General features: G+C 46.9%; 4 protein-coding genes across 4 annotated transcripts in view; 3 read left to right on the top strand and 1 right to left on the bottom strand.

Annotated features, from left to right (window-relative positions):
- The first annotated feature begins 2,436 nt into the window (after positions 1 to 2,436).
- Positions 2,437 to 13,892, top strand: LOC123768405 (uncharacterized). Its single transcript, XM_045758898.2, has 10 exons — positions 2,437 to 2,766; positions 3,835 to 3,958; positions 4,092 to 4,323; positions 4,719 to 4,918; positions 7,129 to 7,273; positions 8,152 to 8,306; positions 10,017 to 10,191; positions 10,308 to 10,477; positions 11,682 to 11,837; positions 12,591 to 13,892. The coding sequence occupies exons 1-10, from the start codon at positions 2,603 to 2,605 to the stop codon at positions 12,867 to 12,869; spliced, it is 1,800 nt and encodes a 599-aa protein (XP_045614854.1). The 5' UTR covers positions 2,437 to 2,602; the 3' UTR covers positions 12,870 to 13,892.
- Positions 13,893 to 18,974: 5,082 nt separating this feature from the next.
- On the bottom strand, positions 18,975 to 51,909 carry LOC123768404 (uncharacterized). The gene is given in 12 exon segments (XM_045758896.2): positions 18,975 to 20,225; positions 21,137 to 21,400; positions 23,830 to 23,968; positions 24,276 to 24,374; positions 32,441 to 32,502; positions 33,714 to 33,876; positions 42,530 to 42,682; positions 43,141 to 43,314; positions 45,790 to 46,138; positions 46,140 to 46,330; positions 48,863 to 49,064; positions 51,620 to 51,909. Coding segments are annotated over 12 exon segments (2,232 nt in total). The 5' UTR covers positions 51,775 to 51,909; the 3' UTR covers positions 18,975 to 19,944.
- A 4,946-nt stretch (positions 51,910 to 56,855) lies between these two features.
- LOC123768534 (uncharacterized) lies at positions 56,856 to 57,557 on the top strand. Its single transcript, XM_045759182.2, has one exon. It carries the CDS (start codon positions 56,856 to 56,858, stop codon positions 57,555 to 57,557), a length of 702 nt encoding a protein of 233 aa, XP_045615138.2.
- A 67,778-nt stretch (positions 57,558 to 125,335) lies between these two features.
- Positions 125,336 to 144,179, top strand: part of LOC123768402 (uncharacterized) — a 107,391-nt gene continuing 88,547 nt past the window's right edge. The window contains 1 exon segment of the mRNA XM_069336366.1: positions 125,336 to 125,394. Coding sequence (XP_069192467.1) covers positions 125,351 to 125,394 — 44 coding nt within the window. The 5' untranslated portion in view covers positions 125,336 to 125,350.

Raw genomic sequence — 144,179 nt, forward strand, 5'->3', positions numbered from 1 at the left:
AAAAAAATCCTGTCAATGGAAGGGCTGGTGCAGCATACACGGTAATTGCTTTCCAACGCAGAAATGAAGAAAAAGCACGTATTGAGAACTATGCTTCTTCAACACAAGCAGAGCTAACTGCCATTGTTATGGCGTTAAGGTTTCTTGAACGGAACACTAATGGTGCAGTGATCTGCACTGATTCAAAAGCAGCACTGCAAAGCCTAAGTAAAAATCGGGCAGAAAATCTTGCAATAGTCGCTGAAATTAAGAGAGCTATGAGAGTACTTACCAATCAGGGAAGAGTCGTCAAGTTTCTGTGGATCCCCTCCCATGTTGGAATATGTGGGAATGAACGAGCAGATGTGCTGGCTGCTGAAGGCGCTGAAGGAGACCATACTGAATGCTTCATACCCAAAAGTCTACTACAAATTAAAGGTATTGTCAGGCAACATCACCGTGACAAGGTAACTGAGGAAAGGAGGATAGAAGCACAAACCAGTGAATCTGTACGATGGTACAACATGGTTGCAGCTGGCAATCCCAATCATTATGGCCGAAGAGGAGGAGGACGCGGGAGAGAATCAGTAATAGCGAAAATCCGTCTTGGATACAAATATCCATGGAGATATGGAATGGAAACAACAGTTGATCAGCGAAGTTGTAGAATCTGTGGTGAGAGTGATGGACACTGCCTTGACCACTATCTACGTGAATGTGAACACCTGAGAGAAATCAGAAGTATGTGTAGAATAATAAACCCCACATTGTCTGAGTTAGGAAAAAACTATTTGTCAAATAGTGATACTGTTCTTAAAAGATTCCCCCATTTTTCACCCGCAAGATAACGTAAGATTTAAAGGGTTGGCAAATGTTAATCTTCTTGTTTGAGGAACTGTTCACTTGAGACAGTTAAGCAAGTCCCAGCTGTGTCTGGGTACAAGTGACAGGATGAACAACCCAGCGGGTTTTCTTCCTATTGGGGAGTGTTGTACATGCTGCTATGGCGGTGTGTCCACTCACAGGATGAGTGACGCTGCCCAATAAACACGATAGGATGGGTTTACCAGCAGGTAGCAACAATAGGATGGGTTTACCCTGCTACTTATAAGATAGACTTGGGTGGTAAAGGTATAGAGTTCTGTGCTCTTGGTGATGTACGGCTGATAATGTTTTTTTTTTTACTTAAGATCAAAATATCACTCAGATTAAAGTCTGTACTTCGGCCACAGGTTCTTGTTTCTTAAAGTTCATAGCATGATTAAGTGTTGTAAAGTTGTTTATAAGTTAGCAGTTAAAGCTGGGTTGTTAGACTACAAGATGACTTAGGCACGCTGCAGCGTTGATCCGAGAAATGGCTACTAGAATTCAGCATCAGCAAATGTCAGGCGATGAAAATGGGAACATGTGTAAGGAGATCAAAAGGGCGGTAGTCTGTGAAGGAAAATTACCTCCCTGTCACGTCTCGAGAAAATTATCTTGAATCAGCCACGTACATGAGGCAGGCACGCACATGAGGCAGGCACGTACATGAGGCAGGCACGTACATGAGGCAGGCACGTACATGAGGCAGGCACGCACATAAACCAGGCACGCACATAAACCAGGCACGCACATGAGGCAGACACGCACATATGCCAGTCACGCACATGAGGCAGACACGCATAAACCAGGCACGCACATGAGGCAGACACGCACATAAGGCAGTCACGCACATGAGGCAGACACGCACATATGCCAGTCACGCACATGAGGCAGACACGCATAAACCAGGCACGCACATGAGGCAGGCACGTACATGAGGCAGGCACGCACATAAACCAGGCACGCACATGAGGCAGACACGCACATAAGCCAGTCACGCACATGAGGCAGACAAGCACATATGTAAGTCACGCACATGAGGCAGACAAGCACATAAGCCAGGCACGCACATGAGGCAGACGTAAACTGAGCCAGACACGTACATGAGCCAAGCACACAATGAGTCAGCACGGGCATGAGCCAAAGGGATGGTAAGATGTTTAGCGCAAGGGGCAGTGAGTGTAATTATATGGTAGAAATGGTGTGGCATTGGTCGATCGAAAGATAGAGAGTCGGAGAACAGGAGCTGAAGATCTGTTACATCCCCTCTTGTGTAAGAACTGGTGGTCGGGTTTAATTAGATTTGATAAAACCCTTACAGGTGAAACGTAACCAGTAAAGTCTACTCTCAACTTGATGTTGACTAAGAACACCTGCAAGACCTGTAAGACAGGTGTTGAGAACAGCGTCCACTTGACAACCAGATTACTTATAACTCGCCACACCTTCGTTCGCCTTGTCACCTTATCTGCTGGGGGGCAAGGTGGGATGGTCAGAGGGTCATGCTGTGATAAGGCAGAGGAGAGGGGGCAAGAGGACGTGGTGTGGGTGTGACAAGGGGGGAGGGAGGGCTCTTCGCGGGTACTAAAGGGGCTCGCCTCATAGTAAGGGCGCTGTCTTGGTCGAGACACTCCTAAAGCAGGTTTAGCCTTCCACGAGACGGAAGAGCAGCTCTGTTATAAACGCCCTCAAGACAGACGCCCTAGACTTAGAAAACAATTATATATAAGTCACTATATACACAACTAAATACGAAAAAATGAAATCTTTGACATATGCTCTCCTTTCTGGCGCTCATTCCCAAACAATGAGCGCCAGCTCCTATGGAGCGCGGGCCCGCATCACCCGCCGCGCCCTCTCCAACGCCCGCGCCATCACCACAGTATCGAAGTCAAGAAGTCAAGCTTCTGCCTTGCCCGCCAGGTTAGTCAGTATATTTGTTTTGTTGAAGCGGAAGGTTGTCAGAGCCTTCACGCGGCCAGAGTCACGTGATGGCCCGTTGAATGGATAGTGAGAGGATTTGGAAGGTCACAGAGCAAGACACAGACGATTCTGTATCTTGTACATACTATTCTTTATGTTTAGATAAAATAATTTGATCTTTCACGTAAGCACTTAACATCTAGAATGCTGATGAAATCTAATCTCAATAGACCTAATCACATTTTGCTTAGCGAAAATCTAACTTCCCGACGGTAATTCAGCCTTACCTTAACTAATGCAGCTTTCCTCTGACAAGCGTACTAGTATCATACACTAGGACTCCAACACACGGCAGGAAATCAATCCTTTCGTCAGTTTGAAGTCTTACTCACGTTCACTGTGAGATTGGGAGTATATATTTGGGTGAACAGTTGTAGACCCGATCAACCAATCTAATGGCCTGTTTTATATCCGATCCTTAATCGCGAAAACTCAAATTTCTGTATAGCCATCAAATTGCTGAAGTCTTCGATATACTTTGAATTGGAAATCATTATTTGATCTAGTAATATTTTTATTTGAAAAAACTCGGATCTATTATATTTTCATTCTATCTGAAATTTTAAGGAAGAAACTAACCTCTTAAGATAATTTACTAATGTTTGATGGATCAACGTGTTCAGGCCGACATACAGGAATGCTCTACGTACCTATATCATTTCAGCTTAATATTACAAACTTGATATTTTCCAAACCTCTCTGTAAAATTTACCATTTAACCAAAACGTATTGTTTAAAATATATAATTCATTAAGGTTATTTAATGGAAGTACCTTGATAAACATGAATATTTACATTTGTACTTTATCTTAAAAGAAAATTCAACACAATTCACACATCTGCTGGCGAACAGCAGATACACATCAAAGCAAATTAAGTCCTCGTGACTGTTTTAATTAACACATTTAGACGGTGACTGGACGAACTTCACCAAACGTCTCTACCGTTGTAGAGTCCTGACACATAATCTTCAGCAACCTCGACAATTGTTTTATCTCCCTTGCATAGTGTGGAGGCGGAGAGCTCCAAGAACATAGTGGAGTCGAAGTTTCCAAAGATGGCCATGCCCTACGCCCCATTCGCCCAGAAAGTTTTCACAGAGGTGTCTACGTGGTCACACAAAATTGCGATCGTAAGTCTTGTTTTTTTTCTCTGAATTTAGAGTGTGATAATTTTCCCATGATATATAACTGGCTCTTGATGAGAAACTTGGGGTTCACTAGCCTGCAGGAGCCGACAGTAACGCAGTTCTCTTCCTTCTTCAGGAGTGTGGGATAACAGGTAGATGCTACACCTACAGCCAGTTGCTGGATGGAGCCATGAAGTTTGGTGGAATGCTGCAGCAGTTGGCTGGTAAGGGCAAGCTCACAGCCCCAGATAACGGCAACCCGATGGTAGCCATATTGTCTCCCAACTCTCCGGAACATCCCATCGTGTTATTCGGAACGACAGCCGTTGGCGCCATCCTCACCCCCATCAACCCCACCTACACTCCTGGTGAGCTACATCAAAACTACAACTACTCTATATTTTCCGGCTTCTTTGGTCACATTCCCTGTACTTGTTCTGTTTTCATACATTTATCAAATACATTTATCTTCTTGTCTTTGCAGAATAAGTTGTGGAATTATTTATTTAATACCACAAGTATCATTAGTATATGTTGACCAGACCACACACTAGAAGTTGAAGGGACGACGACGTTTCGGTCCGTCCTGGACCATTCTCAAGTCGATTGTGAATCAATTGACTTGAGAATGGTCCAGGACGGACCGAAACGTCGTCGTCCTTTCAACTTCTAGTGTGTGGTCTGGTCAACATACTTCAGCCACGTTATTGTGACTCATCGCCTGCATATCATTAGTTTAGAACGAGACTTATCCCTGATACAGAGGAAGTGGCCGGACATCTTCGGGACAGTGGGACGGAAATATTGGTGGTGGACAGCCTGATGGAGCCCCTGGCTGACGCTGCGCTTGCTCTCCTACAATGGGACATCCCCGTCATCGTCAACGGAGCCTCTAAGAGCGGGAGACCCAACCTAAGAGAGATTATCACCGACACCAGTATACCTTATGCTCACCAAGTTGACGTGAGTGGCTTTTGTAGATAACATTTACTACCTAGGCTAGTGCATGTGGTATAAACGTCACACATAGTAGAATACTCTCCTACCTTGAGGTTACCTTGAGGTGCTTCCGGGGCTTAGCGTCCCCGCGGCCCGGTCGTCGACCAGGCCTCCTGGTTGCTGGACTGATCAACCAGGCTGTTGGACGCGGCTGCTCGCAGCCTGACGTACGAGTCACAGCCTGGTTGATCAGGTATCCTTTGGAGGTGCTTATCCAGTTCTCTCTTGAACACTGTGAGGGGTCGGCCAGTTATGTCCCTTATGTGTAGTGGAAGCGTGTTGAACAGTCTCGGGCCTCTGATGTTGGTAGTTCTCTCTTGAACACTGTGAGGGGTCGGCCAGTTATGTCCCTTATGTGTAGTGGAAGCGTGTTGAACAGTCTCGGGCCTCTGATGTTGATAGTTCTCTCTTGAACACTGTGAGGGGTCGGCCAGTTATACCCCTTATGTGTAGTGGAAGCGTGTTGAACAGTCTCGGGCCTCTGATGTTGATAGTTCTCTCTTGAACACTGTGAGGGGTCGGCCAGTTATGCCCCTTATGTGTAGTGGAAGCGTGTTGAACAGTCTCGGGCCTCTGATGTTGATAGTTCTCTCTGAGTACCTGTTGCACCTCTTACTCATCATTTAATTTTTTAGATACTTAAAATTTATGTAAAATAACGAAAATTAGATGTAAGAGATTTTCACACTTGAAACATGGGTCTTTGACGTCAGTACGCTTCAAGAGATAGGTAAATGTACTGTAAATGTCAATTCACTGATGAAATATTAACTGTGAACTTCACATGTGAGGTTTTCAACTTGTCCTCCTAACAGAACGTCGCATTTTGATGTATACTCTACCTTCAATTTCAATTTCTTTCTTTATTATGCACCCCATACCCATCCCATGGGCGGTGGTGTAAAGGATTACAGAGGCACATAATCGGTTCAGGAACTGAACCCTCTAGTTCGTTTAACTAAGCAAATAAAATTTTTTACCGCTAGATACACAATTATTAATGTTATATATACATGTACACATACTCATACATACATAGACCGAAGAGCCGGTCGGCCGAGCGGACAGCACACTGGACTTGTGATCCTGTGGTCCCGGGTTCGATCCCGGGCGCCGGCGAGAAACAATGGGCAGAGTTTCTTTCACCCTATGCCCCTGTTACCTAGCAGTAAAATAGGTACCTGGGTGTTAGTCAGCTGTCACGGGCTGCTTCCTGGGGGTGGAGGCCTGGTCGAGGACCGGGCCGCGGGGACACTAAAAGCCCCGAAATCATCTCAAGATAACCTAACCTCAAGATAACCTAACCTCAAGATAACCTAACCCCAAGATAACCTACATGCACATATATATACATATATACATATTTAATCACCTCTACCTAAGGTCACAAATTGTCGTACTAGAAAGTGGCAGCGGCTCGCGAAATTGGCATAATGTCCTGTTTTCTGTTGTGGATCCTCTGGTTGGTTAGGACAATGGCACTTTAGTACGACAGTTTCTTGGCGTTGGGAAACCTTAGGACGGGTTTTAGTATAATCTGAAAGATCTGGGACTAAAAACAACTACTGTAATAGGATGGCTAAGGATGGATTAAATTGAAGGTTGAGTATGGCAGAAGCCTAACTTTTTTTTTTTTTTGAGATATATACAAGAGTTGTTACATTCTTGTAGCAGCCACTAGTACGCGTAGCGTTTCGGGCAAGTCCTTAATCCTATGGTCCCTGGAATACGATCCCCTGCCGCGAAGAATCGTTGTTACAACCAAGTACACATTTTACTGTTGCGTTAAACAGAGGCTACAGTTAAGGAATTGCGCCCAGTCAATCCTCCCCGGCCAGGATACGAACCCATGACATAGCGCTCGCGGAACGCCAGGCGAGTGTCTTACCACTACACCACGGAGACTGTAAACTATGATTCTTAGCTTAAAAGTATTTTGATTTAAAGTTAACGATGCTACGGACATTAAGGAGAGGACAAATTGTAAGAAACATTACAGGAAAAACTAGTGTAACGTGAAAAAAGGTTTCTGTTTTTAGAAACAGAAAAACCTTTTATTTGAAGGTCGCTTTTATTTGTTTTGGTCCGAATTGAGTAAGTTGGTAGGTAACTTAGGCTTCTGATAAACATGAGTGCACACCTTTTATTATTACACAAGACGTTTCCCCGGCCAGATCTGCGAGGAGACGACCGCTGTCCTTGCCTACTCCAGCGGCACCACTGGTAAACCCAAAGGCGTGTGTATGCCTCACTCCCTCTTCTCCAGTGGGTCCACCATATACCAAAACCCCTACACAAACCCCTACGACAAGGCAGAAGGTAACGTTTTATTATAATTCTGTTTTAATTATAATTAATTTATTATATTATTATAATTTTATTATAATAATAACTATTTTATTATAATAGGTGAAGGTGGGGTCCCTCGATTGTTTCAAGCGTGGGTTGGACAAGTATATGAGTGGGATTGGGTGGTTATATATAGGAGCTGCCTCGTATGGGCCAATAGGCCTTCTGCAGTTACCTTTGTTCTTATGCTCTTAATTCATTTGAAGGTTTGTACGCCCTTTTGAGAATATACTTTTGCGACAGAAGTTCATATTTTAAACATTTATACGTGGAATTATGTTTAGATTAGTTGGTATATACGCGTCAAGGAAACATTCCTACGATGTTAACATCTTTAATTGATCTCCAAGCTTTCTAGAATCGTCTATGAATATATTTCTTTAACTTTTTTCTTCGAAAATTAAGTAATTTGAGTGATTTTTTTTTTCAATATACTATTTAAAAATAGCAGGATTGATATTATTGTTGAATGTGCCACTATAAAGACTTATTTGCATTCAAATGACATTATTTCCCAATTTGAGTTCTGGTCTTTCGGCATTTTGCTTCACGTATATATAACCAAGCTTATTGCATAGCATTATTGGGTAAATACTGGTTCGGTAACAGGGTTGTTGATTTGTGGAACCAATTACCGCGTAACGTGGTGGAGGTGGGGTCCCTCGATTGTTTCAAGCGCGGGTTGGACATGTATATGAGTGAGATTGGGTGGTTATAGATAAGAGCTGCCTCGTATGGGCCAATAGACCTTCTGCAGTTACCTTTGTTCTTATGTTCTTATGTTTATACTTATAATACAGTATTTGTAAACATTTATTTGTAGTTAATTATCCTCTCTTTCCCCGCAGGAGAGCATCAGGAGGTGATTATGGGTCTCCTCCCATTCTTCCACATCTATGGCATGATGGGGGTCATGGTCTGTGGCATGTTAAATGGGGCCAAGATCGTCACCCTCCCCAAATTTGACCCTGTGACCTACATGACTGTTCTCAAGAAGCACCAGGTAGGAGATACCTGTCATATTATGGTGTCATCTAAGACGCCAGCACAAATGACTGTCGTTTATTTTCAGTTGTTAAAACGTAGAATTCTTGTAAAAACGAAATTACTTATTTGTCAGTGTAAAATGTTTCTTGGGGTAAGAGAGATACAATCGTACGATATTCACGAGGATAGTTGATCATTGATTATTGTTCTTTTTTTATATGTATATATACAAGAGTTCTTACATTCTTGTACAACCATTAGCACGCATAGTGTTTCGGGCAAGTCCTTAATCTAATTTTCACACACACACATCCCAGGAAGCAGCCCGTAGCAGCTGTCTAACTCCTAGATACCTATTTACTGCTCGGTGAACAGGGAAGGAAGGTAGGATACCGCACACTATCGTAACATCACTCAGCCTTAATTCTTTGTCATACTCACCCACAACCAGTACGAAGGATTGCCAGGGAATATTACATATATGTTAGGATGTATTAATAAGTGTAATGATGTTAATATCAGGTTGTATCTCTATTTGTATGTATTGTTTTGGACAAGCTAGATGACACCTGATAGAGCTCTTATGCCATATTCAGAGCATATGGAAGTGTAGCAAATGGAACAAGACTTATCACGCCATGCACCGGCGTCATGGCGTGATAGGTGCACGCTCTCCTCCTTTCAACTCCTCATCTTTCCTCCTTCCCCCCAACCTTTCCAAGTCTTTTCGACATTGGATCGGGTTCTATTAAGAGGGGGTAAGACAAAACAGTGACCCCCCCCCCCTTTTCCCCCAGGCACACACATTCTATGAAAGATGGACACACAATCGATGAAAGATGGCTGACTGAAGCCCTAGATTTGTTGACATAATATTTAGGAAGGATAATACGTAATGGCCCTGTATGACTAACCATCCTGTGAGATAGGGACTTTTAGTATCACTGCTACCTTATTCACTCTTGTGTTTATGATATCCTCATAACGAACCCAGAGTCTGTCAGTGCAGACTACTTATCATATACTTCTGTATGACTAACCATCTTGTGTGTTGGGGATTTTTTAGCATCACGTAGGAGCTCAATCGCCACGCTAGTGTCACCTCTTTGACACTGTACTCCCCTTCATATAGTCTAGGGTAGCTGCACAAATGCAAATGTACCTAATGTATTAATAATTAAAAAAAATAATAATTCTAAATGGAAATTTTTATATATGAAATGGGGAGTTGAGAAAGAAGAAAAAGAATAGGGAAATAGACGAATAGAGAAAGACAGGGTATCCCAGACACCCCCAGTACCCCTTCTAGAAGCTTCATAAGAACATTCTTTGTTTAAATGTTTTTAAATTCGACATAGCACTGTGGTTTGTCCAAATTAAATCAGTAGCCTAATAATAATAATAATAATGTACAGCAGTTCCTACCCATTTTGAGACCAAAAATATTAGCATGGGAAATATTATATCGATGTATGATTCTTGTACTATATTATAATTATTATTAATAAATATGATAAATTATTAATTATCAGGAAAAAAACACTATAAGCCCGTAGATGCTGTATGGTCACACTGGCTTAGCGCTCTCCTCAGAATTACGTCACGTTACCTTGCTGCTTATTTTTTATATGTACAAGAACAAATGTCTTCGTATAGCATTTGGTTCAAACTATATAATTTATAAATGGTCTTACTGAAAGTGCCTTGGTGTGCCTGCTTGCCACAGGTGACCTGCCTGCATATTGTCCCGCCTCTGCTGAAGTTCATAGCGATGTCTCCGGCGGTGTCACCAGCTGATCTGGCCAGCACTCACACCGTCATATGTGGAGCAGCCCCGGTCCTCCCAGCAGCCGCCATCAAGCTCAAGGAAAAGTTGCAGCGGCCAATATTCTTCCAGGAAGGTAATTGACTCAAATCTAGTGTGTGTAGTCTCTACATGATAAAACGTTTGAGAAATTTATGTCACTTACTGACTTTGGCTGATGGGATCTCTCCTTTTCCCTGTCTCGTCCTATAGGTTACGGCATGACGGAGATTCTCTGCGCCCACTTGACCGCTAAGGGCGAGGAGAAGTTGGGTTACTGTGGTAAGCTGATGCCCAACGTGCGAGCCAAGGTACTCGACCTGGCTACTGATGTTGCTCTCCCACCTGGCGCTAAGGGCGAACTCTGCATCCACACCCCTTCTGTAAGTCTCATGTGCATCCACACCCCTTCTGTAAGTCTCATGTGCATCCACATCCCTTCTGTAAGTCTCATGTGCATCCACACCCCTTCTGTAAGTCTCATGTGCATCCACACCCCTTCTGTAAGTTTCATGTGCATCCACACCCCTTCTGTAAGTCTCATGTGCATCCACTACCCCTTCTGTAAGTCTCATGTCCACACAATAGTGCACACTTGAACCAACACACACACACACTCATGCTGCATGTTCACAATTATTATTAATGATATATCAAACTTTTTTTGTCTAGGGAGAAACAACCGAGAATTAAGACCGTGTAGGTCTTCAGACCAAATCAAAATGTTATTAGAAATCTTATAAAGCTGTAGGTAAATAGTTATCTGAACAGGTGTTCCATCACTTATAATGTAAGAGGGTGTTCCCATTACTCTAGTGTGAGGTGGTGTTCCCATTACTCTAGTGTGAGGTGGTGTTCCCATTACTCTAGTGTGAGTTGGTGCACTTGGCCATGGGTGAAAATTTGATCATTAAATTAGTTATCTAGTTAGATTTAGTTAACATACGTCAACCCCGTCCTCAGTGCAAATCGATTACAATGAGAAACCAGTTATCTAGATATTCGTGATAGTCTGAAAGCATAGTATGGTTCCAGTAATAGTCTACATGTAAACTAGCAAGTGAACCTTTGTTCTAAACAGAGATTATTCTCTAGTTATAGTTTTATTGTATAATAAATAGTTGGTTTAAACTATAAAAAGTACAGTATATACTGAAAACGTTATTTTTAAAATTTGGTTTTCTATAAACTGAATTCTTAGATGCACTGAAATAGTTTTCGAATTTCATATTTTACATTATTGCCAATAATACACCATATTAACGTACCCAAACCTAATGAAACCAAAACTATTGAAACCAAACCTAACCTAACTAAACCTTAACCTAAAGTAACCCTAGCCTAACTTAACCATGATAGAGTAGATAATAGCACTAATTATGTAGTCGTTCTCAATCTATTCCAGTGAGCAGATTTCCTCCCTGAGTACAGGTTGTTCAGTCAATGCATATGTAATACTTATTCAAAGTTTTCCAATCGATATTAAATTATTTGTAAAGTATTTTTAGTCTTTAAGAATAAGTTTTGTCTTGGGTTATTTACAAAAGGCTCAACGTAATAGTTGTGTTATATTCTTTCTGGTCACAGGTGATGTCTCGCTACCACAACAACCCGGAGGCCACACGGGAGGTCATGGATGAGGAGGGCTGGGTAAGGACTGGCGACGTGGCCATCTATGACGAGGAGGGCAACTTCGCCATCATTGACCGTATCAAGGAACTCATCAAGGTCAAGGGCATGCAGGTACGACTTTACACAGATGATATAGATAATGGACAGAAGAATAATGTGTGTAATAGACCAGTAACTATCAGGGGACAATTTAGTACAAATTAAAAATTCATACCTAATCCAAGCTTTGGCCTCCCCTTCTCCACAAAAGCCTTTACATCCCTACCAAACTTAAGCCAAGGCTCCCTACCTCACCAAAGCCCACCCCGAACCCATAACTTACCCTACTCAACCCAATACTGGGGCCCCATACCCCATACTGTTCAGCGCCCCGCCAACCAACCCACAGCCATACTCTGTCTCTGATACTAAAATGCACCAATTTATAAGATTTTTAGGCTTTACATATACAGTACTGTATAGGCGCTCTAATACTAATAACTTCCCCACCAGATGAGAATTAATGAGAGAATCTTTAAAAATAACTCCGGAAATAGAATTCAGTACAGTATTGCATATTACTGTTGCAGTTGACGCAAAACTTCTAATAATTTACCTTTTTACAAAAGTTTAAGTTTCCAGTGGCTTAATAAATTTAATAACTACTAAAACTGAATTCACATTGTTAAATCAAGTTTGTGTGAGGAGCCAATATGGACATGGGCTATACTTTCAGTTTACGCCTACAACAAACATTAAGAAAATATGTAAACAAATGAAAGATTAGGCCTATTGTATTATAATAAAGTTTTCTCCTTTGAAAGCTACCTGTAATGTAGGCGAGGCACAACATGAAAGATAATAGCCATGTTTCTCCTGTTGCAGGTGTCGCCATCAGAGTTAGAGGACATCCTTCTGCGTCACCCTCAAGTGGCAGACGTAGGCATCATCGGCGTAGAGGACGAGCATGCCGGGGAAGTGCCTCGGGCCTATGTCGTCCGCCAAGGAAATGTCACCGAAAAAGAGTTGCAGGAGTTCATGCAGAGCCGCGTTGCCCCTTTCAAGCAGCTGACTGGAGGCATCAAATTCATTGACGAGTTGCCCAAGAATCCCGCCGGTAAACTCCTCAAGAAGGAGCTGAAAAAGATTGCGCAGCAGGAGTAACTGGTACTAACTCTGTATAGAATGTCTGACATGAATTTTATTGTTATTTGATTCCTACTTAATTGACAATTAATTGTCTTATAAAAACTATAAGAAATGTTTCGACGAATCAGCCAGTAATATTGACGAATTAACTACATTTATTTAAACACTTTTAAGAATCATTTTAACAAAGTAAGTCCTAAAATATAATGAATGACAGTTCATCTTAAAGATTTAAGTTTGTTCCTAATAAATATCATGGCATTCTTTTCAAATCATATCTCGTCTTTGGTACAATATGATTATGATCATTTTTACATTCATCATAATAATAACTTTTAATATTTCCTTCATAATAGATCACATTCAATATAACGCCTTTAATCTGCAAGCTGAGAGCACTCAGTTTATCCCTGTTCATTGTGCTGCCTTCATGACCTGGGAACATTCATTTTAACACAGTGTTCTCAGGTTACTGCAACACGTGTGACTGATGCTATGACTTACTATTATATATCATTTTGTAAAATATGTGAAATACATGATGAGATAAACCATTATAACAAATTAAGATGTAGGTATAATTTTTATATATCTCAATCTCACTCTTGAAAGGGTAAGCAAAGTTGTAGTCACATTTGATGAATAACCTAATAATGAAAAATATTTCATAATTAATGGCCATGGCTCTGTATTTAATGAATTGAGTGCCATCATAAGTTGCGCTGACATGTACGTTGTAACTTTCTAATAATGTTGGCAAATATTTCACATATACCTTGGTATCTTTGTGTCAACAATGTGTATGCTAGTGTATTTACATGAGATAGTATTCTTCTGTATACCCATTGTGCATTACGGTTACGGTGTGTATGATGTATGACTTGTTCGTCTTTCCACATGTCCGTGGAAATCACTGATCACTACTCTGACGTAGTCTACGTTTAGACTGAAAAATTATTGACAATTATAAAACATTATTTTTATATATATGTACATGTAAGAATATTTTATAATAAAACATTTTTAATGTAATAAAAAGAGTCATAATTTACATTATTATGTACTTAATCTAATATACGTGTGATGTATGCACTTAAATCTATGTCCATTTTGATATTATTCAAGAAGGTACTGTGGTGCAATTTCCTTTCAAAATGCTAGGCAATATTTCCCCAGGAAGTATGTCATATACCGCGACGCATGAACGTTTAATTAGATACAGGAACTAATACCAATTATAATATGTACAAGAGAGAGAGAGAATGACGTCATTGTGAGAGGCCACAGGTGATTGGTTGTCGCTCAGTTAAGCAACCTGGGGCCAGATTCACGAAGGTACTTACGAATGTTTTTCTTAGAGCCTTCTTAGCGGCTACGTCGGTATTCTGTGTCGGAAAGGTGACCATTTGAGCTCTGACACTGTAAGGAGGAGTCTGTATGGTCTTAATCCAGTATTTCTTGATGTTAGGGCTGGACTGGAGGATTAGTGAATCATCTGGGACAACATTACCTGGCAGCAAATTGATGAAGAAAGGGACCTTGAGGTTAGAATACACCAATCGCTGAAAGATGCACAAGTGGGAGCTGTAATAAAAAAAACGAACGCTAGGGATACTCAAACAAATCTTTAACTTTAAGTAAAAGAAGGTAGAAATTCTACTGTATAAATGTCTGGTGCGCCTCTATTTAGACTATTGTATCCAAGCATGGAGACCTCATCTCCAAAAGGACAAATCTGCTTTAGAGAAAGCTCAACACCGAGCGACAAAAATCTTCCCAGAACTAAGGCAACTCTCATATACCAGGAACGGTTTAGGTCCACAGGGCTAAGAACACTGCAAACTAGACATGACAGGGCGGGGTCTCATCCAAACTTCTAAAATACAAAAACAAAATTGGAGGATATTAATCCAGACCACTTTAAAAACCAGCTAATGAAAATAGAACACTGCTTGGAAAACCTCCCAAATCCAGCCCCGAACATCATTCTGCTTGGGGACTTCAACCTACGGCACCTGAAATGGAAGAACCTAGCTAATACAGTTATATCAGAAAGAATATCAGGGAGTAGCCTAAATGAACAGACACATGCAAATGACCTGCTACGGATGTGCGACAGGTTTGCCTTAAACCAGCAAATAGTAGAACCAACTAGGAAGAACACGCTGGACCTCATTTTCACCAATAATGATGAATTGATTTGGAACATAATGATTACAAATACCTGTTACTCAGATCACAACTTAATTGAAGTTCTGACAAGCATCACCACTGCTTTTCCTTATTCTCATATTAGATATAGACAAAAATACAAGTCACAGCTTCGTATCATCCTTTGCAGATGACACAAAAATTAGTATGAAAATTACCTCGGCTGAAGACATTGAAAAACTTCAAGCAGACATTAATAAAGTTTTCGACTGGGCAAAAGAAAATAACATGATGTTTAACAGTGATAAATTCCAGGTACTGTATTCAGGTACGGTAAAAACAAGGACCTTTAACATAATACAGGGTACAAAATACAATCAGATTGGCTCGTAGTAGGAAACAGCATGTAAAGGATTTGGGAATAATGATGTCTGACGACCTAACGTTTAGGGAGCATAACCAAGCAAATATTGCGTCAGCCAGAAAAATGATTGGATGGATTACGAGAACTTTCAAATCCAGGGATCCCATCACAATGGTTGAATCAAGTGACTCTTGAAGTCACTTGTATTGTCCTGTCTTGAGTACTGCTCAGTACTCACTTTCCCCTTCAGAGCAGGAGAGATTGCTGAAATAGAAGGAATACAGAGAATATATATGGCACGTATAGACGCGATAAAGCACCTAAATTATTGGGATCGTCTCAAATCCCTCCAAATGTACTCCTAGGAAGAAGACGAGAGATATATCAAATAATATACACGTGGAAGATACTGGAGGGCCAAGTACCAAATCTACACAGTAAAATAACAACGTACTGGAGTGAACGATATGGAAGAAAATGAAGAATAGAACCAGTGAAGAGCAGGGATGCCATATGCACAATCAGAGAACACTGTATAAACATCAGAGGTTCACGGTTGTTTAACATCCCTCCCAGCGAGCATAAGAAATATTGCCAGAACAACCGTGGACATCTTCAAGAGGAAATTAGATTGTTTCCTCCAAGGAGTGCCAGATCAACTGGGCTGTGGTGGATATGTGGGCCTGCGAGCTGCTCCAAGCAACAGCCTGGTGGACCAAACTCTCACACATCAAGCCTGGCCTCGGGCCAGGCTTGGGAAGTAGAACAACTCCCAGAACCCCATCAACCAGGTATCAACCAGGTAAGAATAACCACCACTTCATACACGGTAAAGACCCAACAAAGGACCAGAAATTAATGTAAAGTACACAAGCAACTTTAAACTTTTGTTTCAAAGACTGATTCAAATGTAAATCCAGGATATCTGCTAATTTTCTTCAATGGAAACTGCTAAAGTTGAGGTGCTGCAGCAAGAGAGATAAAAGGATTTCTTCAGGTTGCATCCTCTCTAGGTTCTCAAAAGTACTACAACTAAATGAAGCTTTTCTTATTACAATGATACAAGAGTGTCTTTCCCTACAATTGTAATTCCCCACAAACTATACAGTAATACTGTAGTGTGTGCCCTGCTTTAATAGATAATTACCGTGGACTTGGGTGTTACATAAGTTTTATTGACTCCATTGTTTGCACTTATTTGCCATTTTATAAAAAAAAATTTATTAGTGCAAATAATAGAACATGCTTTTCTGCAGTTTAAAAAAATCTACAAAAATTCCAGCCCAGCAAATACACTGGCTTTTTCTATTAGAAGTCTACTAATATAATCGATCACAATGATCTTGCTACTTAACAGATTCTGCTAATGCATCCAGCTTTTCAGTAAAGTGAGTTCAGTTCAAGCAGGAGTCCATAACTGTACAAGATTTCCTGATAAGAGTATCATACAATTCCACCTGAAGAAGTGGTTATTTTATAACTAGGAAATCCTTGCATTTTGAGAAATGTGGATAAATCTCGAGATAAATATACCACATGCACTGTGTTCTATGAACCAGAAATTAGTATCCTAATAGTGCAATCATCTTGAATGTTACATGAACTAGACAGATCAGAAAAATGTTTTGTATGGGTTCCCTATACACAAACCACCACTACCTGAAACTCCACAATCTCAAATACTCTAATAGGTTATTTTGATAATTATTTCACCTTATTAGTCTTGTGTTTGTTGCCATGGACAGAAAACAAAACATGAAGTGAAAACATATATTTGGATTATCCATAAACTAATATATATTATCGTGGGTACTGTACATATTTTGACGGCATCAAACTAAAAATTAGCAAGTTTCAAAATGTTTCTATCCTAATAAACCGTCTGTCTGTATTTTCTATTGACAAGATAAAAATGTTTTGAAAAGCAAAAAGATCCGAGAGGTTCAATAAACTACAAAATTATAGAGGGGCCATATATCAAACTAGGTAAAATGTGTTAAATTGAGAACAGTGCTCATTACAGGCTCTCTCTCACCCTCACTCAAGTCCCAACTAAATTATATTAATATTTTTCTCAATTTATATTGTTTACAGGAACTTGCTATGAAGGCAACCTTAATCTTTCAGCGTGTATTACTCATAACTTTCATGCAAGCAACTGCTTCAATTTCCTATAAATAACCCAGCTTGGAGCCTTCTTTAGATAATTACTTCATATACTGTACATGAGAAGAAAAAATAAAGTTCTTTGGCAAATTATTCTAGCATGACTTGTAGGCATTCTGCAAACTTTGCATTATGTTGTGTGTGACTTGTTTAATGTTTGAGCATGGTGCACATCCTACGTGCAAAATGTTATCAATGTCCTAGATTTTCTCTTATGAAAAAACCAGCATTGAATGTAATGAAACGCCATTTTCTGGGTGAGTCCCGGAGGCTCCCTGGAGCTTACTAGGCTGATATACAGACTTTGGCATCAGTCATGTGCATGGAGTTCTTATGGGCCTACCGGGAACCACGAGCCAGAACATGGCCCCCTCTAGAGAGGCAAGGGGAGCAATGGCCTATAGAAACCCCCATGTCTGAAGGGGGCTGCCCCTTCCCCCTCCCAGGGAGGGAGGGGCTGTGCAGACAGCAGCGCGACAACGGATGACGTCATACTACTTTGCTCATTTTTGTTTGGGGAGTTCTATCCACTCGTTCGGCTTTTGGTTGCAATTTTCACCAGAATAGGGGTTTGTTTTGGGATGCCTACCTTTCTGGGTGCCTAACCCGTCGATGGCAGACATAGAATGCTTCGAATTACACGGGGGTTTCTATAGGCCATTGCTCCCCTTGCCTCTCTAAGGGGGCCAGGTTCTGGCTCGTGGCCCCTGGTAGGCCCATAAGAACTCCATACACATGACTGATGCCAAAGTCTGACATTAGCATATCAGCCTAGTAAGCTCCGGGGAGCCGTAGGAGCTCCCCCCAGAAAAGCAGATTAAAAAACTGACCAAGAACAATCTTTTTCTTGCCTTTAAATTTATGGAAATCATAAATTATATATACTGTACACAGTAAGGCATAGCCCCAAATATCTTTGCATATTTGATTATAAATAGTAAATCTCCAAAGCATATCAGCTTTATTATACAAAGCTCTTCATGGATAGAATCAGAGTCCAAGGCCACGCACTAGGGCCAAGAGCCATCCAGCACAGTAAAAGCAAGCATTTTTTAGAAGATTAATATATTTCAGGAACTACCATATTCTTTGGAACTGTACATAATTTCTGAAAAGATCATTTAGGATATTGTTCTCTCCTTCTACATTATGCCTGGCAATTTAACTGCACGTTGCACTGGGATCCCTTTTGGTAAGGTATTTCTGAATACATTTTGTGCTGTATTCACAGCCAAGGTCTCTAATTTTAATGGAGTTAAGAAAACAAATCATTAGTGAACCTGCGAAGTCACATAAATAAGATCTCATGATATCCTAAAACTTTTTTTTTATAGATAGACTAGCAGAATAGATTGCCTTGATCTCATACAGAAAAATACAAGCAAACTGTTGGAAGTTATTACAGGCTCAAGTGGCAACAGGTTTTTGCTTTGATAACATTCTCATAGCATGAATTTATTTTTTATACCAACTTGTACATAGATTATATATTTACAAATGTAAGTTTTGCCATTTATCACTTGTGTACACATTATTTGGACTAACAATATATTCAGTGAACCATAAAACTGAAAGAAGCTGTGTGTTTGGGAGAGTAAACATACAACTAAGCTACATCAAAAGGTGTAATGTCACTTGTCCACCACATTTGGCACAGCCATCCTCAATGTTCTGTATCTCATGTTTATGTCACTAATCACACTTGGTGCATGTCTGTAGAATGATTTTACAAAATGTGTTAATAACCTGCCACGAAACACACGCGCACAAAAGCACCAGTAATGTTACTGAATCAAACTATCTCGCCCATCCTCCTAAAGGGTAATAACTGAATACTGTATGGCAGTTTCCAGTGATTAAAGAGGTGCAACATTCTGTACTCTATATGCATGATTGCCTAACTGACCAGCTAGAGGGACAAAATTATGTATATGGTTTATGCAAATTGAGGGATAAAACCACACGTGAAATAAATATGCCATACTTTGCGAGTTACACTACTGTGTACTATGCAAAAACAAGAAAATGCCTTAGAGTTCTTATATCTTATTTTTGTCTATGTCTACAACCATCATTTAAAATTTTACCTAACTATGAAGTAATATGCAGTCATTATCACAATCATTATTAAACAGTTTTAATATATAAACATATGCTACTGCTAACTTGATAATACCACATACTAGTAGGTATGTCAAAATATCTAACACTCAAGCATTAAAATCTTCCTTTTCTTCATGAGCTTTAAGTCAAATAATGTAGAGCAGCACATGAAAAATTACCGTCACGTCTAGTCTAAGGTGCCACAGAGGCTGTTCACCAACATTTAATTAAAACACAAGTCATTAAAATGATGAAAAATAATAAAGCACTACATGAAATACCACACATTTAACAGTAGGAACTTCTTTACGTAATGTCAAGCAGTGCCCCTGTGGCATCTACCTGCTGGTCCTGCCGAAGGGTGATATTGACCATCTCCAGAGGAGTGACTCCAAACAAAGCAGGCAACATCCACAGTGCATCTGCTTCTGTCTTTAATTGATCATTTTCTTTCTGAAGCACCTCTTGATCCCTGTCTAGCTGCTGTTCTTGTTCACGTAGCTGTAAGAGTGATGTAGCAAGCTGCAAGTTGTGAGAACGAGAATCTTCACTACTCTGCTTGAGGGCTTTGATTTCTTGCTCTCGTTCTGCCATGAAAATAAAATTCAAATGAGACAAAAAGCAATGTAAACTGAAACAGTATAGTATTATTGACAGCTTTCTGTTTATATGACTGAATTCATGTAAACTGAAAGCTTTACTGTACCAAGATAATGTTAATGCCAATGATAGTGTAACAAAAGTATTGTATGCTCTAGACTTCCTATCTTCAACAGCTCATAAAGGCAAGGAGAAAGAAAGCATGATGTGGAACTCAAATGAGTGTCCAAGATGCCTGGGAACCCAACCTGTCCTAACAGAAAATTACATTTTGAAGTAGACTTTACCCAAGGCCAAAAATTATCATACTAGAAAATTGAAGCGGCTTGCGAAACAGACATACCGTCCCGTTTTCGGTTTTAGGTCCTCTGCCAGGTTAGGAGAGGGGACTTAGGTATGACAGCTTCTTGACATTGGGAAACCTTAGGAGAACAGGGTGGGGAACAGGGTGGGGAACAGGGTGGAGAACAGGGTGGGGAACAGGGTGGGGAACAGGGTGGGGAACAGGGTGGAGAACAGGGTGGAGAACAGGGTGGAGAACAGGGTGGGGAACAGGGTGGGGAACAGGATGGGGAACCCCCCCCCCCCACCCACATTGGCTACTACAAAATAGCAAGTAGTATAAATGCTAGATACCTAATAGCCCCTACTCATCCACATATTTTTAAATTCGTATAGGGAAATATTTGTGGTGTATATCTGATCCAACCCATTGTACAAAGTAAATTTAACCCCGTAAAGTGTGGTTATTGTTCTACTTGAAACACATTATCTATACAGAAAATGGAGACAGAAAAAATTTGCATTTTCATAGTGTTTATAGTTGCTTATATTAGCAGAACTAAGACCGAAACAGTAACTATTCTCTCGTAAGTTTACAAAGTGATAATATCCTCACCTAACATTTTGAGCATTACACCTTCAAGAGCATCTGCCATACTACTCATGCCACTAGCTGCTCCCTCCTCCTCTGTCACTTCTCCTTCCTCATCAGCATCCAATTCTTCATCTACTTCCCCTTCCTCCTCCTCCTCTTCATCTTCTTCATCTCCATCATGATCGTCATCATCTTCACGTGGTCTTGGAGACTGTTCACAATGAGCCAACTCTGGCACACCTGAGCAGCAAGTTGGACACACTCCTGGTGGCAGGAGATTCGGTCCTACAATACAAAGTTGCATTTAATACATGATACAACTGCTGCATGTGTGTACACACAAGACAAGTGAATATTAATAGAAATACTTACTGTAGTATTATCCTTCTAATGTAGTGTCATGGCAGGTTGTTCTTAAAACAATGTAGAGTAAAGGAGCTTCAAGTGGAGAAGACGAGATTGGGGGAAGGAGGTTGGGGTGGGAGACAAGGTTCGGGTGGGGGTATGAGGTTTAGGCCAGGGGAGAGGAGGCGGGGGGAGGGGCAGATGGATTGGGAGGAGGGAAAGGTGTCTTCGGAGGAGAGGAAAGTGGTTTAGGGGTGGGGGATAAGATAGTTGAGGTGAAGGAGGAGCAGGTTGGTGAGATGATTATGGGCAAAAAAAGTTGGTGAGGGATGAGGAGGTTGAAAGGGAAATCGTTATTAAAGATCTTTACCTGCTTGATGGGGTTCTGGGAGTTGTTCTACTGCCCAAGCCCGGTCTCTTAGACCTACTACCGTTATTTATGCTAGTTCGCACTTCAATGAGCCTATGGTCTGAGTATGTAGAATCTGAGATTGTAATGTCTCCTGATTAGTTCATCATTGTTTGTGAATAATAAGTCTAGTGTGTTTTCGTTCCTAGTTGGTTCTGTAATCTGTTGACTGAGCGAGAATTTGTCACAGAATCTCAAAAGTTCTCTGACCTGTGGTTGGTTATTTCCCGGGTCATTCCCTGCTATGATATTTGTGCTTGCCATTTTCCATCTTAGACTCAGTAAATTGAAATCTCCAAGGAAGATAATATCTGGAGCTGGGTTACCTTGAGGTGCTTCCGGGGCTTAGCGTCCCCACGGCCCGGTCGTCGACCAGGCCTCCTGGTCTAGGGGTTTGCTAGGTTATCAAGTATATTCTCTATTTTGTGCATCTGCTCTGTGAATTCCTCAACCGTTGTATCTGGTGGTTTATATACAGTATTAGAATAATAATTAGGTTTAGTTTCTCTGCCTTAATTACAAGTACCTCTACCACCTCATTAGTTGAGTTTAGTAGTTCTGTGCATACCAGGTCCTCTTAAATATACAGACCTACTCCTCCATTTGACCTAGTTTTTCTATCACATCTATATAAATTATAATTTGGAATCCAGATTTCACCATCCATGTAATCTTTTGAATGAGTTTCCGTGAATGCTCCAAATATTGAGTTTGACTCTTAATAGGAGACCATTTATGAACTTTACTTTATTTCTTGACTTTGGCTTTAAACCTTGAATGTTTGCAAATATGAATGATTGTCCATATTGTGTGTCACTTCTGGAAGGTTTTGGTAGTTCTCCCTCCTACAGGGTGTATTGTGGCAATGTTGTGACCCAGGGTGTGTTGTGGCAATGGTTTGTCCAGTTTTGGAAGGGATACTGGGGAGTGTGGTAGTCTCTGTGTAGTTGGGGGGGTGTAGTATGTGTGGGCTTGATGACAAACCGTAGTCCAGTCTTGGGCATTTCCCCCTCTCCATCCGTACTCCTGCCACGTTTCTGCCTGTCTGTTTCTCCCTCTGTTTCTGCCTGCCTCTAAAAAAATTTCAGGGCTATTATATTGGACTTCCTCTCTTATGTCACTGTGTACCTCTGACATGAAAATCAGGGCAATGAAGATCACAGCATTTCCTCTCATTAACTGAGAGTTTGCATAGCTTAGGGTGAAAATATCTACACTATATCAAAACGATATCTGCCTTTCCCTAACCAGTTTCAGCATTTCCATGGGTGCAAGAATGTGCATTTTGTGCCTCTGGGCCCATATCTGCACTGTCCTTTTGCATAATACCTGCAAATATTTTCATCTGCGATAGTATTTTTCTTGTTTGTACCCGTGCACGACTTGGCTACCTCTGTGTTTTTTGTTCCAACTTTCTCATTTCTGCATTTATTCTCGGTATTGCCCTTATCTTTCTCCTTGTTGCTTTCGTCTTTTTCATTGTGTTCTCATTCGTCTCATTTTTTCTCTCATTATTATTATTATTATTATTATTATTATTATTATTATTATTATTATTATTATTATTATTATTATTCTCTCCTCCTTTATTTAAATCTAAATCTTTATTTTAGTTTAGGCTATGTGCAAAATGCAGGTAAATGTTTCCACAAGCAATACAGGGGCCACAGATATTTTTAAGTCTGGATTCACTACCACAGAGAAAGACAAAGTTATATCTCCATTATTTAACTGAATATTCGTGAATCAGTTGGATCATTATAAGGTGGTGATGACCTTTGTTACACTCTGGACAATAGGTAAGGTTCAATAGTTACCAGGAGGAATTGCCTTAAATAGGATGTGAAACACTGACTCCTCTGTGACTCCATTAACAATATCAGAGCCATGGGACTGAGAGACCCGAATAACAAACTGCCAATCTGCCAACTGTACTCAATAACAGCTGCCAAAATCTTACCAGCTCGAGAACACTGCATCTGGGAACTAACAAAAGAACCACAGTTGAGACAGTCTCCACTTCTGCCCGATACTGTAGCTGCTGCCATCTGCCTCTCCTCTTCAGCCAGTCTCTCACGCTGATATTCTCCTGTTATAGCCTGTAATTAAAAAAAAAAAAAAAAGCAAAAACAAAATTAAAATTACTAATGAAATTCTTAAATCGTTGAAATATTGTAGCATGAAGATTACATGCGAAACATTTCTATTCTTAAATCGTTGAAATAGTGTAGCATGAAGATTACATGTGAAACATTTCTACCTACTTCTAAATACAGTATATATCTCTCGATAACATACTCCTTTATAAATGCTCTAGAAATGATCATGTTATAGCCACACAATTTCTACACTGAAGCCTCTATGCAAACTCATCCATTTGTAAATGTAATAATTCAACAATATCACCTGAAGATGCTGTTTGCCATACAGATGTTCTCTCTTATTGTGAAGTGATGTGAACAGCTGGTCACAGATGCGGCAATACAACTCCTCACTGTCATCATCCTGAAGTATAGAGCTCTTAATAAATTCTTTGATTATATCTAATTTATAATGTAAGTAAGTAAGTAATTATCAAAAGAAGGCACCAAACCGGGAAGGCTATGTAGCACCATCAAATACGCAAAATAATCAGAGGGCGCTAAATATCACCAAGGATGCCAATACGAGAACAAAAACGCATAAGGCGAACGATATCAAAAGTATCCGAGTCACCAAGAATTCTATCGAGGGACAGGTGACCGCAAGGGGCGGTCGGAAAGCAAGACATACGCTCGTCCTGGAAGTCAGGACATTCAAGAAGGACATGCACGACCGTAAGAGGGACAATGCAACTAGGACAATAAGGAGCAGGGCGGCGCTCCATCAAGTGACCATGGGTTAAGCGAGTATGGCCAATACGCAACCTCGCCAGAGCTGTTTCCCACCGCCGGTTACGGTGGAAGGAGGACTGCCACGAGGAAACACAACATTTAAGAGTACGTAGCTTGCTACCAGTAACAGACAACCAAGAAGCCTGCCAACGGGTAAGGACTGAGGAATGGATAACCGGGTAAAAGTCGGAATATGGAATGCCCTTACGAGAGATGGGACAAGAGCGGACAGCTTCCTTGGCGGCAGCATCCGCACGCTCATTTAAAGACACACCAATATGGCTGGGAACCCAACAAAACTCAACCGACTTAAATTTACTATGAACGAGAAACAGCCAATGCTGGATCTCGACAACCACTGGATGAACTGGATTAAAGGACCCGAGAGCCATGAGGGCACTACGAGAGTCAACAACAACTACAAAGGAAGACTGACAACGAGAAAGTAGGAGACGAAGAGCATAGAGAATAGCATAAAGTTCCGCTGTAAAGATGCTAGTCTCCGGAGGCAAGCGACACATATAAGTGCGATCAGGAAAAACAACAGAGTAGCCAACACCGTCCGCTGACTTAGACCCATCGGTGAAGACAGAAACGGAGCGGGAGTGAGAAGAAAAGTGCTCGAGGAAAAGGCGTTTTAGAACCGTAGGAGGGGTAAAAGCTTTAGTGATACGGGTCAAGGAAGTACAAAACCGCGGAAGAGGGACCCTCCACGGGGGCAAAGAAGGAACAACACGAGGAGAAACATCAGAAATACGAACGGAAAGAGAATCCTGCAGGCGAGATAACCGGACAGAAAGAGGGAGGTGGTGAAGAGGAACAGGAACCGCAGGAGGGGTAAAAGTTAAAGCACGACAGAGGCGAGAGGAAGGATGTTGCAAGGACCGCGCAAGATAGCGAAGACAGTAGCGATCACGGCGGTCCTGGAGAGACAGGAAGCCAGTGTCAACATACAAGCTAAGGACGGGAGTCGAACGAAAGGCACCAGAACTGAGGCGCAACCCAGTATGGTGCAAAGCATCAAGACGGCGAAGAGTAGAAGGAGAAGCAGACGAGTAAGCAGGGCAACCATAATCGAGCTTAGACAGGACGAGAGAAGAATGTAAAGCAAGGAGAGTGCGCCTATCTGCCCCCCAAGAAGTATGGGACAAGACCCGAAGGAGGGTAAGGGCCTTAGAGCACTCAACACGGAGGTAAGAGATATGGGGAGACCAAGACAAACGAGTGTCAAGGAATAACCCCAAAAGCTTCGCGGAATCTTTGTATTCAAGGGGATGACCATAAAGTGACAAAGAGGGACGAAGAACAACCCGTTTCCGCGTAAATGTCATGGCACAAGTCTTAGAAGTAGAGAACTTGAAGCCATGATCAGTGGCCCAAGACGACACGGCATCAATTGCAAGTTGAAGCCGGCGTTGAAGGAAAGGCGAATCATCACCCTGACAACAAAGGGTAAGATCATCGACATAGAGAGCGGAGAAGACACCAGAAGGAAGAGAGGAAAGAAGACCATTGAGGGCAACCAGAAAAAGAGTAGTGCTCAGAACACTACCCTGGGGCACACCTTCGTATTGCTGAAAAGAGGGAGAGAGAGCGGTACCAAGGCGCACCCGAAAGGAACGACGAGAGAGGAAGCTGCGGAGAAAGAGAGGGAGATGACCACGAAGGCCAAAAGAATGAAGTTGAGATAGGATATGATAACGCCAAGTGGTGTCGTAAGCCTTTTCCAGGTCAAAAAGGACGGCAACAACGGAGGTCTTCGCAGCAAAAGCAGTACGAATATAGACCTCCAAGTTCACCAGGACATCTGTCGTGCTGCGGCACTTGCGGAAACCAAATTGAGAAGGGGAGAGGAGGTGATGGTGTTCCAGGAACCACATCAGACGAACGTTAACCATACGTTCAAAAAGTTTGCAGACACAACTTGTGAGAGCAATAGGGCGAAAGTCCTTAGGGGAAGTACCCAGAGACCCCAGTTTGCGAACAGGGAGGACAACGGCATCGAGCCAGTCCTCAGGGACTGACGACGACTCCCAGATCCGATTATACAGACTCAGTAAATACTGAGACGTGCTCGGAGGGAGATGGCGAAGCATCTCATAATGAATACCATCGGAGCCTGCCGCCGTAGAACCGCAGAGGGCCAGAGCAGAACGAAGTTCAGAGAGAGAGAAGGGATCATTATAGGGAAGCTGAAGATGAGTGCAGAAATCGAAAGGACGAGACTCAAGGACAGGTTTACGAAGAAGGAAAGATTGGGGAAGATGAAGACCAGAGCTAACAGAAGAAAAGTGGGAACCCAGTTCGGAAGCGACCTGCAACGGGTCCGCCACAAGATTATCATGGAGGTGAAGGACCGGTGAAACATCGGGAGCGAACTTACCCGCTATCTTGCGGATACGCTTCCAGATCTGGGCCAGAGGGGTTTCGGACGTAATTGTTGAGACATAAGATGCCCAACATTCACGTTTAGCCGTACGGATGGCCCTACGGGCCACCGCACTCGCTTTCCGAAAGAAAAGAAAAGAATCGGTCGTCTGCCTACGGCGGTGCCTCTTCCAGGCTGCACGCTTACAGCGGACAGCCCGAGCACAGTCCGCATTCCACCAGGGAACGCACTTCCGTGGACCCCGAGAGGAAGAGCGAGGAATAGAGCGGAGGGCAGCGTTGAAGACAGTGTCATGAAAAAGGAGGAGAGCGCGAGAGAGAGGCAGAAGGGAGAGGTCAGAGAGAGCAGCACTGAGGGTAAATAGGGTCCAGTCTGCCTTAGCAAACTGCCACCTAGGGAAAGAGACGGAAGGGCGAAAAGAGAAAAAGGAAACAAGGATAGGGAAATGATCACTTCCATGGAGGTCATCAAGAACCTGCCACGTGAAATCTAAGTAAAGAGAAGAAGAGCAGAGAGAAAGATCAAGACAAGAAAGGGTGCAAGACCGAGAGTCCAAATGAGTGGGCTCACCAGAATTCAGAAGAGACAGGGAAGAAGATAGGAGAAACGGCTCAAGGAGGCGACCCCGGGTATTCGTCAGAACGTCACCCCAAAGAGAATGACGACAATTGAAGTCACCCAGCAGGAGCACAGGCTCCGGCAAGGAGTCTAGGAGGTGTTTCAAATCAGGAAGAGAGAGCGGGACACTCGGGGGGAGATAAATGGAACAAACTGTGTACCATTTCCCCACAAAGATACGAGCAGCAGAACAATGGAGAGGCGAAGGAAAAAGTAAAGGAACAAAGGGAACATCTGCACGAATCAAGAGAGCAGAAGAATTAGAAGCCCCAGCAATGGCTGGGGGGGGGGGAGAGAAAGGAATAGCCACGAAAACGACCAGGACGAGCACCAAGCATTGGCTCCTGGAGACAGACACAAAGGGGCGAAAACCGCGAAATCAGAAGTTGGAGTTCGAGGAAATTGGCGTAATAACCTCGAACGTTCCATTGAAGAATGGACAACGACGGGAAGAGAAAGGACAAAAACAGAGAACAAGGAAGAAACAAAGGCGAAAGAGCAACAGAGCACGTTAAAGAATATCAGGGTCGGGATCAGGGTCAGCAAAGTCAGGGTTAGGGGGCATGGGTAAACTGAGCAAAGACGGAGGGAAGGAAACGGGAGAACAGATCAGAGGCGGGCGGGCGGGGTCCGGAGGAGGAGGAGGAAGAGGAGGAGACAACGGAGAGGAGCAGTCAAGGACAGCAGTAGGAAGAGGGGGAGTAGAAAGAGGGGAGCGCACCCCAGCAAGAGCAGCAACCGAAAGGGAAGCAGGGGCCAAAGAAACCTCCATAGCAGGAACAGGGGGCGCAACCACTGAAACGGGAGGGGAAGGAGCAACAGAGCCCGAAGTAGGAGCTAAGGAAGAAAGCGAAGCCTTCTTACCCGCCGGGGAAGAGGAAGGAGAGGAGCCAGGCTTACGCTTCTGACTTAAAGAGACAGGTGTCCCAGCAACTACGTACCGGGCAACGGATTCCAGTGTCTCAACAGGAGAAGCCGAACGAGAGCACACACGACGGCCGTTAGGAGAGCGATGGACATCCGCCTGCACCGACAGGCGGCGGGGAGAGCCGATAGATGGAGGAAGAGGATGGGAAGGAGGATCGGAGGGGGACGAGGAAGAAGACACAGGAGACATGACAGACCGGGTTGAAAGAAGGGGAACCCCAGACAGAGGACCAGGAGGGGGACCCCTCGGGAAAGAACTCAAAGGAACAGAGGAGGGGGCAGTGGGCGTATCAGGGTCCAAGGCCCGGAAACGGTTGAGAGTCTGAGGAAGGGGGGAAGGACGAGGAGAGGAAGAGCGCAACACGCGAGCATAAGAGATGTTAGTATAAGGCGGGAGCCGGCGAACCTGGCGCCTCGCCTCAGGAAAAGACAAACGCTCCCGGTGCTTCAGGTTAAGGACGGCCGCCTCAAGCTTGTAATGGACACAGGCACGGGAGAACGTAGGATGGGCCTCACCGCAGTTGAGGCAGCGAGCTTGGGGAGAAGTGCACTCCGACTTAGAGTGACCCTTCACTCCCACACAAGGGACAGAGAGAGACAGTCCCAGAGCAGCGGAGGGCACCATGCCCAAACCTCCAGCACTTATTACAAAGTCGAGGAGAAGGAATATACTCCTGGACAGAGCACCTAGCACCAGCAAGAATGACAGAGGATGGAAGGGTCCTACCATCAAAGGTGATCTTCACAACGCGAAGGGGTTGACGGCGACGACCACGAGGGGGACGAGTAAACGAGGCAACCTGGAGGACAGAATGGCCTTGGGCATCAAGGATATGCCGAATATCATCGTGGCAATCCTGCAGATTCCGAACACCGGTTGCAACATGGGGTGGGAGGAGAATAGTGCCAACACTGGAATTCATCTGAACGTTCTTGGAGACCCGAACAGGGATCTCGCCAAGGCAAGATAAGGCAGCCAAGCGGGAAGCCGCATCCTGAGAAGGAGCAGCAACGACACGTGTACCGAGACGAGTGGGGTTGAAAGTAACACACGCATCCACGGAATCTACAAGATGCCGATGGAGGGAGAAATCGTCAGGAGGCGCAGAATCAAGAGGGAGGAGATCAAAGTATTTGGCCCATGAAGCAGGACCAAACAAGGCCTGATACGCATCAGCACGGGAAGGAATCGAGCGAGTGCGGTTGGGGCGCGAACGGCGGTGAGAACCCCTAGAGAGAGAGGGGTCAAAAGGCGCAGTAGTCACAACGAAAGACTTAGCCACACCAGGGGACGAAGTGGTCACCACCGGGGGCTGGAGGCTCGACCCAACCTCAGAGGAGGGAGGGGAGCTGGGGGAAGAAGTCAGGACGGTCAAAGGAGGAGCAAGGTCGGGGCCCAACGCAGCGGGAGCTACAGAGCCTGGTCTTCCAATACAGGCCGACTCGGGGGCTTGGTCGCCCACCCCACGAGCCTGAGAGGGTACAACGGAAACATTCAACGACATAGAGACGAAAAGTGACAAATTCATCCACGAATGTGCCCCCATACCCACCATGGAGCCACAATTAGAGGCAGGACACCCAACAGGAAGCTATCGCTGATCATGCCGGGGCCCCCTAGGGGTGCGTCGTGAGTATACGCCCCACAAACGCCACCTTAAGAACCGTCAGTCCGTCGAGATCGGGTTCAGCGACGAAAGGGGGATTGACAATAAAAGGTTCCCCTCGCTCGAGACGTCGGGTACTACAGTTCTACGGGTGCAAGAGTATGCCTCCTCAAGCACCCGGGCGTCAAAATAGTAGAAGTCCAAAGAAAGAATCCAAAACAAGCAAAAGGTCGGCAGGAAACGACAAGCAGATAGGAGAAGAGGGGGGAGAAAAACGAAACATAAGGAAAAGGAAAAGCGATCCGGCACAATTGGAGAAGACAGCAGCAGGAATGCAAGGCCAGAAAAGGACAGAGGACTGCCCAACGGAGCATCACACTCCGGCAGCCGTCCACCAAGCCCCCTCACGACGCCAACGGGCCGGAAGGGGAGGGGGAATTTATAATGTAAGATATAAGCCTCAAAGAGAATTACATATGTAAACAACACATATTTATGTCCAAAAAATGTTCTAACCTTGAAGTAAAGAGTTACATATATATCTATCCTGTTTTTGGTATCTCTTTCTCTTTAAAACCAGCCACTTGCTGAAGCTTATGAATTGTACATTTCTTATACAGTATATGTACTCTTAATCATTTAATGATCTGAAAAAATACCTGGAGCCCTTGTCAAAGCATTCTACAAACTGATTTGCTTGTCGTAACAATGAAGCAAATGTCACTCTTAAACCCTGAAGCATTACTGTACTATTACAGTACTGGACTAGTATGGTACTACTGTATCTCTATGTCAGAGAATGTCTGTCTGCCTGTTTTTTCAGGTAGTTTTCATACTAATCTACAAGGAATCCTACTTCTATTATGTTATGCAGCAATTGGTTCCACAAATCAACAACTCCTGTTACTGAACCAGTATTTACCCTGGTCTTTCCTAAAACTAAACTTATCCAATTTATATCCATTGTTTCATGTTCTGTCTTGTGTTGATACTTTTAATACCCCTAGTAATATCCCCTTTGTTATGCCAATTCATCCACTTTTATACCTCTATCGTGTCAGCCCTACTTCTTCGCCTTTCTAAAGAATGTCAATTAAGCTTTGTCAATCTCTCTTCATATGAAGGGTTTCTAATTTATGGGATTAACTCTGTCATTCTTCACTGGACAAGTTCTAGTGAATTTATATCCATTCTATAGTATGGCAACCAAAACTGAACTGCATAATCTTAATAAGTAAAGAGGCTAGCACTTGGACCAAAGGAAAAACCAACCTGAGTAAGGAGGGTATCCCATTACATCTCGCCCATTGCTAGGTGTCCTTGTGCAACAAAGACACTCCACTATATAAAGCAACTCAACAGCCTCAGTACATTCCTAGTTTCATGATGAATACCCCAGGTTACAATTCTTTTACCATGTCATGGCATAGTCGTTTAGAGCGGGCATCTGGGAATACCCAGTGATTAGGTTTGAATCCTCATCACAGTTCCTGTGGATTTCCTCATTTATAAATCATGATAATGTGATTTCTCTGTGTATTGAAAGAGGGGCGTCAGAGGTAGACTGGAGGTATTACTGGACGACAGAGCCAGAGTGCAAGGGGTAATTATGTGAAACTCTGATCTGACTTCAGTGAAAGCCTCGGGAATCCTCAAGGGCACAGTAGTACCCCAGGTTGCAATTCTTTTACCATGTCGTGGCAAAGTCGTTTAGAGTGTGCATGTGGCAATACCCAGCGCATAGGTTCAAATCCTCATCACGGCCCCTGTGGATTTTTGCATTGATATATCACGATAATGTTATTTCTGTGTGTGTGCTAACTGCACTGGTATGATTTGGATTAGCAGAAAGATACAAGAACAGCAATGGTAATGTCAAAATTCCTTGGACAAACTTGGTTCAGGAGTTCCCTTAGAAATTAATAATTATTAATAGTTAATAATTAAAGGTTAATGATACAGAAAACTTGTTTCTGTACTTGTATCTTTTATCAAGTTTTTTGCAAATCTGAACACTGTACTATAGTCTCATTTCTGCCCAACACTATAAACTATTTCTGTATTCTGATGCTGGTTCCAACACTAACTTATCAATCTAAATGTTCGCTACTACAGGTGCTAGATTAAGTTAATTAGATGATAGGGTATGTCACTAACATCAATTTCATCTGTGAAGTCAGACGATTCTTCAGTTGTTGTGCCACCTCTTCTGATGACATCTGAAAATGTAGTTTGAAATTAGTACATATTTATATACATAATCATTATCCAATTTCCCACAAAAGGTGAGTAATATAGTAAAAGAGCAGCTGGTGAGTCACAATAATGTGGCTGAAGAATTTGTACCCCCCCCCCACCCCCCCCCTCACACATCTGATAATGAAGGAATGATGACATTTCGGTCCATCCTGGACCATCATCAAGTCATGTAACAGTAACAGATTATATTAAATAATAAAACACTACAAATGTTACTTGACCATTCCATGTATCATTCACAACACAATAACTGTATATAGCATTATGGATAAGCACTCTAGCAGTCATCCACAGCAGCAACCCACTCCTTCATAAGACCAGGTGCACAATGCTCTTCATGAATTGCCATGTAGACTATTGTACATGCAAATACATTTACTATATATCTTTTTTACAAACTGCTTCAACTTAGCCTTATCCCTTACCATGTCCTGTATGATGTGTAAACTCACCACATCCACCCACCTCCTTCCCATCCTCCTCTTTCTATTTTAAAACTTGAATACTCTTTTTAGCACTCGTACATCCCTGGTATTTAAACTGATCGACCACTTACAGCTCTTCACTATGCACAATGGTTTCACACACAGAATTTGCCCTTCTTTCCATCACCATACCATTACTTTTATCTACATTCGTATTTAACAATCTTCTCTCTCACACCTTAATGCAATTTTCAACTACAATAGTTTACATAACCCTTTCTCACTCTGCTAAAAGAACCCAAGAACCAGTATGCAGTCAATAAAATCAAGTAGTATCGTCAAACCAAATGAAAACACCACCAAAGCATACAGACACCATGGTACCTTGCACATGATCTCATCACACGGGTACCTCATCTCATCTCATCACACAGTGCTTCCCAAGGAACAAGCCATTGAGCATGGAGCAGGGGGTCAGCCACAGCTGAGGTTATGTGATGAGATGTAATTTTTTTAACAACAAATTACAATTTTTATTATGCAACTGTTAATTATTGTGTGATTTGCACAGATAAAATGAAGTGTCAGGTTTCTATGTGGTTATGGGAATTCATAGGTTTTTAATTGTGTTTAAATTATAAAATTTGTGCTTTGGTTCTTTTTAGTTGAGCCTGTATAATAAAAAACTCAAGTGGGAAAGAAATACACACAATATGTAGCAATAGTAAATACTAAAATAAGCTTACTCTTAATTCTCTTCTTCCTCAAAAGCAGTTGATAGTCATGTGATTGGCGGTATGCTTGTAATTCATTTCTGTAGCGCCTCTTATCCTGCTCCGAGCGTGTGACAAATGCTGCCTTCTGTTCACCAGTCATGGCTGACCACTCTGCCCCTAGTAACTTTGTCACCTGTATCAATATATTATATTGTAAAGCAATACAAAAATTAATGGCTGTTGAAATAAATGGTATACAGTAATTGTTTTGAAACTATGCATGTTCTGTTCCTACTTAATAACTCAAATACCTCATTAGGCATACTTTACTGAGTCAAGATAAATCCATACATCATGCTTCAGTCAAATTTAGTTAAGTACTTAAAATTTACCTGTATCAGTAATTATGGTTGTCAATTTTCAGAGCAAAAATTTGTTTAGCCATTTTTCCATTACACCCTATATCCAGACACACACACAAACCTTAGCTTCTTTTGAACTCTTAATTAACAAAAAATTTCTTATGAAATAACTAGTGGTGAATGTAATGATATGCCATTTTCTGGGTGAGCCCCGGAGGCTTCCTGCAGCTATCGGGCTAATGTGTGATATATTAGACGGGCATTTGTGAATAGAGTTCAGCCTACCGGGGACCACGAGCCAGAACCTGCCTCACTCCCTCAAAGGCAAAGGGAGCAATGGCCCCTGGACACCCCCCATCCCCTTCCGTAGTTGCAGGTTTTCCTAATCTGCCATCGACTGGGGTTCGGGACCCAGAAAGGTAGGTATAAAAAAAATCCCATGGTAATAAAATTGCAACCAAAAACCAAACAGAGAGGCAGAACAACTCCAAATCTCAAGGAAACAAGCAAATGTCACACCTCTCCGCCATGCTGCTTGTCCACGCAGCCCCCCCCCCCCCCAGGAGGGGAAAACCCCAGACCCTACGCTCTGGCTACTCAGCAACTCCAGTTCAGAGACTAAGCATCAAAACAACGTAAAAACCACCGACCGGAGGGAGGGAGGGAGGGTGCCAAGGGAGCCTCTGGGGCTCACCCAGAAAATGGCGTTTTATTACATTCAACACCGGTTTTCTTTGGGTCCCTGGAGATACATAACAAAAGATAAGGAAAAGGGGGACTTGCCCGGGAGGCGGCTGCCACACGCTCCTCAACTCGAGAGAAGACAACTGGCTGCAACCTGCGACCCAAAGCCACACACGAATGCGCAGGACCAGGAATGTTGACTAAATAACGAGCAGCTAGGACCCTGTTTGACCTCCAAAATCCCCGCACCCAAATGTCAGTCCAAGACATGTTGTCGAAAATAGGTCCTTATAACCAAAATGAGGCAGCCTTGGGGCATCCGAGTGGACAAACAACCCAGTGCATTGCAGCAACCTAAACCTAGTATGCAATGCAGATGCCGCCTGTACCCATATATCAATGTTATCAGAATGGGTAAATTGGAGAACAAGCAGAGAACACGACTCTCTGGGTCAAAGGTGTCGTGGCACACAGCAACCTTCAAACTCGCACGAGGTGAGCTGGAACTCTGAAGATGCATCCATAGGTCCACCGAGCCCTGACAGTTTTCCAGGGCCCGTAGACTGACTGCTACGGGAAGCCCATGTAAGGTGCTGTTAACCAGTTAGACCCAAAAGCTAACAAGGGGATGATCAAAACACTCAAACCCCGAGACGTGTACTATTACGGGGACCTAGCAGAGGGCCATCAAAACATACAAGTGGTCCTATAGCCAAACAAGGCAGACCCACACCAGGCAAAGAACAAAAATAAAGAAAAAACACCGCAAAAGTACAGCATTACCAGAGGAAACAGGAACTGGCTGCTGCATAGGTAAGCTGGCTGCGAAACACCTTCACGCCCCAACCAGCAACAATACCATTCTCTACCCAAGGCTAAACAAGGGCCACAAAATCCCAGCTGGCCCCAAAGGCGGGGTAAATGCTGAGCAGCAAAAACCCCTACGGAAATGGTGTCCCAAAGGTGCAAGAGAAGAGAACCCTAGCACCCAGGGGTAGTACTCAAAGAGTGCTTAAGTAAGTAAGTAATTATCAAAAGAAGGCACCAAACCGGGAAGGCTATGTAGCACCATCAAAGACGCAAAATAATCAGAGGGCGCTAAATATCACCAAGGATGCCAATACGAGAACAAAAACGCATAAGGCGAACGATATCAAAAGTATCCGAGTCACCAAGAATTCTATCGAGGGACAGGTGACCGCGAGGGGCGGTCGGAAAGCAAGACACACGCTCGTCCTGGAAGTCAGGACATTCAAGAAGGACATGCACGACCGTAAGAGGGACAATGCAACTAGGACAATAAGGAGCAGGGCGGCGCTCCATCAAGTGACCATGGGTTAAGCGAGTATGGCCAATACACAACCTCGCCAGAGCTGTTTCCCACCGCCGGTTACGGTGGAAGGAGGACGGCCACGAGGAAACACAACATTTAAGAGTACGTAGCTTGTTACCAATAACAGACAACCAAGAAGCCTGCCAACGGGTAAGAACTGAGGAATGGATAACTGGGTAAAAGTCGGAATACGGAATGCCTTTACGAGAGATGGGACAAGAGCGGACAGCTTCCTTAGCGGCAGCATCCGCACGCTCATTTAAAGACACACCAATATGGCTGGGAACCCAACAAAACTCAACCGACTTAAATTTACTGTGAACGAGAAACAGCCAATGCTGGATCTCGACAACTACCGGATGAACCGGATTAAAGGACCCGAGAGCCATGAGGGCACTACGAGAGTCAACAACAACCACAAAGGAAGACTGACAACGAGAAAGCAGGAGACGAAGAGCATAGAGAATAGCATAAAGTTCTGCTGTAAAGATGCTAGTCTCCGGAGGCAAGTGACACATATAAGTGCGATCAGGAAAAACAACAGAGTAGCCAACACCGTCCGCTGACTTAGACCCATCGGTGAAGACAGAAACGGAGCGGGAGTGAGAAGAAAAGTGCTCGAGGAAAAGGCGTTTTAGAACCGTAGGAGGGGTAAAAGCTTTAGTGATACGGGTCAAGGAAGTACAAAACCGCGGAAGAGGGACCCTCCACGGGGGCAAAGAAGGAACAACACGAGGAGAAACATCAGAAATACGAACGGAGAGAGAATCCTGTAGGCGAGATAACCGGACAGAAAGAGGGAGGTGGTGAAGAGGAACAGGAACCGCAGGAGGGGTAAAAGTTAAAGCACGACAGAGGCGAGAGGAAGGATGTTGCAAGGACCGCGCAAGATAGCGAAGACAGTAGCGATCACGGCGGTCCTGGAGAGACAGGAAGCCAGTGTCAACATACAAGCTAAGGATGGGAGTCGAACGAAAGGCACCAGAACTGAGGCGCAACCCAGTATGGTGCAAAGCATCAAGACGGCGAAGAGTAGAAGGAGAAGCAGACGAGTAAGCAGGGCAACCATAATCGAGCTTAGACAGGACGAGAGAGGAATGTAAAGCAAGGAGTGCGCGCCTATCTGCCCCCCAAGAAGTATGGGACAAGACCCGAAGGAGGGTAAGGGCCTTAGAGCACTCAACACGGAGGTAAGAGATATGGGGAGACCAAGACAAACGAGTGTCAAGGAATAACCCCAAAAGCTTCGCGGAATCTTTGTATTCAAGGGGATGAACATAAAGCGACAAAGAGGGACGAAGAACAACCCGTTTCCGCGTAAAAGTCATGGCACAAGTCTTAGAAGTAGAGAACTTGAAGCCATGACCTGTGGCCCAAGACGACACGGCATCAATTGCAAGTTGAAGCCGGCGTTGAAGGAGAGGCGAATCATCACCCTGACAACAAAGGGTAAGATCATCGACATAGAGAGCGGAGAAGACACCAGAAGGAAGAGAGGAAAGAAGACCATTGAGGGCAACAAGAAAAAGAGTAGTGCTCAGAACACTACCCTGGGGCACACCTTCGTATTGCTGAAAAGAGGGAGAGAGAGCGGTACCAAGGCGCACCCGAAAGGAACGACGAGAGAGGAAGCTGCGGAGAAAGAGAGGGAGATGACCACGAAGGCCAAAAGAATGAAGTTGAGATAGGATATGATAACGCCAAGTGGTGTCGTAAGCCTTTTCTAGGTCAAAAAGGACGGCAACAACGGAGGTCTTCGCAGCAAAAGCAGTACGAATATAGACCTCCAAGTTCACCAGGACATCTGTCGTGCTGCGGCACTTGCGGAAACCAAATTGAGAAGGGGAGAGGAGGTGATGGTGTTCCAGGAACCACATCAGACGAACGTTAACCATACGTTCAAAGAGTTTGCAGACACAACTTGTGAGAGCAATAGGGCGAAAGTCCTTAGGGGAAGTACCCAGAGACCCCGGTTTGCGAACAGGGAGGACAACGGCATCGAGCCAGTCCGCAGGGACTGACGACGACTCCCAGATCCGATTATACAGACTCAGTAAATACTGAGACGTGCTCGGAGGGAGATGGCGAAGCATCTCATAATGAATACCATCGGAGCCCGCCGCCGTAGAACCGCAGAGGGCCAGGGCAGAACGAAGTTCAGAGAGAGAGAAGGGATCATTATAGGGAAGCTGAAGATGAGTGCAGAAATCTAAAGGACGAGACTCAAGGACAGGTTTACGAAGAAGGAAAGATTGGGGAAGATGAAGACCAGAGCTAACAGAAGAAAAATGGGAACCCAGTTCGGAAGCGACCTGCAACAGGTCCGCCACAAGAGTATCATGGAGGTGAAGGACCGGTGAAACATCGGGAACGAACTTACCCGCTATCTTGCGGATACGCTTCCAGATCTGGGCCAGAGGGGTCTCGGACGTAATTGTCGAGACATAAGATGCCCAACATTCACGTTTAGCCGTACGGATGGCCCTACGGGCCACCGCACTCGCTTTCCGAAAGAAAAGAAAAGAATCGGACGTCTGCCTACGGCGGTGCCTCTTCCAGGCTGCACGCTTACAGCGGACAGCCCGAGCACAGTCCGCATTCCACCAGGGAACGCACTTCCGTGGACCCCGAGAGGAAGAGCGAGGAATAGAGCGGAGGGCAGCGTTGAAGACAGTGTCATGAAAAAGGAGGAGAGCGCGAGAGAGAGGCAGAAGGGAGAGGTCAGGGAGAGCAGCACTGAGGGTAAATAGGGTCCAGTCTGCCTTAGCAAACTGCCACCTAGGGAAAGAGAGGGAAGGGCGAAAAGAGAAAAAGGAAACAAGGATGGGGAAATGATCACTTCCATGGAGGTCATCAAGAACCTGCCACGTGAAATCTAAGTAAAGAGAAGAAGAGCAGAGAGAAAGATCAAGACAAGAAAGGGTGCGAGTCCGAGAGTCCAAATGAGTGGGCTCACCAGAATTCAGAAGAGACAGGGAAGAAGAGAGGAGAAACGGCTCAAGGAGGCGACCCCGGGTATTCGTCAGAACGTCACCCCAAAGAGAATGACGACAATTGAAGTCACCCAGCAGGAGCACAGGCTCCGGCAAGGAGTCCAGGAGGTGTTTCAAATCAGGAAGAGAGAGCGGGACACTCGGGGGGAGATAAATGGAACAAACTGTGTACCATTTCCCCACAAAGATACGAGCAGCAGAACAATGGAGAGGCGAAGGAAAAAGTAAAGGAACAAAGGGAACATCAGCCCGAATCAAAAGAGCAGAAGAATTAGAAGCCCCAGCAATGGCTGGGGGAGGGGAGAGAAAGGAATAGCCACGAAAACGACCAGGACGAGCACCAAGCATTGGCTCCTGGAGACAGACACAAAGGGGCGAAAACCGCGAAATCAGAAGTTGGAGTTCGAGGAAATTGGCGTAATAACCTCGAACGTTCCATTGAAGAATGGACAACGACGAGAAGAGAAAGGACAAAAACAGAGAACAAGGAAGAAACAAAGGCGAAAGAGCAACAGAGCACGTTAAAGAATATCAGGGCCGGGATCAGGGTCAGCAAAGTCAGGGTTAGGGGGCATGGGTAAACTGAGCAAAGACGGAGGGAAGGAAACGGGAGAACAGAGCAGAGGTGGGCGGGCAGGGTCTGGAGGAGGAGGAGGAAGAGGAGGAGACAACGGAGAGGAGCCGTCAAGGACAGCAGCAGGAGGAGGGGGAGTAGAAAGAGGGGAGCGCACCCCAGCAAGAGCAGCAACCGAAAGGGAAGCAGGGGCCAAAGAAACCTCCATAGCAGGAACAGGGGGCGCAAGCACTGAAACGGGAGGGGAAGGAGCAACAGAGCCAGAAGGAGGAGCTGAGGAAGAAAGCGAAGCCTTCTTACCCGCCGGGGAAGAGGAAGGAGAGGAGCCAGGCTTACGCTTCTGACTTAAAGAGACCGGTGTCCCAGCAACTACGTACCGGGCAACGGATTCCAGTGTCTCAACAGGAGAAGCCGAACGAGAGCACACACGACGACCGTTAGGAGAGCGATGGACATCCGCCCGCACCGACAGGCGGTGGGGAGAGCCAATAGATGGAGGAAGAGGATGGGAAGGAGGATCGGAGGGGGACGAGGAAGAAGACACAGAAGACACGACAGACCGGGTAGAAGGAAGGGGAACCCCAGACAGAGGACCAGGAGGAGGATCCTTCGGGAGAGAACCCAAAGGAACGGAGGAGGGGGCAGTGGGCGCATCAGGGTCCAAGGCCCGGAAACGGTTGTGAGTCTGAGGAAGGCGGGAAGGACGTGGAGAGGAAGAGCGCAACACGTGAGCATAAGAGATATTAGCATAAGGCGGGAGCCGGCGAACCTGGCGCCTCGCCTCAGGAAAAGATAAACGCTCCCGGTGCTTCAGGTTGAGGACGGCTGCCTCAAGCTTGTAATGGACACACGCACGGGAGAAGGTAGGATGGGCCTCACCGCAGTTGAGGCAACGAGCCTGGGGAGAAGTGCACTCCGACTTAGAGTGACCTTCGCCACCACACAAAGGACAGAGAGATACAGTCCCGGAGCAGCGGAGGGCACCATGCCCAAACCTCCAGCACTTGTTGCAGAGCCGAGGAGAAGGAATGTACTCCTGGACAGAGCACCTGGCACCAGCAAGAATGACAGAGGGTGGAAGGGTCCTACCATCAAAGGTAATCTTCACAACCCGGAGGGGTTGACGGCGACTACCACGAGGGGGACGAGTAAACGTGTCCACCTGGAGAATAGAATGGCCCTGGGCAGCGAGGATATGGCGAATATCGTCGTGGCAGTCGCGCAGGTCCCGAACACCGGTTGCAACATGGGGCGGGAGCAAAATAGTGCCAACACTGGCATTCAATTGAGCGTTCTTCGAGACCCGAACGGGGGTCTCGCCAAGGCAGGAGAAGGCAGCCAAGCGGGAAGCAGCATCCTGAGAAGGAGCAGCAACGACACGCGTACCGAGACGAGTGGGGTTAAAAGTAATGGAGGCATCCACGGAATCAATGAGATGTCGATGAAGGGAGAAATCGTCAGGAGGCGCAGAATCAAGAGGGAGGAGATCAAAATATTTGGCCCACGAAGCGGGACCAAACAAGGCTTGATAGGTAGCAGAACTGGAAGGAATCGAGCGAGGGCGGCCGTGACGAGAACGGCGGTGAGAACCCCCAGAGAGAGAGGGGTTAAAAGGCGCAGTAGTTACAACTAGAGAAGGAGCCGCGCCAGGGGACGAGGTAGTCACCACTGGGGGCTTGGGGCTCGACCCAACCACAGAGGAGGGAGGGGAGCCAGGGGAAGGAGTCAGAGAGGCCAAAGGAGGAGCAAGGTCGGGGCCCAATGCAGCGGAGGCTACAGAGCCCGGTCTTCCAATACGGACCGACTCGGGGGCTTGGTCGCCCACCCCACGAGCCTGAAAAGGTAAGCCAGAAGCAGCCGAAACAGGGGTTATCATCTTGACGAAATTACGAATTCACTCACGAATGTGCCCCCACACCCACCATGGAGCCACAATTAGAGGCAGGACACCCAACAAGAAGCTATCGCCGATCTTGTCGGGGCCTCCTAGGGGTGCGTCGTGAGTATACGCCCCACAAACGCCACCTTAAGAAACCGACAGTCCGTCGAGATCGGGTTCAGTGACGAAGTGGGGATTGACAATAAAAGGTTCCCCTCGCTCTCGACGTCGGGTACTGCAGTTCTACGGGTGCATGAGTATGCCTCCTCAAGCACCCGGGCGTCAAAATAGAAGAAGTCCATGGAAGAACCAGAACGAGCAAAAGGTCGGCAGGAAACGGCCAGCAGATAGGAGAAGAGGGGGGAGAAAAACGAAACAGAAGGAAAAGGAAAAGGTGCCCAGCAGAATTGGAGAGGACGGCAGCAGGAGCACAAGGCTAGAAAAGGACAGAGGACTGTCCGAAGGAGCATCACACTCCAGCAGCCGCCCACGAAGCCCCCACACGGCGACAACGAGCTGAGCGGGGAGGGGGAAAGAGTGCTTAAGGAAGGCCTTAAGGGGGAGGGGAGGGCTACGCAGACAAGCAGAGCGGCAACAAGGTGTGACATTTGCTTGTTTACTTGTTTCCTTGGAATTTGGGGAAGTTCTCTCTGTTCGGTTTTCATTTGCAATTTTCTTACCATGCGGGGTCTGTTTTGTCATGCCTACCTTTCTGGGTGCCTAACACCAGTCGATGGCAGATTAGGAAAACTACCAACCACAGGGAGGGTTTTCAGGGGCCATTGCTCCCTGTGCTTCTCTAAGGGGGCTAGGTTCTCGCTCGTGGTCCCCAGTAGGCTGAACTCCATTGACTAATGCCCTTGTCTAATATAAGCCATATTAGCCCAATAGCCTCAGGGAGCCAAAGGGGCTCCCCATAGAAATATAATTACAGTATTTAATTTTGTAAATTGTACAATGAGACTGCTATCCAAGAATACTTAACCAATGTTCTGATGTCTAATTAACATTAGCTACTCACAGACCCAAAGCTCAGTTCTGGGTGTGCCTCTTTGTAGTATTTTCGCCTCTCATTCAGGAAAAGCACATATGCTGTCAAAGGTGCTTTTGGCGGCTTGGCTCCTGGAAGTTCAGGTTTCCTCTTCCGCCCCTTTGGCCAACCTCCTCTCCGTTTCTGTAAAATGGCAAATTGCTACATTTATAGGGACTTAAATGGTGGTACAGTAACAAGGTATTTCCAGTCTCCAAAAGCAGTGAGAAATGCATTCTAGTACTAGTTAACAATTCCAATCAAACTTCTTTTTATTTTAAAATAAAATCTTTTGGACAAGTAAACAAAAATGACTAAGAAACTATATTTAATATAAAAGGCAATATAAACCTGAAGACAAATATACAGCCTGCAACAATGGATCAATCTATAAGTAGGGTACCTGATAAGTAGGTACCTGATAAGTGATAAGTGGGATACCTGATCAACCAGGCTGTGACTCATGCGTCAGGCTGCGAGCAGCCGCGTCTAACAGCCTGGTTGATCAGTCCAGCAACCAGGAGGCCTGGTCGATGACCGGGCCGCGGGGACGCTAAGCCCCGGAAGCACCTCAAGGTAACCTCAAGGGTAAAGGCAATAACCTTGACAGCAGTTGGAGATGTAGAGGGTCCCCTGGAGGCCGATGGTCGAGGCTGGATGAAAGATGGGATTAAAGCGGGAGCTTCAGAAGCCGACTCTGTAGACGACTCAATTGGCTCATCCACAGATGATCCCATACCACTTGTCTCACCGTCAGTGTCTACTCTCTGTGTTACCTGACAGAAATAAATAAAATTTATCTCCAAATACATTCGATATATTCTAATAACATTTTATTCTTTATTCCAAGCCAATCCCTCAGTGACAGCTGACATTAATAAAGAAACAACATGCCAATCAAGACAAAATTTATCATCTTATATTTTCTATGTACAGTTCATATTTCCATATACAGTACATATAAATTTCTCACAATTTGCAATATATTAAATTATCCAGATTGAGTTATATTATTAAGCAATTTCATACAAATTATCAAAGTTGTCAGTGAATTTCTGAATTACATGGGTAGAAAATGGATTAAGTTACTTTCACCCTGATGCCCCTGTTACCTAGCAGTAAATATGTACCTGGAAGTTATCAGCTGCTACGGGCTGCCTCCTGGGGGTGTGTACCAAAAACAAGGCCTGGTCGAGGACCGGGCCGCCGGGACGTTAAACCCCGAAATCATCTCATGATAACCTGATAAGAAAAAACAAGAGGGACTTACCCCGGAAGGCGGTTGGCCCTCGCTACTTTACTTGCTCCGCAACGTGATGTCGAGACAACTAGCTGCAACCACCGGCGCAACACGACACAGGCTCGATTAGGCCCAGGAACATTGACAAGGTAGTGAGCGGCAAGGACCCTGCCAGACCTCCAAGAACCCGTGCCCGAATGTCAGCCCAAGACATGTTATTGAAGGCAGCGGCCAGCGCAGTAAACTTATGAACCTCATGGGTATGAGGATAGACTGCAGGCTGGCTGGACCAAGTAACCCTGTGGACGACCTGGAAGACCTGAACCCTGGAACAGGGAAGAAGGGGAAACTGTGTCAACCCAAATCATGTCCCTGGCCACCGAGGCCATGGCACGCAGATAACAGCAGAGCTGCAACCGGACACAACACATGATGCACCCCCGGCTGAACCAACCAAGCATTCACAACCCAAAGACCCCTCCGGAAAGCAGCAGTCTCATTCATCACCAAAAAACCAGCGTTGAATGTAATGAAACACCATTTTCTGGGCGAGTCCTGGAGGCTCCCCGGAGCTTATTAGGCTCAAAAAGGAACAAGACTTGCAGGACTCCGAGTTGAAGGTGTCACCGACTCAACAGGCAGCATGACTTACAACTGGGGAGTGTTACCCTGAGACAAGGGAAGAGAGAGAGCAACCTTCAAACTCATACGAAGAGAGAGGGAACCCAGGGGAAACCCCGGCAGGGCTCTTTGATCCGATGGATGTGACCCAGGGGGTAGCATTCATCGGACCAAAGAGCCCCAGCAGGGTTTCCCCAGGGCCCTTAGTCACAATCTCGCAAAGGGAAGCCCAGGCAGGGTACTGCTAACCGGTGCCCAAAGTTACCAATTAAACTGCAAAAGCTGAACCCCCAGGATGTATTCACTCACTGGGGCCTAGTGGAGGACCACCAAGATAAAAATGGGTGCTGACCAAAACCAAGGGGGCAGACCTCCCACCAAGTAGGAAATCAAAAACAAAAGAAAAACCCCGCAAGAGGACAAAGTGCCCAGGCGGAAAAGAGTCGGCCGCTATGAGAGGTGAAAACTAGCTGCACAGTACCCTGCATCCCAACCAGTGACGAAACGACCCCCTACTTAGAGGCAAACAGTGGTGCATGAAACACCCCAGCTGACTCCAAGAGCGGTCAATCACTAAGCAGCAAAAGACTTTGCAGAGGTAGACCCCAAGGTGACTTGTGGAAGCAGCCCCAAGCCCTAAGGACATGTATTTACAGGGCATGCAGCCCGAAGTACTTGTGAATTAACTCCTGGCACACACACCACCACTTTAACAGTACCACACCACAAGGCACAGAACTGGAAACACAGGAGCCAGAGGCGCACAACCTTGCCAGTTCACAACAGCTACAGAACTGCAGGGTGGATAGCCGGCATGGGGGGTCAACCCTTCCCCTTCCTCCTCTCGGGAAGGGGGGAGGTGTTGCGGAGACAGCGGTGCGGTGTCATGGTGATAATTTGCTCATTTGTTCATTTTCATTTGGTTAGCTCTAGTCCACTGGTTCAGCTTTCAATAGCAATATTTTAACCAGAAAAGGGGTTTGTTTTGGTGCACTTACCTTTCTGGGTGCCTGACTCGGTCGATGGCAGACATAGAATGCTTCCAACCACACGGGGGGGGGGTTCTATAGACCAAAGCTCCTCGTGCCTCTCTGAGGGGTGCCAGGTTCTGGCTCATGGTCCCCGGTAGGCCTAGAACTCCATGTGCATTGACTGATGCCAGGGTCTAATATATCTGTATTCATATCAGCCTGGTTAGCTCCGGGAAGCCGAAGGAGCTTTCCTCAGAAAATGGGGATTTCTGGAGACAGTTTTAGAAGAAACATACTGTAGTTCCCATGCAAATCAATGCACACTTATCTTGTAGCTTTCCTTGACATTAGGTAGTCTTAAATAGAACTACTGCTCAGGATGCTAATCAACAATATTAAACTAATAATACTTTTCTCACCTTTCTCACATTTTTCCTGAGTATTACTCCATCTCTTGGTTTTGCTCCTCGGTAACTCTTAGGCTGAGTTGGCCATCGCATTGAAGGACCTAAAAAAGGTTCTTCACTAAGCTCATCTTCATCAAGTGAAGATTTTGAACTTGTGGCTAGCTTAAATTTTACTCCCGATGGCCGTGACACTTTTTCCTGGTGCTCTGGCAGTGAAGAAACCTTCTGAAATTTTTCTGTCTCTTTTATCTTAATAGGCAAATGTAAATTGCTCAAACATTTAGAAGTATTCTTTAAAACAGTGTCAGATTCAGTTACTGATAACAAAGGTCTCGATTCTAATGTTAAAGGTAAGGAAGATGCTAGTCGATGGAGACCTTGACGAGGTCCTAAAATTGACACAAGAATAGGTCTTTGGTGTTGTCTGTATTGGCATGTTAAGCTTGCTCCCATTTTGCATCTCTTCACTGTAATGGCTTGATCTATTTGGTACTTTAGACTGGTAGTTTTTGGGCCAGGCTGTTCTTGCTTCTTTGCTTTCACCAACTTTTACCTGAAACATAATTGACATCAATACATTTAAAATTCAGTAAGCATTAGAATAATAAAATACGTGTGTGTGTACTTTACAGACAAAATACAGTGCATGTAGATAGTCTATTATCACAATATTGTATCTATATATTAGTGTCTTGCTTCACCTTAGTGCTCCCCTGCATGGGACAGTGGCCTTTTAAAGAGCATCAATAGATATTTCAAATGTTTTAAAAAGTCTTAAAATAACATTTCAAGACCCAGTTCAAACAGATGTTAACATTAGCTGAATTAGACATCCATAAGCAGCAGTTGTCACTAACACATTGAAAAACAAAAAAGAATGTCAAGTATAACAAGACTTAATAAGTATATATAGGTTGGAAAATACTAAAAACAAAAGTTTTGGAAAATGTAGTACAAAGGGAGCCGGTCGGCCGAGCGGACAGCACGCTGGTCTTGTGATCCTGTGGTCCCGTGTTCGATCCCGGGCGCCGGCGAGAAACAATGGGCAGAGTTTCTTTCACCCTATGCCCCTGTTACCTAGCAGTAAAATAGGTACCTGGGTGTTAGTCAGCTGTCACGCTGCTTCCTGGGGGTGGAGGCCTGGTCGAGGACCGGGCAGCAGGGATACTATAGCCCCGAAATCATCTCAAGATAACGAATATGGATACATTGTAGTATTTTCTCATTGTAGAATGTCGAGCACAAAACAAAAAGCACGAGTATAAAAAATGCACCTTTCTGGGTGGCACCCAAGCAGCTCCCGAGCTCGCTAGTGACGTGCTGGGCACTCCAGGTTCCCAAGGCTTCTCTTCCTCAAGGGAAGGGAAGCATGTGGAGTTCAAAGATTCACTTATTATTGAGGTGAGCCACCTACTAAAAAAACATGAAGGTAAATCTCAAAATACTCAACCTCCTACCAAGGTCTTTCATTTGGTCACAGAAAACAACATGATGTTTAATGACGATGAGGTCTAGCACCTACACTATGATAAAAATAAAGAAATATAAACTGGAGTCACATAAAATGCAGTCAAAACATCCTAAAAAGGATGTTCAAACAAACATATTTTTATGTTTTGACATAAAAAGAAAAAGTTTTGTAAAAGACCGGGAGTAATCAATAATTTGTGATGGAAGACCTTAATTTGTAAATAATATATAAAAGTAGTTGTTACTACTGCAAGGTAAATAAATGATGGGCTGGATAACTAGAACTTTTTATAAAAAGAGATGCCAAACCAATGATGGGACTGTACTTTTTAAGACACTAGTGCTCTCTAGGATAGAATATAGCTACACACTAATAGCCCTGTTTAAAGCTGGAGAAGTTACTGGTTTGGAGAATGTGCAGATAACTTTTACTGCCTAAATCCTTTCAATGAAACATCTCAGTTATTGAGAACTGGAAATTTCTCATATCGTAATCCCTAGAGTGTAGATGAGAAAGAAAGAACCATAATTTACACACACAAAATATTAAAAGAACTGGTTCCAAATCTACACAGAAATAATTACCTACTAGACAAGCAAACATAGCTGAATGTGTGACATTAGCCCCCCTTTTTGAATAGGTACTCTATGAGATAATTCTATCAACATTATGGATACAAACCTATGCAATACCCTTCCTCTAAATAAAAGGAGGGCAACTAGCCGACCTCTATTAGCCTTCAAGAGAGAACTTGATAAACACCACCAAAGGGTACTTGAACAACTGGGTAGTGATTCCTACATCAGAATGTGCAGCAATATCAAACGGCCTATTGATTAGATCATCAACCAGGAGCCCTTGTCAGACTGGGCCTTGGATCTTTGGACCCAACTCAAGGTAACCTCTATGTACACATATCAGTTGAAATTCTTTAAACAGGATACTTTACCATTTCCTACCAGTTAGGCAAACACCTTACTTTCAAGCCCAAACACAGCTACTGACATTAGATGGTAATGTCAGTAGATGGTAATGTCTATTAGATAGAAGATGGTAAGCACAAAGTAAAAACAGGAAGCTACTAAGGTTGCCACCCAGAAGGAGCATTTTATTACTCTCTAAACTTTATTTTTAGGTTAATATTTAGTAAACTGCCACTTCTCTTGTTTCCATATTTTCTCTCATTCATCAAGATGAATATTTTGTTTTGCTTCACCTGTATATTCTGGTTAATTTTACTCAGTTTTGGGTTGATCTCAGATCCCCGTGCTTCCCCTCACCTCTACAAGCACACCAGATTCTCCTCCTGGTGTACAGTAAGCCTGCACAAGTCCAGAGGCATTTTAGTTGTGTGGATGTCTCTATGGTACAGCAACTAATGCACTAGGAAGCTAGTGCATTAGCTTCCTATACCATACACCAGCCCAGCCAGAAGGACCATAAAATTGTTCTCAATTATAACATGATTCTTTGCTCTGCAGGCAGTGTAAATTTATCCTTACTTTATCCTTTATTCCTAAAATTTATCTTTAAATTTTAATCATATTCTAAATGGTTTGATAACTGAAAATAAATAAATAAATAAATACAACAAAGCACATTTGTTCTACGAACCAGAACATCCTCTGATGTAGCAGTATCCCGAGAGATGGGAAGCAAATGAATATCATCGTTCAGGAGCAACAGCGTCTCCCCTCCTGTCAAGGCACCATCTCCCACCACCTCTGACCCTTCCAGCAAAACAGCCTCTTCAACACTGTTACCATCTTGAAGTTCTAGCTGTATGGTGTTACCCACAAGCCACACTGCTTCTTCTCTAGACGAGACAAATTAATTTTATTACAAATACTGTACATGCCAAAGAGGAATAAGAATGGAAACACTGAACTGACTACATATCTGCAGGGACAGCTGCAAATTATTAGTATAAAACATGCTCAAGTCTACTGGAATTTTTTTTTGCATAGTGTGTACTGAAGAGTATAGCTCTACTATGAAGTTTAACTGTAGTAAAAGTTCTGATTAAGTCAGAATTTTATAATTAGAACATTAATTAAAAAATGAGGAGTGCACCTCAATTACCTAGTATAGAAAACTATCTTATTTCTAATAAAAAAAGGATTCTGTGAATGAATATAATGGAAGAACATAGGTTTTATCAGTTATAAAATTTCCATAAAATTCAATAGTATAGATTTGTAAAATACAACACCAAAACATTTTTAATATCGATACATAAATGATATTTGTGCCACTACCTGACATTAAGAGCAAGAAACTGCATCATAACAAACAATTTAAACAAATTTGAGGATGTTAATCCAGACAATTTCTTCAAAAGGTCAGATGTAACGAACATAAGCAACGGTTTCAAGCTCGACAAGCCACAATGTAGGACTGAGAACAGGAGATGCTTTTTCACCCACAGGGTTATAAACCCATGGAATTGCCTATCCGCTGAAGCCGAAATGCCAAAATTTTTAAATTTTAAAATCCAACTGGAAAAGATCATCAGGGCAAATGGGGAGACTTGACATGCCGTCATCTTCCTGTCGTCGTCGAGGCCACTAGTGTTAGTGGTCCTCGGGTAAATTCAGGTAATTTAAAACATCTTTGTATTCATTTTCACAAATGTTAATATTTTTATACAAATTCTAATTTATAATTTATGAAGAGTGCATACTGGATGTAACATGATTCCTGTTTCCATCATGCTAACATTTAAATTTAAGAGTCCCTTGTAATAAAAAATTATGAAGACAATAGCTATCGTATATAAAATAAAAATTTGATACTGAACCAATGAATGTGAAATAAATATGCCCGACAATTTCTGTTCCCCGAGGATGCAACTGCGAGTTGAAAACATAGACCACTGTAATATTGTATATATTTCTCCCAAAGACACGATTGTCATTTTCATGTGACAGGATAATTCACAGTCAGACAGGATGACATACAGTATTGGCTTTAAGCACAAGTCTTCAGGAGAGAGAAAGAGAGAGAGAAAAAAATGTTTTCTACAAGAAAAGCCAGATTTACCGGGCTGTAGTGGATATGTGGGCCTGCAGGCCATTCCAAGCAACATCCTGTTGGGCCAAATTTTCAGAAGTCATGCCAGGCCCTGGAATATATGGCCACTATAGGAACGCTTCTCTAACCATGAAGCCACCTAGGCTGACACAAAGAATATTCTGCAGAAATTGGAAGAAAATTTATGTAAGGTCACAATGGATGGAATTAAGAGCAGTCAAATGATGTGTTAAGAAAGGAACATTTCATATTAACTAAAAGTCAAATTTCTGAGCTATCCCATTCAGCTGATCCCTAAAGAAAGAATTGAAAATGGAAGTACAAATACAGAAAGATATTGGGAGTCGCCTCTAACGCAAAGCAGTGGCCAACTGATGCTGAAAGATGAAGTGCATGCAACTCGGAACACAAACTGGGAGGCAGTTGCCATGAGATATCTTGCCCAAAGCAACACACTGACAGCTTAGGCAAGGAATCTTGGAAAGATAGCATTCGGCAAATGGAGAGGTTGGTTTTCCTAAAACCTTAAGCTCAAATCTTCAAGCAAGTCACGGCCAAACTGAAGGCTTTAAAAGTGGCAAATATCCATAAATAATGAGTCTAATCATATACCCGAGTCTGACTCATTTTGACCAATCTACAAGTAAGCTGGAAAATGCTTGCCTTGGAACAAGGAAGTATGGGACCTATAATATAGGAACAACCTATCTCCAACTTGTTAAATAATTCTGTAAAGGGGCAACTGGATAGAGAAAGAAGTATGCCACAACACAATCGACAAACCTTAATGATGACAAGCATCCTGATTGAAGAGGGCACCCAAAAAGCAATAACACATATTATCCTGTAATATCAAATATCATAAATTATGTTACCTTTGACCAAAATGACTTACATCCAAAGTACAATGTCATACACAGCAATTGCAGTGCAAATAGTGTCACAACTAGCCATCATTATAATTAAATATAAGGTGGGCAGGTAATTTGTAAAAGTTAACACTCAACACCCACCGAGGTCTGATTATGACCTTTTGTGTTCTCCATAAGCCTTTTGAGGTACAGTACCACTCAGAAGCCGTGAGGTCAGCCCTGACCCTGGACCTGGCTTGGCTCTGAGCTCAGCCCTGACCCTGACTTGGCTGCGAGCTCAGCCCTGACCCTGGACCAGGCTTGACCAAGAGGTCAGCCCAGACCCTGGACCAGGCTAAACCAAGAGGTCAGCCCTGACCCTGGACCAGGCTTGGATGTGAGGTTAGCCCTGACCTCTGGCTTGGCTGTGAGGTCAGCCCTGACCCCTGGCTTGACCGAGGGGGTCAGACGAACAAGTGCTACTTACTGGTCGACCCTGGTGACAGGAGGCTGGAGGTCCAGGGCGGCCGAGAGCTGCTGGAGCTGGTCGCTGGAGGGCTGGTCTCCCTCGCAGTACACCAGCAGGGTTTTGGCGTCCTCCAGCTGCTCCAGTATAATTGGAGTGCCCTGGACACCCTCCATGCTAGCTGGGGAGCACCTGGGGCTCCAGCAGCAGCGACCTCCGTGGTGTTACTCGCACATCGGCGGCCCTCCCTTCCTGGTCCAGGAGGGCGGACGAGGCAGGGAGGGAGGGAGGCGCTGGTCACTGAGGCTGGTGTTGGTGGTGTGGGCGGTCGAGGGCTGGTGTGGGCGGGGGAGAGGGCTGGTGAGGGCTGGCGTGGGCCTTAAAGGGCTGGTGTGCACGTGTGTGGTGAAGGGCGGGGAAGAGAGCCGCAGGCCGCGGCTCACTCGTCTGTGTTCACCAAAACAAAAACAATCTCTCGTACTACTACTATCGCTTGAGGGATTCTTCTCTTACTACTGCTTGAGGAATCAATAAGAAAGAAACTATGAGAAACTATATGTTTAACACATCTCTAACCCTGTCCATGGAGGACAGAAGAAAATGTATGTATGCTGGTTAGCATTGTAAATGTGTGGCCACGTCTGTGGTAGAAAATAATAATAAAAAAAATAAAAAAAACTGCTTGAGGGTTTCTTCCTAACTCCTGTTTAAGGTAGCTGAGGGGGTATCCTCTCCACGAGTCGTCATCTCCTGTAATTGAATTAACTAATCATTTGACTCATTTTCAGATTTCTCTTTAACTACTTTTGATCTCACACAAGTAGGGGGGGGGGTGCATTCATTATGCACCCCATACCCATCCTGTGGGCGGTAGTGGAAAGAGTTACAGAGGCACTTTATTTTGATTTGATTTGATTTATATATACAAGAGTTTTTGTATTTTTGTAATAATGGGCTCAGGGACTGAACTCCAAAAATCATTTGTGAACAACATCAACCTAGCAGTGCAAACATTTCTTCAGAAAACTCTGAACCTTTATAACTCCCACTGTCAAATGCTAACGAAGCAAGTTACAAATAAAAGGTTAAAAACTCCATGGCTTACAAAGGGTATACTTAAATCTATTAATAAAAAACATGACCTTGAGAAGAAGTATAGCTTAGGAGTCATCTCCAAAGTATTTTCAAAGATTTACTCATCAATGCTGTCTAAAATAATTAGAAGAGCCAAACTAAAATTCTACGAAAATAAATTCACCCAAATTAAGGGCAACATTAAGAAAACATGGAGCACTATCTTCCAAATTTTAGGATCAAAAAAGATTTTGAATAAAAAAACAATTCTCCTATCCAATGGCGATGGTGTGCTTTCGGCCTCAAACCCTGCTATTGAATTCAATAGGTTCTTTTCATCCATTGGGACATCCCTTGCTCATGATATTCCATCTTCACTCACTAATATTAAAGACTACCTTACAGGTAACAATCCAGAGTCTCTGTACCTAGCTCCCGCTAATTCCTCTGATGTTAATGATGTAATCCTTTCCCTTAACACTAAGTCAAACGCCCTTGATGAGATACCATCTTTAATTTACAAAAAATCCTCCAGATTTCTAGCTCCTGCCATTGCATTGCTCTTCAACAAATCACTTGAACTCTAAACCTTTCCGGATATTCAAAAAAAAAAAACGAGAGTAACCCCAGTCCACAAATGTGGTGATCTCACTAATGTCAACAATTACAGACCTATATCAATTCTGCTAACCTCGTCAAAAATATTTGAAAAGCTAATCTACAAGCAGCTTTACTCATATCTAGCCAAACACAATATACTTAGCTCTTGCCAATATGGTTTCAGACCCAATAAATGCACTAACGATGCACTTCTTAGTATGATTAACTTGATACATACAGCTCTTGATAAAAATGAGTTCCCTGTTGGGTTATTTGGGTTGGGTTACAGTCTCCGTGGTGTAGTGGTAAGACACTCGCCTGGCGTTCCGCGAGCGCTATGTCATGGGTTCGTATCCTGGCCGGGGAGGATTTACTGGGCGCAATTCCTTAACTGTAGCCTCTGTTTAACGCAACAGTAAAATGTGTACTTGGATGAAAAAACGATTCTTCGCGGCAGGGGATCGTATTCCAGGGACCATAGGATTAAGGACTTGCCCGAAACGCTACGTGTACTAGTGGCTGTACAAGAATGTAACAACTCTTGTATATATCTTAAAAAAAAAAAAAAAAAAATTGTGGACCTGCGCAAGGCTTTTGACACTGTCAACCACCAAAACCTTCTTCTTAAATTACATCATTATGGAGTCAGAGGTCACTCCCTACAATACCTTCAGTCTTACCTTACTGACAGGCTCCAGTAGGTTTCTGTGAATAATTCCCTTTCTCCTACTCTACCCATAAACATTGGTGTTCCACAGGGCAGCATACTTGGCCCTCTCCTCTTTCTCATCTACATTAATGCCCTTCCAAATGCCTCTCAACACCTCAAACCAATCTTATTTGCTAATGACACAACTTTCATTCTCTCCAGTCCTGACCCGCTTGCTCTAAATGTCACTGTGAATACAGAACTAAATAAAGTCCATCTTTGGCTAACTGCTAACAAACTCACCTTTAACATTGACAAAACTTTCTATTTTTTGTTTGGTAATAAGTCCTCAAATGAAATTAATCTAAGAATAAACACTATACAAATCAGTAGTAAAGTTGATGGTAAATTCCTTGGTGTCCTCATCGATAACAAGCTGAATTTCCAGGGACACATTCTAAATATAGCAAAAAAAGTTTCTAAAACTGTTGGCATTCTTTCTAAGTTCAGATATTGTGTACCTCGCCCTGCCCTGGTGACGCTCTATTACTCTCTCATCTATCCTTATCTCAACTATGGTATTTGTGCATAGGGTTCTATTACCCAAAATCATTTACGTCCTCTAATTACCCAACACAAAGCTGCTATTAGAACAATATCTAACTCTGGACCCAGACAGCACTCGGTACACTTACTCAAATCTCTGAATATGTTAGATATTAAGTCACTGCATATCCTCTCATGTATACTCTATGGTATTTGTATGGTACATTAATGGTACATTAACCAGGCACTACATATATGATGTATATAAGAAATAGGAGAGGTCCCAAAGTGCTGCCCTGTGGCACTCCAACGGTTATTGGTAGAGTGGGAGAGGTTATATCATTCATGGCTACACATTGGAGTCTATCACTAAGATAGGATTGGATACAGTCCAGGGCATGGCCTCGGATTCCATAATGATGGAGTTTACGTAAGAGGTAGTTGTGATTAACAGTATCAAAGGCCTTTCTCAGGTCTATGAAGAGTCCAATCGGAAACTCATTTTTGTCATTTTTTTTCAAATATTTTTGATAGTATGGGTAGGTTTGATATTGGTCTATAATTGTTTATGTCTGCCGGATTGCCTCCTTTATGAACTGGCATTACTCTTGCTTTTTTAATGATATCAGGGAAGGTATGACACTAGGGATTTGTTGAACAACAGAGTTATGGGTGGCTCAAGGGTATGGGAGGCCCTCTTGTAGACAATGGATGGGATTTCACCGATGTTCCCAGCTTTGGTTTTTATTGAGTGTATGATGGACACAACATCTGTCGGGCTGACTGGTGAAAGGAGAAGAGAGTTTGGATAGCTGCCTGAGAGATATGTGTTGATATGTGTCTGAGTCTGTGGGATTTTACTGGCATGGTTAGCACCAACCGATGAAAAGAAGCTATTAAATGCATTTGCCATTTCTAAATCAGGTGACGGTGTATAGCCATCCTTAGAGAGTGTTATCTGGTTGTGGGATTGTTGTTTAGTTCCTAGGATATTAGAGATGGCTTTCCATGTGCTTTTCATGTTGTCTTTTCCTTCTTTGAATCTAGTCTCATAATATGAAAGTTTAGCTTTTCTTATGATACTGGTAAGCACTGATGAGTACCTTTTAACTACTTCCTTTGTAACTAGGCCAATCCTTAATTTCTTTTCATATTCATGTTTTTTGTTGATTGATTTGAATGCCACTTGTGAGCCACGGATTGTTTATTCTTTTGTCAGTTACTTGTTTGGCAAGGAGGGGGACGTCAATGAGTGTTGTAGAGGCTTAGAGTTTTGGAGAGAAAGAGGTTAGTTAATGAGTTAATATCCTGTGTATTATTGAATTCAGATTCCCAGTTAATATTGTGAAGTGCATTTGAGAGATTCCCTAAAGCTGATTCACTGCGTAGCCTGAATGAGAGTTTCTTGCTTTCTGGTGGTGTTATGTCCATGTTTGCTATGAGGAAGGTAGGATAGTGGTCAGTTGTTCTGTCATAGATTATACCAGATGTAAGGAGAGCTGTTATATTAGTCCATAAGTGATCCAAGGTAGAGGCAGATTGTACCCGGATGAATGCTCGCTTGACTGTTTCGTTTGGATGCTCGCTTGACTGTTTTGTTGTCAGATCAGCCGTGTCGTGCCTGTGTACAGGTTAGTTTATGTTAACTCCTAGTTTAATTTCTATTTGTTCTAGCGTTAGTCATATGCAGTTTGCTTATTATTATATATATCTTAAGCACTGTTGAAATTAACTGTCAAATTGGTATAAAAATGCTTAGGCTAACTCTTCCTAACCCTTGCACAGGAGCCCTCCAGAATTTCTTTATTGAAGATCAGCATTGTTCCAAATGGATAACAAAAACTGGACCTCAACTCAGAATGCATCAGTTTCATGATTTGTACCAAGAGAAACAACAACGGCACTTTCCTGCTCCGTGGGAGGTTACACCCTTTCCAGTTTTAATCCCTCCCTTTCCACCCAAGAAGCAAATTAGAGATCAGCCCAAGTTTCGTCTTGAGAAAAAGCTCAACGCCTTAAGTGACTGTAACTTATCCACCGCTGCCCACTGGTTGGTGGGCGGTGTGCAGGACAAACATATAAATTGTGACACTAGCTCTCCACATATGTCAGTTGCTTAATTTAGAAACTGTACTTGTGGTCAATCTCGAACCCATTGTTGATGTGATGACTTATATTGAATTTTGTAACTAGCTCATCAAGATTGTAACTTGCCCATTATGTGCTTCTGTTACCCTTTCCACTACCGCCCACAAGATGGGTATGGGGTGCATAATAAATGAACTAAACTAAAACTAAAACTGTTAGTCTTTATAAGTATTGTATATTATATGGCTTGTGTTATTGCAGGATGTAACTGTACTGTAATTATTTGTTCAATAAAGCCACATGTCTGGCAATACTTCTCCTTTACCTCAATTTATTGAACAAATAATTCAGCCAGTGAACATGGAGCGGTTACTACGGCCCGAGCGGTCTGCTACTGACCCAAACGCCACCACCGCCGCTCAGGAATGGCGTCATTGGCTCAAGACGTTCCAAAACTTCATTCTAGCAGTAGAAGAAAATACCCCCACCGTGAACAAGCTGCGTCTCTTAATAAACTACGTTGCTCCACGTGTGTTCAACTACGTAGCTGACTGCACTACGTATGATGCTGCTGAAACATCCCTAACAGAACTGTTTGTAAAGCCCAAGAAGGAAGTATTTGCAAGGCATGTGCTTGCAACACGACGCCAAGAACCCGGTGAGTCGCTTGGTCAGTTTCTTCAGGCTTTAAAGTTATTAGCTAAAGATTGCCAGTTCAAAGCAGTGACTGCTGTAGAAGCTTGTGATAACTATGTGAGAGATGCTTTCATTAATGGGCTAGGTTCTGCCACAATAAGGCAGCGCTTACTTGAAAATAAAACTTTAGACTTACAGTCAGCCTTTGACCAGGCTCACACTCTAGAAACGGCACAGAAACTTTCTGCCTCTTATGCTCAGCCAAGGGCCACAAACGCTGCCATGGCACTCTCATTAGACCTGGAGGACTCAGGAGGACAAGAAAGTGTAGAAGAAAAAGTTGACAGTTTCTGCAGCTACAACTAGTGGTTTGAAGTGCTTCTTTTGTGGTCACTCTCGACAACCTCACAGTCGATGTCCAGCTAGAGAAGCTCTGTGTATGTATTGCATGTATGTATGGGTTCGAGTCACTTCTGGGGTGTGAGTTTTCAGTCGCATATAGTCCTGGGGACCATTCAGGCTTGTTTGTATATATATATATATATATATATATATATATATATATATATATATATATATATATATATATATATATATATATATATATATTATATATATATATATATATTATATATATATATATATATATATATATATATATATATATATATATATATATATATATATATATATATATATATATATATATATATACCAGGTAGGGGGCACCCTGGTGGTGATGGCAGGTCAGCACTAACACCCTGGTGGTGATGGCAGGTCAGCAGCACCTGGTGGTGATGGCAGGTCAGCAGCAGCACCCTGGTGGTGATGGCAGGTCAGCAGCACCTGGTGGTGATGGCAGGTCAGCAGCAGCACCCTGGTGGTGATGGCAGGTCAGCACTAACACCCTGGTGGTGATGGCAGGTCAGCACTAACACCCTGGTGGTGATGGCAGGTCAGCAGCAGCGCCCTGGTGGTGATGGCAGGTCAGCACTAGCACCCTGGTGGTGATGGCAGGTCAGCAGCAGCGCCCTGGTGGTGATGGCAGGTCAGCACTAACACCCTGGTGGTGATGGCAGGTCAGCAGCAGCGCCCTGGTGGTGATGGCAGGTCAGCAGCAGCACCCTGGTGGTGATGGAAGGTCAGCACTAACACCCTGGTGGTGATGGCAGGTCAGCACTAACACCCTGGTGGTGATGGCAGGTCAGCACTAACACCCTGGTGGTGATGGCAGGTCAGCAGCAGCACCCTGGTGGTGATGGCAGGTCAGCACTAGCACCCTGGTGGTGATGGCAGGTCAGCACTAACACCCTGGTGGTGATGGCAGGTCAGCAGCAACACCCTGGTGGTGATGGCAGGTCAGCACTAGCACCCTGGTGGTGATGGCAGGTCAGCACTAACACCCTGGTGGTGATGGCAGGTCAGCAGCAGCGCCCTGGTGGTGATGGCAGGTCAGCAGCAGCACCCTGGTGGTGATGGCAGGTCAGCACTAACACCCTGGTGGTGATGGCAGGTCAGCACTAACACCCTGGTGGTGATGGCAGGTCAGCAGCAACACCCTGGTGGTGATGGCAGGTCAGCACTAGCACCCTGGTGGTGATGGCAGGTCAGCACTAACACCCTGGTGGTGATGGCAGGTCAGCAGCAGCGCCCTGGTGGTGATGGCAGGTCAGCAGCAGCACCCTGGTGGTGATGGCAGGTCAGCACTAACACCCTGGTGGTGATGGCAGGTCAGCACTAACACCCTGGTGGTGATGGCAGGTCAGCAGCAACACCCTGGTGGTGATGGCAGGTCAGCACTAACACCCTGGTGGTGATGGCAGGTCAGCAGCAACACCCTGGTGGTGATGGCAGGTCAGCACTAACACCCTGGTGGTGATGGCAGGTCAGCACTAACACCCTGGTGGTGATGGCAGGTCAGCAGCAACACCCTGGTGGTGATGGCAGGTCAGCACTAACACCCTGGTGGTGATGGCAGGTCAGCAGCAACACCCTGGTGGTGATGGCAGGTCAGCACTAGCACCCTGGTGGTGTTGGCAGGTCAGCAGCGCGCGCACCTTACTCTAGGCAGCATTGTGATAGTTGCCGTATACTGCTTAATTTTCCATGACATTTTCCTGGAAGTTTCTTGTATTGCCAGTTAGATGGTTTACATTTACCAGATGAACGTTCTGTAAACAATGTCAGAATTTTGTGATGTAGACAAACTGAATACATTTCAGCATTTATTATGGACTTGTGTCTTATGGTACTCATGCAAGTGAATGTGTCTTAATATTTGTCATTTAACATCGAGTACATTATTTACGTGTTGTAAAAACAGCTGTGATACGTAAATGTATATGAAGTGATGCATTCATCAGAATAATGAGGTGAATGAGAATAATTATATTAGAAAATAGCCAGTTGGCCTCTCTGGTCAGCTGGGCGGCGCCTGGCAAGGAGACTAGCAAACTTGTCAGTGTTGAGATGGTGCTGTGAGGGGGAGGGTGTGCTATGGCGCTCTCGTGTGTTCTCATAATTCATAATAAAATCATCGATTTGGAGGCTTGACAGTCGGTGTGGTATATTCCTCCGGTCACAGGAAGTGCAATTCCCAAATAGAAAATTCTTCTTGTTTCACCGCTGTGCATTTGAAATAACGAAAAATTTAAATTTCTCTGGAGTACCTTGAGGACCGGTCTGGAGCGGAGGAGTGACTGGTGCCCCGGTACGACAAAGACCAGGTGAGTGTCCACCCACCTGCTCCGGTACCCATACTCACTCACTCATATCACTCACCATACAGTGAGCAGTAAGACCAGTGACCAGAGGCGTGTAGCACCATGTGCGAGACAGCGGGGGGAAGCTGCTGCTGCTCCGTCATCCTGGCGTGTGTTGACCTGGGCCAGGAATACTTTGCCGCAAGTCAAATCAATGTTACCTTAAGAGATGTGTGTCCACAGAGGATATGTAAGACCGCCAGGGCCAGCACGTCGGCGCCGGGGGGGTATAGGAGGCCTTACAGGCGCCTGATGGCTGAATGGACAGCGCTCGGGATTCGTAGTCCTAAGATTCCGGATTCCATCTCCGACGGAGGCGGAAACAAATAAGCAGAGTTTCTTTCACCCTGATGACTATGTTACCTGGCAGTAAATAGGTATATGGAAGCTAGACAGCTGCTACGGGCTGCTTCCTGGGGGTGTGTAACAAAAAGGAGGCCTGGTCGAGGACCGGGCCGCGGGGACGCTAAAGCCCCAAAATCATCTCAAGGTAACCTCAAGATGATGTAATAACGCCACGACCAGTATACTTGGGCGCCGGGATGGCATGGGAGGCCTTAGAGGCGCCACCAGGTCTTGTGTAATTACTGGCCGACGTGACGCCCAGTAACCTGCCGACTGGCATTTACCTCCAACGTTTCAAAGGCTACACCTCCACGTGTTTAGTTGAGAAACCTTTCAAGCTGCCAGGTTTTTCTTCTCTCCCAACACTGAGCCCTGACATAGCACGTAGCACCCTGCAACCCTTGACCTGAGTGGGGACTCTCACAGGCTGTGTACCACGTTGGGTACCAGGCTGTGTGTGTGTGTGTGTGTGCCACGTTGGGTACCAGGCTGTGTGTGTGTGTGCGCCACGTTGGGTACCAGGCTGTGTGTGTGTGCGCGCCACGTTGGGTACCAGGCTGTGTGAGTGTGCCACGTTGGGTACCAGGCTGTATGTGTGTGTGTACAACGTTGGGTACCAGGCTGTGTATGTGTGTGCCACGTTGGGTACCAGGCTGTGTGTGTACTCCCCTAATTATGCTTGCGGGGGTTGAGCTCTGGCTCTTTGGTCCCGCTTCTCAACTGTCAAACAGATTCCTGAGCTTACTGGGCTCTATCATATCTACATTTGAAACTGTGTATGGAGTCAGCCTCCACCACATCACAGCCTAATGCATTCGATTTATTAATTACTCTGACACTGAAAAAATTCTTTCTAACGTCTGTGGTTCATCTGGGTACTAAGTTTCCACCTGTGTCTCCTTGTTCGTATCCCACCCGTGCTGAAGAGTTTATCTCCGGTGTAAAGGACATCCAGAGGAAAGTTGAATGGGTAAACGAGGAGGACGTAGCCTACCTCACAGTACTTTTGACGTGATTTCTCCGAGCTTCAAAAATAAAAGTTGTCATGATGCTTCCTCGTACTCCAGATCCTCGTCCCCGGCAGGTCAGGTGGGTCACCTTGGTTACCTTGGTTCCTGTGCTTCTGCTTAAATATAACCACTTAAAATTTAGCGCTTGTTAAATGTTGAGAACACTGGAAGAACTTTGAAAATAATGGTTGAGAGGCGGTGAGCAATCCAAGAGGTAGGCTGGTGGCGATGAACGCAATATGTAGATTCCCAAAGTGGTTAGAATAGATTGTTAGGTGTTAACACATTAACCAGTCGATGGATGGTTAAGAAGCGGGGCCCCAGGAGCAGAAGCTTAACCCCCCTGCAAGCACAGCTGGTCTGTAAACGCAGGCACGCTTGAATTTAAAGTACAGGATTAGGGGTTGTGAAACCGTACTCGGCGTGTGAATCCTGGGATTAATTTGCAGCGCCAGGTTTAAACTGGAGGTATGCGCGCACTTACGCATATTTACTACCTACATACACAGTCTGACTTCCTGCTGTTAATAAGTTTATGTAACATACGATTTTTATAAGTTTGATTTTATAATTATAAATCAACCGTGCATAGACCTAGATAGATAAGGTTGGTTTGGGTGTATTTACCAGGAAGAAAGCGAAGTACTTTTCAAGAAAAGTGGGAGTAATCAGTCATGTATAGTGCTCGTCTTTCATTACCAGGGATTTGACGGCTAGATTAACTAGCATTTGACCGTTGTTGTTGATGGTGTGTAGTGCGGGGCCCGTCTCCAGTCAGTTTAAGGTTGATAGAAGCACAAAAAAACAGATGAATGCCAACTGGTACAGTCAATGTTTCATACTTTACCTACTGTACAGTCAATGTTTCGTACTTTACCTACCGTACAGTCGGTGTTTCGTACTTTACCTACCGTACAGTCAATGTTTCGTACTTTCCCTACCGTACAGTCGGTGTTTCGTACCTCACTTACCGTATAGTCGATGTTTCGTACCTCACCTACCGTACAGTCGATGTTTCGTACCTCACCTACCGTAGTCGATGTTTCGTACCTCACCTACCGTACAGTCGATGTTTCGTACCTCACCTACCGTACAGTCGATGTTTCGTACCTCACCTACCCTACAGTCGACGTTTCGTACCTCACCTACCGTATAGTCTGTTTCGTACCTCACCCACCGTACAGTCGATGTTTCGTACCTCACCTACCGTACAGTCGATGTTTCGTACCTCACCTGCCGTACAATCGATGTTTCGTATCTCACCTACCGTACAGTCGATGTTTCGTACCTCACCTACCGTACAGTCGATGTTTCGTACCTCACCTGCCGTACAGTCGATGTTTCGTACCTCATCCACCGTACAGTCGATGTTTCGTACCTCACCTACCGTACAGTCGGTGTTTTGTACTTTACCTACCGTACAGTCGATGTTTCGTACCTCACCTACCCTACAGTCGATGTTTCGTACCTGCCGTACAGTCGATGTTTCGTACCTCACCCACCATACAGTCGATGTTTCGTACCTCACCTACCGTATAGTCGGTGTTTCGTACTTTACCTACCGTACAGTCGATGTTTCGTACCTCACCTACCCTACAGTCGATGTTTCGTACCTCACCTACCCTACAGTCAATGTTTCGTACTTGACCTACCGTACAGTCGATGTTTCGTACTTGACCTACTCACCGTACAGTTGGTGTTTTGTGCTTGACTTACAAAATTTACAAAAAGTTGATTTACAAAATTTCTGTCATTACGTTAATAAGTCGAATTTTCTTAAGAACTTCGTTCCCGAAAAATTTGGCAATTCAGTTGACCTTGAAGTCCAGGCGACTGTTGTTGGTTGCATCCTGGAGGTCAATGGAGGAATGGTGCCCCTAATCACTTGGACTGTCGGGGATTGAACGCCGACCTGCATGAAGCGTGACCGTCGCTCCACCGTCCTGCCCAAGTGGTGAAGTATTCACAGAGTTGACGAACGTTTCTGTTTTCGTCTCAATCATCTCAAGATAACCTCAAGAGGTCGCTTGGAGTTAGTCAGCTGTCACGGGCTGCTTCCTGGTGTGTGTGTGTGGTGTGGGGGAAAAAAATAGTAGTTAGGAACAGTTGAGAGGCGGGCCGAAAGAGCAGAGCTCAACCCCCGCAAGCACAACTAGGTGAATACATCCTGGCCGATGGACTTACCCTGGAGGGAACAGACTACAGTGTAGAGGTTTAAGGCTAGGCTGATACAGGTCCCAGACCTAGTTGTCACACACACGACAGTAAAAGAAATAATCCCAGGGAAGACACTTTAGTATGCACCAGGTTGTAAAGAAGTATTTATCCTGAGGGATATGACCAAAGAAGTGGAGTGGGGAAACCACACAACCCCAGCTCGATATCCCCCCCAAGGCCACCCACACCAGTAGCATAATCATCCTCACATTCTCCTACTCACTCCATGCAATCAAACGCCACTTCCTCTCCCCTCCCAGACTTCACCCCAAAAATACCCATAAAAACTTAACCGCATACCATTAAATCTACCCTTCTACCCATCATGATCCCCAACTTTATACCTGGTTGATACCTGGTTGATGGGGTTCTGGGAGTTCTTCTACTCCCCAAGCCCGGCCCGAGGCCAGGCTTGACTTGTGAAAAATCTCTCTTGATCCAATTTCTCTAGCCCCACTACTCATATCTTCCCCATGTCAATCAAACCCAACCCATATGCTATTTTAATCCAAGCATCTTCCCACACAGCAACTACAATACCAGTAAGATGAGGGAATAGGCAGCTTAAAAAGTGAGAACATACGGAATGAAGTGAGTTTTAAAGTCATACACACCAACATATATGAGATTATATGCAAGGTGAACAGACTTGGCAAATGTGCACGAGAACCATAATGCAATTGCATTAAAAGATAAAGTTGCGAAGTCAACCAGTGTAGAGTTCCTTCGGGACTACATATATTCCCTTATTAGGACTCCACACCCCGCCCTGCCATCCTCCGCCACCGACCCGTCACAATATACATGTAAACTATTGCCTCTTGGGTGACCCAGATATCATACAACACCGCAATTATCCCGGATGCTCATAGAATAAAGGTGTTCAGGATTGGGAGATCCGTCACCTGTAGCCATGACCTGCCACAGGTAACGGTAACCTAACCTGATCCGGGCAACCACTGTGCTCCACTGTCTAGTGGACGCTTTGTGCCTGCCCGTATTGGGCAGATTTAATCATATAATTTGGTTTAACTGATGTTTTCCGTCCATTGAGAGACGGCAGTCACTCCTGTCACACTTGAATGTTTCAACGACTGAGACGGGGTACCTGGCTTTATCTCAGTTTCATCTTTGTTACATGTCTGTCAGTCAAACTTCCCGTTCATCTCCACTACCCGTGTACCTGTCGCTTTTTTTTTTTAATAACACATTTAGGTACATCTGCACATAAGGGGCCTGACAGCTGAGTGGACAGCGCTTCGGATTCCTAGTCCTGAGGTTCCGGGTTCGATCCCTGGTGGAGGCGGAAACAAATGGGCAGAGTTTCTTTCATCCTGATGCACCTGTTCGCCTAGCCGTAAATAGGTACCTGTGAGTTAGACAGCTGCTATGGGCTGCTTTCTAGGGGTGAGTAACTAAAAGGAGGCCTGGTCGAGAACCGGGCCGCGGGGACGTTAAGCCCCGAAATCATCTCAAGATTACCTCAAGAAGAAGAAGGCTGTCTCGTCAAATGCCAAGGATCTAATATACACTGTTTAAGCCGCCAATGACAGCAATTCTTGCTAATATTAAAGTCAAGTCTCTTGGTTACACACCATAAGTAATAACTGTATGAACTTATTTCTTCAACTCACACAATAAGGTCACACGACCTTTTATAACAGGTACTTTTGCTGATAAAGATAAAGTCAACATGCTAAACAAAACCTGATAATGCTCAAACAATCCCAGTAATCCCTCGTAAACTGCAAGTACAAATAAACACGAAGAATAGAGAATGTCTCGTGGAACAACAAATAATCCGAGAATTTCCCCAGCACAAAACAGTAAATCACGGACGAACCGGAGTAAAATCCGCGCATATATCCGCCAACATCCACAGAGTATCCCTGACGATCCCCAGCTGCCCTCGGGATAGACAACCTCGCCAGGAATGTTGTCCATCCAACTTCCCAAACTATTTTCGCTCTTGCAGACTGAAGATACAAGGGTGAAGCCTCCCAGCGCATCAGTGTTTGTCAAGGGATAGCTAAATGGCCCATATGGCCTTGAAACATTAGTACCAAAGGTGCAGATTTCTGTGAATGAATCAAGGTGTTGGCTGGGAACACGCAGGAACATATCTGCACTATGTCCGCCACGCTCAAGGTAGAGTTTGGGGGAAAAAGAGAACACGTATCATGCCCCCATAATAGGAAAATAATGGCCCTCCGGAAGGCAATAATACGGTCCAGGTATCCGTGGTGGAGGCGCTAGCCACCGGAGTAAGGCGTGGCTGCAAAGAAATATCGCCCATATCGCACGACGGGTTAAGGCGGATGTAAGGGTGGCGCTGGTTGTATGCAGGACACAGGAATTCTCAACCACAAAGAGAGGAGAGGAAGGCTCGCCCCCACGCCAACCAGCATGGGTTCCTCCATCTGTTATCATTGTATTTTATTTATATATACAAGAGTTCTTACACTCTTGTAACACCACTAGCACGCACAGCGTTTCGGTCCTTAATCTTAATGTTCCCCGCAAGACGGCCCGCCAATCCTTTAACTACTAGGTACCCAACACTGTTGAGTGGACTCTAGCTCCAGCCTGGAGCTAGAGTCCAGGCTGGAGTAGTCCAGGCTGACTGTAGAGTCCAGAGAATTGTACTCACAACTAGGTGAGTACAATTAGGTGAGTGGAGGCTACAGTTCAAGATTAGCGCCTAGTCAATCCTCCCCGGCCAGGATACGAACCCAGGCCAAATTGCTGGCGAAGTATGTTACCACTGCGCTACGAGGACTCTTCCAGCCCCAGCTATCCATCCTGCCAAATACTAGGCTACCCTCCACCGATAGCTTCACCCAAAACTATAAAATGCATAAAACGAGAATAACCTCAGCTTATTGGGTATTGCGTTTGATGGTTGCTACTATAGTTTTGAGATGTATCGTATTGTCTCAATAAACTTACTAGAACCTAACCTTACCTTGCGATGGTCCCAGGATGAACGTGCCCCCGTCTCTGTCTCCGACCAGGACTCCTGGTTGGTGGTCTGGTCGACCAGGACTCCTGGTTGGTAGTCTGGTCGACCAGGACTCCTGGTTGGTGGTCTGGTCAACCAGACTCTTGGACGCTAGGCTGCTCACAGCCTGACCTACCTGGTTGTGACCTGATCAAACCCAGCCTGTTTGACCAGGTATCCTTTAGAGGTGTTTATCAAGTTCTCTTTTGAATACCTGTTTAAAGGGAGTGTTGAAAAGTCTTGGGCCCTTAATGTTGATAGAGTTCTCTCTCAACTTACCTATTGCACCTCACCTTTTTAAGGTGCTACTTTGCACACTCTTACCTATAAGTGTCTACGGGTGAAGTGAGCTCTAGCTCTTTATGCCCTGCCTACTAGCCGTGTACCTATTGCGTTTCAACTTCTCCGATTTTCAATATTTTTGTTGGATCTGGCCTTAAAGTTGTGGATGGAGGTAGCTTCCTACCATGACTCTTGGTCTCATGTTACGGTCCGTATAATCACTCAGAGCTACCCAAAGGTTCCTAACATTATGTAAGTAATGAAGAACTATGATATATTTACTCACCATGATGCTACATTCAGCACCATTCGTGCTGAATGTAGCACATGAAAAAACATAGTTTTACTCTGAAATAATATAATTTTATAACGAAATTGAGACCACATAATTACCCAAAGCCACAACATTGTCGCTTGGATGGTCGACTTCCTATGATGTTAGCTGCCACTCAGTTTCGTCTAGTTTCGTTATAAAATTATATTATTTAAGAGTAAAGATATGTTTTTTCATGTTCAACATCCAGCACCAACATTATAGTATATATATTCCATATTTCTTCATTAATTTCGTAATGCTAGAAAACTTTGGGTAATTAGACAGATCCTCTCTCTCGCCTGCGCTCTAGACTAGTCTAGAGAATACAGATTTAGGCATTTTAATAGGTTCCAATAATTCAGATGGGTTATTGAGTTAATTCTAGTAGAGAATGAGCTTTGCATGCTCTCCAGGTCAGCTATTTATACAGTTTTGAATGGGACTGTTATTGTGCAACAATATTCCTCTCTTGAGGGCACAAGTTTCTTGAAGAGTATCATTAATGGTATGGCATCCCTTGTTTGACAGGTTCTTGATATCCAACCTGTCATTTTTCCTTGCAGTTGTGACGGCTACTTTATTGTGTTCCTTACAAGTAAGGTCTTCTGATATGATTACTCCCACGTTGCTCTTTCATTCTATAGTGTGATCCGACTGAGTTTTATATGTGGTTTCGTTTTTATATTTTCGTTTTTTCCATAGCACAGAGGTGAAGCTTATCTTCGTTAAACTATTTTCTGTGACCCATTGAAAGATATGATTTCCCATCTGATTAGAGGTTTACTGTGTGTATATTGTCTAAAAATCCTAGTGTCATCTGCAAAGGATGATTTAGTGCTATTGTCTGTATCCTTGTCTATGATACGAGGAGGAGAAAGTACTGGAGCAAGTACGGTACCTTGAGGGACTGATCTTTTGACGGTGGATGATCCGGGCCCCAACACCCACCGCACCACTGATCTCCCACGCTCGCTCCCAGGAAATATTACGCTGTGCTTCGTGTTAGGAGGACGTAGTAATTCAGTCAACCCTTCAGGAACCGGTTCTACAACTGGAGGGCAGCATCAGATATCCCAGGATGGGTGGTGGGGTTCCTCAGCTGGGTGCAGCATGGAGTCTAGTGTCAGTCCCCCATGCTGGCCCTCCACTTCTTTCCACGACACCCCATAGTCAAGCTCCACCATTATCTCCCACATTTGTATCCTTATCTTAACTATTTTAACGTACCCAATATTGGTCGAAGTTTCCCGGTTTTATTTTTCGCCATTTACTTTGCTTCTCATCAACACAAATAACTTCTTGTCGATATTTTATGACCGGAAGAACTAGTCAATATTTTAAACTACCTATGCCTACCGCCTCAAACATCATCTTAATACAAAAAGGTAACATGAGGAGTAGTAATATAGCTCCTCCCGGCACCCGAGGCCACAGCTCGACACCTCCAGGATATGACTGTTGAAATAAAATCAATTATAGGATTAGTGCTAATGGGATGCCCTTCCAGACGGGTGTTAAATATGTCTCCAGGTTGTGGCCTGCGTCAGTGAAGATGGGACCGTCAACACGTCAGTGATTGGCTGGGCTCGTCTCCGTGCCTCGTCATCTGATTGGTGAAGATTAAGCCACCCAAGAGGTGGCACGGGCACGAGTAGCCCGTAAATGTACCCTGCAGTTGTGTTGTTGATTTAGATTCGTCTCCACCAACCTACACTGCCAAGACCAACAACGTTATGCCAGGGATTCCAAGAGTTAGTTGTCTCACTTGCCTGTTTTTCAGTGCTCAACGAAGACCTCACCTGAGACAAATTGTGTCCGTCATCCGTGAAGCAGGCTAGCGTAAGGGCTAGCAACGTCATCCGGTTGACCGCACAGAGACTTGTATATATTGTCTATATTCTATTGGTGATGGGAAATAATAACGGGTATCTTTTTATTTACCTTAAACATTGCACTATATTTCCACCAAGATTAGGTTTCTCTGAACTTGAGTAGGATCACAGAGTTTATAAAGAACCCGGTTACGAAGGGTTCGTCCAGTATTTTAAAATACTAATACCCGCCCAGTATTTTCCATGTGAATATTATTTGGTATCTCTCTCGTCTCCTTTCTAGTGAGTACATTTGGAGAGCTTCGAGACGATCCCAATAATTTAGGTGCTTTATTGCGTCTATGCGTGCCGTATATGTTCTCTGTATTCCCTCTATTTCAGCAATCTCCCCTGCTCTGAAGGGGGAAGTGAGTACTGAGCAGTACTCAAGACGGGACAACACAAGTGACTTGAAGAGTAAAACCATTGTGATGGGATCCCTGGATTTGAAAGTTCTAGTAATCCATTCTATCAATTTTCTGGCTGACGCAATATTTGCTTGGTTATGCTCCCTAAACGTTAGGTCTTCGGACATCATTATTCCTAGATCCTTGACATGCGGTTTTCCTACTATGGGCAGATTCCATTGTGTTTTGTACCCTGTATTATGTTTCAGATTCACATTTTTTGCCGAACCTGAGTACCTGGAATTTATCACTGTTAAATATCATATTATCTTCTGCTGCCTAGAAAGTGATGGGGGGGGGGAGAAAGGAAGGGTGGGGGGGGGGAGAAAGGAAGGGGGGGGAGAAAGGAAGGGTGGGGGGGGGAAAGGAAGGGTGGGGGGGGAAAGGAAGGGTGGGGGGGGTAGAAAGGAAGGGTGGGGGGGGGAGAAAGAAAGGGTTGGGGGAAAAAGGAAGGGTAGGGGGGGGGAGAAAGGTAGGGTGGGGGGGGGAGAGAAAGGAAAGGTGGGAGGATGAAGGAAGGAATTTAGGAAGGAAGGAAGGTAGTGGTGGAGGAGGAAGAGGTCTCCTCTCTCACTGCCTCTTCACCAGTTTAACTGTACAACATCCAGTCCATTTATCCAGTCAACAAACCAATAGTTAATCAGTTCACTTATTAATTGGTGTTGCCAGCCAGGCGTGTCTTCCAGTGTGTGGGGACCGTGGCGGCCGGCCGGGCAGACGGGGAAGGTGGCCTGGGGGATGGCGAGAGGAAAGGGAAGGATTACAGGGAGAGGGAAAGAGGGAAATGGAAGAGAAATGAAGGAAAGGAAGGAGGGGGGGAAGGAAGGAGGGGGGGAGGGAAGGAGGGGGGCAAGGGAAGGAGGGGGGCAAGGGAAGGAGGGGGGCAAGGGAAGGAGGGGGGGCAAGGGAAGGAGGGGGGCAAGGGAAGGAGGGGGGCAAGGGAAGGAGGGGGGGCAAGGGAAGGAGGGGGGCAAGGGAAGGAGGGGGGCAAGGGAAGGAGGGGGGCAAGGGAAGGAGGGGCAAGGGAAGGAAGGGGAGAGGAGAAGGGAAGGTTAGGGAAGAAGGGAAAATGGAAGGAAAGGAGGGAGAAAAAGGGAAGAAGGAAGAGGCGAGGGAGGGGTAGAGAGGAAGGCAGGAATGTGGTGGGTTAAGTTACCCGGGCCGGCCAAGCGTGTCTACGGAGCGATGGACTGCTACAACCCGGCCTCCCCAATAGTACGTCGCATTTTGACGTATAAACCTCAGAAAGCCAAAAACTAATGCACCAAAAATCATAGCGACTCACAAAATTGACGTGATGTTCCCCGTTTTCTTTTCCTGGGTCCTCGGTTAGGTTAAAGTTCAAGCAATTTACTCCATCAATTTAGTGACGTTGGGAACGCTGGAGAGGACGAGATGCGAAGAGCGGGCACTAGGCTAAACAAAATCCAGAGCCTATCAATCTTGACAACCTAACCTAATCCTAACAACAGTCGAACGTGGGCAGAACATTGGCACTCAAATTTAATAGAACAGGATTAAAAATTCACTTACGTGACAGAATAAACAAGATAAAACAACAGACAAACAAGATCAGGCAAACTTGAGAAGATTCCGTGTGTGGAGTCCGCCTCCACCACATCACTAGTTTAGGGTATTTCATCCCTTCACAACTCTGACATTAAGGGCTCACCATAGCCCGTGCTCTACCCATCCATCCTCCGATTTGACAGTACGATTTAATACTAAGTGTAATAAGTACATTTTCTTACTGTCATAAACAGTGCATAATTACACTTATGGGGCTGTTACATTTACCCAACTCCCTCCCCCGATTTAAATCTCCTCGTTTTCTGTCAAGACACTCAGAATTTTAGGATGAAGTTTCAATGTCAATTTACAATACACAAGTTTTAAATATCAGGAATTTCTTTTTCAGGTTTATTAAACAATATAGATTTTATACAAAATTTTAAAATATCCTGAGTTACTTTACAATTTATTGATATATTTTAGTTTTGTTTTATTAGTTTTATAAAACTGTAATATCAATATAGCTATAAGTTGAGTACTAATTGTAATTAAGAAACAATAAAATGCTTATCTTCAAACACTAAAGGTTAGGTGAGGTTGTGGTTTTCTATTCAGTTTTTCAGGTAAACTCAAATATTCACAATATATTTGACTACGATTTAATACTAAGTGAAAATAAGTACAATTCCTAACTGCTATGAATAGTACATAATTGCACTTATTTGTCTTCTTACATTTACCACCCCATTTTTGGAGGACGGGCTGCCCGTGCTACATGGACACTTCGTTCTGAGTAGCTAAATCTAAAACAACATCTGACACCGATCAAATTCTTTGTTGTGTCGGTGGCTCGTTTGGGTACTTCGATTCTATTGGTGTTCCCAGGTTCGCATGCATGTTAAATAGCTTGTCCTTGTCGGCTCTGTGTCCCTCAGAATGTTGTATGTCGTGATCATGTCTCTCCCACTGAATCTTCTCACTTCCAGTGACATGAGGCTAAATTAATTCCCCTGCATTTAAACGAGTCCTCCAGTTATCCAGAGTTTCATCAGCTGTTAATTTTGGCCACGGGCAGTTTTCCCGCCTGATGAGGCTACTATAAGCCAACCCGAGGGAAGAGCTTTGCTTTATCTGCAATGTTGCTTTCAATTTACCTTTCTGCTTGCTCTCTCATGTTGATTCTTGCCGCATAGTTGTTGGCTAGTTTATTATGCACCCCATATTGATCCTGTGAGTGGTACTTGATTGTGCACCCCATACTCCTCCTGTGAGTGGTAGTTTGTACACCCCATACTCCTGTGAGTGGTACTTGATTGTGCACCCCATACTCCTCGTGTGAGTTGTGGCTCACTGAGGTACGCAAATAATTCACTGAGAGGTACGCAAATTACTCACTGAGGTACACAAATGACTCACTGAGGTACGCAAATGACTCACTGAGGTACGCAAATGACTCACTGAGAGGTACACAATCCTGACACTCTAGTTACACAGTCCTCTGTATTTTGGTTCCTGCACATTGTACATTCCTTTCTAAAGACTATGGTTATTTAGTCTTAAAGGTTAAAGGTCTAGGTTATGTGTTTACATTCTTGGTTAAGTCAAGAGTTACTGCTATACCTCTATGGAGTAAGGAGCCATCACGCCACAACGATGACTAGGCTAGTGGTCGAGACAACATGGTTGACAAAATGTAATGAAGAATAGTTACAAGGACAATTCTCTCTTGCACCAGGAGCGCTTGAGAGGTAGGGGTATGCAGGCGATGAGTCACAATAACGTGGCTGAAGAATGTTGACCAGACCACACACTAGAAGGTGATGGGACGACGACGTTTCGGTCCGTCCTGGACCATTCTCCATCGACTTGACAATGGTCCAGGACGGACCGAAACGTCATTGTCCCTTCCACTTCTATTGTGTGGTCTGGTCAACAAGGTAGTGGTATGTTAAGGGTGGGTTGGGTAGTGGTAGGATAGGAGGTGGGGAAGTGGTAGGTTAGGGGGTGGGTGGAGAAGGATAGGTTAGGGGGTGGAAAGAGAGGGCGGGGGGAGAGAACAGAGATGCAGTTCCTAGGGTAGGCTAGAGATGTCAGTGTGTGTGTGTGGGGGGTAGGAGTAAGGTTGAGGGGAGGGTGGTCAGCAGGAAGTGTTAGGTGTCACAGGCGGTCAGTGAACTGTGACTCACCATAGGTGTAAAGTGCCTTGTATAGTGACTTGCGAGCCTCTTGTTGAATCACTTATCATATGAAAAGATTACTGACATGTATTTTTGTAAATGATTATATATATATATATATATATATATATATATATATATATATATATATATATATATATATATATATATATATATACACATATATATATATATATATATATATATATATATATATATATATATATATATATATATATATATAATGTGTGTGTGTGTGTGTGTGTGTGTACATGTGTATTTAACATTAACAGTTGTGTAACTAGCTTCAAATTATTGTCACTTGCTTAATTAGAGGAACTATGGGGTTCAGTTCCTGAACCCATATGTGCCTCTGTAACCCTTTCCACCACCGCCCACGGGATGGGTATAGGGTGCAAAATAAAGAAAGAAATTGAATTAATGTCCTGAGTAGGGGAGTGGGGGGGGGTAATGTTTACACGTAGGTGAAGCTCAGCCACTTGTGCACTGAATCATGGCTGCAGTTAGGCACAGGTAGAACAGGTTGTGCATGTGCAGTATATAAAGGGAATGAAATGATCATGTCTAGTACACAGAGATTGAACAACTGGGTAAGCACGACACAGACTGAGCTATTGGGTATTTATCTAGCCACTGAGTACCTTAAGCTCAATGGTGGTGGAGTGATATTCTGTGACTCTAAAAGTGCTCTGCAGTCCTTAAATAACCCATCACAATGTATGTCGGAAGTAGCTTGTAATATTAAATGGAATGTAAGTTTTGCCAATGATAATAATTATTGTATAAAATTTGTGTGGATCCCATCCCATGTTGGAGTTGGAAAACATGACTTTGCAGATCGATTGGCCAATGAGGCTTGCAGGAAAGAAAACATTGATTATGACTTTGGACTATCTAATGCAATTACTAGAAACATACTAATTAAAAAATATTACTTCAGATTTAGAAGAACTAAGAAATGCCCAGAGACCTGAAAGCTGCAGTATTAAAAGTTATGGCAAGTTTTGTAATAATAGGTATTTGTATGGTCAGCACAGTAACCGAACCAGGCATGTGATGTAGTCATTGCGGTAATTCACCTTGGCTATAGACACATCTGGCAGGTTAGTGAGGCTGAGCCACTACCAGAATATTCAGATTGTAAACTCTGTGATAAACCTTTAATGCATTCACTACAACACTATATTGTTGAATGTGAAACCGTAAAAGATTTTAGACCTCCTGACCTATTGTACCACCAACTGTGCAACTATTTCATTGACTCAGGTGTTCTGGGAGACATCCTAAAAATTTATTTAAAATTTGCTTGCCCATTTTAAAGAATGAAGAACAATTTTATTTATATTATTTTTAAGCTGCATCTCTTATGAACCCATCCCTGCCCTTGTGTGGCAGTGCACAATTGAAAGTTGTATTTACATATTCATACACTGAAACGTGTATACAGTCTAATGTAGTTGATTGTAACCATGTGCTTTAAATTTCAGTTTATACCTATTGTCTTGTGTATGAGTCTCTGTCCTGTGTGACAGTGAGTACCAGCATTATCTTCACTCTAATAAGACTTAATTGAAGTCCTCAGATTAGCCAAATTATAATTAATTTATGTCAATAAAGATGTTAATAATAATGACTACTCCTAATGAGGGCAACCCCCCATCCGTCTCCTGAACACCACCACTCTCACCCTCTACACGCACTTCCTCCCCCGTATACAGTTACAGTAAGTTGTGGGGGATGTAATTGTACACGGGGGAGGAAGTGTATGTACAGGGTATGAGTGGTGGTGTTGAGAGCAGGGGGGGTGGGGGTTGCCCACATTAGGAGTAGTCATGACTCAGTGCACAAGTGGCTGAGCTTCACCCACGTGTAAGCACCGACCCCCCCCCCCCCCTCCCCCCACTCTACTCAAGACATCACTGACCGTCTCTGCCACCTAACTCTTCCTGCTGACCCCCCCCCCTTTCTTATTCTTACCCGAAACTCTGTGCGCATATAAGTGGCCTCAAACATAGTATATACTTGCTCTATCTAGAAATTCAACATTCTGTTTGTAACTCATTTTGTATGTACAGTATGTACTTTTACCTAAATAAATTATTATTATTACCCATACACACTTCCAGCTGACAACATCTCTCTTGGAACTATGGAGATGGACTAGGAACTTCATCTCCATTGTCCCCCCAACCCCACCTTTGGAACACATTTGTGATGGTCAAGTCACTGTCGGCTTGTTTGAGCCTCGCATGATATGCTACTTGTAGAACGGGGCCTCCATATTCCTCAGGTTGTTGGTAGCCGGACACGTTGCCTCCAGCCGGCAAGCTTAAACCTGCGCCATACGGAGTGCCAAGATTATCACCTGTGTATGGGTGTAAGTGACAGGATGAACAACCCAGCGGGTTGTTCATCCTGTTGGGGAAGTGTTGTACATGCTGCTATGGCAGCATGTACACTCACAGAATGAGTAGTGCTGCCCAATAAACTCGCCCCTCGGGGCAAAGTTTAATTTAAAATTATTAGGCTGCCGTAATGACGACATTTAAAATATCATCACAAGTTTCACGACTCTTATTACCGCTCATATATTGGTATATTGGGTCATAATCAGATCATAATAAATCATCTAAAAACGAAAAGGGCCCAATTTTTTAACATTAATTCCAGACAGTTTTATAACTGTATTACTGAGGGTAAAGTGATTACGCTCTCATTACTCAAAGAGTCAGGGGATAATATTAAGCCTAACCTATTTTTTAATATTACTAGTCCAATACAGGTGTATTAATTAATCAATGTGTATTTTTTTTAACAAATTTAATCGAGCCCAGTTTTTGCCAATGGCTAAGGAATCACACCGATTACAATGAACTCGTTATCATGTTAAAACTCGTTATCAAACCTCGTTTTAATAACTCGTTATCGTCAAAACTAACAGTTTAAAATAAACCAATTAGTAGTGGAAGTTACGTAAGTGCAACATTTACCACTGGAAATAATAATAACCCAGTTTGCTTCGCTCCAAGGCAACCTGTCCCCAGCCAAGCCCTGACAAGTGGCGGCCAAGCTGCGTCATGCCTCACTGCTCACACCTGCTTGGATGCACCAGTCAGGTCTGGAGACTTTCACCACTTGATTGTAACACTGAACAATATCCGATTGTGGTTTTTCCTTCATGTTTCCGGTCTAAATGGCTTTTGCATTTCTAGGCGGCTGAAAATTCTCCCGCAGTGGGTTGTGTTTTTTTCTAACTTATTATAAACGAAACTATAATTGCCACTTAATTCAACCGTTTACTAGTGGCACTCATCACAACCGTTTACTAGTGCCACTCATCACAACCGTTCACTAGTGCCACATCACAACCGTTCACTAGTGCCATTCGACACAACCGTTCACTAGTGCCACTCATCACAACCGTTCACTAGTGCCACTCAATCGTTCACTCGAGAACACTAGGCGGACAAAAGATTATTGATGTGTATATTTGTGTAGGTGATTAAATATGTATATGTATGAATATGTGTATATGTATATATAACATTAATAATTGTGTAACTAGCGTCAAAAATTAATATTTGCTTAGCTAAACGAACTAGAGGGTTCAGTTCCTGAACTGATTATGTGCCTCTGTAATCCTTCACAAAAAGCCGCCTGACTCCACATAAGTACAATGACAGATCCGATAAGCCATACAGATGACCTTTGATGCGCTCACATAGGGCATCAGTTATGGAGGAGTCTGCTGGTCACATAACCTTTGTCTCGGCAGCCCACTGCCTCTTGGGGAAACGGGAAAGGTACAGTACCTGGTTGATGGGGTTCTGGGAGTTCTTCTACTCCCCAAGCCCGGCCCGAGGCCAGGCTTGACTTGTGAGAGTTTGGTCCACCAGGCTGTTGCTTGGAGCGGCCCGCAGGCCCACATACCCATCACAGCACGGTTGGTCCGGCACTCCTTGGAGGAATAAATCTAGTTTCCTCTTGAAGATGTTCACGCTACATCCGGCAATATTTCTTGTTAGTTAGGTAGTTAGGGATTCCCGCCCACTTCTGCCACTGGACAAGATTTGTTAGAATTTGGGTCAAAATCTTGTAAGCCAAGGTGCCACAATACACCTAGATGTATATTGCCATGTCTCGCGTAGTGTAAATCTGCTTGTGAGAATGAATTTACGTTCACCGTGGAGTTAATTGTTCTAGGCTTAGGCTACTATCCCCCCATAGATTTCGTCGACGTTCTTGGAATACGTTCCTCGAGGAATTAATAGTCATTCAGGAATTAGCTCCCTTTGGATACGTTAAGCACTTATAAACGCACCGCTAAGCGCTTTATTTTCTTGAGTATTTACTCACGATTCATGAACGAACGCGTGTAACTTTGTTTCTACGTCACGTTACCAACACACTAGAAATACACGCTGTATAGCCTCATCAGAGTGTGGTGTAATGTGTGGTGTGGAGCGGTGCACGTCCGCCCCCCTCCCTCCCTCTGACCCCCGCCGCCACCTTGGGGGGTCCGCGCCCCCTGCCGCCTCCACTAGTGCGCTCCACTCTTGTTAAACCAACACTTTCCAACTGTCTACTCCCGTTAATTAAATGCGGGTGTTTGCACACACTGAAACTGGCTCAATCTCACTAGCCGTTAAACAACGCTTGCATAGTTACATACATTTTCTGACACACACACACACACATATATATATATATATATATATATATATATATATATATATATATATATATATATATATATATATATATATAGAAGGGGTACCACCTCTGGTGCAAGTGTGTGTGTGTGTGTGTGTGTGTGTGTAGCAATAATATTATATATATATATATATATATATATATATATATATATATATATATATATATATATATATATATATATATATATATATATATATATATATAATTTTAATTTTGCCCCGAAAGGCGAGATTATTGGGCAGCGCCACTCATCCTGTGAGTGAACATGACCCCCAATAGGAAGAAAACTCGTTGGGTTGTTCATCCTGTGTAACCTACTACCTAATAATAATATATAACCTGAGAGCAGCATGCCATTCCTCACACTGGAGACGGCAAAAAGAACAGGACCTAGATTCAGGAAGCTCTGTGTATTTCTTCGTAAGTGGGTTTGCTACGAAGGTTCCTAAGTGCGCCCTAAGAAGATGCTTAGGTGCGATTCAATAAGGTATACTTAGGAAGAAAATTGTTGGTTCACCTGCGTGCCGATAGAGGTCACTACTGTGTTTCGTTTGGCCAATCAGAGAGCAGCAACATTCTTCATATTGAAGATTTAGCGCTGGCTTATCGGAGCTCTACTGCCTCCTATTTACGTCGAATTTTCTTATAAAATTAGTATATTTCGAAGTAAAACAATTTTTTTCAACTTCTACAGCCAGCACCGACATTGTAGTAAACAAATATGTTGCATTTGTTGTTTACCTACGTAATTCTAAGAGATACTGTGTAGCTGTCCTTGTTGCTCGGAAGATGCGCTGACAATTATTGTATATATTTACTGAATTTACCCAAGGGCCACTAACTATCTAGTGACCTCGAAGAGGACAGAAAGCCGGCGGCTTGTTAAAGGGCCCGCCAATTGTCTTAATGATATTTTTTAGCTGGAATTTGGCATTTACGGCTTCAGCGGGTAGGCGGTTCCATGGGTTTATAGCCCTCTTGGTGGAAAAAAACATCTGTTTTCAGTCCTACTTGAGAGAACATACTCTCCAACACTATATCTGTGATTGTCCTGTTATCAGTGACTTCATACCAAATGGTATGAGGTATTTTGAGCTCTGTAATTACTTCATACACTCAGGAATATTGGAAGATATTCTTGTGCTGCACCCAGATTTTGCCAGTGGAGGCTAATAGATCAGCATTAAGTATTTTGTTCTCTCCTAATTCCATGTATGACTGGCCATCCTGTGAGGTGAGGATGTTGGGTGAGCTTGTAGCTGGTTTTTGATCTACACTGTGTGGTCCTTTATACAGAATAGGGAAGCAGCACATTGCTGTGTATACCTAAACATGTTTAAAAATACATTGTTTGAGAGGAGTTTTGTAGAAACTGGTAAGAGTAATTATAATATAATGTTTCCATGATTCAGTGCTTACCTCTTGTGAAAATTGCTTAGAGTTGTTTAGTCAGAGTTGATTTGTTTTTTGTATTGAGGCTGGTATTATGTCTAACCATCCTGTGAGATGGGAGTATTAGATAAACTTATAGCTAGATTTTTATCTACCTTACCTTGAGTCTACCTTGAGGTGCTTCCGGGGCTTAGTGTCCCCGCGGCCCGGTCGTCGACCAGGCCTCCTGGTTGCTGGACTGATCAACCAGGCTGTTAGACGCGGCTGCTCGCAGCCTGACGTATGAGTCACAGCCTGGTTGATCAGGTATCCTTTGGAGGTGCTTATCCAGTTCTTACACTTCTTCTTCATCATCTTACACTGTGTAATATTCCATATAGAATAGGGTAGCAGCACATTGCTGTGTATACCTAATCTTCTTAATAAAAAAAATCAGTAATAAAGATTTTAAATTATAGTTTGTATTATTACAAATACAGTACTGTATTATCCTTATTAAATCATGTTGACCATGGATCATTAAGATCTCATGTTGATATGTAATACAAGTCATATTTCTTTTGAACTGCTAATCCATGCTAATCATTCATTAAATTGTGCATTATGTCTCAATTTTTCACTTCCTTGGATATACTGTACAGTACAAAAAGATAGGATAAAAATAAACCAGTAATATTTCTTTCATTATATTTTTAATTTAAATAACTGCATCAATATTTTTACAGCTGACAGGATTTGTTTTCCCATACAGGTGCATTATTTGTTAAAAAAAAATTTGGTTTATTGTTACACACAATGGTGCTACATAGCCTTCCCAGCTTGGTGCCTTCTTTTAATACTTACTGATTAAAAAATAAATAATAAATACATTTTATTCAGGAAAAGTACATACAGTTGATTTACAAACATAATGTTGGATTTATAGGCAGAGCTAGTACAGCACAATTCAAAGAAATATCCGAATTAGTAACTGGGCGTCCACAATGCAGGCCGAGTTGGTAGCGATACTGGTAGCACTCGAAATTATTGACAACACTGAAGTAGACAGCTTAATTATTTCTGACTCCCTATCCTCACTACGAGCAATAAACAGTTTGCAATCAAGTAATAACGTGCTTGTCTTGGAAGCTAGACGTAGATATGTAAGAATACTTAGCAAGAGGGTAAATATAAAAATGTTGTGGATTCCTTCTCACATTGGCATGCAGGAACATGACAAAGTTGACGCCCTTGCTAAGGCTGCAGTAAATAAAGACAGTATTGAATGGAATCTTGAGTTATCAAATAGGTCCCTTAAAAGTGTCATTAGACGAGAACTCCTAGATGGATTTGAAGAAAGTAGAACAGTGCAAACTGGAACTAGTAGGTCCATTGTTCATCACAATGAAATGTGTGAAGTAAAACATGTGTATGGGGCAAGTAACAAAGTCAGTAGACTAACAGATGTTGTCACAGCTCGTATAAGACTTGGCTACAAGTATCTCTGGCAGTTCGGCTTGTATAGGGATCTAGATGAAGTAAAGTGTAAAGTGTGTGGACATAGGCAGGGACACACACTCGAACACTATATCTTGGATTGTTGTAAAATTGAGCCTTTTAGAGATAGATCTAAGCTCACTCTGTATGATATGGCAACCTATCTTATTACCATGGATAAATTACCTGAAATCCTTGCACTGTACCCACATTTTGCTTCCAGTAGATGAACGACATATGAGATTCAGAAACAAGTAGTGTATTGTGAGGACTAATAATAAACAGAAGCTCCCCTATGACTCTGTAATATCCCCATTGGCCAAACTATTATGTATTAACGATAAGACCTACCATTAATGTATGATGACTTACTGTAAAGATGTAGCTCTTGTAATAGCACTTTCTCTGTAACTAGCTGACATTGTATCTATAAGGTGTGAAGGATTGAAGAAATTGTTTATGTAATAATCTAAGATGAGGTCTGATAAAGACCTTTTGTGCCCTCTGTAATGCTTTTGCGCTACCGCTCACAGGATGAGTATGGGGTGCACAATAAACTAGCCGCCTTCGGCGGCAACAAAGAAAAAAAAAAAGAAGCTAGTACATACAATACCTAAAGCCACTAATACTCGTAGCATTTCGGGCAAGGTGTGGGGGGAAAAAAACACAGACTAAAACTTAATAGTAATCGGGATTAGGTATAAATTGTGTTGAAAGAAGGAATAAAAAATACAAAAAGGGGGTTAACATAGCATAAATCAGCAATTGCACATGTTGGTGAACAGCGTTGTTTAAAAAATAGCAAGACATGGGTTGACATTTAGGAGGTAAGTTAGGTTACATCGAGTTAATTAGGCAGTACTTGGTTTAACTCTTTAACTGGTTGAGAGAGGTACAGCCTTTGACATGATTCGGGAGGTTATTCCACATTCTGGGTCCCTTGATTTGTAGAGCACTTCTAGTTTGGTTACACACAGCCAAATTGAGTAACAGGAAGAGGTGTTGGACACAAATTTGTTCCATGCTAAATGTAGAGGAATCAGCTGAGTATTCCTCAAATAAAATAAGTTGCCTCAGCTTACAAGGCAAATAAAATAAGCATTTCTCAAATAAGTAGCTGCCTCACCTCACTGCCTTACTGCTACATAGCCTTCCCGGCATGGTGCCTTCTTTTGATAATTACTTGTTCCACACCCAAATTGTATAACAGGAAGAGGTCTTGGACCCCTACTTCCCTCTCTCTTTTTTAATAATCTATATAGTCATAATTATAGCTTTAAGTATTCAATGAATAAAGTTTTTGACATTTTTACCCTTTTCCTTACCTAACATCATTTGTGCAGCATATTTTTATTTTATGTCTCACCCAGATTTAATTTCAAAATAAAACCAAACTAAATAAATTAGAAATGGGTATGTATAGCTAAGGTACACCCTTACTACTAGGTGAACAGGGGCATTTGGTGATAGTAAATGATCCCATCAGGCAAGGCTCATCACCTTCTCTCATATTTCATGTTCACCAGTGTTTATTTACTTAATAACTACTGGTATAATATCTTGCTATTATAAAACTAATTCTACTATCATCAAACACATATTTACTTCAAGTTAAAAGCAGAGAATGCATATATAACTAACACGAAGGATTACTCTTCACTAGATTCACCAGCTATAATATTTTGGTCATGTTCCAATATCATAAATCGATCCCAGTGTTATGTAGTAGAGAAAAAATGACTTATATCCAGTTTACGTAAAGCTACGAGTGGTCGAAACCACACTTAAATCCCGGAATGAACTTACGAAGGTTTTTCCACTTAGGGTAGTTAATTGAATACGGACGTAGCCGCCACGAAGGCGCTAAGACGGAAAACGCTCTTAGCTAAGAGGAAAACCCTTCGTAAGTACCTTCCTGAATCCGGCCCCAGAACTTTCCAGGATTAAGTCACTTTCAGGGCCATCACTCTTCATGGTCAACTAAGCATACAATACAAAAAGAAAATACTTACCAAATTTATTTCTAATATACAATAGGCTATAGAGTTTGATCTACAAAATGTCTTTGATCCAGCAGTAAAAAGAATGCATTATTTTAAGGTAGGGCTTATATAGGAAATGTGTATGTATTCACCCACTATGTGTTTCAGAGAGTGGGTATCAGCTTCTGGGCCCCGGCTTTCAGTCACCTACCCCAATGCTACCCAACCCTCTTGATGGAGGGTTGGTAGCCATTGGAAACCGTACAAATAGGCCTGGCCTGGGTCCAGCCGACTCATCCGCAAACTCCATTAGAAACTTATCTAGTTCTCTACTGAAAGCTTCGTCTGTTGTGCCGGTGATATTTCTTATATTTGTTAGCAGAAGTTTGAAGAGTCGTTGACCTGTGATGTTTACACCGTGTTCTCTTATCACGTCCTACTTTTAATTGGATTGATTTTTTACTTCCTACGATGTGTGAGTGTTGGAATTTTATAGTGCAGATTTGCAACTAGATTTTCCATATTGTACATGCATATATTAAACAATGTAACAATTTTTGTTCCTGAGTAGTGTTGTTTTCTGATTGCCTATTGCCTAAGACAGCTCAGGGAAGACTTCTTGAAGAAGCAGACTGCATATCTGTAGTTGACACATTGTTTCCCCCGAGACAACAGCCTTCAGGTACTTTAAAGACGTCTTCCCTCAGCTGATTTAGAGAAAACAGAGTTTGAAGGAATAACAACAATTTCAAATACTTTGGAGGCATAAGCAATCAGAAAATAACACTTACTATCCAGGAACAAAAATAAATTGTTAGTGCCATATCTCTTGTCTCTGTTCCAATGTGCGAGTGTTTCAAACAGTCCCACTAATTACTGGTTTCACTAATTTTATTCGGAAATAAAGGATCTATTTTTTCCTAGCTCTGCTATCTCACCTTCCTTTTTGATGTCGCTGTGTTTGCTTTGTTGTGTTCTCTAAACGTTAGGCACTAATATTATTTCAAGATCTTTGACTTGAGAGGTTACATGTATGAGGAGATCTGGCGGAGTCTTGTACCCGCTGTTTGTTACATGGTCGATGAGAGCCTTCACAGTCTGGGACTGATCGCTCGGATCTCCAGGCCTTCCTCAATAATACGGTCACTTCCTCTTCCGAATATATATTAGTAGTTTGTCACTGTGGTCAGGAAAATTGTACTTGACTTAGTAATTATATATCATCCACTAAAGCTGAACTCTAGAACAATCTGGCGTGTTTGGAGGAAGTACATCAAGACGACAAAGATGTTTTTGTAGCACTTGATTCCTTGAAACAGTCGAAATCCAGTCTTCGTGTCCATAGTTGAGGATTATAAGAACAGGATAAATGAGATAAAGCTGAAATGTCACACAGTGAAATTCATGTGGATTCCACCTCATACCTTGAGGTAACCTTGAGGTGCTTCCGGGGCTTAGTGTCCCCGCGGCCCGGTCGTCGACCAGGCCTCATGGTGGAATAGTGCTCAACGAGGTGGCCAAACGCGCCACATCAAAACCTCAAGTTGATATTAAATGTGTTTTCAGAATGAGACAAATAAGAAGCAAAATCAGAAATATTCAGGCACAAACAGAAGTGTCGAGGAGAGGTATACTGTACGAGGGAAGCCAAACCATGCAACACTACATATGTGTGAGTCAAAACCAACATTTCACATATGGTAAAAGGAGAAACGCTTGGAGTGACTCTGTGTACATGCGTCTCAGGCTTGGGTACAAATATTACTGGCAATATGGTACAGTTGTTAATGATAATGACACTAAGTGTAAACTATGTGTTAAGGTCTCACACCCTCACCCATTATGTTCTTCATTGTCCGTTGATTAATGTATATAGAAACACTGAGATAAGGACTGTTCCTGAACAAATAGCCTGGACGGGACACAACGGAAAGGTTGATGAGATTCTGGAGAGAGAGAAGAAATTTGCACCAAGACTGTAACCTTTTGTTGAATTGTCTGAATGTCTATCGCAAACTCTGTCTATGTATTGAGTCATACAAGTACTTGTGTGTACGTCTGGTAACATACTATGTGTGAATGAAGAAATGTTTATGTTTATCACTCAGAATGTTCGGCAATATGTTGATTGTAATGTGTGTGTGTGTGTGTATATATGTATAAACACGTTATACTGAACGGATTGAGAATAGCTTGAGCTACCTCATTCTTTTGCGCGTATTTATACCTCAATCAACTTGTTTCTATGTCAAATCAATTTCAATTCTCCGAGCAAGAACGGGGCCACATCAGTTACCTGGAGCTTTGCAGTGACTTTATCCACTCTCATCATCATGAGGAAGTCCTCATAATGCACCCAGGGTTATGTGTAGCCCCTCATAACCACAGGAGTTCGATCCCCAACCGGATACCATTCCCACAGGGGTTCCCCTCACCGGATACCATAGCACCCGTGGTGGCCCCACCGGATACCACCGCCGCAGGAAACTGTTCAACTTCCTGGGAACATAATACATATATGTGTTATTGGACTCCCTGAGTTGTCTCAAGGTGACCTCTGTCGCTTCTTCGTGGGTGTGAAGGTCGTTCCTCCAGAGACCTAGTGGACCCTCCCTCTTGGCTCTTCTGTACAGTGCTGGCTTGTACAGTCGGGTGTGTGGGGTGAGGCTTGTATAGTCTGGTGTGTGGGGTGAGGTAGGTGTGTGGGGTGAGGCTTGTATAGTCGGGTGTGTGGGGTGAGGCTTGTATAGTCGGGTGTGTGGGGTGAGGCTTGTATAGTCTGGTGTGTGGGGTGAAGCTTGTACAGTCTGGTGTGTGTGGGGTGAGGCTTGTACAGTCTGGTGTGTGGGGTGAGGCAGGTGGTGATCATGTGATATAGACCACCGGTGTTGGCAACACCTCACCTGCCTGGTTCACTTCCGTTCTTGGGACAGTTGTACACTGGCAACACTGCTCCTGCTGCTGGCCACTCATCCCCCATGTGTTAATGCTCTCTCTCTTTCTGTCTCTGTCTCTCTCTGTCTCTGTCTCTGTCTCTGTCTCTCTCTGTTTCTCTCTCTGACTCACTCACTCACTCACTCACTCACTCACTCACTCACTCACTCACTCACTCACTCACTCACTCACTCACTCACTCACTCACTCACTCACTCAGTGAGCCAGGGCCATGGGGGGAACGGTAGACGACCAGGAAACAGTTAAGAGGTGAGGTGTGAGTAAGCAGCAGGTGACCGTTGCTGGTAGTGGAGCTGCCTCCGTCACCACCACCACCACCGTCCGCCTCACCTGCTGGTGATATAACCTTATATGCTGTCACTGGTGTGACCTGTTTATACCCCATCACTGTAGACAACTCCTGTGCTCATCTGTCGGCACCTTCATGTTCTCTCTCTCACCTCATCCCAATGTGTTCCCGCGTGTGTGTGTGTTTACTCACCTATTTGTGCTTGCGGGGGTTGAGCTTTGGCTCTTTTGTCCCGCCTCTCAACTGTCAATCAACTGGTGTACAGATTCCTGAGCCTACTGGGCTCTATCATATCTACATTATAAGCTGTGTATGGAGTCAGCCTCCACCACATCACTTCCTAGTGCATTCCATTTATTAACTACTCTGACACTGAAAAAATTCTTTCTAACGTCTCTGTGGTTCATCTGGGTACTAAGTTTCCACCTGTGTCCCCTTGTTCGTGTCCCACCCGTGCTGAAGAGTTTGTCTTTGTTCACCCTGTCAATTCCCCTGAGAATTTTGTAGGTGGTTATCATGTCTCCCCTTACTCTTCTGTTTTCCAGGTATGTGAGGTTCAGCTCCTTTAGCTTTTCCTCGTAGCTCATTCCTCTCAGTTCCGAGACGAGCCTGGTGGCATACCGCTGAATCTTCTCTAACTTTGTCTTGTGTTTAACTAGGTATGGACTCCAGGCAGGAGCTGCATACTCCAGGATTGGTCTTACATAAGTGGTATACAGGTGTGTGTGTGTGTGTGTGTGTGTGTGTGCGCGCGTGCATGCGCGCGTGCGTGCCTGCTGATATTATTGTGTGCGTCTGACGAGCTCTCACATGGTGGTGACACATGTTGGTCACACATGTTGGTCACACATGTTGGTCACACATGGTGTTCACACATGGTGGTGACACATAGTGGTGACACATGGTTCATGTATACCTTGGTGGAGGTATACAGAGCTCTGGAGGTGTGTCCGTCCTGCCCCAGTAGCGTCCTGTTCTCCCTTAACATCTTGTAAGACTGTTGGTGTTGAGGAGGTATGTCTGGCCGTCTAGATATGTCTTGAAGCTTACTAGGTCGTGAGCAGTGTTGTGCTGCCACTGTACACCTGGTGTGTACCTCGGGCCAGCCGTAAGATGTGCACCTAAGGCCAGCCGTAAGATGTGCACCTAAGGCCAGCCGTAAGATGTGCACCTAAGGCCAGCCGTAAGATGTGCACCTAAGGCCAGCCGTAAGATGTGCACCTGTTGTGTACCTCGGGCCAGCCGTGCACCTAGTGTGCACCTCGAGCCAGCCGTAAGATGTACACCTGGTGTACACCTAGGGCCAGCCGTGCACCTAGTGTGCACCTGGGGCCAGCCGTGCACCTAGTGTGCACCTCGGGGCAGCAGTAACCCATCAGACACTGCTGGTGACTTAAACATTAATAAGTGTGATGTAAGTGACGTTGCAGCTTATATTTAAGTGTTGTTGTTGTTGAGGTTATTACACCCGTGATACAGTTGTTGTTGAGGTTATTACACCCGTGATACAGTTGTGGTGGACGGTGTTGATGTAATGTTTCTCTCTCCTCATGACTCCCACCTCTCTTACCGCCTGTCTGCGCTCTCAACTTTAATGTAACTTCTTCACTACTCTCACAGTTGCTCTGGAAATCTTTCATGACGGGCCTCCTCTTCCTTCCCTGAGGTGTGGCGAGGCTGTTCCCTCCGTGTTTCCTGGTTGCTTTCTCTCCTCCGCTGAAAAACTAACCTTGCATATTTTTTTTATTTTGTAAATTTTGCCCCGAGGGGCGAGTTTATTGGGCAGCGCCACTCATCTTGTGAGTGGACACACCGCCATAGTGACAGTATTGGGCAGCGCCACTCATCCTGTGAGTGGATACACCGCCATAGTGACAGTATTGGGCAGCGTCACTCATCCTGTGAGTGGACACACCGCCATAGTGACAGTATTGGGCAGCGTCACTCATCCTGTGAGGGGACACACCGCCATAGTGACAGTATTGGGCAGCGCCACTCATCCTGTGAGTGGACACACCGCCATAGTGACAGTATTGGGCAGCACCACTCATCCTGTGAGTGGACACACCGCCATAGTGACAGTATTGGGCAGCGTCACTCATCCTGTGAGTGGACACACCGCCATAGTGACAGTATTGGGCAGCGCCACTCATCCTGTGAGGGGACACACCGCCATAGTGACAGTATTGGGCAGCACCACTCATCCTGTGAGTGTACACACCGCCATAGTGACAGTATTGGGCAGCGTCACTCATCCTGTGAGTGGACACACCGCCATAGTGACAGTATTGGGCAGCGCCACTCATCCTGTGAGGGGACACACCGCCATAATGACAGTATTGGGCAGCGCCACTCATCCTGTGAGGGGACACACCGCCATAGTGACAGTATTGGGCAGCGCCACTCATCCTGTGAGGGGACACACCGCCATAATGACAGTATTGGGCAGCGCCACTCATCCTGTGAGGGGACACACCGCCATAGTGACAGTATTGGGCAGCGCCACTCATCCTGTGAGGGGACACACCGCCATAGTGACAGTATTGGGCAGCGCCACTCATCCTGTGAGTGGACACACCGCCATAGCAGCATGTACAACACTCCCCAATAGGAAGAAAACCCGCTGGGTTGTTCATCCTGTCACTTGTACCCAGACACAGCTGGGACTTGCTTAACTGTCTCAAGTGAACAGCTCCTTGCATATCTTCGATCATTTTCTAGTGTGTTCAAGTAAGTTTATTAAGAATAAGGAAGTACATCTCAAAAGGATAGAGTGGTTTAGGCTATTTCTGCCCTCGTGTATATCAGGTCCCTCCAGGGGCTCACAAACCTATATGGTACACAAGTATTTCTAGTTTGTATTTGTTCTGTGTGTGTGTGTGGGGGGGGGGGATGGCGGAGAGCAGCGTTCTCATACAGCGGTCGGATGGTTCCCTGGCCCAAGTTCCTCCAGGTTACCAGGTGGTGGTGGTGGTGGTGGTGACGGACGGTAACTCCCCCCTATCCTTCACCAACACTGCGGGAGAATTGGCCAGCGAGATCACGCCCTTACGGCATAACCGCTATCCCGCCCGGTGACCGTGACCTGAACCACGACGCACCGGCATGCCCCTTCTCCCCCCTCTCCCCCTCCCCAAGCAACACATCTTCCCGCAACCCCCCCCCCCCCCCCTCCACCCCACACACATCCCCCACTCTTGTCCTTGGCCTGCTGGCCCTCTGACGCACAGCGACGTTCTCCGTCGTCTTTCCGCGAAGAGAGAAAATATTTTTTGTCGACTTCGGGCCTGACGGCTAAGTAAACAGCGTTCTGGATTCGTAGTCCTAAGGTTCCGGGTTCGATCCCCAGCGGAGGCGGAAACAAATGGGCACAGTTTCTTTCACCCTGATGCCCATGTTCACTTAGTAGCAAATAGATACCTGGGAGTCAGAACCCTGCTACGGGCTGCTTCCTGGGGATGTGTAACAAAATGGAGGCCTGGTCGAGGACCGGGCCGCGGGGACGTTAAGCCCCGAAATCATCTCAAGATAACCTCAAGATGACAGGTTTAGTTACCATTTATCTTATGTTTGTTGCCACTTTCTGTTATGGCTGTTTCCCCAAGCTGTTTCTTCCTCGTGTTTCTGGAAGACAGTTTACGAGACGTGAATGTTGCCAGTGACGGAGATCTCTCACACACGGGCGAACATCTCCCCGACCCCAGCTTGTAACACACGCCGACCCCAGCTTGTAACACTCGCCGACCCCAGCTTGTAACACTCGCCGACCCCAGCTTGTAACACTCGCCGACCCCAGCTTGTAACACTCGCCGACCCCAGCTTGTAACACACGCCGACCCCAGCTTGTAACACTCGCCGACCCCAGCTTGTAACACACGCCGACCCCAGCTTGTAACACTCGCCGACCCCAGCTTGTAACACACGCCGACCCCAGCTTGTAACACTCGCCGACCCCAGCTTGTAACACTCGCCGACCCCAGCTTGTAACACTCGCCGACCCCAGCTTGTAACACTCGCCGATCCCAGCTTGTAACACTCGCCGACCCCAGCTTGTAACACTCGCCGACCCCAGCTTGTAACACTCGCCGACCCCAGCTTGTAACACTCGCCGACCCCAGCTTGTAACACTCGCCGACCCCAGCTTGTAACACTCGCCGACCCCAGCTTGTAACACTCGCCGACCCCAGCTTGTAACACTCGCCGACCCCAGCTTGTAACACTCGCCGACCCCAGCTTGTAACACTCGCCGACCCCAGCTTGTAACACACGCCGACCCCAGCTTGTAACACTCGCCGACCCCAGCTTGTAACACTCGCCGACCCCAGCTTGTAACACTCGCCGACCCCAGCTTGTAACACTCGCCGACCCCAGCTGGCAACACACACCGACCCCAGCTTGTAACACTCGCCGACCCCAGCTTGTAACACACGCCGACCCCAGCTGGCAACACTCGCCGACCCCAGCTTGCAACACTCGCCGACCCCAGCTTGCAACACTCGGCAACCCCAGCTTGTAACACTCGCCGACCCCAGCTTGTAACACTCGCCGACCCCAGCTTGTAACACACGCCGACCCCAGCTCGTAACACTCGCCGACCCCAGCTTGTAACACTCGCCGACCCCAGCTTGTAACACTCGCCGACCCCAGCTTGTAACACTCGCCGACCCCAGCTTGTAACACTCGCCGACCCCAGCTTGTAACACTCGCCGACCCCAGCTTGTAACACTCGCCGACCCCAGCTTGTAACACTCGCCGACCCCAGCTTGTAACACACGCCGACCCCAGCTTGTAACACTCGCCGACCCCAGCTTGTAACACTCGCCGACCCCAGCTGGCAACACACACCGACCCCAGCTTGTAACACTCGCCGACCCCAGCTTGTAACACACGCCGACTCCAGCTGGCAACACTCGCCGACCCCAGCTTGCAACACTCGCCGACCCCAGCTTGCAACACTCGCCGACCCCAGCTTGTAACACACGCCGACCCCAGCTTGTAACACTCGCCGACCCCAGCTTGTAACACTCGCCGACCCCAGCTGGCAACACACGCCGACCCCAGCTTGTAACACACGCCGACCCCAGCTTGTAACACACGCCGACCCCAGCTTGTAACACACCCGACCGCAGCTTGTAACACTCGCCGACCCCAGCTTGTAACACACGCCGACCCCAGCTTGTAACACACGCCGACCCCAGCTTGTAACACTCGCCGACCCCAGCTTGTAACACTCGCCGACCCCAGCTTGTAACACTCGCCGACCCCAGCTTGTAACACACGCCGACCCCAACTTGCAACACTCGCCGACCCCAGCTTGTAACACACGCCGACCCCAGCTTGTAACACACGCCGACCCCAGCTTGTAACACACGCCGACCCCAACTTGCAACACTCGCCGACCCCAGCTTGTAACACACGCCGACCCCAGCTTGTAACACACGCCGACCCCAGCTTGCAACACTCGCCGACCCCAGCTTGTAACACACGCCGACCCCAACTTGCAACACTCGCCGACCCCAGCTTGTAACACACGCCGACCCCAGCTTGTAACACACGCCGACCCCAGCTTGTAACACTCGCCGACCCCAGCTTGTAACACACGCCGACCCCACCTTGTAACACTCGCCGACCCCAACTTGCAACACTCGCCGACCCCAGCTTGTAACACACGCCGACCCCAGCTTGTAACACACGCCGACCCCAGCTTGTAACACTCGCCGACCCCAGCTTGTAACACTCGCCGACCCCAGCTTGTAACACACGCCGACCCCACCTTGTAACACTCGCCTTCTATTTATAATATAGAAAACTTTCTATATTGAAAGTGCCAATATAGAAAGGCGCTTGGCGCTTCCCCCTTACAATTCCCTCCCTCCCCTCCCTTGTTCGTGTTCCACCAATGCTAAATAGTTTATCTTTGTCCACTTTGTCAATTCCTCTGAGAATTTTGTAGGTGGTGATCATGTCTTCCCCCACCCCCCCTAAGCCTTCTGTCTTCCTGGAACGACGTGAGGTTTAATTCCCGTAGTTTCTCATGGGTGTTTTTTTTTTTTTTTTTTTTTTTTTTTTTTTTTTTTTTTTTTTTTTTTTTTTTTTTTTATTATTTTCTACCACAGACGTGGCCACACATTTACAATGCTAACCAACATATATACATTTTCTTGTGTCCTCCATGTGTGGTGCTGGGCAGCCTGGAGGCCACTGGACTCTTCCATCCGCTGGCCAAATGATAGGATAGATGAAGCTTTCTCCTGCCTCAGGGGATAGACCCTGGGGGGGATTGCTGAGCCGCACAGTGTAAGCCTTCCGGGGTTATCTTGAGGTTATCTTGAGATGATTTCTCGGCTGTTAAGTGTCCCCGTGGCCCGGTCCTCGACCAGGCCTCCACCCCCCAGAAAACAGCCCGTGACAGCTGACTAACACCCAGGTACCTATTTTACTGCTAGGTAACAGGGGTATTCAGAGTGAAAGAAACTTTGCCCATTTGTTTCTGCCTCGTGCGGGAATCGAACCCGCGCCACAGAATTACGAGTCCTGCGCGCTATCCACCAGGCTACGAGGCCCCAAGCGTGTGGCTCCTACCTGGCAGAGACAGACAGACGAGACATGACGGCTGGTAGTAGTTCACCACCACCACCTGGCCAGATTCAATCACCTGATTGAATTCCGGTTTCTTAATAGCTTTCCAAGTCTTTATTAAAATAACATGAAGGAGGGGCGGCATGAGAGAATGTGTGTACTTGCCTAGTTGTGCTTGCGGGGGTTGAGCTTCGGCTCTTTGCCCCCCGCCTCTCAACTATCAATCAACTAGTGTACAGGTTCCTGAGGCTATTGGGCTCTATCATATCTACATTGGAAACTGTGTATGGAACCTACTTCCACGGGAGCTGGTCGGCCAAGCGGACAGCACACTGGACTTGTGATCCTGTGGTCCTGGGTTCGATCCCAGGCGCCGGCGAGAAACAATGAGCAGAGTTTCTTTCACCCTATGCCCCTGTTACATAGCAGTAAAATAGGTACCTGGATGTTAGTCAGCTGTCACGGGCTGCTTCCTGGGGGTGGAGGCCTGGTCGAGGACCGGGCCGCGGGGACACTAAAAAGCCCCGAAATCATCTCTGCCCCGAAAGGCAGCGTCACTCATCCTGTGAGTGGACACACCGCCATAGTGACAGTATTGAGCAGCGTCACTCATCCTGTGAGTGGACACACCGCCATAGTGACAGTATTGAGCAGCGTCACTCATCCTGTGAGTGGACACACCGCCATAGTGACAGTATTGGGCAGCGTCACTCATCCTGTGAGTGGACATACCGCCATAGTGACAGTATTGAGCAGCGTCACTCATCCTGTGAGTGGACACACCGCCATAGTGACAGTATTGGGCAGCGTCACTCATCCTGTGAGTGAACACACCGCCATAGTGACAGTATTGGGCAGCGTCACTCATCCTGTGAGTGAACACACCGCCATAGTGACAGTATTGAGCAGCGTCACTCATCCTGTGAGTGGACACACCGCCATAGTGACAGTATTGGGCAGCGGCACTCATCCTGTGAGTGGACACACCGCCATAGTGACAGTATTGGGCAGCGCCACTCATCCTGCGAGTGGACACACCGCCATAGTGACAGTATTGAGCAGCGTCACTCATCCTGTGAGTGGACACACCGCCATAGTGACAGTATTGGGCAGCGTCACTCATCCTGTGAGTGAACACGCCGCCATAGTGACAGTATTGGGCAGCGCCACTCATCCTGTGAGGGGACACACCGCCATAGTGACAGTATTGGGCAGCGCCACTCATCCTGTGAGTGAACACGCCGCCATAGTGACAGTATTGGGCAGCGCCACTCATCCTGCGAGTGGACACACCGCCATAGTGACAGTATTGGGCAGCGCCACTCATCCTGTGAGGGGACACACCGCCATAGTGACAGTATTGGGCAGCGCCACTCATCCTGTGAGTGGACACACCGCCATAGTGACAGTATTGGGCAGCGCCACTCATCCTGTGAGTGGACACACCGCCATAGTGACAGTATTGGGCAGCGCCACTCATCCTGTGAGGGGACACACCGCCATAGTGACAGTATTGGGCAGCGCCACTCATCCTGTGAGTGAACACGCCGCCATAGTGACAGTATTGGGCAGCGCCACTCATCCTGTGAGTGGACACACCGCCATAGTGACAGTATTGGGCAGCGCCACTCATCCTGTGAGGGGACACACCGCCATAGTGACAGTATTGGGCAGCGTCACTCATCCTGTGAGTGAACACACCGCCATAGTGACAGTATTGGGCAGCGTCACTCATCCTGTGAGTGAACACACCGCCATAGTGACAGTATTGGGCAGCGCCACTCATCCTGTGAGTGGACACACCGCCATAGTGACAGTATTGGGCAGCGTCACTCATCCTGTCAGTGGACACACCGCCATAGTGACAGTATTGGGCAGCGCCACTCATCCTGTGAGTGAACACACCGCCATAGTGACAGTATTGGGCAGCGCCACTCATCCTGTGAGTGGACACACCGCCATAGTGACAGTATTGGGCAGCGCCACTCATCCTGTGAGTGGACACACCGCCATAGTGACAGTATTGGGCAGCGCCACTCATCCTGTGAGTGAACACACCGCCATAGTGACAGTATTGGGCAGCGCCACTCATCCTGTGAGTGGACACACCGCCATAGTGACAGTATTGGGCAGCGCCACTCATCCTGTGAGGGGACACACCGCCATAGCAGCATGTACAACACTCCCCAATTGGAAGAAAACCCGCCGAGCAGATCATCTTGTCACTTGTACCCAGACGACGCTGGGACTTTCTTAACTGTCTTAAGTGAACAAACTGTAGATTCTACAACTGGTTGGTTCAGGTAGTGTGAGTGCGTTATGGTAGTTTGGTTAGCGCGGGGGTGGTAGTGTGGTGGTTGACAAGAGTTAGTGTACACGTCTTGAGGTGCACGAGAGGTGAAAGGACAATTAAGCCACTTAGGGTGAGAGGTGAAGGATCCACAGGAGGAAGTTGGGGGGGATAACTCCCCAAGGTCCTCCTTCATCTTAGACACCCTCACCCTCCAGATACCTGCTTGATGGGGTTCTAGGAGTTCTCCCCAAGCCCGGCCTGAGGCCAGGCTTGACTTGTGAGAGCTTGGTCCACCAGGCTGTTAGAGCGGCCCGCAGGTCACATATCCACTACAGCCTGGTTGGTCCGGCACTTCTTGAAGAAAGCAATCTAGTTTTCTCTTGAAAATGTCCACGGTTGTCCCGGAAATATTTCTTATAATCGCTGGGAGGATCAACAAATCCACAAGGGCCGTGACGAGGGTTCGAACCTATGTCCGAGAGGATCCCAGACGCTGCCTTAATCGACTGAGCTACGACATGGTAAAAAAAATTGCAACCGGAAGTTCTACTGACCTTACTCAGATCCTGCAGCCTCTCCGAGACACAAACCAAGCTTTTATGGAATTCAATGTTGAACAACCGTGGACCTGTGATGTTTATCAGAGGTCCATCAGAGGAGGTGATGTTTATACTCCATCTTATCATTTTTCTGGCTGACGCAATATTTGCTTAGTTAGTTAACGGATGGAATGCATTAGGCAGTGATGTGGTGGAGGCTGACTCCATACACAGTTTCAAGTGTAGATATGATAGAGCCCAGTAGGCTCAGGAATCTATACACCAGTTGATTGACGGTTGAGAGGCGGGACCAAAGAGCCAGAGCTCAACCCCCGCAAGCACAACTAGGTGAGTCTAGGCGTGTGTGTGTCTATCACTACCCCTCCCCCCTTCCCGCCGTAATTCCTGCATTGAGCTACCTTATCCCTTTGTGTGTATTTTACCTCAATAAACTTATTTAAATTTCAACCCCTTTGACACTTCCCCCCCCCCACACACACACACACCACCCTCCCCACCACTCCAAGTCTCTCCCACTAATACAGATAAAATCAAAAGCCTCATTCATAAACAGTTGATACCTGGTTGATGGGGTTCTGGGAGTTCTTCTCCTCCCTAAGCCCGGCCCAGGCCAGGCTTGACAGAGTTTGGTCCACCAGGCTGTTGCTTGGAGCGGCCCGCAGGCCCACATACCCACCACAGCCCGGTTGGTCCGGCACTCCTTGGAGGAAACAATCTAGTTTCCTCTTGAAGATGTCCACGGTTGTTCCGGCAATATTTCTTATGCTCGCTGGGAGGGTGTTGAACAACCGCGGACCTCTGATGTTTATACAGTGTTCTCTGATTGTGCCTATGGCACCTCTGCTCTTCACTGGACCTCTGATGTTTATACAGTGTTCTCTGATTGTGCCTATGGCACCTCTGCTCTTCACTGGACCTCTGATGTTTATACAGTGTTCTCTGATTGTGCCTATGGCACCTCTGCTCTTCACTGGACCTCTGATGTTTATACAGTGTTCTCTGATTGTGCCTATGGCACCTCTGCTCTTCACTGGACCTCTGATGTTTATACAGTGTTCTCTGATTGTGCCTATGGCACCTCTGCTCTTCACTGGACCTCTGATGTTTATACAGTGTTCTCTGATTGTGCCTATGGCACCTCTGCTCTTCACTGGTTCTATTCTGCATATTCTTCCATATCGTTCACTCCAGTACGTTGTTATTTTACTGTGTAGATTTGGGACCTGGCCCCCGGTGTACTCACCTATTTGTGCTTGCGGGGGTTGAGCTCTAGCTCTTTGGTCCCGCCTTTCAACTGTCAATCCACTGGAGACTAGTTGAGCCTAGACTCACTAGTGTGTCACTAGTGAGGTGATTAGGATGAGGAGATTGATTGATTGATGAAGATTAAGCCACCCAAGAGGTGGCACGGGCATGAATAGCCCGTAAGTGGTGGCCCTTTTGAGCCATTACCAGTATCAAGAGCTGATACTGGAGATCTGTGGAGGTGTCGACTGCACCCTGCGTGACGGGAGATGTCTCCCGTGAGGATGGGGAGTTTATTATTATTATTATTATTATTATTTTCTACCACAGACGTGGCCACACATTTACAATGCTAACCAGCATATATACATTTTCTTCTGTCCTCCATGGACAGGGTTAGAGATGTGTTAAACATATAGTTCAAGGGTTTTGTGTGAGCGTGCTTCAGGCATGCGGCCACCGCCTGCCTGCCTGCACTCCCTCCCGTACACACCCACACCTAATAATCTATACCTTACCCGCCCTTTCAGTTCCAAAATATTTGTATGGGTTGATCATATTTACTCTGTTCTCCCCTCCAGTGACGGGCGGTTTGAATCCCGCGTGGGTTAACCCCAAACCCACAAGCCTTAATTCTGGGACAAGTCTGCTGGAATGATTCTGGAGCTTTAAGCCACCTTTGTTGTGGGTTGACCAAATATGGGCTTGTATGATATGGAAAGTCTTGAACAAACTGATTGTATTTCCAAAGGCAGTCGTTATGGTAAACCTTATTTACACAGCTGATCTTGCAAGTTAATGTTTCCTTCACTTTGGAGTGATACTAATTCTTAACATCTTACTTTGGCAGACACCGTGATGGGGGGGGGGGAGGTATTGTGTTGGGTCTCCCTGTAGATGTTGTTTAAGATTCGCTACTCAGAACGATAAGTTCCAGTAGCACGGGCTATGGTGAGCCCGTAAACACTCCCTGTAGACTGGCGGTCACATTATATATTATCAATAAGACTGGTGAAGACTAAGTCAGCCAAGAGGTGCCACGGGTTATCTTGAGGTTATCTTGAGATGATTTCAGGGCTTTAGTGTCCCCGCGGCCCGGTCCTCGACCAGGCCTCCACCCCCAGGAAGCAGCCCGTGACAGCTGACTAACACCCAGGTACCTATTTTACTGCTAGGTAACAGGGGCATAGGGTGAAAGAAACTGCCCATTGTTTCTCGCCGGCGCCTGGGATCGAACCCAGGACCACAGGATCACAAAGATGACCAAAGAGCCAGAGCTCAACCCCCGCAAACACAACTAGGTGAGTACAAGTCCAGCGTGCTGTCCGCTCGGCCGACCGGCTCCACTCCGCTCGGCCGACCGGCTCCACGGGTGTTAATAGCCCGTAAATGTTAACACTAATACATTCTGTACCTTTGTAGCGATTGTAGTAGAGTGCCAGTTATGGGGCGGAGGAGAGGGGGGGGGGTGGCTATCCTGAGATGTTTTCGGGGCTTAGCGTCCCCGCGGCCCGGTCATCGACCAGGCCTCCTTTTTGTTACTCTGCCCCAGGAAGCAGCCCGTAACAGCTGTCTAACTCCCAGGTACCTATTGACTGGTAGATGAACAGGTGCATCAGGGTGAAAGAAACCTTTTCCCCCATTTGTCTCCCCCTCCACCGGTGAGAGCCAGTTATGGGGAGGAGAGGGGGGGGGGGCGGAACTGGAAATAAGGGCGGCAAAAAGTGACCTTGTGATCCTGTACCAGTTGGCCAGGTTTTACCTGCCCCCCCCCCCCCACCGTCACCCCCCACCATCCCCCCCACGTCACCCCTACGTCTCCCCCACCATCCCCCTCTACTCCCCCACCCTCCTGAGGGCTGGCCTGCCCCTCCAGCCCTAATCTTCTCTCACTTTCCTCTCACCTCTTGACCTCGTGAGGGGTGTACTTCACCCCCCCCTCTCTTCCTCCTCCACCTGGCACCTTCATCGTTTTGATTGTGTCCGTGCAATAGTGTGAGGGGCGGGAGGTGGTGTGGGAGGGGCGAGGCAGTAGTGGGGACAGCCAGGTAAGTGCCGCTTACAAGGGTACCAGGCACCACTTGGAATACTGCCTTCCTCTTCATTCCTTTCCCCCCCTCTCTCTCTCTCCTCCCTTCCGCCCCCCTTCCTCTCCCCCGTCTCCCCGCCCCTTCCCCTCAGCAATAAGAAATATTCCAGCAAAAGTTCCAACAATAAGAAATATTGCTGGAACAAAAGTTCCAGCAATATTTCTTAGGCTTGCTTAAGAACATATTGGCCAACGATAGACCTGTAGTGTTCATACAGTGTTCTCTGACTGTGCTTATGGCAACTCTACTGTTCACTGCCTCTGTTCCTCATTTCTTGCCATATCGTTTACTCCAGTTTGTTGTTATTTTAATGTGCAAATTCTGGACCTGGCCTTCAAGAACCTTGTATGTATATATTATGTGATACCTCTCACGCCTCCAGAGAGTACATTGTGAGAGCTATGAGACGGTGGCAATAAATGAAGTACTTTATGGTGACTACTGCGCCACTACGCAGTAGTCGTGAGGGAGGAACTGTATCGTCAGCTTCACCACAGTCTTGGAAGATGGTAAGGTTTGTCGAGCATGACTTCCTGCTCTGAGGCCTTGTTGACTCTCTGTTCCACCCGGACCCTCCCATCACCCCCCCCCCCTGCACCCGGACCCTCCCATCACCCCCCCCCCCTGCACCCGGACCCTCCCATCACCCCCCCCCCTGCCCCCGGACCCTCCCATCACCCCCCCCCCTGCTCCAGGACGCTCCCATCACCCCCCCCTGCACCCGGAGCCTCCCATCACCCCTCACCTGCACCCGGACCCTCCCATCAACCCCCCCCCTGCACCCGGACCCTCCCATCACCACCCTCCCATCACCCCCCTCCCATCACCCCCCCTCCCCCTCGTCGCACAATGAAGGGAATCGTGTTTTTGCCAGGCTGGTCCTCGTGGCGTATACGGCCTGTAGCTGTAGGGGATCTTGGCGGCCCTGGCATATTGTGAGCTGACTACGCACTTGATACCTGGTTGATGGGGTTCTGGGAGTTCTTCTACTCCCCAAGCCCGGCCCGAGGCCAGGCTCGACTTGTGAGAGTTTGGTCCACCAGGCTGGTGGTGGAGCAGGTGTAGGCACGTTCACGTGGCCAAGGACTGGTTCACGTGGCTCTACAACGTAAGGTAATGAGGCAATATATTGCTGTAGAGGTTCCCCGCGAGGCGTGGGAACCTCTTCTGAACATGGCCAGTGATTACAGGCTTCTCTGGCCCTTCTCTTACAGGGGAAAGGAAGGAACAATACTTGGGAGATGTGACACGGAGCAGCTCATCGCTCTGTGGAATTTCCTAGACGCAGTCTCGCTCAGTGTGACCCGAGCTTTGGGATTTATATTTAATTTTTTTATTATTATTATTTTCTACCACAGACGTGGCCCATATTTACCAGCATATATACATTTTCTTGTCCTCCATGGACAGGGTGAGAGATGTGTTAAACATATAGTTCAGGGATTTATTGAACAATCAACCACAGAAGGTGATTGTAGTGCGTTTAAAATGCTTATCTAACCTACAGACATATATCCATAAATACACAGATTTACGTCTGTCCTACATGAACAGTGTTCGCTGCGTCATTTTACATATTATTATTAATGTGCGTTTACAAAGGTGAAATACTATTTTGACCAGCTTCCGCATATCCCGTATACACTTAAATACGTACATACATAGATACATATACACAGACAATATATTATATTACATTTATATATATATATATATATATATATATATATATATATATAAATATATATATATATATATATATATATATATATATATATATATATATATATATATATATATATATATATATATATTATATCCTATTTTGACAGAGTAAGAAAGCTACTATAGACACTAGTGTGTTATTAAGCCCTTAACCACTGAAGGTGATTAGGGTGCTTTCACAAGTTCAGGTTATCGTTACATCACATTGTATAACTGATGCACTAGTCAATCTTGTGTACAAGTCCAATATATCATCAGGGAGGTCAATTAAGTATGGAAGGTGCGGATGTAGATTAAGCCCATATTTTAACAGCCAGAAATTGAGTGTAGACTACCCGTGTAATTAATGTGTATACCGCGTTATACTTCCGAATGTCACACCTCCGCGTCCTATATGGAGTCACACATTAGAATGCATTAAATACAGAATGTTAGATTCTTCTCGTTAAATTTAATCTCCTACCAGGCTGTGATGTAGATGTACCTGATCAACCAGGCTGTGACTCATACGTCAGGCTGCGAGCAGCCGCGTCTAACAGCCTGGTTGATCAGTCCAGCAACCAGGAAGCCTGGTCGACGACCGGGCCGCGGGGACACTAAGCCCCGGAAGCACCTCAAGGTAACCTCAAGGTAACCTCTTATATTTCCATTGAATACTTTAAACTCTCCTGGTCTCATTTTTTGATAAGCCTAAGTGTGTCTCGAGGGTAAGACTAAGTAAATAATCTGTTGTCATTAATGTAACTACACACTCAGTGTCGCCTCCCTTGGTAATGCAGTAAAGAAAAATAAAAGAAAAATTGTTTACAATGTTTACACATCGTGTCAGCAAGGCGGACAGCCCGCCTGCTTTCATACCTCTCACTGTATTCCCCACTTCTATACTTCCCTTCACCTATGCCTCTCCTTCCTCTTTACTTAAAAAAAAAAAAAGGGGGGGGGGGTTTGGCGGGTGGATGGAATGGACTGTGGGTCGATGTCGATGTTTGGAGGGCGGGCTGGCAGCCCCACAGGAAAGTTTCGGGTAAGTTGTGGAGGTTGGGGCGGCGTGACGTCACGTGACGGGGCGGTGTAATTGCCGTGACAACAGTGAAAGTGAGGAAGGTTGTGAGGCGTTAAATAGAGTGGGAGAGCGTGAGTGGTGAGTGGAGGTGGCTGGTAATGTCTTGTTGACTACTTCACTGAAGGAAGGCAAGTGTCGGGAGAAAGCGACAAGCCATTACCACTATACACCACTGGGACAGGGTCAGGATATGGATTTGGGATGGGACAAGGGGGAGGGGAATGGTGCCCAACCACTTAGACGGTCGGGATGGTGAAGTCTTGTCCTCGGTAAAGGAAGACAAAGAAATATTTAATGCTAAATGATTGCGTCACCCGACACTAAGCTTAGCAAGACTAATTAGAACCACAGTCTCCGTGGTGCAGTGGTAAGACACTCGCCTGGCGTTCCGCGAGCGCTATGTCATGGGTTCGTATCCTGGCCGGGGAGGATTTACTGGGCGCAATTCCTTAACTTTAGCCTCTGTTTAACGCAACAGTAAAATGTGTACTTGGTTGTAACAAGGATTCTTCGCGGCGGGGATCGTATTCCAGGGACCTGCCCGAAACGCTACGCGTACTAGTGGCTGTACAAGAATGTAACAACTCTTGTATATATCTCAAAAAAAATATATTACATGGGACACTAACACACGGGTTCATAGGTCACCTTCCATTGGTTGAACCAGGTCATGTGACCTGTAACATGTCATCCCCGGGATACACATTAGGAGCGCACTAGGCGCCATTTTATTGGGCTGAAGTAATGCATGAACATATAGATATAATCTGATATCCTCCACATTAGGTAAGTTTATACAGCGTGACCTAAATATTTCCTCTACATCCTTCGTGGTGGTGGCCGCGTGAGACGAGGATGGTTGATGGAGTGCGGGATTGTAACATGTAAAGAAAGTACCATCATTAGCTTGCCAATTCATCATTCTTCGTATAGTTTAGGCAACTAATTTGTCGCCTTCTTTAATTGGAAGGTGTTTTGAATAATCACTTGCTGGTCGGTAACGCTGTTCTCTCTCTAGTGTGGCCTCACCGCGTTTTGGATGTGCTCCATTTTAAATGGTATTAGTTTGACCATGGTACAAGAGCTGCAGCTTGGGTGGCTACCGTGTTTCCTGCCTCCCATTGTCAGACTGGCTCAGAACCATGTGGAGAAAATGTAGAATAGAACCAGTGAAGAGCAGGGTGAGTGACGGTGGCTGGGGTGACGGTGGGTGCCGATGGCAGGGTGAGTGACGGTGGCAGGGGGTGACGGTGGCAGGGGTGCCGGTGGCAGAGGTGACGGTGGCAGGGGTGCCGGTGGCAGGTGTGACTAGTAACATTGACAAAGAGTGTTATTAATGTTACGGTTGGCAGGGAGTGACAGTGTTGGCAGATGATGGTGAGACACGGTAAGGAGGCAGAGGCAAGATGACCTACCCGGACCTGCGTCATTTACACCAGTTTACTCTAATTTACACACCAGGATCTTACACCATGGGCCCTACGCATCACAATATATTACACGCTGTAGACGCCACACTCCCCTCAGGGTAGCGAGTGTGTGCATCACTCACTCCTATATTCCCAAGCGTCAAGTTGGCCTCAAGGTCCATCACCCGCTGGAGCTGACACCACAATAGCTTACTGATCAACCAGCAAATATTCTTCGTTCTGAACATAGGGCGGAGCTAATACACTGAGAGGCTGGGGTACACTTTCCGGTGCATGGCACAAGTCCACTAGGGGCTCACCGTAGCCCGTGCTACTTTTGTTCCGGATAGCTGAATCTTCCACAACAGCTTTCCGGTGCATATATCCCTATGGGCGTCTGCTCGGCAGTATGTTGTGTGTAATACATTGTATTGTTTCCTCTACCTAGTCCTATCCTCAGACCTTAGGGGGTACTTCGCCTCAATAGTCTCAAAGGACTGACTGGACTGTTTTCTAAGAGAAGTTCCGGACCAGCCGGACTGTGGTGGGTATGTGGGCCTGCGGGCCGCGTTCAGGCCCGTCACGCTGTTGACCAGTGGTGGTGGACCAGGGTGTCCCACCACACTGTTGACCAGTGGTGGTGGACCAGGGTGTCCCACCACACTGTTGACCAGTGGTGGTGGACCAGGGTGTCCCACCACACTGTTGACCAGTGGTGGTGGACCAGGGTGTCCCACCACACTGTTGACCAGTGGTGGTGGACCAGGGTGTCCCACCACACTGTTGACCAGTGGTGGTGGACCAGGGTGTCCCACCACACTGTTGACCAGTGGTGGTGGACCAGGGTGTCCCACCACACTGTTGACCAGTGGTGGTGGACCAGGGTGTCCCACCACACTGTTGACCAGTGGTGGTGGACCAGGGTGTCCCACCACACTGTTGACCAGTGGTGGTGGACCAGGGTGTCCCACCACACTGTTGACCAGTGGTGGTGGACCAGGGTGTCCCGTCACACTGTGTATAATACTTATTATGTCTAGTCATTCCACCTGCGGCCTCTTCATTACTGTTTCAAATTAGTTTTTGTGCCCCTGACGCCCCTTACTTGTCAAGTGCCCCTGACGCCCCTTACTTGTCAAGTGCCCCTGACGCCCCTTACTTGTCAAGTGCCCCTGACGCCCCTTACTTGTCAAGTGCCCCTGACGCCCCTTACTTGTCAAGTGCCCCTGACGCCCCTTACTTGTCAAGTGCCCCTGACGCCCCTTACTTGTCAAGTGCCCCTGACGCCCCTTGTCAAGTGCCCCTGACGCCCCTTACTTGTCAAGTGCCCCTGACGCCCCTTACTTGTCAAGTGCCCCTGACGCCCCTTACTTGTCAAGTGCCCCTGGCGCCCCTTACTTGTCAAGTGCCCCTGGCGCCCCTTACTTGTCAAGTGCCCCTGACGCCCCTTACTTGTCAAGTGCCCCTGACGCCCCTTGTCAAGTGCCCCTGACGCCCCTTGTCAAGTGCACCTGACGCCCCTTACTTGTCAAGTGCCCCTGACGCCCCTTACTTGTCAAGTGCCCCTGACGCCCCTTACTTGTCAAGTGCCCCTGACGCCCCTTACTTGTCAAGTGCCCCTGACGCCCCTTACTTGTCAAGTGCCCCTGACGCCCCTTACTTGTCAAGTGCCCCTGACGCCCCTTACTTGTCAAGTGCCCCTGACGCCCCTTACTTGTCAAGTGCCCCTGACGCCCCTTACTTGTCAAGTGCACCTGACGCCCCTTGTCAAGTGCCCCTGACGCCCCTTACTTGTCAAGTGCCCCTGACGCCCCTTACTTGTCAAGTGCCCCTGACGCCCCTTGTCAAGTGCACCTGACGCCCCTTGTCAAGTGCACCTGTCAAGACAATCTCCTCTGGAAATGGCCTGACTGTGGGAGTTATAATGACCTTATATTTCCCCACTGTGGGAGTTATTATGTTCTTACGTGTATACACCCGTGGAGCTGCTTTCTAGGTCGGGTTGCCAGGTGAGGGAGGGGGAGGGGTTAGGGTGAGAGATAGGTAGGGGGCGAGGGGGGGGAAGGGGGAGGGGGAGGGGAGAACAGCTGCAATTGTTGTTTAGACTGGAGCAGCTGTGGTCAACTTCCGGTGGCACTAGACAGCGCTGTTGGTAATAGTGAAAAGCCAACCAACACACACACACGGTTGACCTACATGCGTGCTTTTGTGGCGGGGGATAATGGTACGTTTGGTGAGCTGTGTCTCGCTTGCACGGTACGGCCAGTGGTGGACGTGCTGCCTCTAGCTAGCCACGGTACGGCCAGTGGTGGGCGTGCTGCCTCAAGCTGGCCTCAGCACGGCCAGTGGTGGGCGTGCTGCCTCAAGCTGGCCGCGGTACGGCCAGTGGTGGGCGTGCTGCCTCAAGCTGGCCTCAGCACGGCCAGTGGTGGGCGTGCTGCCTCAAGCTGGCCTCAGCACGGCCAGTGGTGGGCGTGCTACCTCAAGCTGGCCACGGTACGGCCAGTGGTGGGCGTGCTGCCTCAAGCTGGCCGCGGTACGGCCAGTGGTGGGCGTGCTGCATCAAGCTGGCCTCAGCACGGCCAGTGGTGGGTGTGCAGCCTCAAGCTGGCCTCAGCGTGTTGATGGTTGCTGACATATGCTCAGAAAAATTCCTTAAATGGAAAATTCTATTTTTATAACATATGCCAGAGTTTGGTGGATATATATATGAGCTGCCTCGCATGGACCAATAGGAGCTACCTCGTGTGGACCAATAGGAGCTGCCTCGTGTGGACTAATAGGAACCGCCTCGTGTGGACCAATAGGAACCGCCTCGTATGGACCAATAGGAACCGCCTCGTATGGACCAATAGAGTTTCTATAGTTGACTTGTATGTTAAGGCGTTGTGTTGGCATGTTAAGAGACAGTATTGTAGATGCCGACCTTAATCTCTTGGTCAGGGGCCAGAGTCACGAAGCAGTTACTCAAGTACTTACGTAAGAACGTGAACATCTTTCCTTAATCTTTGACGGCTTTGGTTACATACATTAAACAGTTTACAAGCATGAAAACTTGCCAATCAACTGTTGTTATTGTTATAAACAGCCTCCTGGTGCTTCGGAACTCATTAACTGTTTAATAATTGTAAACAAAGCCGCCAAAAATTGAGAAAAGATGTACAGGTTCGTAAGTGTTTGCGTAAGTGTTTTCGTGAATCTGGCCCCAGGATCTTAAAATAGTGACAGATATGACGCTTAAGACGGCGGCGAGGCCTACCTCAAATAATCCTGTGGCTGCCTACATAGGCCTATACAATTGTATGGTCTCCAGTTGTCTCTTATTGTGTGTAAGCCCTTGTAACATTAATAGTTGTGGGTGTTTAACCTCTGCACTGCGCACATGATTTCTGCAAAAACATTTTAGTGCAATTGTCAAGGACATATTTTTGTTGTTTTTATAAACATTCAGGTAAAGTTAATGTCAAAATGTTTCCAAACTCAACTATTTCCATTTCAAAACACAAAGAGTAATGAAAACATTAAGAGGAAATTATTGATGTTGTGGATCATCCTCCATTTTTGTCGGTGCATTGTTGCCAGGAAGTGAAAGTGGAGACCCTCAGCCTCCACGCGGGCATCTTAGAGCGCCGTACATCTGGTAACTCCAGCACTAACTGTTGCCAACAATTATCTTCTTCGGGGCCGTTTTTCTGCGGCCTTGTAGCCAGCGCCAGTTTTATTCTTCACCTCCTGTTATTTGAGACTTTTTGTGGGTGAAAACTGTGTACATTGTGTGTGTGTGTGTGTGTGTGTGTGTGTGTGTGTGTGTGTGTGTGTACTCACCTAGTTGTGTTTGCGGGGGTTGAGCTCTGGCTCTTTCGTCCCGCCTCTCAACCGTCAATCAACAGGTGTACAGGTTCCTGAGCCTATTGGGCTCTATCATATCTACACTTGAAACTGTGTATGGAGTCAGCCTCCTCCACATCACTGTCTAATGCATTCCATTTGTCAACCACTCTGACACTAAAAAAGTTCTTTCTAAAAAAGAACTTGTGTGTGTGTGTGTGTGTGTGTATTCACCTAGTTGTGTTTGGGGGTTGAGCTTTGCTCTTTCGGCCCGCCTCTCAACTGTCAATCAACTGTTTACTACTTTTTGTGTGTGTGTGTGTACTCACCTAGTTGTGCTTGCGGGGATCGAGCTCTGGCTCTTTGGTCCCGCCTCTCAACTGTCATTCAACTGGTGTACAGATTCCTGAGCCTACTGGGCTCTATCATATCTTCATTTGAAACTGTGTATGGAGTCTGCCTCCAGATGAGGATCGACTGGGAAAATAAATGTAGACCTTGCAACCATTCAATGGGAGACGGTCTTAAGCGACAAAACTCCCACACAGGGAATAGCTCAACTGACAGCTGAAGCTTACAAGGTCTGCTTGAAGCACGTGCCTGTGAGGAGGGGCAGAAAGAGGACCACTCTAGAAAGAGAACGCAGACGACTGTACAGGAGAAGGAAAAAAATACCGGAAATGCTTCGGCAGACACGACTATCACAAGAAAGGAAAATAAACCTAAACAGGGAGATGGAAGAAATAGAACAAACGTTGAAGCGATCATATGAGTCTGAGGAAATGGAATTGGAACAGAAATATATTTATCTATACAAGAGATAAAGAAAAATCCAAAATATTTTTTTGGATTTTCTTGTACCACCGAGTACCCCCGTGGTACAAGCAGTGGCCGGAGCAGTTCCAGGTGGTACAGACTGGACCGAGCAGTCCCAGGTGGTACAGACAGTGGACCGAGCAGTTCCAGGTGGTACAGACTGGACCGAGCAGTCCCAGGTGGTACAGACTGGACCGAGCAGTCCCAGGTGGTACAGACTGGACCGAGCAGTCCCAGGTGGTACAGACTGGACCGAACAGTCCCAGGTGGTACAGACAGTGGACCGAGCAGTCCCAGGTGGTACAGACAGTGGACCGAGCACACACACACACGGTAGACAAAGGAATTACTGAATTCCGTGGTTAGGTGTAGTCGCCTGGAGTGAATGTGCACTCTGCAGGTCACGCCAGCAACACGTGCACGCTTGAAAGTGTTACAGATTCATTTTCAAGTTTACACGAAAATGATCACCTTCAATATATACCGTCACTACAAGTGCCACGGTCGTTAGTGTATTTTACAGTGTATTCCTTGGCCTAGAATCACTTCCTATGGAACAAGGCGCACCTCCCAAACCTGGGGAGGATTCGAACCTTGACCCGTAGCTCGAATCCACGACGGAAGTTGTCGTTAATGTTAAGGTAAATTAATGTAAACACCAAACTGAGAGTTGGACCAGCGTGTGTTCCTGTGCTAAGGGGACAGCCCCTAGTTCCCCTCGTTACTAGTAGAGGGGCCAACCCCCGTAGTTCCCCCTCGTCACTAGTAGAGGGGCCAACCCCCCTAGTTCCCCTCGTCACTAGTAGAGGGGGAGACAGCCCCTAGTTCCCCTCGTCACTAGTAGAGGGGGAGACAGCCCCTAGTTCCCCTCGTTACTAGTAGAGGGGGGGGAGACAGCCCCTAGTTCCCCTCGTCACTAGTAGAGGGGGAGACAGCCCCTAGTTCCCCTCGTCACTAGTAGAGGGGGAGACAGCCCCTAGTTCCCCTCGTCACTAGTAGAGGGGGAGACAGCCCCTAGTTCCCCTCGTCACTAGTAGAGGGGGAGACAGCCCCTAGTTCCCCTCGTCACTAGTAGAGGGGGAGACAGCCCCTAGTTCCCCTCGTCACTAGTAGAGGGGGAGACAGCCCCTAGTTCCCCTCGTCACTAGTAGAGGGGGAGACAGCCCCTAGTTCCCCCTCGTCACCTATCATGGTGGGGGGGGGGGGCACGTATATCATTAAGGTATCTCCAAAGGATACCTGATCAACCAGGCTGTGACTCATACGTCAGGCTGCGAGTAGACGCGTCCAACAGCCTGGTTGATCAGTCCAGCAACCAGGAGGCCTGGTCGACGACCGGGCCGCGGGGACGCTAAGCCCCGGAAGCACCTCAAGGTAACCTCAAGGTAAGGTAAAGTTGCAAATTGTTGACGTGCAAGAGCTGCATGTTGTAGAGCACGACTCTTGTGGCGCTCTGCTGTCTTCCTTTCTTTTTCTTATTTGTTGTGTCATTATTGTGGTTACTGTAGTTGGTGTGTTAGAGGGTGTGTAGGCTGTTGTCATCATTGTTGGTGAGTGTTGGCGTGTGTGGCAGTTGTTGTGGTTACTGTAGTTGGTGTGTTAGAGGGTGTGTAGGCTGTGATCATCATTGTTGGTGAGTGTTGGCGTGTGTGGCAGTTGCTACTTATACAAATATTGATCAGATACTAGTGATGGGGTGTTGTGATACTACTGTTGTGGGTGAAGCAGTGTGTGTGTGTTGTGGCGGACCAGGGGAGAGTGCGTGTAGCTGGTAGCCTGAACGGTAGCCTGGTGTCAGGTGCACTGTGTGTGTGTGTGTGTGTGTGTGTGTGTGTGTGTGTGTGTGTGTGTGTGTGTGTGTGTGTGTGTGTGTGTGTGTTGAGGCGGGGGTGTGGTAGGGGGGTTACTGGGTTGTGGCGGGACCCCGGTGGTACCTGGTTGATTAGGTTCTGGGAGTTCTTCTACTCCCACTCTTCTACTTCTACAAATATGTATTTTGTCTATATCTGATATGAGAATAAGGAACAGTAGCGGTGCAAGGACTGCACCTTGAGGTACAGAGCTTTTGACTGCGCTTGGACTCGATTTTACTTGATTGTTACTCTTTGTGTTGTGTTCGACAGGTAATTGAGTAATCAGCGTCCTAATTTTCCAGTTATTCCCATTGACCTCATTTTGTGAGCTATCACCCCATGGTCACATTTGTCGAATGATTTTGCAAAGTCTGTGTATACATCGTCTGCATTTTGCTTTTCTTCTAGGGCTTCTGTGATTTTGTCATAGTGGTTGAGTAACTGTGACAGACAGGATCTTCCCGCTCTAAATCCATGTTGTCCTGGGTTGTGTAGCTCATTATTTTCCATAAAACTAGAAATTTGATTCCTAATCACTCTTTCAAAAACTTTTATTATTATGTGTGATGTTAGTGCAACTGGTCTATAATTCTTTGCCAAGACTTTAATACTTCCCTTGTGCAACGGAGCTATATCTGCAGATTTAAGTGCTGCTGGTATCTCCCCTGTATCCAGGCTCTTTTTCCATATTACGCTGAGTGCTCTCGCTACTGGTACTTTACATTTCTTTATGAATATTGAATTCCATGAGTCAGGCCCAGGAGCTGAGTGCATAGGCATATTGTCAATTTCTCTTTCAAAGTCTTCCGAGTTTATGGTAATATCCGTTATATTATCTGCAGCTTGAATGTCATTCATAAAGAAGCTGTCTGGGTCATCAACTTTCATGTTGTTTATTGGTGTGCTAAACATAGCCTCATACTGGCTTCTGTGAATATCACTAATTTCTTTGTTCTCCTCTGTGTACGTACCTTCATTTGTAATTAACGGTCCAGTACTGGTGGAGGTTTTGGATTTTGATTTTGCGTATGTGAAAAAATATTTTGCATTTTTCTTTATCTCTTGTATAGCTTTCTGTTCCAATTCCATTTCCTCAGACTCGTATGATCGCTTCAACGTTTGTTCTATTTCTTCGATCTCCCTGCTTAGGCTTATTATCCTTTCTTGTGATAGTCGTGTCTGCCTAAGCATTTCCCGTACTTTTTTCCTTCTCCTGTACAGTCCAGTGCAGGATGGTCGTGGAGGATGGGGTTCAGTGCAGGATGGTCATGGAGGATGGGATCCAGTGCAGGATAGTCGTGGAGGATGGGGTCCAGTGCAGGATAGTCGTGGAGGATGGGGTCCAGTGCAGGATAGTCGTGGAGGATGGGGTCCAGTGGAGGATAGTCGTGGAGGATGGGGTCCAGTGCAGGATAGTCGTGGAGGATGGGGTCCAGTGAAAGATAGTCGTGGAGGATGGGGTCCAGTGAAAGATAGTCGTGGAGGATGGGGTCCAGTGCAGGATGGTCGTGGACGTTGAATGCGTTTCGGGAAACTATAATTAATATAGCCGTGTAGTGAAGATGTGTGTGAAGGATGGTATATGATATAGGGAGAGTTGGTGGAGTGAGTGTGTGTTGGGGGAGGAGGAGGAGGAAGGGGGGTGGGGAGGGGGGGGGGATTAAAGTGGTGTTGGTGAAGCGTGAGGCGGCCAGCCATCCCCAACACTCGGTTGGAGTTCTCACCAACACGACTTGGGGTTATTGGTGGTGTTCCAGTGTGGCTGTTGGTGATGCTGGTGCTGTTATTGTTGGCCCAAGCCCGGGCCAAGCCTGGCTTCGGGCCGGGCTTGGGGAGTAGAAGCACTCCCAGAACCCCATCAACCAGGTATCAAGTAGGTTAAGCAACAAGGAAGGTATTAAGAAAACTGTCTTTATCATACTGGAGGAATGAAGCGACAGTTTGGATAAGATATAATTCTAAGGTTATCAAAGGGTTTAAGACGCCCCAAAGGCCGTGGTAACCCCGCCACCAGAGCTGTTATCAAAGGGTTTAAGACGCCCCAAACGCCGTGGTAACCCCGCCACCAGAGCTGTTATCAAAGGGTTTAAGACGCCCCAAAGGCCGTGGTAACCCCGCCACCAGAGCTGTTATCAAAGGGTTTAAGACGCCCCAAAGGCCGTGGTAACCCCGCCACCAGAGCTGTTATCAAAGGGTTTAAGACGCCCCAAAGGCCGTGGTAACCCCGCCACCAGAGCTGTTATCAAAGGGTTTAAGACGCCCCAAAGGCCGTGGTAAGCCCGCCACCAGACCTGAACATTACACCAATACAGTTATAGACCTTGAACACGAAGCAGCTGCTTCACTGGCTGGTATACCAGTGTGGTGAAGGCGTGCACGGGCGTGCAGGTAATGGCCCTGGACCAGTTATCGCTGTGAGAAAGCATCATTCACAAGCTCACTGGAGATGGCCGCCAGGGTCAACACTGAGCTGAGGTCAGGTCAGAGGTCAGGTGAGAACGTCTTGTGTAACCGGGTGAAGGGGAACCGCTTGAGCAGTATGTGTGTATATATGTGTGTGTGTGTGTGTATATATATATATATATATATATATATATATATATATATATATATATATATATATATATTATTAAATATGACCGAAAAAGTAAGATTAATAATTCTAACACGAATTTTCTCAATCTTTTGTACATTACGCTTCACTGTTGGAGGTAAATCAAAAATCACTTCTCCAAAATTCATTTTTATTTCTAGTCTGACGCGACACGGGCGCGTTTCGTAAAACTTATTACATTTTCAAAGACTTCACAAATACACAACTGATTAGAACTTGTGTTTCTCTGATTTTATATCTACATTTGAGTGAGGTGGGAAGGGTGATGTGGCATTAACACAAGACAGAACAATAGGGGATATTAATAGGGTATTAAAAGTATCAACACAAGACAGAACAGAAACAATGGGTATTGAATAGAAGTGTTTGTAGAAAGCCTATTGGTCCATATTTCTTGATGCTTCTATATTGGAGCGGAGTCTTGAGGTGGGTAGAATATAGTTGTGCAATAATTGGCTGTTGATTGCTGGTGTTGACTTCTTGATGTGTAGTGCCTCGCAAACGTCAAGCCGCCTGCTATCGCTGTATCTATCGATGATTTCTGTGTTGTTTACTAGGATTTTTCTGGCGATGGTTTGGTTATGGGAAGAGATTATATGTTCCTTAATGGAGCCCTGTTGCTTATGCATCGTTAAACGCCTAAAAAGAGATGTTGTTGTCTTGCCTATATACTGGGTTTTTTGGAGCTTACAGTCCCCAAGTGGGCATTTGAAGGCATAGACGACGTTAGTCTCTTTTAAAGCGTTCTGTTTTGTGTCTGGAGAGTTTCTCATGAGTAGGCTGGCCGTTTTTCTGGTTTTATAGTAAATCGTCAGTTGTATCCTCTGATTTTTGTCTGTAGGGATAACGTTTCTATTAACAATATCTTTCAGGACCCTTTCCTCCGTTTTATGAGCTGTGGAAAAGAAGTTCCTGTAAAATAGTCTAATAGGGGGTATAGGTGTTGTGTTAGTTGTCTCTTCGGAGGTTGCATGGCTTTTCACTTTCCTTCTTATGATGTCTTCGATGAAACCATTGGAGAAGCCGTTATTGACTAGGACCTGCCTTACCCTACAGAGTTCTTCGTCGACTTGCTTCCATTCTGAGCTGTGGCTGAGAGCACGGTCGACGTATGCGTTAACAACACTCCTCTTGTACCTGTCAGGGCAGTCGCTGTTGGCATTTAGGCACATTCCTATGTTTGTTTCCTTAGTGTAGACTGCAGTGTGGAAACCTCCGCCCTTTTCCATGACTGTTACATCTAGAAAAGGCAGCTTCCCATCCTTTTCCGTCTCGTAAGTGAAACGCAGCACGGAACTCTGCTCAAATGCCTCCTCCAGCTGGCACCATACATACTAGCATAAGGAAGCATACTAGTTATGCCTGCTACTGGAAGGTAGTTGTGCTTTCTGGGTTCGAGTCCCACTGGTGGGTGTTGTCCAAAGATTATTTAATCTTCACTTGTGGTTTATTCAAGTATAGGCTTATAAGCTGGACACGAGTTCTCTCACATTGACAGTGGCTTGATGGAAAATGCAGACTGACCCCACACTCATCTGGTGCCTTCGGGAAGTGGAGATGTTTGAGATATATATCTCGAACTATCTACTTCTTTTGTAAGGTCTGATGGTGTAGTGGGTTAAAGCATACTAGTTATGCCTGCTACTGGAAGGTAGTTGTGCTTTCTGGGTTCGAGTCCCACTGGTGGGTGTTGTCCAAAGATTATTTAATCTTCACTTGTGGTTTATTCAAGTATAGGCTTATATATATATATATATATATATATATATATATATATATATATATATATATATATATATATATATATATATATATATATATATATAATATAATATGTATATGACATATTCGTCATAGTAAAAGACTCAGTTGAACTAATTGATCTAAAAAGCCATCTACAGAGAGAGTCAGTACTCCGGTTTACAAATGAAAATAGTGAAAATAACAGTCTGCCATTCTTGGAGGTACTAATAACAAAAACAGGAACCTCTTTAAGCACCAACGTATATACCAAGCCCACCAACATAGGATTATGCCTGAACGGTAGAAGTGAGTGCCCCCAAAGATACAAAGCCAGTGTTCTCAATGCTTATATTCGTCGAGTGCTTACCCACTGCTCCGAATGAAGCAACGTGAGTAGAGAGTTTGAAAGAATAACTCAGGTATTGGTGAACAACGGATATAGCAACACGGAAATAAACGCTGCTATAAGAAGACACTTGGACCGATGGTATAATCCTGATCCTAGAACAGAAACCACAATACCTCCAGTAAAATTATATTACAAATCAACCATGCACAGTGAACATAAAAAAGAAGAAAGAATAATGAAAGAAATAATCCATAAAGGAGTCAAAAGCAATACTCCTAACCAAAACATAGACCTGATCATATTCTACAGAACAAAGAAGACTACCGACCTCCTTATTAAAAACAGCCCGAAGCCGACGGAGAACCCTCTACAGCAGTCAAGCGTTGTATACATGTACACCTGGCCTCACGAAGGATGTAACCTTCAATCTAAGTACATAGGTATGACGTCGACCAAACTGGCGAGGCGATGACCTGTCATCTTCAAACCGGTGCCCCCAGGAATCACATGAGACAAGCCCATGACATCACCCTAACAAGAGAAATGTTGAATAAAAACACTTGTATAATAGACAAAACCCAAGATGTAAAAATATTACAGATTCTTGAAGAAATCCACATAAAAGTAGAACAACCGACCATAAATACTGAAATTACTGAACTGTTCACTCTACCCACCATGAGAGTAAGAACAAGACCAGTACTTCAAGATGCCAATGTAGAAGACACTGCTCGATAAACAGCGCCCACTATGCTTGATTAATCTTTGTATGGACCTTATTTAACCTTCTGATCCTTAACTTCTCTTCTCCTTCATGTCTACACAATATATACCCTTTGTTTACTCCTGACCCATTGTTAGATCCATTTGTATTCACCTGACCTGCTATTAGTATAAAATATAATGTTCTGTACTGTAACACCACTTGAGAATGAACCATGTAGGTTCGAAATGTCGTGCGATTTTATAATAAGTGTAATACATTCTTCAGTTATTCAGTTCTTTTTCTTCACCTTGAAAACAACATGACTTGGTGAACCCTGATGCAAGAGTATATAGGGATAGAAGCCCTAAATCAGAAAATAGTAAATACGGAATATGCTGTCATATTCAATGAGATCTTCTTCACTGTCGAGGGTAATTGATAAATTAACTCTCCAAAATTCATTCTTTATTTCTGGTCTGACGCCTGAACACGTTTTGTAATGTTTATTACATTTTTAAAGACTTAATTTACACATAAAATACATCATATTTATATTTGTTTTGGGTGAGGTGATATGGCACAAAAGCTTTGGGTGAGGTGACAGAGCATATGCCAGAACACGAAACAATGGGTATAAATTGGGTATGAAAACATAAAAATGGAAGCAACTACAGAAGGCCTATTGGCCCATACTTCTTCTTGCTGCTTCTATGTTGGTTCGGGGTCTTGAAGTGGGTAGAATATAGTTGTGCATTAATTGGCTGTTGATTGTTGGTGTTGACTTTTTAATGTGTAGTGCCTCGCAGATGTCGAGTCTCCTGCTATCCCTGTATTTATCGATGATTTCTGTGTTGCTTGTTAAGATTTCTCTGGTGATGGTCTGCATGGTTGTGAGAAAAGATTATATGTTCTTTGATGTTAATTTATCAGTTACCCTCGACAGTGAGGAAGAACGTAAGAAATATTGAGAAGATTCGTGTCCAGAATTATTAATCTTTCCCTTTCGGTCATATTCAACAACATATGTTTACAAGAAAGACTGCTCCCAAAATCCAAAATATATATATATATATATATATATATATATATATATATATATATATATATATATATATATATATATATATATATATATATATATATATATACAATAATTTGTATACTCCGATGGGGAGGCCAGCGGTAAGTGTTGGTGTTATTAGTAGTGGTGGAGCTACTGGTGCTGCTGCTGGTGGTGCTACTGGTGGTGGTGCTACTGGTGGTGGAGCTACTGGTCGTGGTTAGTACGGAGGGTAGTAGATGAGGTTGGCGTTAATATGAGCGACTAAGTCCTCAGATGCTCACAGGACGAGTGTCTTAAACAACGTTGAAGTGGTGAGTGTGAGAGAACACTTCCGCCACTCACAAGGGCCTCCAGACACGCGGCTCACAACACTCTCAAGCTCTCACCTCAACACTCTCAAGCTCTCAGAGAGTCGTCGTCTCGTGTATTGATGGAGGAGGTGGGGCGAGGGGTCTGGGCAGGCTGCTCCCACCACCAGACACACCTCAATAATTAACAACACTTGAACGCTCTGGGTCTTTAGCCCGGGAGTCCCGGCCAGACTCATAATCTTCGTGGGAAACAGATGAACGGGTTACAGATCTGTGGCCTGAGGTCGTTAGTGACCACTTATTGTGGTAACATTATACACAAGATTTATTGTCTTGTGTATAAGGGAGCCGGTCGGCCGAGCGAACAGCACGCTGGACTTGTGATCCTGTGGTCTTGGGTTCGATCCCGGGCGCCGGCGAGAAACAATGGGCAGAGTTTCTTTCACCCTATGCCCCTGTTACCTAGCAGTAAAATAGGTACCTGGGTGTTAGTCAGCTGTCACGAGTTGCTTCCTGGGGGTGGAGGCCTGGTCGAGGACCGGGCCGCGGGGACACTGAAGCCCCGAAATTATCTCAAGATAACCTCAAGATTGTGTATGATCCTCTGTCCTGTGTGACAATGAATACCAACATTATCCTCACTCTAATAAGACCTAATTGAAGTCCTCAGATTAGGCAAAATTGTCATTAAATTTTATCAATAAAGATGTTAATAATAATGTCATTCACCCTATATCACCTCCCGCCCGCCCTCACTGGCTGCCGGGGTATACTGACCTGTCTCTACACACACCAGGCACCTCGCCAGGCACCTTGTATATCCCGGTATAGAGCACATGCTTCCGACACTTGCCTATCGACACTGTTTTTTTTTTTTTGGGGGGGGGGGATTACACGACAGGAATTCACTGGAGGTTCTCCGCTTCACTGACCCTCTGATATTTCGCGGTGTACGTGCGAGCCACACTTCTGGTCCAGCCAGTCAAACACGTTATTGTCCCACACACCCACCCAAACACCCACCCCACCCACCCACGGACAGGTGAGTTACTCACCTGAGACAGGACTCACGGAGCGTTCAAGTACCCACTTCCGAAGCCTATCCCAGGCTTCCTTAATCATAATCTTCCCGAATCCTTAATCATAGCTGCTTTGTTTCCATCTATTAAACAGTTGACGAGCTTGGGACGTCACAACTCGAAGTTGTTGTTGTTATAAACAACCTCGTAGTGCTTCGCAGCTCATATAAACTGTTTAATATATGTAAACAAAACCAAGATGTGCAGCTTTGGTAAGTGGCTCGGTGAGTGCTGAGGTCAGAAGTCCCCGCTGGGACTACGAGTCTTAATTGTTAAGTGAGTTATGAGAGGGAGCCCTCCCCTAACACCCTTCCCACCTCCAACACCTTCCCCAAGGGCTCACCACCTCCCCCAGGGGCTGACCACCTCCCCCAAGGGCTCACCACCTCCCCCAAGGGCTGACCACCTCCCCCAGGGGCTTACCACCTCCCCCAAGGGCTCACCACCTCCCCCAAGGGCTGACCACCTCCCCCAAAGGCCTCACCACCTCCCCCAAGGGCTCACCACCTCCCCCAAGGGCTTACCACCTCCCCCAAGGGCTGACCACCTTCCCCAAGGGCTGACCACCTCCCCCAAGGGCTGACCACCTCCCCCAAGGGCTCACCACCTCCCCCAAGGGCTCACCACCTCCCCCAAGGGCTTACCACCTCCCCCAAGGGCTCACCACCTCCCCCAAGGGCTCACCACCTCCCCCAAGGGCTCACCACCTTCCCCAAGGGCTGACCACCTCCCCAAGGGCTGACCACCTCCCCCAAGGGCTCACCACCTCCCCCAAGGGCTCACCACCTTCCCCAAGGGCTGACCACCTCCCCAAGGGCTCACCACCTCCCCCAAGGGCTCACCACCTCCCCCAAGGGCTCACCACCTCCCCCAAGGGCTCAACACCTCCCCCAAGGGCTGACCACCACCCCCAAGGGATCAACACCTCCCCCAAGGGCTCACCACCTCCCCCAAGGGCTCACCACCTTCCCCAAGGGCTCACCACCTTCCCCAAGGGCTCACCACCTTCCCCAAGGGCTGACCACCTCCCCCAAGGGCTCACCACCTCCCCCAAGGGCTCACCACCTCCCCCAAGGGCTCAACACCTCCCCCAAGGGCTGACCACCACCCCCAAGGGATCAACACCTCCCCCAAGGGCTCAACACCTCCCCCAAGGGCTCACCACCTCCCCAAGGGATCAACACCTCCCCCAAGGGCTGACCACCACCCCCAAGGGATCAACACGTCCCCCAAGGGCTCAACACCTCCCCCAAGGGCTGACCACCACCCCCAAGGGATCAACACCTCCCCCAAGGGCTCACCACCTCCCCCAAGGGCTCACCACCTCCCCCAAGGGCTCAACACCTCCCCCAAGGGCTGACCACCTCCCCCAAGGGCTCACCACCTCCCCCAAGGGCTGACCACCTCCCCCAAGGGCTCACCACCTCCCCCAAGGGCTGACCACCTCCCCCAAGGGATCACCACCTCCCCCAAGGGCTGACCACCACCCCCAAGGGATCAACACCTCCCCCAAGGGCTCACCACCTCCCCCAAGGGCTCACCACCTCCCCCAAGGGCTCAACACCTCCCCCAAGGGCTCACCACCTCCCCCAAGGGCTCACCACCTCCCCCAAGGGCTCACCACCTCCCCCAAGGGCTCACCACCTCCCCCAAGGGCTCACCACCTCCCCCAAGGGCTCACCACCTCCCCCAAGGGCTCAACACCTCCCCCAAGGGCTGACCACCACCCCCAAGGGATCAACACCTCCCCCAAGGGCTCACCACCACCCCCAAGGGCTGACCACCTCCCCAAGGGCTCACCACCTCCCCCAAGGGCTCAACACCTCCCCCAAGGGCTGACCACCCCCAAGGGATCAACACCTCCCCCAAGGGCTGACCACCACCCCCAAGGGATCAACACCTCCCCCAAGGGCTGACCACCACCCCCAAGGGATCAACACCTCCCCCAAGGGCTGACCACCTCCCCCAAGGGCTGACCACCTCCCCCAAAGGCTCACCACCTCCCCCAAGGGCTCACCACCTCCCCCAAGGGCTCACCACCTTCCCCAAGGGCTGACCACCTCCCCAAGGGCTGACCACCTCCCCCAAGGGCTCACCACCTCCCCCAAGGGCTCACCACCTTCCCCAAGGGCTGACCACCTCCCCAAGGGCTCACCACCTCCCCCAAGGGCTCACCACCTCCCCCAAGGGCTCACCACCTCCCCCAAGGGCTCAACACCTCCCCCAAGGGCTGACCACCACCCCCAAGGGATCAACACCTCCCCCAAGGGCTCACCACCTCCCCCAAGGGCTCACCACCTTCCCCAAGGGCTCACCACCTTCCCCAAGGGCTCACCACCTTCCCCAAGGGCTGACCACCTCCCCCAAGGGCTCACCACCTCCCCCAAGGGCCCACCACCTCCCCCAAGGGCTCAACACCTCCCCCAAGGGCTGACCACCACCCCCAAGGGATCAACACCTCCCCCAAGGGCTCAACACCTCCCCCAAGGGCTCACCACCTCCCCAAGGGATCAACACCTCCCCCAAGGGCTGACCACCACCCCCAAGGGATCAACACGTCCCCCAAGGGCTCAACACCTCCCCCAAGGGCTGACCACCACCCCCAAGGGATCAACACCTCCCCCAAGGGCTCACCACCTCCCCCAAGGGCTCACCACCTCCCCCAAGGGCTCAACACCTCCCCCAAGGGCTGACCACCTCCCCCAAGGGCTCACCACCTCCCCCAAGGGCTGACCACCTCCCCCAAGGGCTCACCACCTCCCCCAAGGGCTGACCACCTCCCCCAAGGGATCACCACCTCCCCCAAGGGCTGACCACCACCCCCAAGGGATCAACACCTCCCCCAAGGGCTCACCACCTCCCCCAAGGGCTCACCACCTCCCCCAAGGGCTCAACACCTCCCCCAAGGGCTGACCACCTCCCCCAAGGGCTGACCACCTCCCCCAAGGGCTCACCACCTCCCCCAAGGGCTCACCACCTCCCCCAAGGGCTCACCACCTCCCCCAAGGGCTCACCACCTCCCCCAAGGGCTCAACACCTCCCCCAAGGGCTGACCACCACCCCCAAGGGATCAACACCTCCCCCAAGGGCTCACCACCACCCCCAAGGGCTGACCACCTCCCCAAGGGCTCACCACCTCCCCCAAGGGCTCAACACCTCCCCCAAGGGCTGACCACCCCCAAGGGATCAACACCTCCCCCAAGGGCTGACCACCACCCCCACGGGATCAACACCTCCCCCAAGGGCTGACCACCACCCCCAAGGGATCAACACCTCCCCCAAGGGCTGACCACCTCCCCCAAGGGCTGACCACCTCCCCCAAAGGCTCACCACCTCCCCCAAGGGCTCACCACCTCACCCAAGGGCTCAACACCTCCCCCAAGGGCTCACCACCTCCCCCAAGGGCTGACCACCTCCCCCAAGGGCTCACCACCTCCCCCAAGGGCTCACCACCTCCCCCAAGGGCTCACCACCTCCCACAAGGGCTCAACACCTCCCCCAAGGGCTCACCACCTCCCCCAAGGGCTCAACACCTCCCCCAAGGGCTCACCACCACCCCCAAGGGCTCAACACCTCCCCCAAGGGCTCACCACCACCCACAAGGGCTCACCACCTCCCCCAAGGGCTCACCACCTCCCTCAAGGGCTCACCACCTCCCCCAAGGGCTCACCACCTCCCCCAAGGGCTCACCACCTCCCCCAAGGGCTCACCACCTCCCTCAAGGGCTCACCACCTCCCCCAAGGGCTCACCACCTCCCCCAAGGGCTCAACACCTCCCTCAAGGGATCACCACCTCCCCCAAGGGCTCACCACCTCCCCCAAGGGCTCACCACCTCCCCCAAGGGCTCACCACCTCCCCCAAGGGCTCACCACCTCCCCCAAGGGCTCAACACCTCCCTCAAGGGCTCACCACCTCCCCCAAGGGCTCACCACCTCCCCCAAGGGCTCACCACCTCCCCCAAGGGCTCACCACCTCCCCCCAAGGACTCACCACCTCCCACAAGGGCTCACCACCTCCCCCAAGGGCTCACCACCTCCCCCAAGGACTCACCACCTCCCACAAGGGCTGACCACCTCCCACAAGGGCTGACCACCTCCCCCAAGGGCTCACCACCTCCCCCAAGGGCTGACCACCTCCCCCAAGGGCTCACCACCTACCCCAAGGGCTCACCACCTCCCCCAAGGGCTCACCACCTCCCCCAAGGGCTCACCACCTCCCCCCAAGGACTCACCACCTCCCCCAAGGGCTCACCACCTCCCCCAAGGGCTCACCACCTCCCCCCAAGGACTCACCACCTCCCACAAGGGCTGACCACCTCCCCCAAGGGCTCACCACCTCCCCCAAGGGCTGACCACCTCCCCCAAGGGCTCACCACCTCCCCCAAGGGCTCACCACCTCCCCCAAGGGCTCACCACCTCCCACAAGGACTCACCACCTCCCCCAAGGGCTCACCACCTCCCCCAAGGGCTCACCACCTCCCCCAAGGGCTCAACACCTCCCCCAAGGGCTCAACACCTCCCCCAAGGGCTCACCACCTCCCCCAAGAATAAAATTAAGAGTATAATTTCCACGGCTTGACGTTCGTAACTTTTATGATGTTGGGTGTAAAAGTTAAGGGAGAGGGCTGGAGTGCCTTCACTCTCAGTTGGCGGGAGTGTTTGGCGAGGGAGGGGGGGGGGGGGGGTGGCGGGGGGAGGTGACACATGGGAGGTGGGGGAGGGGGGAGTGTAGGGTGTGACATACACTGTGTTTGTTTCAATTACCTGTGGCACGTTAAGCACCGTTGGCACCCATTGTTTCCTTGGTGCTTTCTTGTCTGCCACCCCCAACCCCACCCCACACACACACACATACATGTGCCACCCCCCCACACATGCTAGGGGGAGGGTGATGGGGAAAGGGGGGGGGGCAGGTACACGTGTGTCTGGAACAAGATTCTCGCGTGTACACAAATGCCAAAAATTTGTTTATGTCGTGAGATGGATGTTCTCACACCATGGTGGTCAATTTTCCCTCCCAATACGCACCCATCATCATCCCTCGCGCACACGCAAGCCCTGGTACACGCACTCACAAGTCCTGGCACACGCACTCACAAGCCCTGGCACACGCACTCACGAGCCCTGGCACACACGCACTCACGAGCCCTGGCACACACACACTCACAAGCCCTGGCACACTGTTACGAAATATCGTATCGTGTTATTTCGTCGCATAAAGGCTCGGTTATTTAATAGTAATACGTTCATTATTACAGGAAGAACGAGGTTAACGACCATGGAGGTCGTTAACGGTCAGCACGGTATGGCTCGTCCGGTGGCGGGAATTTCTGTTAGCCAATCAGAACCACCGGGCGAGGTAACGAGTGCTGGCCGGAGCATGTGGAGAGACAGACATCTACTCCCCTCCATTCAGTTAACATGCTGTCGTCACTGTCGAATGTTTGACCAACTAACCCAACTGTTCCAGTATGCTCCACCCTCACCAAAGGAAAAGGCCGTGAGGACCTAGCGGCATGGTAGACGTCTCTGAGGTCGTGGAATCACCGTCTTTGATAGTTAGAGGCGTTGAGGTAACACACAGTTTCCGAATAGTGGTCCTAATTACGGAAAAGTGGATGATCTGTAAGTGGGAAGAACCATCGGACAAGAGACGACCATTTCATGGTCGCAGTCTGTCTCTCTCTCTCTCTCTCTCTAAATAAGATTATATATATATATATATATATATATATATATATATATATATATATATATATATAACTGTACTTATGTAAAATGCCTTAATATATATACATGTTTTATATTGTATATAAAGGTGGTTAGAGATATATCCATGATGAAGTTTTTATACAATCTTAATTTCTTGTCCTTTGTCAGACCTCGGCACAAAGTGTCACACCTGACAATAGGTCCGGCTGAGGCTGACACCTGATCACATTAATGTACACAGTTATATTACAACGAATCATAAGATAAACACTCGGAACAAACCTATTTTAAATTGTTGGGTTGTCGACAGTTCGATCCCAACAACACACACTCACGAGCCCTGGCACTCACGAGCCCTGGCACTCACGTGTGCATTCATCACCTCTCCTGCGTGGGGACGCTGCCGTTAAGGAAGCTATCCGCACTTGTCCCATCTCCCGTGAAGGTATTCCTTATTCCGACTTTTACCCAATTATTCATTCCTCCATCCTTGCTCGTTAGCAGGATCGTTGATTTTCTGTTATTGGTAACAAACTGCATGCTACTAAGGGTAGTGTCCCTGTGGCCTTCCTCCTACCCCTGTAACCGGCGGTGGGAAACGGCTCTGGCAAGGTTACGTATCAACCATATATGCTTAACTCACGGGCACTTAACGGAGCGCTGCCCTGCTCCTTATTGTTCAAACTGTATTGTCTCTCTTAGGGTGGAGCATATCCTTGTTGAATGTCCTGACTACCAGGATGTGTGTGTGTCTTGCTTCCTGACTGTCCCTGGCGATCACCTGTCCCTCGATAGTATCCTTGGTGAATCAGATGCCTTCCCCCCCCCCCCCCTCCACCTCATCAACTATTGCGTGCGTTCTTCACCTCTCACCCACCTCTTCCCCCAACATGCGTCCCCCCCACACTCACCCACCCACCCTGGGTGGGGAGGCACCCGGGCCCTCAGGTAGGTTGGTGCAGCAAGCAGGTGGAGGAGTAGTGTGGTGGTGGGAGGGGGTGAAGGTGTAAGTCATGGCTATATCTGGAACAGGCGGCTCCTGTTGGGCTCCAAGTTGTGGAGGACGCCGGCCCCCCCCCCCCTCCTCTCTCTTCACACGTTCATAAGATTCGTATATTGGTCCGGTTAAACCGTCTACCCCCGAGTCTTCTCCCAGGGGTGCCATCTTTCCCCCCCCCAGGGGTGCCATCGCCCCCCAGGGGGTGCCATCGCCCCCCAGGGGGTGCCATCGCCCCCCAGGGGTGCCGTCTGTAGGAACATGGCTCCGCATTAAGTGCCACATTTTAGGATGGCGAAATTGCATGGCTGGAGAATTTTCTCAAATACCTTATTCAGGATGAATGTTGGGGATATTGGTGCGTAGTTTAGTGCCTCGTGTCTGGCACACGTGTGTGTGTGTGTGTGTACGTGTGTGTGTGTGTACGTGTGTGTGTGTGTACGTGTGTGTGTGTGTACGTGTGTGTGTGTGTACGTGTGTGTGTGTGTACGTGTGTGTGTGTGTACGTGTGTGTGTGTGTGTGTGTGTGCGCGTGCGTGTGTGTGTTTACTATTTGTGTCTGCAGACTCGAGCTATTAGCTGTTGGACCCCGCTTTTTTAAACCAACCTATTTGTCCTCTATTATATCTACTACATATATTTCTAACACACACACATCCCCATGAAGCAGCCCGTAGCAGCTGTCTAACTCCCAGATATCTATTTACTGCTAGGTGAACAGGTGCATCAGGGTGAAAGAAACTATGCCCATTTGTTTCCGCTTCAGCCGGGAATCGAACCCTGGGCAGTGTCTTTGGGTGAGTCTGGGTGTCATGATACACCCCCAGGTGAGTGTAGGTGGTGTGGGTGTCCCCTGGGGGAGTCTGGGTGTCATGATACACCCCCAGGTGAGTGTAGGTGTCCCCTGGGGGAGTCTGGGTGTCATGATACACCCCCAGGTGAGTGTAGGTAGTATGGGTGTCCCCTGGGGGAGTCTGGGTGTCATGATACACCCCCAGGTGAGTGTAGGTGTCCCCTGGGGGAGTCTGGGTGTCATGATACACCCCCAGGTGAGTGTAGGTAGTGTGGGTGTCCCCTGGGGGAGTCTGGGTGTCATGATACACCCCCAGGTGAGTGTAGGTGGTGTGGGTGTCCCCTGGGGGAGTCTGGGTGTCGTGACACACCCCCAGGTGAGTGTAGGTGGTGTGGGTGTCCCAGGTGAGTGTGGGTGCCCCCGAGGCAACACATGATGCAGGTCCACAAACGTCTGATAGCAGTGACTCTATCAGAACATGTACATAGGAAAATTGTATACAAGTTTATGGTTATCATCATTATACTCAAAATACAAGTTGCTGAGATGTAAATGTGTGTGTTGTTGCTTTTCAGGTAACTAACGGCAGTGGCGGTGGTTATGGTCGGGGAGTGGCTGGTGGCGGCACCCTCGCCTCCCAGGAGGTAAGTCAACAATATGAACCAAGGGCCAGATTCACGCAAGCACTTACTCAAGCACTTACGAACGTGTACATCTTTTCTCAATCTTTGACGGTTTTGGTTACATTTATTAAACAGTTTACAAGCATGAAGAATTCTCAATCAACTGTTGCTATTTATATATTTATATATATACAAGAAGGTACATTGGGTTTGTGAGAATACATTTAATAGTACAGTATTTACACTCTTGTAAAGCCGTACGCGCAGCGTTTCAGGCAGAATTGTTCGGTTATTGTTATAAACAGCCTCCTGGTGCTTCAGAGTTCATTAACTGTTTAATAATTGAAAACAAAGTCGCCAAAGATTGAGAAAAGATGTACAGGTTCGTAAGTGCTTGCGTAACTGCTTCGTGAATCTGGCCTCAGGAGAATGGTGGGTGGTGGCTGGCAGTGTCTACACGTGGACACACACCGTTGCTGGCCGAGCCCTGAGGCCCACCTTGCCAGCTGGTCATTGTCGGATGTAGCGGCTCCAATCCCTCCTGCTCTCTCTTATTTTTTGGACAGTTTCATCAGCCTGTGGTGGTGGCGGCCTTGTGGAGTAGCCCGGCCCATAACTCCCACAACCCCATCAAGTAGTTATCAAGCAGGTATCACTAATGTATTGTGGGAACTGTTAGTTTATTCCATTTGCCATTACGATGGTAATGTATTATGTATTGTTATGTATTAATGTATTACGATGGTAATTGTATTGTTAACAGGCCAACGACTCGTCTTCGCCTCCAGTTTCCGCCGTGTCCTCCCTCTCCTGTTATAAATGTATCAACTTGCTCTTTTATATAAGTTATAAGACAAGTATGTCTGTCGGGAGTAGTGTATGGCCTGAAGGCAACTACTGGCGCCCTTGTCGTGCAGTACTTGTCTCTCCCCGGTCGGCCGAGCGGACACCACGCGGGACTTGTGGTCCTGGGTTCGATCCCAGGCGCCGGCGAGAAACAATGGGCAGAGTTTCTTTCACCCTATGCCCCTGTTACCTAGCAGTAAAATAGGTACCTGGGTGTTAGTCAGCTGTCACGGGCTGCTTCCTGGGGGTAGAGGCCTGGTCGAGGACCGGGCCGCGTGGACACTAAAGCCCCGAAATCATCTCAAGATAACCTTCAAGATAGAAGAGTGTCTTCCTGTCTGGTTGTTCTGTGTGTCCAAGGCTGGAGGCCAGAGACTTAGGGCTAGCCTCACCCAACTGTGCAAGATGACACGTGGCAGGTGTGTGTGGCAGAGGCCGGTCCCGTCCCGTCCCCCCCACTCATCCCCCTTTAGGAAATATTGGCTCCTGTCTTTTTCATGGTCTGAAATCGGGGACTTGTTTTCCATAGAATTCTTCGCAGTTGTCCAGTAACTCTAAATATGGTAATAATACTAAAAAAAAACTGTCCATAATATTAATTGGTTTTCTTTTTTTTAGGGAGGGAGAGAGAGAGAGAGAGAGAGGAAGGGCAGAAGGAAGGGGAGAGGGGGGGGGAAGAGAGGGTAGGAGTGAGGGGACTGTAGGGGAGAGGGGGATTTGGAGAGATAGTGGAGGGGGGGAGGAGGAAGAGGGGGGGATTGCAAGAGAAAAAGAGAGAGAGAGAGGGGGGGGGATGGAGGGAAAGAGTGAGGGGGGAGGGGAGGAGAGGGGGAGGGGGGCCCCGGGTACAGCCCGGTACCCCATCTAGTAAACTATATATCAATCGCCCGTAAAAAAAAACCATTGGCCCGAAAAAAAACAATGTATCGCTTGCCCCCCCCCTCCCCCCCCCCCACACACTCCCTGGAAAAAAACACCCTGTTTGTCTGCCGGGAAAATCCTGCCGGCCATCCGCCATGTTTGAGAATAAATGCGTGATGAGGCCATATTATTTACTGTCTACCTACCTTGTGTAGCTTCCGGGGATCAACAACCCCGCGGCCCGGTCTCTAACCAGGCCTCCCGATTAGTCGTCTGGTCAACCAGGCTGCTGGCCGCGGCTGCTCGCAGCCTGACGTACGAATCACAGCCTGGTTGATCAGGTATCCTAGTATCAGCATGCGTGCATATCAGGTATCAGGTATCGGCATGCGTTTAAGCTTTATATTTGTTCGTGCGCGTTCTTCTGCTTAGTTAATTTTGCAGAAGGAGCCTCCATCACCAGTACCTTCTGAGGTACTGGTGATGGAGGCTCTGGTACTGGGTGATGGTGGCTCTGGTACTGGGGCGATCCTCGGCTCATGTGAGGATCCAACCCGTCCTCGACTCAAGTCCATTACATCCAGCGGTCGCCCCCACAGACGCATTCATAAATTTTAACATGCTGTTCATTCAGAACAAGAATTTTCTCAAATATAAATTAATATTATATATTAGCATATTGTGTATATATAGTCATAGGTTAGGTTAGGTCAGGTGTTTAGGTTCGGTTGGCGATTATTTGCATTTGTAGTACGTGGGTGAAGCATTTATAGCGAAGTGGTTCGAACAAAACTCGTCAGTGAAGCACTTGTTCCGGAAGTGTTCGAACGTCAGCAGTTGTGAGTCGTGTGTAAACCGTTTTTCATTCATAAACAGGGGGTTTGGCGGGTGCATGGAATCACTTTTGGATCTTTGTTTGGAGGACGGGCTAGAGGATCAGCTCAGCAGCTGTTAGTGTGTAAATGACTCAACACTCCCAGTTCCTAATGCCTCTACATTTGTTTTGTGTATATAGAGGAAGCGCCACCTGGCCTCCATGCTAGTGTGCGCGCGATTGATCTTGCAGAACGGAACACTGCAAGATCATTGTGTTCTGCAATCTTGCAGAACACAATGATCGAGGGGTATTTGGGTGTTTAGTAGTGTGTATTCAGCCGTGAAAGTTTCCCGTTCTCTCGATTCGCCACTGCGTAAAAAAAATGCAACTGTACTGCCGCCTTGTGCGCTTCTTGTAAGGTGGATCTCTGCCACCTACCGTGGGTGTGTTATTAGCCCAGGTCAACACATGGCACCACACCATGACACTCTGGCACCATGACCAAGTTTCCATGGAGAGTGCCAGCTGGAGCCACGGGAGCTGCGCCAGTACACACAGTTATTAACCTGAATAATCGTTACTGTTCCCAGTAGTGGTCCCGGTACCAGGAGCGAGGCGCTCCTGTACCAGCTGCAGTCATAGACAACTGAAGTTACGTACACAGAGGACAACAAAGAAATTAGTGATATTCTAAGAGGCCAGTATAGAGGCTATGTTTAGCACACCAATAAACAACATGAAAGTTCACGGGAGACATCTCCCGTCACGCAGGGTGCAGTCGCACCTCCACAGATCTCCAGTATCATCTCTTGCTACTGGTAATGGCTCAAAAGGGCCACCACTTACGGGCTATTCATGCCCGTGCCACCTCTTGGGTGACTTAATTTTTATCTATCAATCAATCAACATGAAAGTTGATGACCCAGACAGCTTCTTTATGAATGACATTCAAGCTGCAGATAATATAACGGATATTACCATGAACTCGGAAGACTTTGGAAGAGAAATTGACAATATGCCTATGCACTCAGCTCCTGGGCCTGACTCATGGAATTCAATATCCATAAAGAAATGTAAAGTACCAGTAGCGCGAGCAAACTCCAGGAAAATACTCCCACTATGTCATCAGGATTGTTTGACGTCCAGGGCGGACAGCATCACTCCTGCCCCCCCCCCCCCCCCCACCTCCTCTCTCTCTCTGTCTCTGTTTCTCTCTGTCTCTCTCTCTCTCTCTCTGTTTCTCTCTGTCTCTCTCTCTCTCTGTTTCTCTCTGTCTCTCTCTCTCTCTGTCTCTCTCTCTCTCTCTCTGTCTCTGTTTCTCTCTGTCTCTCTCTGTCTCTGTTTCTCTCTGTCTCTCTCTCTGTCTCTCTCTGTCTCTGTTTCTCTCTGTCTCTCTCTCTCTCTCTCTCTGTCTCTCTCTGTCTCTCTGTCTCTGTTTCTCTCTGTCTCTCTCTCTCTCGTTACTTTCGCTCTCAGACTCCCATTTCCGCCTCCGTGTCCTCTCCGCTGTGACAATAGAGCAATGACATGTTTCTCGAGCGAAGATTTATAATTACAAAGCATTTCCCGCTCCAGTGAAGGGTTGAGGGGCGTGTAGGGCGCCGTTATGAACGGGGAAGGTGATGGGACGTTCACCACCCCCACATAACTCTCACCTACCTTGAGGTGCTTCCAGGGCTTAATGTCCCCGCGGTCCGGTCGTCGACCAGGCCTCCTGGTTGTTGGACTCGTCAACCAGGCTGTTAGACGCGGCTGCTCGCATAACACCCGCAACATCTTGGTCTTCAGGTTATCTTTATCTTGAGATGATTTCGGGGCTTAGCGTCCCCGCGGCCCAGTCCCTGACCAGGCCTCCTTTTTGTTACACACCCCCAGGAAGCAGCCCGTAGCAGCTGTCTAACTCCCAGGTACGTATTTACTGCTAGGTAACAGGAGCATCAGGGTGAAAGAAACTCTGCTCATTTGTTTCCGCCTACACCGGGGATTGAACCCAGAACCTCAGGACAACGAATCCGAAGCGCTGTCCACTCAGCTGTCAAGCCCCCTCGCAACATACCACAAAACTCGTTGTATTCGTCTATTCAGTCACCTACAAGAAGATACACATGGTTCTGTTATTACAGAGTGTGGTGGTTAACTAGCACGTTGCCGGGGAGCCACAAACACCTGTAGTGTTTCCAGCCAGTCATACAATCAGGAGCAGACAGCAGTCGGTCACGTTGCACAATCTCCACCAACCATTCTCTCACCTCTCGGTCGTCAGTAACCAACCCCGCGCCAGGCGCCACCTCACTTGCAGATCCCCCCTCCTCCCCCCCCCCCCGGACACCAGCAGTCACAGACTATTGTTCCCACCACCAGTCCCCGCTGTGGCGCCTTGCTCTCACCTCTTGTACCTGGCCACCTCATTGTGGGCTGTGTCGGGTGTCCCAGTGTGGGGTGGAGGGGGCGTCAGGTGTCCCAGTGTGGGGTGGAGGGGGCGTCAGGTGTCCCAGTGTGGGGTGGAGGGGGCGTCAGGTGTCCCAGTGTGGGGTGGAGGGGGCGTCAGGTGTCTCAGTGTGGGGTGGAGGGGGCGTCAGGTGTCCCAGTGTGGGGTGGAGGGGGCGTCAGGTGTCTCAGTGTGGGGTGGAGGGGGCGTCAGGTGTCCCAGTGTGGGGTGGAGGGGGCGTCAGGTGTCCCAGTGTAGGGTGGAGGGGGCGTCAGGTGTCTCAGTGTGGGGTGGAGGGGGCGTCAGGTGTCCCAGTGTGGGGTGGAGGGGGCGTCAGGTGTCCCAGTGTGGGGTGGAGGGGGCGTCAGGTGTCCCAGTGTAGGGTGGAGGGGGCGTCAGGTGTCTCAGTGTGGGGTGGAGGGGGCGTCAGGTGTCTCAGTGTGGGGTGGAGGGGGCGTCAGGTGTCTCAGTGTGGGGTGGAGGGGGCGTCAGGTGTCCCAGTGTGGGGTGGAGGGGGCGTCAGGTGTCCCAGTGTGGGGGTGGAGGGGGCGTCAGGTGTCCCAGTGTGGGGTGGAGGGGGCGTCAGGTGTCCCAGTGTGGGGGTGGAGGGGGCGTCAGGTGTCTCAGTGTGGGGTGGAGGAGGCGTCAGGTGTCCCAGTGTGGGGTGGAGGGGGCGTCAGGTGTCCCAGTGTGGGGTGGAGGGGGCGTCAGGTGTCCCAGTGTGGGGTGGAGGGGGCGTCAGGTGTCCCAGTGTGGGCTAGAGGTTTATTTTGCGTAGGTCAAATCCATTTTCAGAGGATATGTTAATTAGGAGTGCGTTATGTACGCGTCAGATGCTAGTTCATGGGCCCGCCTCTTAGTATCTATCTAGTTTCTAGAAAACTATCTAGTTTCCTCTTGAAGATGTCCACGGTTGTTCCGGCAATATTTCTTATGCTCGCTGGGAGGGTGTTGAACAACCGCGGACCTCTGATGTTTATACAGTGTTCTCTGATTGTGACTATGGCACCTCTGCTCTTCACTGGACCTCTGATGTTTATACAGTGTTCTCTGATTGTGACTATGGCACCCCTGCTCTTCACTGGTTCTATTCTGCATTTTCTTCCATATCGTTCACTCCAAAACGTTGTTATTTTACTGTGTAGATTTGGGATCTGGCCCTCCAGTATCTTCCATGTATGAGGTACACCCCCCCCCCCGCCTAGGATAAGTATGAGATGCATAATGAACTAAACTAAAAACCCGCTTGTGGAAGCTTGTACCTGAGTGGTGTTAAGAGAGGCACCGCCCTAAAGCATAATAGAGTGAGTTAGTTATGGTGATGAGGGAGGGAGGGGGATGAGGAGGGAGGGGGGGAGTTTGGGGATGAGGAGGGAGGGAGGGAGGGGTGGGGATGAGGAGGGAGGGAGGGAGGGGTGGGGATGAGGAGGGAGGGAGGGAGTTAGGGAGGGGTGGGGATGAGGGAGGAAGGGTTGGGGATGAGGGGGGAGGGACAACTGGCCTGGCAGGGCCTGGGTCGGGGCCACAGGGCCCCAGCACCCCGGCGGAGAGAGAAAGATTGCCAGACCAAACACTTAAAATTCCTCAGCATCTATCGGCAGTGTGTTTACCTTCCGCCGCTGGGAGAGGAGGCAGACGCTGGGGGGGGGGGGGGGAGAAGATGGGTATAAAATAAACAGAACGAAGAGGAGATACATAGAGGCGGAATGGGAAGGGCGAGGAAAAGGGAAGTTACCTTGAGGTGTTTTCGGGGCTTAGCATCCTCGCGGCCCGGTCGTCGATCATGCCTCCTCAAAAGGCCTGGGAGTTAATAACAAAGGAATTGTACCTGGATGAGTTTCTGGGAGCTCTTCTACTTCCCAAGCTCGGGGCCAGGCTTTACTTGTGAGTGCTTGGTCCACCAGACTGTTGCTTGGAGCGGCCCGCAGGCCCACTACAGCCCAGATGATCCGGCATTTCTTGCAGAAAAGTGTTTTTTTTTTCCTTAAACTTCCACTTTTCATTCGGCAATATTTCTTATACTCGCTGGGAGTATGTTCAACAACCGTGGACCTCTGATGTTCATGCAGTGTACTCCGACTGTGCCTATGGCACCTCTGCTCTTCACTGGTTCTATTCTACGTTTCCTTCCATATCGTTCACAACAGTATGTTGTTATTTTACTGTGCAAATTTGGGACCTGACTTTCCAGTATCTTCCATGTATATATTATTTTATACATCTCTCATCTCCTTTCCAAGGAGTACATTTAGAGAGTTTTTAGACGATCCCAATAGTTTAGGTGCTTTATCGTGTCTATCCCAGCCTTGTATGTTCTCTGTATTCCCTCTATTTCAGTAAATCTCTCCAGCTCTAATCTACAGTAGTCCCTAGTCAATTAAAGAAGATCAAGTCCAAGTGCAGTGAAAAGCTCTGTACCCCAGGACACAGTCCTTGCACCGCTGCTATTTCTCATTCTTATCTCGGATATAGACAAAAATGGTAGTAACAGCTTCATGTCATCTTTGTTGATGATACAAATATCAGCATGAAAATTTCCTCTATAAAAGACACTGAAAACCTGCAGGCAGATATTTATAAAATCTTCGATTGGGCAACTGAAAATAACATGATGTTTAACGGTGACAAGTTCCAGGTACTGAGGTATGGTGGAGACGAGGAACGTAAACGAAACACAGGGTACAGGACACGATCACACCTACTCATATCAGGAAAACAACATGTAAAAGATCTGGGAACTATGATGTCTGACGACCTGACATTTAGTGAACATAACCAGCAAATATAGCGGCGGCCAGGAAAATGATCGGATGGATTATGAGAACGTTCAAATCCAGAGACCTCACAGCAATGTTAATACTATTTAATAATATCACTGGTGCTGTCCTGTCTTGAGTATTGCTCGGTACTCACTTCCACTTTCAGAGCGGGAGAGATCTTTGAATTAGAGGAAATTCAGAGAATTTATATATTGCATTGAAACAATGAACCATCTAAATTATTGGGACCGTCTCAAAGCTCTAAATATGTACTCTCTGGAAAGGAGACGAGAAAGGTATCAAATAATATATACATCGAAGATACTGGAAGGCCAGGTCCCAAATTTACACATGAGAATAACAACATGGCTATGAGACCAAAGTCACCACCAACAACTGACTACGCCACGGACTCCTCAGACGAGGGAATCTCAGTAAGAGTTCCCTCGCCGCGACACTTCCCCTACTCCGTACAAGACCACATGGAGGCCACACCATCCAACCCCAATGACAGCACAGGCATGTCAACTGGTAGCAAGACTCAGACTAAGAAAGAATGGAAGACCTTCAGAAAGATCTTCACTAAAACACCAGCTCTATAGGTGGCATATCTAGCCCACCGAGATAGCCCCCCCTCCTAACCTCACCCCAACAAAAATCATCCATCCACTGATCAGCTATCAGCTATTGGTACTGGTAATGGTTTGAAAGAGCCTCCACTTACGGGCTATTCATGCCCGTGCCACCTTTTTAGGTGGCATAATCTTATCAATCGGTACTATATTGGTACCGGAATTATAGTGGTACTAGTACTACAGTGTACTGGTATTTTAGTGGTACAGTACTGGTATTATAGTGGTACCGGTACTATAGTGGTACCGGTGCTATAGTTGTACCAGTTCTACAGTGGTAGCGGTACTACAGTGGTACCGGTGCTCAGGGGCTGTGTACCAGTGTGCAGTAAAACAACAAACGGCTGGTAAGGGGAGAGTGCTGATGGGGGGGGGGGTAACCCCAGGGGGTTTGTACTGCTAAATTTATGGGAACATTTAAAGATGATAGTGTGATAGTAGGCTTGTGTGTGTGTGTGTGTGTGTGTGTGTGTGTGTGTGTGTGTGTGTGTGTGTGTGTGTGTGTGTGTGTGTGTGTGTGTGTGTGAGTGTGTGTGTGTGTGTGGGTGTGTGTGTGTGTGTGGGTGTGTGTGTGTGTGTGGGTGTGTGTGTGTGGGTGTGTGTGTGTGTGTGTGTGTGTGGGTGGGTTTTTTTAGAGAGAGAGAGAGAGAGAGAGAGAGAGAGAGAGAGAGAGAGAAACTGAGAGACAAATGACAGAGCGAATCCCGTATCAATTTCCAGCAACTTACCAGCCGTGAGCCTCATCACGTTACAGGCACACATCAGGTGCCACCCTCGCCTCGCTGCCTTGTACACACCTTCCCTTGCCTCCCAGGACGGCTGCCTGCCTCGTCCCGCACCACCACCACACCCACTCAGGTACCTTCCCACACACCACGGCCGCCAGCCTCGTCCCGGAAGTGTACCGTACCACGGCCCGTGTACCGTACCGTAGTGTACCGTACCGGCCCGTACCACGGAAGCGGTACGGGCCGCTGACGGCAGCTCCGGCTACCATGCTTAGCATTATGTTGGTCGCCAACTTAATGTCCTCTTGGTCCTTTCGTCTCGTCTCTCTTAACCCTTCATATCTCGTCCTCGCCGTCGGCGGCCGAGGGGAGACGGAGAGATAAGTATGAGAACATGTGATGATGGCGGCCCTTGTGAGGCTTGTGTGTGTATTGTCTAGGGGGCGAGGGATGGGGTCAATCATCCTGGGACTATTTACAGAGTTCAACATATATCATCCCAGAGGGGAGGGGGGAGAAAAAAAAGTCAATACGGGACGTTCTACTGTATAATGTTCAAGGGAGTGCATGTTTTCTCCTTCACAAAGTTGACACATAGTGTATTGCGACACTTTCACAAAGTTGACACATAGTGTATTGCGACACTTTCATAAAGTTGACACATAGTGTATTGAACACTTTCAATACACCACGAATAGAAATAACACTTTTATAGAAAGCTACAACTCCATAGCCCAGAAGCTATGGTAGTAGCTCCTGGAGTATGGTAGTAGCTCCTGGAGTATGGTAGTAGCTCCTGGAGTATGGTAGTAGCTCCTGGAGTATGGTAGTAGCTCCTGGAGTATGGTAGTAGCTCCTGGAGTATGGTAGTAGCTCCTGGAGTATGGTGGTAGCTCCTGGAGTATGGTGGTAGCTCCTGGACTATGGTGGTAGCTCCTGGACTATGGTAGTAGCTCCTGGACTATGGTAGTAGCTCCTGGACTATGGTAGTAGCTCCTGGACTATGGTAGTAGCTCCTGGACTATGGTAGTAGCTCCTGAACTATGGTGGTAGCTCCTGGACTATGGTGGTAGCTCCTGGAGTATGGTAGTAGCTCCTGAACTATGGTGGTAGCTCCTGGACTATGGTGGTAGCCCCTGGACTATGGTGGTAGCCCCTGGACTGTGGTAGTAGCTCCTGGACTATGGTGGTAGCCCCTGGACTATGGTGGTAGCCCCTGGACTGTGGTAGTAGCTCCTGGACTATGGTAGTAGCTCCTGGACAATGGTGGTAGCCCCTGGACTATGGTGGTAGCTCCTGGACTATGGTAGTAGCCCCTGGACTATGGTAGTAGCCCCTGGACTATGGTAGTAGCTCCTGGACTATGGTGGTAGCCCCTGGACTATGGTGGTAGCCCCTGGACTGTGGTAGTAGCTCCTGGACTATGGTAGTAGCTCCTGGACTATGGTGGTAGCCCCTGGACTATGGTGGTAGCTCCTGGACTATGGTAGTAGCTCCTGGACTATGGTAGTAGCTCCTGGACTATGGTAGTAGCTCCTGGACTATGGTGGTAGCTCCTGGACTATGGTGGTAGCCCCTGGACTATGGTGGTAGCCCCTGAACTATGGTGGTAGCCCCTGGACTATGGTGGTAGCCCCTGGACTATGGTGGTAGCCCCTGGACTATGGTGGTAGCTCCTGGACTATGGTAGTAGCCCCTGGACTAGGGTAGTAGCCTCTGGACTATGGTGGTAGCTCCTGGACTATGGTGGTAGCCCCTGGACTATGGTGGTAGCCCCTGGACTATGGTGGTAGCCCCTGGACTATGGTGGTAGCCCCTGGACTAGGGTAGTAGCCCCTGGACTATGGTGGTAGCTCCTGGACTATGGTAGTAGCTCCTGGACTAGGGTAGTAGCTCCTGGACTATGGTGGTAGCCCCTGGACTAGGGTAGTAGCCCCTGGACTATGGTGGTAGCTCCTGGACTATGGTGGTAGCCCCTGGACTATGGTGGTAGCCCCTGGACTATGGTGGTAGCCCCTGGACTATGGTGGTAGCCCCTGGACTATGGTGGTAGCCCCTGGACTAGGGTAGTAGCCCCTGGACTATGGTGGTAGCTCCTGGACTATGGTAGTAGCCCCTGGACTAGGGTAGTAGCCCCTGGACTAGGGTAGTAGCCCCTGGACTAGGGTAGTAGCCCCTGGACTAGGGTAGTAGCCCCTGGACTAGGGTAGTAGCCCCTGGACTAGGGTAGTAGCCCCTGGACTAGGGTAGTAGCCCCTGGACTATGGTAGTAGCCCCTGGACTATGGTAGTAGCCCCTGGACTAGGGTAGTAGCCCCTGGACTAGGGTAGTAGCCCCTGGACTATGGTAGTAGCCCCTGGACTATGGTAGTAGCTCCTGGACTATGGTAGTAGCCCCTGGACTATGGTAGTAGCTCCTGGACTAGGGTGGTAGCCCCTGGACTATGGTGGTAGCTCCTGGACTATGGTAGTAGCCCCTGGACTATGGTGGTAGCTCCTGGACTATGGTAGTAGCCCCTGGACTAGGGTAGTAGCCCCTGGACCAGGGTAGTAGCCCCTGGACTAGGGTAGTAGCCCCTGGACTAGGGTAGTAGCCCCTGGACTATGGTGGTAGCTCCTGGACTATGGTAAAAACGTAGAAATCAAAGCAGTCAAAAATCAGCCAAACGACACTATTGAGAGGAAAAAAGCAACATAAAAGTTCTGAGAGTAATCATGTCGACAAAACCTTACTCTAAAGAGTACAGAGTAGTGGCTGTCACCAGCACAAAAATGACAGCAGATTCAATTTTAATAACAATCTGATTAACTGGAAACGAATAAAGTAAGACTTCGCAGAAATATGCTGGGAAGAACAGCTACCTTGAGGTTACCTTGAGGTGCTTCCGGGGCTTAGTGTCTCCGCGGCCCGGTCGTCGACTAGGCCTCCTGGTTGCTGGACTGGACAGCTACATAAGGGAAATTTCAACCTTTAAACCCTTCAACTTGCATCAAATTGGCACTGTAGTAATAGAAACATATAGACGGTATATATAGCACTAAGAAGAAAAAGGAAATTGGAACGAGTACGAGGCTCCCTCTATAGGCGAAGACAACAAAGAGCAGAGCCTCTGAGACGCTCCACACTCTCCCAACACCGACCAGGAAGGTTGTGTTGGGACATATAAATGATCGAGCTCAAGCTGAGAGAATCATATACCATCCAAGAGAGACAAAGGGAGCAAAAGGCCATAAGGGAAACAGAGAGGAACCCGAAATACTTTTTCTCGTATGCAAAAACAAGAAAAACTTCACCCATCATCGGGCCCTTGTGCGAGGCTGATGGAACTTTCCCAGATGACAACAGAGTGAAACACTGAGGCGTCAGTACGATTCTGTCTTCAGTAACCACTGACCACATTGATGACCGATGATCCAAATGAATTCTTCATGAATGTGACACCAACATGGAACCCCAAAATATCAGATGTCACCCCAACCCTTTAGGAGTTTGAAGTAGCCATAGACAGCATGTCCAGGCACTCGGCACCAGGAATAGACTCCTGGAATTATATATTCATCAAGAAGTGCACAACACCACTATCACAGGCCCTAAACATCTTTTAGGGACGGAGCCTAGCTACTGGCGTCGTCCCTGACATACTTAAAACAGCGGAGATCGCGCCACTCCACAATGGAGGTAGTAAAGCAGATACCAAATATTATAGACCAATAGCCCTAACCTCACAACATCATAACAATCTTTGAAAGAGTGCTAAGAAGTAAGATTACATAAAGTAAGATAGCATCTAGTGCCATGTCATAGTGGTCCAGCAACTGTGACAGGCAAGAGCGCCCTGTTCTGAAACCATGTTGTCCGGGGTTATGGAGATGCTGTGATTCCAGGTATTTTGTGATCTTACTTCTAAGCACTCAAAGATTTTTATAATGAGCAAAGATTTTTCCCCTTTGTGTTGCATTAGAGTCCCAAACATGGCAGAAGAGAGCATTGTTCGTGTCTGCAGACTTAATACTTCTTTTGTGTTCCTTAAGTCTGACGTTCAGAGTACGACCAGTTTCACCAAAGTATTGAGACCACAAGAGGAACAGGAAATATAAGAAACGCCAACATTGGAAGTATGAGCAGCAGTGTAAACCAGGTTGTACTTTATAAGGAGTATACCCAGGAGTCCTGTGTGTCTCCTGGGTGTCCTGTGTGTCTCCTGGGTGTCCTGTGTGTCTCCTGGGTGTCCTGTGTGTCTCCTGGGTATTCTGTGTGTGTCCTGTGTGTCTCCTGGGTGTCCTGTGTGTCTCCTGGGTATTCTGTGTGTGTCCTGTGTGTCCTGTGTGTGTCCTGTGTGTCTCCTGGGTGTCCTGTGTGTCTCCTGGGTGTCCTGTGTGTCTCCTGGGTGTCCTGTGTGTCTCCTGGGTGTCCTGTGTGTCTCCTGGGTATTCTGTGTGTGTCCTGTGTGTCTCCTGGGTGTCCTGTGTGTCTCCTGTGTGTCTCCTGGGTGTCCTGTGTGTCTCCTGGGTGTCCTGTGTGTCTCCTGGGTGTCCTGTGTGTCTCCTGGGTGTCCTGTGTGTCTCCTGGGTGTGTGTGTGTGTGTCTCCTGGGTGTCCTGTGTGTCTCCTGGGTGTCCTGTGTGTCTCCTGGGTGTCCTGTGTGTCTCCTGGGTGTGTGTGTGTGTCTCCTGGGTGTACTTTATAAGCCACTAATGCTGTCCGGGCTACAATATTGTTCTAACAGCCCCATTCAAACCCGGAAAAGTTGCCGACCTGGAAAACATGCAGCTAAATTTTACCCTCGGAATCCATTCAATAAAACATTCAAATTATTGGGTGGGCTTAAACATGGTTCAGACTGGACTCGTATCTCCCCTCATCTCTTCTGTTTCTTTCCTTAACGCCTTTCAGGTTCCTGCAGCTCTTCCCCTCTCTACACCATTACCCACTCTTCCCCTTTGTTGCATCTGCTCCCGCCTCGGAGGATTCTGCAGCCTCTCCCCTCTCTGTAGTGGCCGCGGTAACTACCTCTTACATCTCACATATTTACTCCCAATAGGTTAACCCCCCCCCTCACCCCCCTCGTTACAAATGTTACATAACCCTCAGTGGTCTACATCTCATCCGGTGCTCCCTATCGTGTCCCCTCACCACTAGGGGTAACACAACCCCTCACTGTCACCCCTCACTGTCTCCCCTCACCCGGTGGCCTACATTCCTCACGGCGTTTGGCCTACATTTCCCCCCAATATTGTGTACTCCCGGGTCACCCTCTAGTCCTAGGCTCCCTCGCTCCCTTACCATTTTCCTGCCACGGTGCACCCTTACACCTTTCCCTTCACTGTATCCCCCTTCTAATATATTTTACCTCATTCTTTGTGTTCTGTCTTATTCCCCTTATGTTATACTGTCATGTTTCCCTCGTTGTGTGCTCTGGGTCCCTCGTGTCCCTGGGAACGGTCTAGGAGCATGGTGGCGGGCCCTGAGGGGCCAGGATACGCAGCAGGGGCTGTAGCAGTGGGCCCAGCGCACAACCTCGCTATACAAACGAAGCTCTTCGGTTGTTCGTTCATGTTTTCTCTCTTCCTCTCTCCCTCCCCAGTTTCCAACCCCTCACTCTCTGCCCTCCCTCCCCTGGCCTGGGAGAGCAGCAGCAGCAGTAGCAGCAGCAGCAGCAGCAGGAAGAGCACCAGCAATAGCAGGAGCTGCAGCAGCGGCAGTAGCACCAGCAGCAGCAGTAGTAGCAGCTGCAGCAGCAGGAGCAGTAGCAGCAGTAGCAGCAGCTGCAGCAGCGGCAGGAAGAGCAATAGCAGGAGCTGCAGCAGCGGCAGTAGCACCAGCAGCAGCAGTAGTAGCAGCTGCAGCAGCAGCTGCAGCAGCGGCAGGAAGAGCACCAGCAATCGCAGGAGCTGCAGCAGCGGCAGTAGCACCAGCAGCAGTAGTAGCAGATGCAGCAGCAGGAGCAGTAGCAGCAGCTGCGGCAGCAGCAGCAGGAGCAGCAGCAGGAGCAGTAGCAGCAGCTGCAGCAGCAGCAGGAGCAGTAGCAGCGGCAGTAGCAGCAGCTGCAGCAGCAGGAGCAGCAGGAGCAGTAGCAGCAGCAGCAGCAGGAGCAGTAGCAGCAGCAGCAGCAGCAGCAGCAGCAGCAGCAGCAGCAGGAGCAGTAGCAGCAGCAGTAGCAGTAGCAGCAGCAGTAGCAGCAGCGGCAGGAGCTGCAGCAGCAGCAGCAGGAGCAGGAGCTGCAGCAGCGGCAGTAGCACCAGCAGCAGCAGTAGTTGCAGCAGCAGCAGCAGCAGCAGTAGCAGCAGCTGCAGCAGCAGCAGCAGCGGCAGCAGCAGCAGCAGCAGGAGGTGCATGACCCTGAAAACTATTGATCGAGCGTCCTGCCTCTCTCCCCTCCCTCCCAAGGCCAAGATGTCCATTTACGCAGGGTGTCCTAGGTGTTTCCTGGGTGTCCTGTGTGTGTCCTGTGTCTCCTGGGTGTCCTAGGTGTTTCCTGTGTGACCTCTGTGTGTCCTGGGTGTCCTGTGTGTTTCTTGGGTGTCCTGTGTGTCTCCTGGGTGTCCTGTGTGTGTCCTGTGTGTGTCCTGTGTGTCTCCTGGGTGTCCTGTGTGTGTCCTGTGTCTCCTGGGTGTCCTAGGTGTTTCCTGGGTGTCCTGTGTGTCTCCTGGGTGTCCTGTGTGTCTCCTGGGTGTCCTGTGTGTCTCCTGGGTGTCCTGTGTGTCTCCTGGGTGTCCTGTGTGTTTCTTGGGTGTCCTGTGTGTCTCCTGGGTGTCTCCTGGGTGTCCTGTGTATCCTATATGTCTCCTGGGTGTCCTACCTTGAGGTTACCTTGAGGTGCTTCCGGGGCTTAGCGTCCCCGCGGCCTGGTCGTCGACCAGGCCTCCTGGTTGCTGGACTGATCAACCAGGCTGTTGGATTCAACTGCTTGCAGCCTGACGTACGAGTCACAGCCTGGTTGATCAGGTATCCTTTGGAGGTGCTTATCCAGTTCTCTCTCAGAGTACCTGTTGCACCTCTGCTTTTCAACGGGGGTATTCTGCACATCCTGCCATGTCTTCTGGTCTCATGTGATGTTATTTCTGTGTGCTGGTTTGGGACCAGCCCCTCTAATATTTTCCACGTGTAAATTATTATATATCTCTCCCGCCTGCGCTCAAGGGAGTACAGATTTAGGCTCTTTAGTCGGTCCCAGTAGTTTAGATGTTTTACTGAGTGGATTCTAGCAGTAAAGGATCTCTGCACGCTCTCCAGGTCAGCAATTTCTCCAGCTTTGAAAGGGGCTGTCATTGTGCAGCAGTACTCCACTCTAGAGAGCACAAGCGTTTTGAAAAGTGTCATCATCGGTATAGCATCTCTGGTGTGAAAAGTTCTTGTTATCCAACCTGTCATTTTTCTTGCAGTTGTGACGGCTACTTTATTGTGTTCTTTGAAGGTAAGGTCTTCCGACATGAGTACACCCAGATCCTTTACATTGCTTTTTCGTTCTATGTTATGATTTGCCTGAGTTTTGTACGTGGTTTCCGTTTTTATATTTTCATTTTTTCCATAGCGCATGAGCTGGAACTTATCTTCGTTAAACACCATATTATTTTCTGTGGCCTGATGATAACTATGGCATAACCCCCTTTGAAATTAAAAATGCACTTAAGAAAGGTAAGGTTACCTCTCCTGGAGAGGATGGCATCACATACAACACCATGAGAGTACTTGCTGAGCTGCCAAATAGCCCTTTGCTAGAATTGTTTAATCAAAGTCTAAGTCAGGGTGTTTTACCTGACCGCTGGACACAGGGACTCATAATACCCATACCCAAGCCTAATTCACAAAATTTCAGACACATCTCTCTGACGTCGTGCATGTGCAAAGTTCTTCAGAGGATTATACTCGACAGACTAATGTTTCAAATCAAGCCCCACCTTGCCCCTAACCTGTATGGTTTCCTTCCTGAAAGAAGTTTTTTGACACACTGTACTCCCCTTCATATAGTCTAGGGCAGCTGCACAAATGCACACGTACCTAAATGTGTTAATAAAAAAAATCCTAATTGATGGCCTCCCTCACTACTACAACACTTGGTCACCCTCAATACCACAGTTACACTTGTGGTAGTGTAAATGAATGAATGGTCCAACAAATGGCTACTAAAGTTCAATCCCAGTAAATGCAAGGTAATGAAACCAGGCGGTAGAAACAGGAGGCCAGACACAGGATACAGAATAGGAGATGAAGTACTTCATGAAACGGCCAGAGAAAGATCTAAGAGTTGATATCACACCAAACCTGTCTCCTGAAGCCCACATAAAAAGAATAACATTTGCGGCGTATGCGAGGCTGGCTAACATCAGAACTGCCTTCAGGAACCTGTGTAAGGCATCATTCTGGGCTCGTAGTCCTTAGGCCGTTTGTTAGGGGTGGCCCGCACCCCCCTTCACCCTGGAGTACACAGCTCCTGGAAGACACCCTTGTGCTCCCTCACGGGGGTCCCCAGTGGGGGCCGGGCAGGGCCCCCCCCCCCAGCCAGGGCGGCGGGTGACAGGGCCCCCAGACCAGCATGTTATGTAAACAGTGTTGACCTTGAGCACCCAAGCTTTCATTTACATTCAAATTAAAAGCAAACTTCACTCTTATCTCCACTACCTTCCCTTATGTAATCCTTCGTTTATTCCCCTCCCTTCCCTCTCCTTCCCTCCCTCCCCTCTCCTTCCCTCCCTCCCTCCCTCCTTCCTTCCCTCCTCCCCCCCCCCTCCCTTCCATCTTCTGCCCCTCCCTCTCTCCCAATACTCGCTCCCTCCCATCTTTGTCAGACGACACGTTCTGATGCGTCTAGGAACAGTATTTGAATAACTTCTCACCCGGGTGAACGACCGCTCACCAGGTGTGTGTGTGAGGGGTGAAGCTCACCAGGTGTGTGTGTGTGTGAAGCTCACCAGGTGTGTGTGTGAGGGGTGAAGCTCACCAGGTGTGTGTGAGGGGTGAAGCTCACCAGGTGTGTGTGTGAGGGGTGAAGCTCACCAGGTGTGTGTGTGTGTGAAGCTCACCAGGTGTGTGTGTGAGGGGTGAAGCTCACCAGGTGTGTGTGTGAGGGGTGAAGCTCACCAGGTGTGTGTGTGAGGGGTGAAGCTCACCAGGTGTGTGTGTGAGGGGTGAAGCTCACCAGGTGTGTGTGTGAGGGGTGAAGCTCACCAGGTGTGTGTGTGAGGGGTGACGCTCACCAGGTGTGTGTGTGAGGGGTGACGCTCACCAGGTGTGTGTGTGAGGGGTGAAGCTCACCAGGTGTGTGTGTGAGGGGTGACGCTCACCAGGTGTGTGTGAGGGGTGAAGCTCACCAGGTGTGTGTGTGAGGGGTGAAGCTCACCAGGTGTGTGTGTGAGGGGTGACGCTCACCAGGTGTGTGTGTGAGGGGTGACGCTCACCAGGTGTGTGTGTGAGGGGTGAAGCTCACCAGGTGTGTGTGTGAGGGGTGACGCTCACCAGGTGTGTGTGAGGGGTGACGCTCACCAGGTGTGTGTGAGGGGTGAAGCTCACCAGGTGTGTGTGTGAGGGGTGAAGCTCACCAGGTGTGTGTGTGAGGGGTGACGCTCACCAGGTGTGTGTGTGAGGGGTGACGCTCACCAGGTGTGTGTGTGAGGGGTGAAGCTCACCAGGTGTGTGTGTGAGGGGTGACGCTCACCAGGTGTGTGTGAGGGGTGACGCTCACCAGGTGTGTGTGTGAGGGGTGACGCTCACCAGGTGTGTGTGTGAGGGGTGACGCTCA

The sequence above is a fragment of the Procambarus clarkii genome, chromosome 35, assembly GCF_040958095.1.
Source record: "Procambarus clarkii isolate CNS0578487 chromosome 35, FALCON_Pclarkii_2.0, whole genome shotgun sequence".
NCBI classification, from domain to species: domain Eukaryota; kingdom Metazoa; phylum Arthropoda; class Malacostraca; order Decapoda; family Cambaridae; genus Procambarus; species Procambarus clarkii.

Coding starts and splice junctions, on each gene's coding strand:
- LOC123768405 (XM_045758898.2), top strand. CDS start 2,603: ATGAAATCTTTGACATATGCTCTCCTTTCTGGCGCTCATTCCCAAACA. Junction 2,767..3,834: donor GCTTCTGCCTTGCCCGCCAG/GTTAGTCAGTAT, acceptor TCCCTTGCATAG/TGTGGAGGCGGAGAGCTCCA. Junction 10,192..10,307: donor GCCAATATTCTTCCAGGAAG/GTAATTGACTCA, acceptor CTCGTCCTATAG/GTTACGGCATGACGGAGATT.
- LOC123768534 (XM_045759182.2), top strand. CDS start 56,856: ATGTCTGGCAATACTTCTCCTTTACCTCAATTTATTGAACAAATAATT.